Here is a 144,179-nt window from a genome sequence, read left to right as displayed (position 1 = left end):
CAAATCAGTGAACTCCAAGAGCTGCTGCCCTAAGCTGGCATCCAGGGAGCTATGGACAAGCTGTCTGATACCTGAATTTTAGTGAAGGAAAGTTAAAGCTTTTTCTTAAAGCAGGGGAAAAAAATTCTACTATGCAATGAGAGAAGAGAGTTGAAGTTTTGTGAAAGAGAGTCAGTTGTTTTAAACCATCTTAACTAAAATATATTGGAAAACTATTGGTAATTAGTGTTTTGTTGTTTATTTATACTAACAAATTAAGGCTTTTATATTTTATTTCAGTTAACTGGTGCTTATCTTTATTTTTTATTATGGAAATAAGGCATTGTTCTAGGGCATGCCAAACTTAGGCAGTCTCTTCTCTGGGCAAAATCAGACTTTGGTATATTTTCAACACAATAAGATGGAAACTTTAGGACAGCAAGAGACAGATACTTGCCTGAGGAGTTTTACTTGCTCTTTGATCCTTATCAAATATCCAGATATTACCTTTACTGCCTTGACATGCTGCCTGAAGGTAGGATTCTTTGATTGTATAAAAGAGTTCTAGGCCCAAGAGGTAGTCTAACTTTGTACTGGGGGCAAGTAACAGGGTGTTTCCTGTGACATAGTCAAGCCTCTTTTTCACTTAACAACCTACTTTGGACATCTTTTGGTAGAGATCTGCCTCATGCCTTTTAATAGCTGTGTAGAATCTTGGACATTTGGAAATCTCCAAATATTGGTTGTCATTTGTGATGTATTCTGTTTTTGTTATTATGATAGTATTGCAATAAGTATCCTAGCAACCCATTTTTGCTTTCATGTAATACAGCATTTTTTTTTTTTTTTTTTTTTTTTTTTATTATTATTATTTATTTATTTATTTATTTTTGGTTGTGCTGGGTCTTCGGTTCGTGCGAGGGCTTTCTCTAGTTGCGGCAAGTGGGGGCCACTCTTCATCGCGGTGCGGGGACCGCTCTTCATCGCGGTGCGCGGGCCTTTCACTATCGCGGCCCCTCCCGTTGCGGGGCACAGGCTCCAGACGCGCAGGCTCAGCAGCTGTGGCTCACGGGCCCAGCCGCTCCGTGGCATGTGGGATCTTCCCAGACCAGGGCTCGAACCCGTGTCTCCTGCATTAGCAGGCAGATTCTCAACCACTGCGCCACCAGGGAAGCCCCAATACAGCATTTTTAAAGGATAAATTCTTAAATGTGAAAATAAAGGGTCAAAGTATATATGGATTTGAAATTTCAATAGTTATTACCTAATTGCCCTACAATGGGATTATAACAATTATATTTCCATCAATAGTTCACGAACTGCTTGTTTCCCCTCTGCCTTACTATATATTATAAAATTTCTGATATTGTCCTATCTGGTATGGAAAAAAAGTGTTTCATTGTTCTAACTTATTTTTCCTTCATTATGAGAGAGTTCGAACACCCTTTCATGTTCTAAAGATACTTGCATTTCTTTTTCAGTTGAATACCTCTTCATATGTTTGCTTTTCCAAAAATTGTTGGGATTTTTTTATGAACTATAAAAACTCTTTATATGTTAAGCAATTTAGCCTTTTAGGTAGGTTAAAAAAAAAAAGTTCTAAGTATTTATATTCTCAGCCTAAGACACCTGGGGAAAGTCTAGACAATGGCTACACCTAGCTAATTGCCCAGCGAAAATTGCATGAATCTCAGAGCGGATAACCTAGAAAGAGTTAACCTGCACGTGCAAATCTATAAAGGAAGACAAAGTCTTAAGACCATCTGGAGACAGTTTACTGAGTACTTAGTTCAATGTCGTGGGCACAAGGGATGGTTGGAGGTGCCAGGATGAATGAGTGGTGGGAGGGGAAGTCAGGGCTAGGTCTGAGGTGGGATTAATAAGAATGATGTGTATGTGAGCATCTCAGAGCTAGGCGTCTCATGGCAGAGGTGCTTTTCATTCGTATTCAAGGAGAGCCATTTTGCCTCACTGTTTCTTACTTGTGCATGGAGGACATTTAGTTTCCTGTGGATCCTTTTTTGCTGCCAATGCCTTTCCAGGCTAGGACTTTGCTCGCACTCAGCAGGATGCTTGTTTAGGCCAGCACCAGCCTCTCTTGGGGATAATAGACATATTTTCTTTTGGGTAGCTTGTGTGGTTCCCACATGACACTTTCCCTCATTTTGGGTCCCAGGCTGGCCTAAAGCTCTCCATTAAAGCTAATGGAAAAACCACAATTAGAGTTAACCCAATTTTCCTTCTTTGGTATTTATAAAAAGCAACACTTAAAAACCTTGAAATTTACTTAACTAACAAAAAAACCCATTGCTCTATTAATTCCTTCCTTAATTCCTTAATTAATTCTATTAATGTGGGAGATGGTTCCTTCTTCTCAAATAGGCCACTTTTCAGACTAGAAATCACCCCAAATCTTCAAATAGCTCAATGTTTTTCAAGCGTGATTCCAGCAAATTGCTGTTTGCATGATGCCTTAGTGGGGACTCACTTAAGAGCTAGATTTGTTACTGTATTTACTGACATTTTAACATGACATTTTTAGCTGCCTAAATAATTGTAATATTTACCAGAAAAAAAGAAATCAAAGTAATGAAATATACTAAAATTATTCATATCTCAACATTACAAGCCTTAATTTCCTGCCTGAAGCATGGTGAATGACTCATTTTTAAAGTCATCTCTAGCTACTGGGAGTCTATGGTGATGTATATAGATGGTTTATAGATTGGGAAAATCATTGAATATCACAGATTGTCAAGATAGGCAGTGTAATTATAGAATAATGAGATCAGCTAAAAACATTGGATCTCAGACATCCAAATTGTAAGGAGAAAATGAGGACTAGGGAAGTAACTTGCTCAAAGTTTTGTGGGTACCAGACAATACAGCAGCACCTCCCCCCACCCCCCACTCCATGTCTAAGATCTTCTAACCTTACCCCCTGGAGCTCTTTTGCCCTTACTATAGGCTTAGGTGGGCTGGGAGATGACTTTGCAGGAGCAAACTGAAACTGTGAACTAGGCTTTGGGGGATAGGCTCTCTGGTTTTACCATGACTATGCCCATTCTGGGACAGACTTGTGACAGCATCTAGGTTAGCCAACCTGTGGACAGCATGGGAAGCCCTCATAATTTGTATAAACAAAAATATGCTTGATCAAAAAATACTTTTTTTTCTCCTGATAGAAACTACTATCAGTAGAGTCATTCCTTAAGGGCTCATGAGTTTAAAGGTGCATTTTAATAGGCTAAGTGCTCTTCTAACTGGGAGGGATAATGCATTCCTAGGAAAATAAACATGTAAGTGTTATATCCTCCCTTCCCCTATATCTGGTCTTATAAACCTATGTGCATCTTTATGCCTGTAAGTCTTTTCTCTTGGCCTGGAAAGATCTTCTCAGACTGGATAACTGTCATAATTTTCCAAGGCTCAGATCAAGTATCACTTCTTTCTATGGTTTTCTTGATCCTTCTTCCTAAGTAAAAATAGCACCATACATAAACTTGTACAATTCATTTGTAATTAACATACACCTCCTCGGTCTGCGGATAATTTGAGATAGCTTACCAACATACCTACAAAAGGATAAAGGAGAATTTGGGGTCAAGGGTAAGCAAGAGCAGCAAAATAAATACCTGCCACCCACTCTGGTACAGTTGCTCAAGAGGACCACAGATTTGGACCTAAGCTTCTGGCAGCTAAAACAAAAATGGAAACACAATGAATTATAAGATTTTGCTGCATCTGTAAGACAAAAACAGATGAGATGTTCTGAAAAAAACTCTTCCTGAATCTGAGATCTGAGAAGAACTCCTCCATGGGGTCCTTAGAAAATGAGCACAGTGTGATGTAGGGGAGGACAATCTCAACATTCCTACATTGGGTGCATATTTTATTCCATTCAGCAGTTTAAAAATGTTGTTCATTCTAGGCAGATGATGAGACATCAAAGTACAGCCAAGCAAAAGCAGTTCTATTGAGGTGTGAAAACAAGGCTGTGGCTCATGTTGTTTTAGTTCTTCATAGATTTTTTTTTCAAATTGAATTATGCTTCTATGTACATAAATAGTAAATTTTAGGATATCTGAAGTAATAGATGGGCTGTTTGTCTTTTAGGTAAACCTCCATAAATTTATTGTAAATATATTTGATAAGGATTTTATGACTGAGAGTTCAAGGTTGCATTTTTTTTCCCCAGCAAGAACCAAGAGTGCAGATAACCTGCAGCCAATCCAGGACAGATCTGTATGGTCTGTCAATCAATCTGTCAGAATGTACCTGTAGTGTAGCACTTATCACTTTGTTTTATAGACATCTGTGTCCCTGGCATAACTGCATACTCTTCAAGGGCAGGAACTATTTCTTTTTTGTCTTTGCATCTCTAGCCCCTAGCATGCTTGAAACATAGCATCTCTATAATAGACTTTGTTGAATTGAATCACCTTAAAAACTTCCCACTATCATCCAGTGGTACTTGGCAAAAATGAGAGTTCTGAGGAGACAAGGACAGGGAACAGGATAGCTAAGCTTTGAAGACAGGGAAAAGGCAAAGAGGCAAGACATGACTGGAACCAACCTTCTCCTATTGTGCCAGCTATTGTCTGTTGTTAGTCCTATTCCCATCCTTATTTCCTCTCCTCTGAATTGCAAGCTGCTGGAAACTTTTCTAGACTCCCTTGGTAGCTGGACTCTAGGTAGGGTTTGTCAATGGAAGCACTTGTGGGAGATTGGAAAGTGGTAGGAATGGAAGACCATTCAGTTGGCTGTGAAGGTGGTAGCAGAGGATGGTGGCATGGGTGACTGGAGGTCCAATAGCATTGGGGGTGGTTCCAGCATCATCAGTAGGAGCTTCGGCTCCTGGGTTCCTCCTAAGCAGCCGGGAACAATAGCCCCCAAAATGGCCTTCGATGATCCTTGCTTCTTGATATTCATGGCCTTGTATAATCTTCTCCCCTAAAGTAACTTGCTACTGACAAATAAAATATTGCAGTGTTGAGGGATACCACTTCTGTGATTTGTTACAAAAGATTTTGACTACTGTCTTGCTAGAAGACTCTCTCTGTTGCCTTCTCAGCTTGCATGCTTTTTTTTTTTTTTTTTTGCCACACCACACGGCATGAGGAATTTTAGTTCCCCGATGACCAGGCATTGAACCTGTGCCCCCTTCAGTGGAAGCATGGATTCTTAACCACTGGACCACCAGGGAAGTCCCTCAGCTTGCATGCTTTGATGAAGCAAGGCACCCTCTTCATGAGACGCTCATGGCAAGGAACTGAGGGTGAACTCTGGCCAACAGCCAGCAAGGAACTGAGGTCCACCAGCCTACAAGGAACTGAATCCTGCCAACATCCACATGAGCCTGAATGTGTATCCTTCCCCATTTGAGCCTTCAGATGAGTATAGCCTAACTGACACCTTGACAACTTCCTGAAGAGACCCTGGAGCAGAGAAAGGATTCAGTTAAGCCATGCCAGATTCCTGACCCACAGAAACTGTGAGGTAGTAAATGTGTGTTGTTTCAGGCCATTACATTTTGAGGTAACTTGTTACACAAGAGCAATAGAGAACTAATATAATGGCAGAGCCATCAGTTGCAACCTCAGCAGGGAGTATGTGCCGGTGGACTCTGGGTAACATCGCATTCTCCCCTTCACTCCTCCAGCTATGGGAGGATTGGCGACTTTCTGCAGTTGCCAGGCTCTAGGTAATGCCACCTTCCCCTTAGCCAGCATTTCTATTACTGTTGTCTCTTTTTTTTTTTTTTTTGTACTAAATTCCCCCTGTCTGAACTATCTAAGTGGTGACTGATAAATCTACATAACTGCTTTTCCTGGGAAGGAGATGAAGGGGAGCATAAATGCAGTCATGTCTCTTTAGACACGTTAAAAAATGTGATGCAACTTTTCGTTTGTTTTTTAAAAAGCAAATAGAGGTTTGCTTTTCTGCAGGTCTTGGTTTCTGGGGAAGGTCAACTTCAAAAGGTGGAGTCATCTGTACCTTCTTTCCTGAGTATAGTAGGTATATATCTCTGCCCACCTGCTGGCAGCAAAGGCAATGCATAAGGGATTCTGAAGGCCACACAGTGGCTTCTTTTCCATTTTCATGTGGGAGTACATGGAAATACAATCACTGCATGCTCCCTGTAACTAGAATTAAATAATATGGCATGTGTTGAGGGCAAACTCTTAACTCAGTAGATGAACAACCATATCGACTCCATTTCCCCTGGAGACTGTGAAACAAGAAAGAAATCTATGTATCAGGCCAGAGCAGCCCTTGATGAGGCTCAAAAGAGAGGTGGCAAACTCACAACTACACAGCAAAAAACCATGTCAGAGGTAGCAAAAGAACAAAGGGAGAGAAAATGACTAGTCAAAGAGGCTGTATCCATCCAGCCATAGAACACCCAGTGAAGAAATTGAGCTACACTTCTCCCACTAGAAGGCTTGGGGGGAGGGAGCTATTAAGAAAACCCACAGGGGTAGAAAATTAGATAGTTTATCTGAAAGAGAAGAAATGAACTTGTGTGCTTTTGATATATGGCTGAAAGTGAGGACAAAGGCAAAGCACCAACATATACTTGGCATCAGAAGAATGCCTTTTATCCAAAGATCTCAAAGCAGTTTGAGTCTATTAATTGACTTGTGAGGCATTTAAATTATTATTCGTTCATTTTATGCAGCATTTTATTCTAAAATTTGCTAAACATTTTACAACCCAAGTACATTTGTTATTCCCCAAATAACATGATAACATACAGTGTGACCATTCCTGTTTGGCATATGTAGAAACCAACCCTCAGAGAAGTTGGGTAACATATTGAGGATCAGGGCATGATAGAGGATCAGAAATGAATGTATAAACTTTGAGTAAGGAGTGGGGAACTCTGCGGAGACAACTCAGTGTTTTCTATGGTTAGTCCTTCATGGCATCTGTGGTAAGTAGAATAATGGTCCTTCACAGGTGTCCAAATCCTAATCCCTGGAACCTGTGAATATGTTAACTTATATGGCAAAGGGGGCTTTGTGATTAAGTTAAGGATCTTGAGTTGGGGAGATTATCCTGAATTATCTGGGTGGGCCCAATGTAATCTCAAAGGTCTTTGTAAGGGAAAGAGGAAGGTAGGAGAGCCAAGAAGGAGATGGAAGCAGAGACTGGAGTGATGTGAGGCCATGAGTCAAGGGATGTGGGCAGACTCTAGAAGCTGGAAAGGGCAAGAAACACATTTACCTCTAGAGCCTCCTGACAACCCACTTTAGTCTTCTGACTTCCAGAACTGAAAGATAATAACATTGTGTTTTTCTAAGCCATTACGTTTGTGGTCATTTGTTATAGCAATAGGAGACCAATACAGCATCTTTGAGCAGTGGAGATCTGGATGATTCTCTGACACTACAAACCTAAAATTGTATTTCTGTGTTATTTGGGTAGCACAATTAAATAAGATTTTGGGAGGGGGCGAGGATTACTTGGGTATTTATTCATAACAATAATGAATTTAATGGTTTGAAGGAAAAGAATAATGGCAGTAACCACAGTAATAGTAATGAGTAATAGTTATTGAGGCTTAATATGTGCCGAGTGCTGGGTCAGCCTCTTGATGTGCCTGCCTTCTGTCTCATATCTTACAACAGCTCTATGTGGTAATAATGATCCTCATTTTACAGAGGAGGAAACTGAGTCTGAGAGAGACATTCAGGTGGTGAGGGAGTTGGCATTTGCACACCAGTATATCTGACTCTTAACCACTACTTGAAATAGCTTTTCTAGAGACTCCTTAACTCATTGAAGGGAAAGAACGAGTCCTGTGTGAAGGCAGGCTGTGACAGATATTCGAGGACAGGGCTCTCTCTGACTCTGAGGATGTATGATGACTCTGCTTCCCCAAGAGGAGGTGAGGGACAACTTCTCCTTTCCTTCTTGTCCTTCTGGCAGTCTAGCCAACCACTTTATAGAGTACCCACCATCAGAGGGCAACACCTTTCCCCCACTCATTTTTGCCAAGAGACACCTCTATTGAAAGCAAGCAAGCAATTTCGCATTGCATAGTGAATGTCTTTCCTACTAGAAGACACTACAAGGGTGCAGAGGTCCTGGGACTTCAGCTTATGTAAGTGGCGAGGGGGTTTCAGTGCGTGGGATCAGGAGGAGTTGAGTTAAAAGGACCACAGTCTTACTGAGATCCTGTTGGAACTAGCATAATCAAGTTTGGTATCAGTTAGAACTGAATAATTCAAAACGTTATAGGTGCTATTGTAAAATGGACACTTATAATAATCCCTACTTCATAGGGTAGTTGTGTGAATTGAATTAATAAATGTAAAGTGCTTTGAATAGTCCTGTAAAAATGTAGCTGTTACTCTATGGCACTCACTCCTGCTGCTACCAATACTGCCATGGTTATCACCACTGCTACAATGACTACTACCCCATTGCTACTACCGCCACTATGATTACTACACCATTGCTACTATTACTACCACTATCACAGTTACTTTTATTTCTATTACCACTGAATACCCCTGCTACCATCACTATTATTTCAAATACTACTATTACTACAATAATTATTACTATCACTATCATTACCACTATTGTCAACAACCAGGCATGGCAAATGCTTCCATCATGATAAATATGCAACACAGACTTCTGTACCTTCAAAAAGGGGTGGCTAGAGCAAATCCTCAGGTCATCCTGGCTTTGCCTGCCAATACTTCCTTGTCTGGTTCATTTTTGGGGGCTGTTGCCATCCTTTTGCTACTGCTCAGGCTTGGACAAAGTGGCTGTCATTGCCCTGTGCTCTCTGAGGTAGCAACTCTGCTTGCTTCACTAATCCTTGTCAGTGACAAATGCTCCTCAAATCCATTCCCAATGGCCCTTTGAAGTGGACAAACAACTCCACAGCCATGAAATATCATGTTTTAAATAGAAGGCACTGTGTCAAATGTCATCAGCAGCTCAGCCAGAGGGCTGCTGATCTCAGACTGATTCAGATAGTTTGCAGATAATGATAAGAACTAAACTATATTGAGTGCTTATCAGATTTTATCAAGTGCTTTTTGAGGCGCTAAACACAGACTGACTTATTTAGCCCTCCATAAAACTTTATGAGGTAGTTCCTGCTATTAATCACAAATAAGAACAAATGAGAGCACTGAGACACAGGGAAGTTGAAGCACTTGTCCAAGATAACACAGAAAGTGGGAGAGCTGGGATTTGAACTCAGGCAGTTTAACTCCAGAGAAGAGAGCTGCTGGCCCCAGCAAACCAACACACTGGCTCTACATACACAGCGTTCTAGTCAAAGGCAATCAAGACCTGGTAAAGACAGCTGCCCATAGTAGGTACTCAATAAGTGCTAGACCAGTGAATGAATGAATAAACAATGAGAGGAAGAATGAAAGTAACCTAACATGTCATTTGTGTGAGTGAAGAACGGAGGAGGCATTATGAGTGTTCTAAACCAAAGGGGCAACTCAGTTATCTGCAGGAACAAATTGGAAAGGGAGTCACAGAGGTCAAGAAGAAATTGATGAGGAGGTACTAGACCTTGAGATCTACCTTGCCAGAGATCTAGGGAATTTGTCACTAGGTTTTCAGCCCCTAAGGATTTTCCTGGGCTTCCTGGGTCTGCTGGTGGCTGCAAGTGGAAGGCAGTTCAGTGGTGGGAGGACTTCTGGTCAGTCGACCTTGGCTTGGACTTGCAAAGTATGGTACACGATATGATTCCATCCTCTACAAGTCGGCACCTTTCTCTCATGTGGAGAGTGATTTGTTTGCTTCTCTTAGGTATTAAAATTGTGTGCCATAGAATTTTAGTGTTGAAAAACTCCTTGAAGGTCAACCGCTCTCATTTTCCTCATTAGGCACCTGAGTCCCAAAGGCATCAAGTGACTAGATGAAGCCACAACACTAGCAAGGAGCAAGTTCCCCTGATTCTCCAGGCACTAAACCACACCTTTAATTATGGTTTATTCGTTTGTCTGCTCTGATCTGGTGACAGTCCCTTGTGCTGACTTGAACGCCTTGGTGTTTCAGATAAAATGGTTGGCTTGAGCCAGGGCCTCAGGTACTCTTTGCCTTCCGTGGCACTGGATACAACAAAGACCTAATTAGCTAATTAATCTATATTGCATTCCCTTGACACAAGGTCATTCAACTTTCATCTTAAAGATGGACAAACTAAGGTAGTTTGCATTTGCTTTCATTTAATATTTAAAACCTCTTTGTAAGAGGAAGCGGACCCAAAGAATTCTATTTGCACTTACATTAATATCACTTAATTAAGAACATTTTTCAGCATTATAACAAATAGAGCAACTACCTTTGCTATACGTTCTTCCAGCAGCAAAATTTTGTCTCTTTACCTAGTTAACAAATATGAGTATCATAAGACTGTAATAAATTATTTAGAGGGTATTTACTTTTAATTATTATTTCCTCAATAAATTCCAAAATTCAATTCCAAAGAAACTAAGATGACTTAGTTACATACAACTGTTTCACACAGGACTCATTTTGGCTTTCTGGAAGTGACTACATTATTTTATTATAAGTTTCTTTTGTCTTTAATAAGGGAGAGATCACTGTGTCATTTAATTGCTCACTCTGTCCTGCTTAGCATGTTAACTTCTCTGTAATTGTGCTTTTCCATAGTTCTTCCTCCTGAATAGAAAATATTAAATCTCCTAATTATATCTCCTACATGACATAAAAGGGTGATTAAAGTAACTCATGTCTAGAACCAATTTGATATATGATAATAAAAGTTTCTTGTCAAATTCCAATGTGATCTGGGTGATTTAGGTGTATACACATAGCCTGTTATTGATTTTCCCTGCTTTGATAATTCAGCATTACTTGTCTTTGGATTTTCTCTAGCTCAAAAGGAAAAAAAAGTCCATTTTTATCCTTACTCTCACCAAACATTTTTATTTATAAGCGACCATCTGGTAGTAGTCACATATATTCTGCAGTATTATAATCCAGGTGAGTAATCTAGCCCTAATACCTTTCAGCTGTGGATGGGCACACTTTTTTTTTTTTTTTTTGTTGGTTCAATGATGTACACTTCAACCTGAACCCAAGATATTCCCTAGTTCCCTTCCCTCTTCTATTTCTCTCTTCCATTATTCCATTATTTGAGTCTTGTGGGATTAATATGAATTAGCACAGAAAATGGAACTCAAGTGTCTGGTTTGAAGCCCCTTTCTTCCTTTGTAGAGCTCACAGCAGAGAAAATGTAGCTCCAGGAATCTCTTTGTTTTATTTGTGACCTCGCCAAGGAGCCACTATTATTTTTCCATTTTATAGATGGAGATATTAAGACAGAATCAGCTTGGGGACTTGCTTCAGGTTATATAGTGAATCAAGGTTGCAATCAACAGGAACAAAACATAGGAATAAAAGTCAGTTAAAGAAAGTCATTGATACAGACGGCCACGAAGCACATGAAAAGATGCTCAACATCACTAATTATTAGAGAAATGCAAATCAAAACTACAATGAGGTATCACCTCACTCCTGTTAGAATGGGCATCATCAGAAAATCTACAAACAACAAATGCTGGAGAGGGTGTGGAGAAAAGGGAACCCTCTTGCACTGTTGGTGGGAATGTAAATTGATACAGCCACTATGGAGAACAATATGGAGGTTCCTTAAAAAACTAAAAATAGAATTACCATATGACCCAGCAATCCCACTACTGGGCATATACCCAGAGAAAACCGTAATTCAAAAAGACACGTGCACCCGAATGTTCATTGCAGCACTATTTACAATAGCCAGGTCATGGAAGCAACCTAAATGCCCATCAACAGACGAATGGATAAAGAAGTTGTGGTACATATATACGATGGAATATTATTCAGCCATAAAAAGGAACGAAATTGAGTCATTTGTTGAGACGTGGATGGATCTAGAGACTGTCATACAGAGTGAAGTAAGTCAGAAAGAGAAAAACAAATATCGTATGTTAATGCATGTATGTGGAACGTAGAAAAATGGTACAGATGAGCCAGTTTGCAGGGCAGAAGTTGAGACACAGATGTAGAGAATGGACATATGGACACCAAGGGGGGAAAACTGCGATGAGGTGGGGATGGTGATGTGCTGAATTGGGCGATTGGGATTGACATGTATACACTGATGTGTATAAAACTGATGCCTAATAAGAACCTGCAGTATAAAAAAACAAACAAAACAACTAATACTAAACTTTCATTGGGTTATTTGTATGGAAATATGTTAATATAAATGTTTCAGACATTACATGAAATTTCTAAAAATCTTATATTTGTATTTGTATGGAAATATGTATGGAAATATGTTAATATAAATGTTTCAGACATTACATGAAATTTCTAAAAATCTTGTATTTGTATGGAAATATGTATGGAAATATGTTAATATAAATGTTTCAGACATCACATGAAATTTCTAAAAATCTTATATTTGTATTTGTATGGAAATATGTATGGAAATATGTTAATATAAATGTTTCAGACATTACATGAAATTTCTAAAAATCTTATATTTGTATTTGTATGGAAATATGTATGGAAATATGTTAATATAAATGTTTCAGACATTACATGAAATTTCTAAAAATCTTATATTTGTATTTGTATGGAAATATGTATGGAAATATGTTAATATAAATGTTTCAGACATTACAGGAAACGTCTAAAAATCTTATATGTTCTGGTATAATGTTATAAGTAATAATCCTAGTTATTACTTTAAAATGTATATCTCAGAAATAACTAATTTTCTTGTCAACTGCATTATTATGAACTTTCATCAAATCTTTAACCATGGTCATTTTTAAGTCTTTTGTCATTTACAGACAGTTCTGGGTGTACTCTGATGATTTTGCAAATATGTTCCTATAAAAGAGTTTCATCTTCAAGAAATTCATGGAAAAGACTCTGACAAGTACAGGTTTCTGGTAACTGACTGTACTGCTGAACTGAATGAATAAGCATTTTCAGAACTCTAATGAAAAACTGATGAACTCATAAAACTGCTAACAAAAGATCAAGATGAAAAAAAAGAAATTAATTACATGGGACTGAGTGAACTGATGAGGATGAGTATAATTTTTGTGACTTTCTGTCTGAATTAAAAAAAAAAAAATCCCACAAGGACTCAGAGGAAAAGAATATACAAATCAATTTTCACTGCAAAGTAAAGGAGCTGTTACAGTGGAGGATTACTGGACTGAATGTCAATATTATGACATAGTATAAGTGTGTTTCATGTTTGGTAATTGCAATCATTGTTGCTTTTGTTGTGGTCATCCATGTACAATGCTTGGTGTCAGTCTATCTATCTCTTGTAAAAATAAAATACAGTGTGTGTGTGTGGAAAAAAAACAAAAACAAAAACAAAAACAAAAATATGATACCAGCCAAAAGATGTATAGACAGAATGTAAACATTAAAAGAAGCAAGAATAAACTTGTTTTTTAAAATAGAAAGAAAAAAAAAAAAAAAAAAAAAAGAAAGTCATTGCCCCATGCACAGTATTAGCTGAAAATGCTAGTATAAAACTCAAGTAAGGTTTAAGTAAAGTTGTGTATGATAGAGCCTTAATAGGGATTTAAGGACATTTAGGAGTTGCTGCTAAGCTTGTGAGGTCGTGATTATGGAGGAAATTACAACTCTTTCCTACAAAATATCTCTTGGTGCTATCGTCAGACAGTTGGTCTAAGCCAGTATAGCAATTTTTATTTTGTTATGTTTCCCATACCCCCTTTTGGTGTTTTATCTACTGGAGCGTTCATTTGAGACAAACAGCTTATGTACTCTTTCTAGCCAAGCAGAAATCACAATGAATGAGAAAATCACCTAAGAAAATCTGTCCTCCTGATTTCCCACATGAAGCTGGCTGGAGAGTCACTGTTCCCGTGACAGAGCCTCCACGGTATTTGTCAGCTCCCTGGCTTGTCGTGGGGATGGTGGCAGCTGCTGCTTCCGTTTCTTCCAAATAAAAACCGCAAATAAGTATATTCAAAAAGTGTGCCCATCCTAGTTCATCTTTCCAGCTGTTTTCCTGGAATTAGATTAGTGGTGTAAGTGAAACCTTTTCTGAACCTGATTGAAATCCAGACTTGCTTAGTTAGTGGCTTCATTTATTTATTTATTTAAAAAAAATTTCCATTTAAAAAATTTCCACATTTATTTTTATTTACCTATATTCTTATTTATATATTTTTCTTATTTTTATGAATATTTGCTATATACCAGGCACTGTGCAAAAAGCTTTATATACTTAGTTCAGGCTGCTATAATCAGATACCATAGATTGGGTGGCTTAAACAATGGAAATTTATTTTTCACAGTTCTGGAAGGTGGGAGGTCCAAGATCACGGTATCAGCAGATTCAGTGTCCGGTAAGGGCTCTCTTCCTGGTTTTCAAATAGCTATCTTCTCATTACATCCTCATGTGGTGGAGAGACTGAGCTCTAGTCTTTTATTTATTTATCTTTTTATTTTTGGCTGCTTTGGGTCTTCATTGCTGCGCACTGGCTTTCTCTAGTTGCGGTGAGCGGGGGCTGCTCTTTGTTGCGGTGACTTTTCTTGTTGCGGAGCACAGGCTCTAGGCACACGGGCTTCAGTAGTTGTGGCACACAGGCTCAGTAGTTGTGGCTCACAAGCTCAGTAGTTGTGGCTCACGGGCTTAGTTGCTCCACGGCACGTGGGATATTCCCGGACCAGGGATCGAACCCGTGTCCCCTGCATTGGCAGGCTGATTCTTAACCACTGCGCCACCAGGGAAGTCCCTCTTTCTTTTCTTATAAGAACACTAATCTCATCATTGGAGCTCTACTTTCATGACCTCATCTAAACCTAATTAACTCCCAAAGGCCCCACCTCCTAATACCATCACATTGAGGATTAGGGTTTTGACATGAATTTTTTTGAGACACAAATGTGCAGTCTTTAACACATATATCTCATTTAATCTCAAAATAATCCTACAAAGTAGATGTTATTATCCTTAGTTTACCATGTTTAAGTGACTTGCTGAGGTCACCCAGCTGGGTGGCATACTCAGGTCTGGCTGACTCCAGGGCCTAGGTTCTTAATTAGGGTACTCCTAATTAAGGAGTACCCCAGCTGGGGACTTTATAGTCTTGCAGAGTTGAACCCCTTCAGATGTCCTTGTAGATGCACACCATGAAGATGTGTTCTTAATGACCCATTGGCACTTCATTTTTGTATACTTCCTAGGGACTGGTGGTAATGACTCAAGCTTCCTGTGAGCTCAATTTTCATGTGCCAATTTGGCTTCAGTGAGTATTGATCTGGTCCCAGACCTTCTGGTTTGCATGTGTGCATATGTGTGTGTGTGTGTGTGTGTGTGTGTGTGTGTGTGTGTGTGTGTGTGTTTTCTCTGGCTTGGAGAGTCAGCAATTAGTGATGATCAGAGTTCTTAGTGTGCCTTTATTCCAAGGTCAAGTTGAGTATGGTAGTTCTCCCAGATCCTTTCCTCTTAACTCAGCAAAGACAAGTGGAATATTTTAGAAGGAAAAAAAGGGAAATACAATCAACACCAACACCCAAATAACTATATACATGCACCCAAAAATATATGCAACATAGATGGAGATGCATTTTCAGAGCACAGATTGTTATCTAAAGCAAGCTGGACTGATAGTTTCTTGTTGGCATTGCTGAGACTTACTTCTGAGCCTTTAATTCTGCGTATGAGCCCTATTGTCATCCCCTTTGGGGTTAGGCTCTCCTTCATCTGTATAGTCACTCAGGCAAGTCTTTCCTGAATGCAGAAGGCTATTCTCTCTGTGGTTACACAATCTCTTCCTGGAACATAGGCTATCTGGTGCTCTGATCTCACCTTCTCTCATCCATATACCCTCCATTTGCAGCTTTCAGCGACACTTAATCTTCTTTACTCTTTGGGGGTTAGGGCAAAGAGTGGCTGGGCTTGTTTTCTCTTAAGTTTCTGGATCTTTATGGTTGAAGGATCCTTCCTGAAAATGTCTTCACGCCAGTTCAGCTTCCTGTCAAGGTAAAAAACCTACTTTTCTTCCAGTTTCAGAACTTTGCATCCCTTGTTGGATTTCTTACTGTGTTTCTACTTCAGTCCTAAGGGATATCTCTTGAGCTCATTTGCAGGGATGGGATTATTGAAAGAACTGTACCATGTTATCAATCATTTCACTTCCCTAGTTACTCTTGGGAATTCACCTAACCAGAGAGATGGGTAACAGTACAAAAGTACCTCATACATAGCGTAGCAGTAATAAACATACGAGAAAGAGTATTCATTTTCTGTATATGTTTCTCATATTATTAAAAAACATAAAACAGGAACCTAGAATAAAAATGAGCTTTTTGGAAAGCATACTTTCTTCCCTTAGGCTGTCTCCCCATTCTGGCCTCACTCTCACATTCATGGAAATCCCATAATGATGGATATCGGTTATGATGTTTTGGGTTGCAATTAACAGAGATCAACTCTGACTCTAAAGCAAAGAAGGGACATATGGAAAGCATAGTGGAGGTTGGGAGATCATGTTTTGCAAATGAACATGAGCTAGAGAGTCGAGTCGCAAGGGAATCTGGCCACGTCATTGCTGTGGTCATGTTGCTGCCATGAGGACATTTAACCAACCCTTTATCTTTGCTTCACTTGCTCAGAATTCAGGTAGGTGAGAACATCTGACAGGCTGAGCCTTGATTGTGTGCTGGCATTGCCTACCAAGGGGTGGGAGCTTCTGGAACCCTCTAAGAGAATGCTCAAGGAGGTAGGAGGTAGGTACACCTCAAAACCAGGAAGGGGGCAGGTTGGATGCTATACTGCCATCAAAGAAAAAAAAAGACAAAGAAGACAAAGGACTATAATGGGAGAAAAAATGGGAGAAAAAAATCTGATGGTGAGACCAATATATTTTCAGCACTGTTTTTTAAAATCTCAGTTAGTATTCTTAACACTGTTCTCAATTTCTATAGCCCTCCCTTTTGTTCTCTTTCTTAAACACATACTTTTTAGGTTAGCAATTGCCTTAATACCGTCAACATTTTATACTGAGACCATACAGTAACTTGCTAAAGTGTGTAGTCAGAATTGGATTCAGAAGATTGATGTCCTCTTCAGGCTGCAGACCATCTGATTACTGGATCTCCTTTGGGCAATGAAGCTGCCTCCTTTTTCTCCTCTCTCGACCGTCAAGCTTGCACCACAGTAATAATATTTAATAAGAGCAGCAGTAAAACTATGTCATTGCTTCTCTGATGGTCAGAGTGGAATGCAGCTCCAAATAAAACAGGAGTGATCGTCATACAGATAATACAGTTGTTTTAGTTCTTTCACCTTGGGAAAGGATGAGGTAGCCTGAATGCTGATTGATGCTTGCCTCTCACAGCCTACTAGAATAATACATTAGGTGTTTGGGTGAAACTGTGAGGTGCACTTGATCATGTATTAAACATCTGTAAGCTATTTGCTGCTGTACATTCTGATTGGATCTTGAAAAACAGCTTTGCTAGTTCAGGATAAAGGAAATAAAGCCTTTGTGTTTTTGCCTGCTCTGCCTGAATCAGGTGGCTTTTTGTGAGGATATCCAAGCACTTTGCCTCATTCATCTGCCTTTTTCTCATGTCATCCCAGAATAAGTGAAGAATAATATTAAGATACAGGGGAACCTCATTAAAAAAACCTTCTACATACAGAAATCAGAATTTATAAAACAGAAAAATTGTGGGTAAGTTATTTACATTAGAGAAAATTTTCTTTTTGGTTTTATAAAAGAATTCACATTAGGATTTTTTTAAATTGCAAAGTCCCTTGCTGGATTAAGAATATGACTGAAACACTATCAGAGATACATCTACTATGAAAACAAGCCATGTTTTATGTCATCCAATTTTATAACTGAAAAACTGGGAACAATTCAGAAAAGAGGCATAGAAACTCTCTGTAGCTCTAGAAAGAGGATCTAAGATACCTGATTTTTCACTCCCTTACTCTCCTAGAAAGAGAATAGCTTCCATGGAAATAAAAACTGAGACCCTTCTTTCCAAAAACCTGGAAGATTCCCACATTAAGTCATGATATAATCATGAGATCATTCTACAATTACCAGTGACATTTTCAAACGATGTGAATAAGATATCACGTTGCTGGTTTGAATTTTCTGCCTTGGAAAAAGAATTTTAGCAAGTTTGACATCTAAAAATAAAATACACTCCAAGAAAATACTGTCTTCAGGTTCCTTACTTTGTAATTTAGGGGAAGACATTTCACTGTGACCTTTTTGGGACTTAGTTTCCTCACCTGCAAAATAAATTTTTTAAAAATTGAGATATAATTGACATATAATGTTATATTATATGAGCTTTAGGTGTACAACATAATGATTCAATATTTGTATATATTGCGAAATGATCACCACAGTGAGTCTAGCTAACATCCAAAATGAAGGTCTTGAACTAGATAATCTTTGAGGACTTTTATAGCTTCCAAATTTGCCACTTAGTTCTTTTTTTTTTTTCTACTTAGTTCTTTATGAGTGACATTAATCCTATAATTCTGAGATTCTATCCCCTTTCCTAAGCTTAATTCAAATCTTATCTTAAATCACTGATTGATCTATTCTATGCTTTTTCTCATCTAATAAATATACTTAGTGTTCTTAAAACCTGTGTCCAGACTTGTAGCCAGTTAGAGATCTGAAGAACAGTGCAAAAGATTCCCTTTTTATTTTAATGAGCAACAAAATCTTAGACTGTTTCACAGTGGAGGTGCAAAAAGAATAAAAGTGTAAGGGAGGAAAACTCATAGAGTCAATGAGCAGAGATTTCCCCTGTGGGGATCTTGAGGCAGCTGTGGTGGTTCCTCATTATCCTGAATGAGCCCTGGGTCTGGTGGGTTAAATTACGATCACCTGCTTAAGTGGGATAATGAAGCATGGACACAGAAGCAACAGCCCTGAGAATACTGTTGCTCATGAAAGCCATGTGATGGTTGGTTCTGAATACTGAAAATATTTTTTAGCCAAGTTGAGATGAATATAGGAGTTTCCACATAGCTTTGAGCAATGACTTCTGACACTAACTACCCAGACTTAGGCCAAACTTTACAGGTTAAGGGCACAGTCCTCCACAAGACTTCCCTACTTCAGACACCAGCCACAGACTCGGGGGTTCCCAAGCCATGCTCATTTATGACCAATCAGTACAAATTTGGGGGTGCCCACCACTTTGGAATAATTTGCTAGAATGACTCACAGAACTCAGGAAAGTGCTATACTTATGACTACCATTTTATTACAGCAAGGAGGATAAAAATCAGAACCAGCCAGAAGAGATGCACAGCATGAGGGTTCCTCCTACCCTGGAGTCAGGATGCATCACTTTCCCAGACTCATCAGTGTGTAACAATACACACACAGTACTGCAAACCAGGAAAGCTCATTAGACCTTCTGTGTCTGGAGTTTTTATTGGGGCTTCATTATGCAGGCACGATTCACTGAATTACTGGCCAAAAGGTTGAATTCAATCTCTAGTCTTCCCCAGAGATCGGGCTGATATCACTACGGTTCAAAGCCTCAATCGCCTGGTCAAATGGTGGTGTTTCAGGTGTGGCTGGCCCCCATCCTGAGTCCTGTCATTAGCTTAAACTACATAGGGTTCACCTTGAATGATCTTGTTAGCATAAACTATCAGGGTCCACTAAGAATAACAAAGACAGTCCTATTACTCTGGAAATTCCAAGGATTTAGAGGCTTCCTTCCAGGAACTCAGGACAAAAACTACCCAAATTCTTTATAACACCTTGCCTTTGCTTTTGTCTGTTCTGTAGTCTTTGTAAGGAGTACACATTCTAGTTCTATCTTTAACAGGGACTTCATTAGGTTAGAGACCGAGTAGCAGCATGGTTAACAGCAAGGACTGTGTTGGGCTGCTCCTGATTTGGACCTTGGCATGCGTTAGATTGGCCCCCTCGGAGCCCCAACCCAGAGCCCCTGCCCTGGGCCTCCTGCAGGCCTAGAAACTTGCGGTAGGGTGGTGCATGCGCAGCTCACTGCCCCAACCAGGCCTCAGGCGGTCCTGCCCCTGCACCTCCATAGGGCAAGAGGTTGGTGGGTCTCCCACACCCAAATTAGCCCTTGGGGAGAGCCGCAGCGCTGTGACTGACTAGGGAGCACGCAGGGGGAGGGGGAGTGAGCAGAATGGGGAAGTGTCCATGAGGATCGGGGTTTGCTTGAAAGGTAGCACGAGCCAGAATCCTTACCGGGTGTTTCTCATTCCAGGGCTCTCCAGCCCACCTCTGCAGAACTCCCGCGAGATCCCGCGAGATAGGGCTTCCTCGGGGAAGCGTAGGCAGCAGCGACTTGGGTCGCATTGCGGTGCTTTTACCGCGTACGCTGCCGTCCTCTCCCTGCCCCAGTATCTGGACTGAGCCTTACTTTCCCTGTCCTCTCCCGTTCATCGCCACAAAGTGCACCCTGAAGGCTCCAGCGTGCCTTGTTTCCCTTCGTGGGAAGCCCCATATTTCACCTACTCAGACCAGGCCCCCGGAGCGTCTCCCGTGGTGTTCACAAGAAGAAAGCGTTTCCTGACTGAGGGACATGGTGAAGAAGCCAGCTACCCCATCACAGCGTGCTGGCACTTGGGCTGGGTCAGAAAGAGAGAGCAATGCTCTGAGGCTGTTCTTCAGTGGAGAGGCGCCGGTACTGGTAGTGACGGTCTCCTGGGAAGACTTCTGGGCCCTGGCTGCTGCCGGGAGGGACAGCTGACTCCTGCGACAAAGAAACTGTGTGTTTTGCGTTGCTGCGGCCTTGTACCTTGGCAGACGTGGGATTGACACCCCAGGAGCCTGCGCATAGCCTCTAAGAAAAAAAGGGACAGGTAGGCTGCTTGGTTTTATCTTGGTTCCACCACTCATCAGCTTGATGATCTTGGGCACGTTGCTTAACTCTTCTAAGCTTCAATTTCCTCATTAGTAAAATGGTAGCTTACCATGATGCAATAAGTTAATGCTTGTAATGTGCTTAGCATAGCACTGGGCACATAGGAGAAGCTCAGGGTTCGCCATTAATGATTCCTTTTGGGCTTTTGAACAGCCATTGAATGTTACCAAATGTTTATTTTTTTAAGGTGACACAACCAAAATATTGCCAGGTCAGTGGTTTTTATCACATTTTTAGAAGTCGATCCCTTAAGGAGATCCTTCACAAAATCCTAATCTATAAAGCAGATAAAAATCTATGCAGGGACTTCCCTGGTGTTGCAGTGGTTAAGAATCCGCCTGCCAGTGCAGGGGACACGGAGCAAGTAAGCCTGAGCGCCACAACTAGTGAGCGCCACGACTCCTGAAGCCCGTGTGCCTAGAGCCTGTGCTCCGCCACAAGAGAAGACACCACAGTGAGTAGCCCCCCGCTCGCCGCAACTAGAGAAAGCCCGGGCACAGCAATGAGGACCCAGTGCAGCCAAAGATAGATGGATAGATAAAAAATATGCAAAGCTGAGCTCCTCTAGTTGAAGAGGGTCTGGCTCATCTAGCCACTTTTTTTTTTTTTTAATAAGTTTCTTGGTGGCTTTAGAGGAAACATCTGAATTATTGCATTGATGAAACATTTTACTTTTTTTTTAAAATTAACTAATTAATTAATTAATTTTTGGCTGTGTTGGGTTTTTGTTTCTGTGTGAGGGCTTCCTCTAGTTGCGGCGAGTGGGGGCCACTCTTCACCTAGGTGCGCGGGCCTCTCACTATCGCGGCCTCTCTTGTTGCGGAGCACAGGCTCCAGACGCGCAGGCTCAGTAATTGTGGCTCACGGGCCCAGTTGCTCTGCGGCATGTGGGATCCTCCCAGACCAGGGCTCGAACCCGTGTCCCCTGCACTGGCAGGCAGATTCTCAACCGCTGCGCTACCAGGGAAGCCCATCTAGCCACTCTTTTATCTCCAGGGTATTGAGGCATGTTTGATGAAGTCGGTATGAAAACTGGTCTACAACACTGCCAGTCTGGCTCTTTTCCAACCTTCCCTCGACTAGCTTCTGTGATAGGGTTAACAGAAGCACCTCTTACAATGTCGAAGTCAGGCTATAATTTTCTTATTTCAGTTTCTCCATGAGCAAAATGGAGAAGGTAATGCCAGCTTTGTTGTGACGGTGAATTAGATAATGTCTGCAAACTATTTTGAGCTTTTGGGGATCAGCTTTAGGGACAAAGACCCTTGCTATCTCTAATTTCTAGCTTGTTTTGTAAATATGGTATTCTAAACACACTACTTAAACATGGGTCAAACCCTTATTTCTGTGTAATTTTAGGGTAGAATGGAAGCAGTGACTCAACTCTCCAGGAAAAAATGTGCTCTGGTTCATTGAGAAGAGAGACTTTTGAATTAGAGTTATTCAGAAAATCTGTTGGGAGACCAGAGAAAGATATGTGGCAGCATATACAGAAAGCTGTCTATGAAGCTGGGTTATAATCTGGTCTTTCTTGTAATGTAATGTTCTTTGCTGAGGCCTGAGACAGACCCTTACTATGGACTCCCTCTTCCAGTATGAGTAGTTTCACAGCCAGGCCTGATGTAATCATTCTGTGCTGCAGTAATGGGAAGTGAGAAGGCATGGCGGGTTATGCACTCTGCTGTTAGTCTTGAGTTTGGTCCTGTTTCCATCACATTATCAGAGGAAAGTTTGTAGTTTATTTGAGCATTGGAAGAATAGAAATAATAACACCTATATCAAAGGTTTGCTATAAAGGTTATATGAGGTAATACATGGAAAGCATAATGCGTGATAGCATAGTAAATAATAGATAGTTATGTTAAACATCAGTATTATTATTGTTATTAAAATTTCTAAAAATCAAGTTATAATTGACATATTAGTTTCATGTGTACAGTTTAATGAGTCGATATTTCTATATATTGCAAAATGATCACCACAATAAGTACAGTTAACATCCATTGCCATACATAGTTACAGTTGTTTTTCTTGTGTTGAGAACTTTCAAGATCCTCTAGCTAGCTACTTTCGAATATGAAATATAGTATAGTCACTGTAGTCATTGTGCTGTATAGTACGTTCCCATGACTTACACATTTTATAACTGGAAATTTGTACTTTTTGAGCCCTTTCACCCATTTCACCCACAACCCCGCCTCCCACCCCCACCCCCAGGCAACCAACAATCTGTTCTCTGTATCAATGAGCTTTTTTTTTTTTGATTCCACATACAAGTGAGATTATATGGTATTTATCTTTTTCTGTGTGACTTATTTCACTTAGCCCTCCAAGTCCATCCATGTTGTCAGAAATGGCCCGATTTCATTATTTTTTATGGATAATATTCCATAATATATATACACACACAGACACACAAATACACACACACACACACATGTTTATACATATATGCTAATATACCACATTTTCCTTATCCATTCATCCATCAATGGACATTTAGGTTTTTCATGTCTTGGCATTGTAAATAATGCTACAGTGAGCATGGAGGTGCATATATCTTTTCAAATTAGTGTTTTCATTTTCTTTGGATAAATACCCAGAAGTGGAGTTTCTGGTCATAGGATAGTTCTATTCTAAATTTTTTGAGGAATCTCCATACTGTTTTCCATATTAGTTGCATCAATTTACGTTCTCACCAACGGTGCACAAGGGTTCTCTTTTCACCACATCCTCATCAGTGTTTGTTATTGCTTGCCTTTTTGGTAATAGCCATTCTAACAGGCATGAGGTGATATCGCATTGTGGGTTTTGTTTTTGTGTGTGATTAATATACTGACTTTATTTTTTTAATTTTTATTTTATATTGGCATGTAGTTGATTTACAATGTTGTGTTAGTTTCAGGAAAGTAATTTAGTTATACATATACATATATCTATTCTTTTTCAGATTTTTTGCCCATATAGGTTATCATAGCGTATTGAGTAGAGTTCCCTGTGCTATACAGTAGGTCCTTGTTGATTATCTGTTTTATACATAGTACTGTGTATATGTTAATCCCAGAGGGATTGCCCAGCAGTGGGATTGCTGGATCATATGGTAGCTCTATTTTTACTTTTTTAAGGAACCTCCATACTGTTCTCCATAGTGGCTGTACCAACTTACATTCCCACCAACAGTGTAGTAGGATTCCTTTTTCTCCACACCCTCTCCAGCACTTATTGTTTGTAGACTTTTTTAAAAAAATTTTTATTTATTTATTTATTTATGGCTGTGTTGGGTCTTCGTTTCTGTGTGAGGGCTTTCTCTAGTTGCGGCAAGCGGGGGGCCACTCTTCATCGCAGTGCACAGGCCTCTCACTATCACGGCCTCTCTTGTTGTGGAGCACAGGCTCCAAACGTGCAAGCTCAGTAATTGTGGCTCATGGGCCCAGCTGCTCCGCGGCTTGTGGGATCTTCCCAGACCAGGGCTCGAACCCGTGTCCCCTGCATTGGCAGGCAGATTCTCAACCACTGCACCACCAGGGAAGCCCCATGTTTGTAGACTTTTTGATGATGGCCATTCTGACCAGTGTGAGGCGATACGTCATTGTAGTTTTGCTCATTGTGGTTTTTATTTGCATTTTCCCGATGATTAGTGATGTTGGGCATCTTGCCATGTACCTGTTGGCCATCTGAATCTCTGCCCATTTTTAGGTTGGATTTGTTTGGTTTTTTGCTGTTGAGTTGTATGAGTTCTTTATATATTTTGGATACTAATCCCTTATATGATTTGCATATATTTTCTCCCATTCAGTAAACTGCCTTTTCATTTGTTGACAGTTTCCTTTGCTGTGCAGAAACTTTTAATTTTATATAGTCCCACTTGTTTATTTTTGCTTTTGGTGTCTTTGCTTTTGGTGTCAGATCCAAAAAGTCATTGCTAAGACTGATGTCAAGGAGCTTATTGCCTCTGTTTTCTTCTAAGAGTTTAATGGTTTCAGATCTTACATTCAAATGTTTAAAACTTTTTTTTTTTCCTGAATGCAAGCTCAGGCTGTTTTTATTTTTTTGTTGTTTTTTTGAATTTTTCAATTTTATTTTATTTATTTATTTTATACAGCAGGTTCTTATTAGTTATCCATTTTATACATATTAGTATATATATGTCAATCCCATTTTGAGTTAATTTTTGTGTGTGGTGTATGATAGTGATCTAGTTTCATTCTTTTGCATGTGGCTGTCCAGTTTTCCCAACACCATTTATTGAAGAGATGTTCTTCTCCCATTGTATGTTCTTGGCCCCTTTGTCATAAATTACTTGACCATGTATATGCATGGGTTTATTTCTGGGCTCTCTATTTGGTTTCACTGATCTGTGTCTGCCAGTACCATATTGTTTTGATTATTATAGCTTTGTTCTATAGCTTGAAATCAGAGAATGTGCTGTCTAGTGTTATTAATTATAAGTTTGTCATCATGGATGCTAAATGTCTATATCTATGACCCTGATCTAAAATTCCAAGTTCTGAAAGCATCAAGATGTTAGAACTTGAGGGATAATGCCCTTTTATGACCAAAAAACCTGAAGCTAGGAGAGATTTTGATTTGCTCAAAGGTAATCTGTGAGTCCTTGTTATTTAAGTCTTCATTATCTGGGCCCTGCAGTTATGAGCTTTCATGCAGGAAATAGAGCTCCTTATGTGCCCCCCCCCCACCCAGCAAAATGAAGTTACCACTTATAATATTAATCCCATTTCAATGTCCTTGGGTAATATTAGCTTCTATCTCTGCTCATCTTATTAACATCATTTTAAACTAGTCTCTTGTTGATTGCATTAAGTTGTTAACTTCAGACAGTACATAAAAAGAAAAGGAAAACTGGTTGCAGAGTAAAATTGCAAATCTTATAAAGGATGCAGGATTTCATGAAGGTAACGAAAGTGATATTGGAGAACTGTCGAATCAGCAAATATTTATTGGGTACCTTCCATGTAGCAGGTACTAGGTATTGGAGACTATCCCTGAATAAGTCAGATAAAAATCCCAGCTGACATGGATCTGACATGACAGATTTACACAGAACCAATGACAAATGGATCTGGCAGAGTTGAACCAGTCAACAATCAGAATAGGAAATCAACGAAGAAGACATGATAGATGGTTTTGGTAATTTAAAAACATGTTCACAAATTCTTTGACACTCCTCTTAAAGAAGGTAGAGCCTAATTCTCCCCTTGAAAATGGGCTGGCTTTAGAGATTTGCTTCTAACGAATAGAATGTGGCAGAAATGATGCTGTGTGACTTCCCAGGCTAGGTCATGAAAAGTGATATGGCTTCTGCCTTCTCTCTTAGGGGCCTTGAGGTGCCATGTATAAAATCCAGCCATCTGAGGCCACTATGCTAGAAAGACCACGTGGTTTGATCAGGGAGAGAGAGAAAAAAGCCCAAGGAACCCTTGCTGTTTTGGCCTCCAGCTGAGTCTTTCCAGCCCAGGTGCCAGACATGAGAAAGAGCAGGCTGGCAGATGATCCCAGCCCCCAGACTGCTCCAGCCGATGACAGGTGGAGAGTGACAAGCTGTCCCCACTGTACCTTGCACATATTGCCCATTTGTGAGCAAGCTAGGTATTGTTATTTCAAGGCACTAAGTTTTGGGGGTAATTTGTTAATGTAGCCATAATCACTAGAACAATGCCTCAAAAGAGAATGATATGAAGATCAAAAGAAAATAGAGACCTATGAAAAAACTGAAGAAACCTTTAATGTTTTTGCAAAAATAGCCCTTTTTATGATCATTCTTTAAAACTCAAATGGGAAGTGATGGATCTGAAATTGAATAATCATTCAATTATTTTTGGGGAAAAAACCGGACCGCCCCCCCCCACATTAGGACAATGTTTAAAGATGTTTAGAGTCTACATTCTGTTAAATATAAGATATAATACACATATTCTCTTAATACATACTTTTATTTTTCTAAACAAAGTTCTAATCAAACCCTCACTGCCCACCATGACTTTACTCTTCAGATTTGTCCTCCCTGTTAAGTGAAGTCACATTAATTGGCTTTTTCTCATTTCCCTGTTTTCTCAGGACGTCCTGTAGCAGTGACAGGAAGGGAAGTGGGACTGATGAGGAATTTGATTTATTATGATTGTTACACAGTGGCTTTCCTCTGGTGAGCTCTGGAGAAAGTATGGAGCACTTTCTTAACATCAACCTGAAGCATAAATAATGAATCACTTAAGAGGCGGAAGTGTACATGTAGGGTCGTCATTGTATTTTAGGTGTTGTAAGGAGGTGATGGTCTTATCAGAGGGTGCTATAAACCTAACCAGTCCTTCCTAAAGGTTCCTGTAGCAAAGGCTCCCCATTTGGTTACAAAGACCTTGCCTTACATCAGACTATAACAACACAATTCATGGTTCATTAGAACAAGCTTTCACTTTGAAAACCAAGATGTATGAGTATCTCGAAGAGGTTGCCACACAGAATAAGGGGTCAACCATTTAAGTTTTGGTACTGAGCTGCTTAGAGTTTTTGTTTTGCAATTGGGATCCCTTAGGATGAACCTGGCATTTTTGTATTGATTGCCTTCTGCACTAATGTGGTTAGAAGAGAGAATTTTTGCAGAATGTGGAATTTAGCAGAGGGAGAATGTATTAGACTGGTTGCGTTTCCTTGCCTCTGGGCATGGTTTGCTCCTTGAAGGTTAGAGCTGAGGGAATTCTTTATCTTCCAACATTTTCATTTAGGGCCATCAAACACCACAATGTGCAGTATTCAGCTTTAGGGAATCTCAGATTTCAATAAAGAGGATGGTATTTTATTATCTCCTCAGGTTGTTTTCCGAACTTTGAAAAAAAATCACACATATACTTCTACTGACTGGATGACTTATAATGGGGCAGAACAAACCACTCGAGCCTAGTTTCACTTAGGAAAGCAGTTTTCATTGTTCAAGACACTTGTAGTAAGGATACTACTACAAGTAAGGTTTTGGATTTCTTAGAAGCCTCTTCTGTAAGTAGCCAGCACTTCCATTTTCCCCTCCCCACAAATTTATTTATTTATTTTAAATTTTAAAAAATTAATTAATTAATTATTTAAAACATCTTTATTGGAGTATAATTGCTTTACAATGGTGTGTTAGCTTCTGCTTTATAACAAAGTGAATCAGTTATACATATACATATATCCCCATATCTCTTCCCTCTTGCGTCTCCCTCCCTCCCACCCTCCCTATCCCACCCCTCTAGGTGGTCACAAAGCACCGAGCTGATCTCCTTGTGCTATGCGGCTGCTTCCCACTAGTTATCTATTGTATATTTGGTAGTGTATATATGTCCATGCCACTCTCTCACTTCGTCCCAGCTTACCCTTCCCCCTCCCCGTGTCCTCAAGTCCATTCTCTCGTAGGTCTGCATCTTTCTTCCTGTCTTGCCCCTTGGTTCTTCATGACCATTTTTTTTTTTTTTAGATTCCATACATATGTGTTAGCATACGGTATTTGTTTTTCTCTTTCTGACTTACTTCACTCTGTATGACAGACTCTAGGTCGATCTACCTCACTACAAATAACTCAATTTCGTTTCTTTTTATGGCTGAGTAATATTCCATTGTATATATGAGCACTTCCATTTTATCGAGTGCACAGAGATGGGAAGTGGCAAGTCAAAGGGATTGTTCATGGTGGACAAATGGAGGGCTCCAGAACTTTGTTTTCCAAGCTCTAATTGGCCAGCACAAACCTGATCTACCCTCTATGAGATTTTTTTCCCTTCAAAAGTAAATCTGCTTCTGAAGTCCTGTCAGGGAGAATGTAGGGAGATCTGTTGATGTGCCTGAATGTGGGGTCTAAGGTTTCCATCCCAGCCATGACTCTCTGACTGCTACATGACTGTACTCGAGCTGCTGAAAGACTTGTTGAGTCTCAGTTTCCATGTCTCTCAGCTGGGGGAAAGTAATTTCCTTGCAGCTAGGCTCAGAGGCTTACATGAGGTGGCTTGTGTAGCGGCCTCAGACAGTACCTGGCATGTAGTAGGTGCTCCATGAGTATTAAGTAGCAGTCTACATGCTCCCCTGAGCCTTACCTTTCCTGTCTTTGTCATCACATCAGGAGGCTGTGAGGATCAGATGTCTATGACAAGGAAACTGCCATGCAAGGGACAAGTATAAGGCAGGTGGCTGTTCACTTCCATCTAGGAAGTAAGAAGGGTGTCAGTAATGGATGTGAAGAGGGTGCCTGAATGAGCAGTCTTTGAGGTGATCAACAACAGCCAGGAGCTAGGTCGCTGGAAGAGTCAGTCATCGGGCTGTCAGGACTTGGGCTGAAGGACTAAATGTTTCCACCCCAAGTGTGGGCTCTATCCTTTATCCTTCAGGCAGAAGAAAACATCACTGTTATTCCTCAGAAGTGGGCTTGTCATTCTTGGGCCTGTGGCAGGTTGGTGGTCCTCACCTCACCTGAACACTGGCCAGAGTGTTTGGGTGCTCGTCCCTGATTTACCTGGAGCAGTCTAACCTCAAGCCCATCAGTGAACTCCAAGATGGCCAACACATCTTCTTTGCTCAGGGGCTGGTAACAGCAGTGAGGGTAAGATGCTGAGCAGTGAACACTGCAGGAGACCCAGATGGGAAAATGCCAAGTCACAAACCAGGTGCAAGGGCAGGTGTTGGTGTGCAACCAAAATGGCTTCTTCACTTGGCAGCATGGTTCTTTTAAACAGGACCCCCTCCCACCCCGTATGCTTCTGAGTGATTGCGTAGTTGATGTGGGTGTGCTGTGATGCAGTAGAGGGACAGCTAAGAAGGAGGGAGTTAAAGGTCAACTAGTTGGGGGAAGAGAGATTTAAGTTATTACAATTAGGTTTATTCCCAATCTTGGAGGCAGTTTACTTGTGGCATCTAATGGAATAGATGTAAACCATTTTCCCTCTGGCTCCTCTCTTTGACTTTGTCTCTCTCTTTAGCCCTCTGTCTCTTTGTCTCTGATTCTCTCTGTGTTTCCCCCTCCCTGTCTTACTGCCTGTGTCCCATCTCTCTGCTGCCTTTCTCTTTTTCTGTCCCTCAGTCTCTCTTTGTGTCTCTGTTGGAGAGAAAGGAGGTTTTCTTTTTCACTCTTTGTTATTAGATGCAAAAAAATAAGTAAATAAAAGCAATTTATCTCCATTGTCTAAATAAGAGTTGTTGGATCTTGACGCCACCTTCTTCTTATTGGCGGAGAAAGTAACCAATCCTTTCAAGTCCAACCCCAACCAGTAGAACAAGACTGAGCTTGGTTCAGAAGAGAAGGAAAATTTTATTCTTTGGCTAAAGAGTGGAGAGATGTGAGCACGCTTTCCCTGAAAGGCGGTTGGTGGGGCTGTTTTATAGGTATCTCTTCAGCGGGCTGTGGGAGGGGCTGGAGCTCTCAAGGGGCAGGTGCAGCTGTGCGGCTTACGTGGCTCCAGATCGCAGTGCCAGGTGCAGTGGTTCTGCACACAGCCCGCTGCTGCCATCTTGAAGGGACGTGCGCTGCACACAGCCCGCCGCACTGAGGTGTCTTGTGCAGAATCTGACACGTTAAGGGCGAGGCCTCTGCACACAGCCCCCTATAGGCTAGTGAAACTAGACTTAGCACAAAAGAAGAGGTTAGACCTTATCACCTAGATTCCCTCTTATTTTATCCTGGGGACCCCAGCGGGCGTTGCTGGTGACAAGACTACTCCATAACGTTCAGAGCACTCTTGTCTGCCCTGGCCTTAGGTAGTTTTCACAGAAACGAATCCAGGAAAAATGTAGGGCAAGAATTATTATCCTCATGCCTTAAATAGGTAGATCTCAGAGGGGTTGGAAACTTGCCTGAGGTCATCCAGGCAGTGCGCTGGTGGCCGGCGCATATACTTCTACCAGAGGGGCCTTTCCCTCCGCCACACAGACGGATTCTCAGGACGGAGGTGTTCTAACCTAGGCCTGTCTGGTCTGATCTGGGATATAAGATCTGGGTCCAGGTTTAGGGTCAGTAATAAGGGTGCTGTGTACTCTACCTTCCAGCCTTTTTACCTGGTAAAGTTAACGATAAAGAACGCGGGTGGATGGGCTGAGGTGGGGTGAGGGTGGGGGAGGGCAGTTGTTGGGGTGTGTGTGAAGAAAAGTGAAAAATGGAAAAATGGAACTTGTATCCTAAGGGGATGTATGGAAGGGTGTGGTTAATTTCATGCAAGCTGGAATCAAATTTCCTGGTTTCAAATCCTAGCTCATACCACTAACTGACTGTGTGATCTCAGGCAAGTTACTTAACCCTTCTGAGCCTCCATTTCCTCATCAGTAAAATAAGGATAATTATGTTACTTACATAATAAGGTTGCTTGTGAGTATAAAATGAGACAGTCCACCCCCAAAATGTCTAGCACAGTGAAGCAATCACTCAGTGAAGGATGATGAAAACAAGCCCCATTTGTTTTTTTGTTTTTTTTTTTTAACACTAGCTGGGACTGGTACTAACCCTAAAGCTGCCTCCTGAGTCATCGTTGAGTGCTTATATCAGCTAGATACGGTGCCAAGTTCTATAGAAACAAAAGTGAACCTGTTTTCTGATCACAGAGCTATTATTGCCTATTGAGTGAGACATGCCATCGTGTTCCTGGGCAATGTCAGTACAGTGTGATTGATGTGTATTGAGATGGGGTAAACACAGGGTGGTATGGGAATCCAGAGTGAGGCATCTAAAGGCTCCCCAGATCCGGACCCTGGTGCTACTCCTTTGATTTGTAGACCCCAGGCACACTCTGTACAAGACCTCCTTCCTAGCAGGTTTAGCAGATAGGAATCACTGATGAGAATTGGAAGTATGGGTCACCCCGTGGGTCAGAGCCTTGCGTTGTGGGACAGACACCACTGCTGGGGCACATTGGCCTTCCTGGAGTTTAGAACATTAATAAAAATGGAGACTAACCCTTTCCAGCCATTTTGTTTGATCTTTTGTGACTGCCTCTCTATAACATGCACTGCAGATGGAGATGTTTTAGCGGTAGGGAGAGCAAGCAGTGCTTACAGCTCAGAAGGGCCTCCTATCAGTACAGTTAACAATGGCAAACATGTTCACATTTTGTGGGTACAAAAGGTATTTTTAACAGGCCTGCGTCTCCCAGCTTATCTCCGTATGGGTCTCTTCTCACAATAGTGTTTACAGAAAAGAAGCGGCAGGGTATATAAAAAATGAAAGTTAGGGCTTGTTCTCCAAAGGCAGGGAGGACACAGTAGAACTGCAGTTCCGGTTCCTCATGGGCAGCGTCAACAGCCGTGAGCGCTGCTACCACCTGGTAGACAGCAGAGGGCTTTGCTGTTTAGGACAGAAATGACAGGTGTTCGGGATGCAGCGTGTTCTCTGCGTCTCATCATGGTCTGCAGTACAACACCATGCTTCTATTTGTATGTTTTCTCTTTTTTGAGAGCAAGAAAATTTTTTCCCAGATTAGCCCAACAGTTTTAAAAGGAGTTATTGGCATTGAAACATAATGATGATGTGAATACCCCTCTGTGATAAGATGAGGCTTTGGAAGGAAGTTTCCTGCTGTTGCTGATTTCTTTTTTACCGTTATTCATCACCACACTGTTCAACATGGCCTCAGAACATCATTCTTAGGCAGGAGAGCAGAGTGGTTACAAACACACACTCTAGACACTCTGGCTCCACTACTTACTGTGTGACTCTGTGCCCTTTTCCGCTCTGCTTCACTTTTCTTACCTGTAAAATGGGTATAATGTACTCTCTGCCCCAGAGGGCTGTTGTAAGGATAATTATTGAAAGCGGTTCCTGGCTCACACAGTGGGTTCTATATAAGGGTTTGCTGTTATTATTGCTATAAATATGCAACCAAACTTTTCATGATATTCCTTGTGGTGAATTTAAATATATTTCATGTAGCAACCAGCATGTTAGTACTGGCTCTGGGGTCAGTTGGATGGCTCTGAACCCTGGTTTAGTACTTACTAGATGTGTGATCTTGGCCAAATTATTAACCTTTTTGTGCTTCAGTTTTCTTATCTATAAAATGGGGACAAATAATGGTGATCCCCTCAAAGCATTGTGGTGAGGATTAAAGGAGATAATACATGAAAAATAAGTCACATAACCTCTCTGGGCCTCAGTTCCCTTAAATGCAAAGTGAGGATTTTCATGGAATTTAGCTTGTGGGGGTGTTTTGAAGATTAAATGAGGATTAGATATGGATAAGGTGCTTAGGACAATGCTTTGGATGTAGTAAGAACACAATACTCTTTAGCCATTGTTTTGTTGCATGGTTACTACCCCCATTGCGTCATTATACTGTCACTACTACCAGTTTTTTCAATGTGCATTGTACTTGAGATACAATGATATAGTGACCCACATATTCCAACTTGTCTCACTCTGTATTTCCTCATGAACTGGCAGTTTTCACCCCTCTCCCATTTTGGCCTGTTTATCCAGTCTGATTTTTTATTGACTCAATTATTTCTTCCCTGAGTACTATCCACACACGCCAAGTTAATGGCATGTTATTTGCTGAGTGAGGCTTTTTCCCCCATCTTGCCTCAGTCTGTGAATGGTCTCTTGAGTTTCCTCCTGACATAAAGAGTTCAGGTGTAATTTTACTAGAGCTCCCAGTGGACTCCTGGTGTACCCTGGTTTTGTGACTATGACTGCTTTGCAACAGTTTCAGAACGTTATTAGCTTGAGGCCTTTGCTCAGGTAGGAAGAGTTAGCATTAATTAATTAACGCTTCCAATCTTAACCTATTTGGAAGCTTTGTATGTTTTACATTCCGTGGTGGCTGTCGGCACCTATAAACTCTAACTCATATAATTAATTTCTCAACTTCCTCAAGTCCCTTCTGGAAGCGGCAGAATGTAAAAAATGAATAATAGCTTAAATCTTCCTTGCATCGTTCATTTATTCATTCACAATTTGAAGCGTTTGTTGAGTGCCTACTATTTGCCAGGCATGTGGGAGGGAAATAGAGGTGAAAATGAGAAGGCCTAGGGGAAGAGCAAGATGTCATAGGAATGCCCAGACCCATACCTACAGTATAAGAAAGAATGAAAAGTGAATAATAATTAACCTTTATTGAGCTCTTAATATTGCCTGTGCATGCTTTACCTTATTTAGTCCTTGAGAACAGCTATCATTATGCCCACTTTCTAGAAGTGGAAGCTGAGGCTTGAGAGATCAAGCAACTTACTCAAGATCATGCTGCTAGAAAGCGGCAGAACCACCATGGAAATCCTGGCCTGTTTAGATCAGAGCGAGTGATCTTAAACACTACACCTTGCTGCCTCTCCAGTGGAGCCGAGGCCTCAGAATCAATGATCTCTGTTCTGATCCCTAAGGGAAAATGAGCTGCTGAGAGGTCTTGCTGGTTCCTATGTCTCCCTAGTGAGAGGACAGCCACATCAGATGCAGAAGAACAAGCTCCTGCTGCCTCTTCATTTACGTACTTGCCAAGGGAGGCTTGTGAGTAAAACAGGCCCATCCGATGACTTTGCTGCTTGGGACTGGTGCTTCATGGCCCAACTGTGCTATGTAAAACATAACGTTGATGGTAAGGATAATAACAGCCAGTAATTATTTGGCACTAACTAGGCTCTATTCTAAATATTAATTTATTTAATCATCACAGTAACAAATGCTAGTCTTAGTTGGCTTTTCTCAGAAGTCTACACTGAGACTAGTATTTTAGTATCAGTCGTTTATTTGGGAGGTGAAGAAACCCCAGTAGGGAAATGGGAAGTGAGATGGGAAAGGGCAGGCAGACAATAAACGGTGGACAAGTGGAGCTTCATGCCCCTGGGGGCTCTGTGAACTGGCAGAAATGTGTGCCTAGGAGTTACCTCACCAGAGGGAAAAGGGTCTGGGGTACTCACACACCAACTCGTGTGTGTCTTGGACTGGTTAGGGACCTCTCCCGGAGAATATTAATTCTCTGGAACTTCTGCCTTCGTGTGGCAGAGACAGAATGACTTTGGCTGCCAGGGAAAGCCCTCAGGCGGTTGAAGTTCTGGCTGCCTGCCCCACACTGGCACACTGGCAAGGCCCAAGAGCATGTGGGGAGTGCACTGATAGCTCTGCTACAGTCCTTGCACCAACCCTGAGGAATCAGAGGTACAGAGGATGAGTGACTTGCCCAGGGTCTCATGGCTTAGTTGTGTTATGGGTTGAATTGTGTCCCCACCTCTGCCACTCCAATTCATATGATGAAGAACTAACCCCCAGTACTGCAGAATGTGACCTTATTTGAAAATAGAGTCATTGCACATGTAATCAGTTAAGATGAGGTCATTAGAGTGGGACTTAATCCAATATGACTGTTGCCCTTTTGAGAAGGGGAAATTTGGACGCAGAAGTATACATACAGGGAGAGTGCCAAGTGAAGAAGAAGGCAGAGATCAGGGCAGTGCTTCTACAAGCCAAGGAATGCCAAAGATTGCCAGCAGAACACCAGAACCTGGGTGAGAAGCATGGAACAGATTCTCACAGCCCTCAGAAGGATCTAATCTTGCCCACATCTTGCTCAGACCTGCAGCTTCCAGAACTATGAGACAATAAATTTCTGTTGTTTAAGGCACCCGGTTTGTGGTACTTTGATAGGGCGGCCCTTGCAAAATAATATGTGTCAATTGTTACTTGTTGGCTGTGATTTCCAGCCCCACTCTGTGGGTGCAATGAACATGGATGGTGTAGGGAGAGGGAGGAGGAGGATGGGAGCTAGCAGGCACTGTCAGAATGTTATAGTCCTTGCTTGTCTCTTCCCACTTCTCCTCCTTCTCACCCCCATTTATTAAGTGTGCTGAGCTCTTTACATGCATCGCTCCATTTAATCTCCACACAGCCTGAACTAGAAGGTAATATTGGTATCTCTGTTTTACAGACAAGGTGGCTGTAGATTCAGAGAGGTTAAGTAACTTGCCTAAGGCCACAAAGTAGGTCGTTGTTGAGCCAGGATGCAAACTCAGGTTGTCTGACTCCTGCCATGCCACCCTCTACTATTGCAGCAGCCAGACTGACTCACGTCCAAAGAACAGACATCTGTTTTAGAGCCATCTTAGGGACCAAAGTTGTTGCAGGGGAGACCTGACGTACACGGATGGAAAGAGTCTCTCAAAGAGAAACACTGAGCGACAGAGTATTAATCGGCACCAGAGCACAAAGTCCTGTATGGATTATTTGAATATTATCTTTTATTTTGGGTACTTAAAGGTGTTCTCCTTTTTAATGTTTGTAAGGATGCATGGAGAGGAGACATTTTGCTCCTATCCCAAAGGTGTCCCATGAACACTTTCAGTATGGAGTTAGAGTAACTGAGGACGTGATTCTGCAGAACTGCACTTCTTCCCTGCCATTGCCTGGGCCCTCTCCCTGCTTCACTGTTAATACTGCAAGGAATTTGGTTCTTCTGCTTTGTCAGTTTTTTCAGCCAGAAAAATGTTCTGCCATGTGTCTTTTGTACTTTTTCTGAAGCGGCTGCGAAGTTATAATTTACTGGCATGTAGAGAAAAGTGGATTTTTTGGTTGCAATTCCATTTCCCCCCTCCTTTGGGATTCTTGGGAAAACCTGATTAAAATGTCAGCCAGAAGAATGGCTGGTGATTCTTTAAAAGGACTGATTAAACCAGGATGACCCACAGCACTAACAGGAGAAGAAAACCCTGTGGGGACCTGAGCATATAACTTTTTAGTTTTTCGAGTATAGCAAAAAAAGTCAGAAAGAAAAAAATAAGAAGCTTTGATGGAGAGAAGGGGTGATAATAAAATTGTTATTAACAATGGTAATAATAAATGTCAGTTGAGTAATTTCTGTCCTTGGCCCTGTACTATGCCCTTGTCTGTATTGTCTCTAACATCCAAGTTCTTGGAGGTCGGTGGGATTGCCTCTGTTCCCTATAGAGTGTAAAGTCATGTGCCTGTGGTCAAACAGCCAGGGCCTGTGTCCAGGGGCCTGACAGTCATATACTGAGGGAGGGTCTAAAGACCTTTAAATAGGAGATTGTCACTCCCAGGATGGGGCTGCACCGTGCTTGCAGAATTGATTCCTTCTGCCTGGGATTTAAACACTAACTCCTTCCCTGCTTTTCTGGGACCCAGACTTTTTGCCCTGATCATGTGTACCTGCTTTCAGAATTTCTTGCTAATTGTTTCCTGTTTAAAATTCTTCCTTTGGAGAAAAGCTAATCACAAATACATGCATAGAATCATCTGGTTCTGTAAAAAAGGAAGAATTTGTTGACTTAACTGCAGTATTTTAATTTTGTGTTTTCTGAGAATTGGATTCTACGTGCTAAACAATCCAAAGAGGGAACATTAAAGTGGGACTGAAACCTGTGGCCTGGTTCCCTCTGAGGTTATTTGTGGCCCCCACCATACCCTGTGGCTGCATTGTGGACGGGATGCCGACAGAGGGACAGAAATGTTGTCCAATTGATTTTGGCCAGGCTTATCTAGAGCCTGACCCCACTAGCTTCTCCATTTCTTTCTCCTATTATTCAGGGCCCAGTCTAGTTAAGGCACACAGAATATCGTCTCCTCCAGTGCTAAAGCTGCTCGTTGTTTTTATGGTACGAAAAACCATATTACATTACTCTTTAATTATTTTATTTTATAGTAATAGTCTTGTCTGCCCAGTAGATTGTGAGCATGTGGGTATGAAGAGATCTCTCTTTTTGTGTGTGTGTGTGTGTGTGTGTGTGTGTGTGTGTGTGTGTGTGTGTATGCCTTTATTTATTGGAAAAAAAAACCTACAAACAACCAAAATACTCCAAAATAGAGAACATGTTATATAAACTATTGTGTGTTGGTATACTACTCCATTATGTATTTTATGGCCTAGTGACTAAGTGAGCAGGCTAGAAGCAGACTCTCTGGATTTGAATCTCAGCTCTGCCACTTACAAGTCATATGAATTTAGATAAGTGACTTAACCTCTCAGCACCTCAGTTTCTTCATCTTTAAAATGAAGTTAATAATATCATCTGCCCTATAGAATTGTAACAGGGTTTAAATAAACGACAGTGGTGAATGTCACACAGTAAATATTTAATAAGTATTAGCCATTATTATGAAATACTGTACAACCATTAAAAATAAAAATATTATAGACTAAAGGAATATCTTAGGACATGGTATATTTTTTGAAATATATCGTTAACTTAAGAAAACAGAAGACAAAGTATCATACAGAATGAAAAATTCCTAAATTAAAAGTATGTATATATGAATATATACAAAAACACTGGAGTGCTGGAAGGATGTGTATGAAATATCAGTAGTTATCTCTGTACAATGAGATTGTGGGTGTTTTTTCCTTATTTGTTCACCTCTGTATTTTCAAAGTTTCCTCTAATTAACATATTTATAATAAGAAAACAAGAATGAATTATTCAAAAAACTATCTCTGTCCCAGTATAAGACATTTTTGATAACACCGAAAGATTCGGGGCTGGAAAACTCCTGAGACATGTAACTGAACAATTTTCATAAACCAGATACTTTATTGCTGGAGAATTCTGTATCTTTGAGTTATAAGCAGCTTTTGAACATGTGAGCATAGGGCAGTACTTTGGCACACCTGACATTATAGTTAGAAACAAGAAGTCTGTAGATCGGTTTATATAATCTCCTAAATCACTGAATTTAAAGCAAAATAAACTCAAACGTACCACAGAAAAGTTAAATGTAAGTAGACTGGATGTGCAATGGACTTAAATAATGAATCCTAGCCATCATCAAAGCACAATTTATCACGGGGAATTTTCTTTGTGTGAATGGTTTGGATTTTTTTTACTAAATAGGATCAAAGAACAAGCAGTCTTTTCTAGAGTCTAGTAATAAAATTTCTTTTATATGGGTTGCCCTAATTAGCCAGAAGGGTTCAGGATTTTCTTTCTCTGCGAATCTTTTTTTTTTTTTTTTTAAACATCTTTATTGAAGTATAATTGCTTTACAATGGTGTGTTAGTTTCTGCTTTATAACAAAGTGAATCAGTTATACATATACATATGTTCCCATATCTCTTCCCTCTTGCATCTCCCTCCCTCCCACCCTCCCTATCCAACCCCTCTAGGTGGTCACAAAGCACAGAGCTGATCTCCCTGTGCTATGTGGCTGCTTCCCACTAGCTATCTATTTTACATTTGGTAGTGTATATATGTCCATGCCACTCTCTCACCCTGTCACATCTCACCCCTCCCCCCCCCCATATCCTCAAGTCCATTCGAAGAGATCTCTCTTCACTGTCCTGCCTTCCCTCATTCCCCTGGCCCCCAATCTTCACCTCTGCACTGATCATAATGCTAGGCATGTAGAGAGCACTCAGAATCTACTATTGAATGACTACTAAACAATTTTTCTTTTAGAGTTTCAGTTTCTGTAATAAAGCATATGTTCTGTAGAATGAAGAACCACTCCATTATCAGGATGTGAATTGGTATGGGCAGCATGAAAGGTAAAATGTCAGGAAAAGAAACAGTGACGCTCTAGACCACTATTCCGCTCAGTGTTGGGGAATTCCCTTAAAAAAATCCCTTGAGATATCCCTGCCCTGGCAGGGAGTGCGGAACAGTGGTAATTACTGACACCTGTTCTTAGTTGTGGTCCATCTGGGAGCTCCTTTCCAAAATAGACTACATATGGGCAACAGGGAGGAGAATGTGTATTACTGAAAAATCACAAACTCAAAACTTCTTTGTTTATAAAGGAGGTATTTCTATAAAAGGAGTGGGATCGATCTGCCCCTCTGTCTTGGATGAAATAAAATGTTGTAATTGGATATTCCCATGGGTCCCCAATCTCTGTGCTGAGGAAAGTGTAAGCAAGGATGAAACACCTCCTCTGCTCTGAAGAGTTTCCAGGTCAGCTTCAGAATTTTCTCTTCATGGAGCAGAGGACCACGCTTGTTGCCATCACCCAGTTACCTGTAGGACCCCTGGACTATTCACACAACTGAAGAATCACATCTTCTAGCAGAGGACAGAGGTAGTGCAGGAAATATCTGGATCTTACTTTAGCCCACATTTAAAAGAGTCTAAAGCATGGGTCTCTATCTCTTGGATCCTGCAATTTTCTCATCTCTGTAAAAAATATAATCAAAGTATTTTCTTCCCTGGAGAGAAGACATCACTAAATTGTATGGACCCTAGAACAGGCATTCTCTCTTTTTTTGGTCTTCCCACACATGATTTCAACCTTATCATACAGAAATCAAGAGACTATAGAAAAAAATCTCAACTATCAGTAGACTATTTACTTCCTCTTTTTAATCCTCCCATGTTTTTGTTTAAAAATCTACCCCAGGGGCTTCCCTGGTGGCGCAGTGGTTAAGAATCTGCCTGCCAATGCAGGGGACACGGGTGTGAGCCCTGGTCTGGGAAGATCCCACGTGCTGCAGAGCAACTAAGCCCGTGCGCCACAACTACTGAGCCTGCGCTCTAGAGCCCTGAGCCACAACTATTGAAGCGCACCCTAGAGCCCATGCTCCACAGCAAGAGAAGCCACTGCAATGAGAAGCCCACACACCACAACGAAGAGTAGCCCCTGCTCTCTACAACTAGAGAAAGCCTGCGCACAGCAGCAAAGACCCAATGCAGCCAAAAAAAAAAAAAAAAAAAAAAAATACCCCAAAGGGAAGAATTGAACTGATTTTAAGCAGATTTTTTTAATACAAAAATATACATAAAGGAGCAAAGGGCAAGAATTTAAATTACGTGAAATGATTAAATTTTTTTCAGATAATATAGTTATTTGATAACAGGAGCTTGTCCTCATATTTCTCATTTGCAATTAGATGTATGCTGCTTTTTTTTGTATTCAGGAGAAAATGTTACCAAACAGACTCATGGGGTTTAAAAGATTTACATTAAAAATGAAACAAAACGAAAGAAAACAAAAAAACCCAAACTACTGGTGTTTAATTCACTAGGTATAGGGGACTGGAAATATGACCCTGGTTTCTTAAGCATCTTTGTGGGGATTCACAGCTCATTACCCCCGGAGGTATATCACTTCATCTACGAACAGATCTGTGGGAAGTTTTTCTTTTTTTCTTTCTTTTTTTTTTTGGTTGAGCCATGCAGCTTGTGGGTCTTAGTTCCCCGACCAGGGATTGAACCCGGGCCATCGGCAGTGAAAGCGCGGAGTCCTAACTACTGGACCGCCAAATAATTCCCATGTAGGAAGTTGTTTGTGTTGAACAAAAATCAATTCAGGACTTCCCTGGTGGCGCAGTGGTTAAGAATCTGCCTGCCAGTGCAGGGGACATGGGTTTGAGCCCTGGTCCAGGAAGATCCCACATGAGGCGGAGCAACCAACCCCGTGCGCCACAACTACTGAGCCCGCGTGCCACAACTCCTGAAGCTTGTGCGACTAGGGCCTGTGCTCTGCAACAAGAGAAGCCACCGCAATGGGAAGCCTGTGAACTGCAACGAAGAGCAACTCCCGCTTGCCGCAACTAGAGAAAGTCTGTGCACAGCAACGAAGACCCAACGCAGCCAAAAAATCAATTCAAATATATTTATTGAGTGCATACCATGTTCCAGATACTAGATATTGTTTATGTTCTGTGGATACAGCAGTGAACAAAATAGACAAATGCCTGTGCTCTTGAAGCTTGCTTTCTACGGGAGGGTGAGAGCAAATAAAAGCATGTAGAATGAAGAGTATGACAGGAGATAAGTAAGAAAGGAAGATAGACAGTGCAACGGTGGGCACTTGCAATTTTTTTTTTTTTTTTTGGCTGCCTTGGGTTTCATTGCTGTGCATGGGCTTTTTCTAGTTGCGGCGAGCGGGGGCTACTCTTCGTTGTGGTGCGTGGGCTTCTCATTGCGGTGGCTTCTTTTGCTGCGGAGCATGGCTTCAGTAGTTGTTGCATGTGGGCTCAGTATTTGTGGCTCACAGGCTCTAGAGCGCAGGCTCAGTAGTTGCGGCACACTGGCTTAGTTGCTCCGCGGCATATGGGATCTTCCCGGATGAGGGCTCAAACCCGTGTCCCCTGGATTGGCAGACAGATTCTTAACCACTGTGCCACCAGGGAAGTCCCTGGGCACTTGCAGTTTTAACTAGGGTGGTCAGGAAGGATCTCGCTGACAAGTGACTTTCAGTTGAAGTTGTGAGTGAGCCATGTGAGTATCTGGGGGAAGAATATTTCAGACAATAGAAACATAAGTGCAAAGGCCCTGAGGTAGAGGTGTGCTTGGTGTGTTCATGGAGCAGTAAGGAGACCAGTGTGGTTGGAATGGGGAATACAAAGGGGAGAGTGGTGGAATATGAGATTAGAAAGAGAATGAGAGCCAGGTCATGTGGGGCCTTGTGGGCCATTGTAAGGACACTGGAATTTACTCTAAATAAGATGGGGAGTCATTGGAGAGGGTTGAGCTAGGGACTAATATGATCTGACTTATGTTTTAAAAGATTTGCTCTGCAAATAGACTATACAGGGAAAAGGGTGGACTCAGGGAGAGCAGTTAGGAGGCTGTTGCCATAGTTCAGACCAGAGATGATGGTGTTTTGGGTGAAGGGAGGTGTAAAAGTGCTTGGGTTCTGGATATATTTTGAATAGTGCTCTTCAAGTCTCACCTGCTGATCCTAGCATTATCCCCTGGAGCTTATTTAATACATGTCATCCTCCTTCATATATTCTGACTAAAATAAAATAGGACAAATCTTTCCTTTGACACTCCGCTTTGCTCCCCATAGGCAAGCATTCTAATACGTGTCATGCATATCCTTCTGCTTGTATGAGTTCTTACAAACCAGGCATTGTTCTTTCGTTATAGAGTTTTAATTTAAATAGATGGCATTGTGGTACAGATTACATTTTGTTTCTTCCTATATTTTAAAGATATATCTGTGTTGCTGAATGTACCAAGAGTTTGCTGCTTCTGGCTGAAGTGACTTCTTCAAATGAGACCACTGAACTGTGAGAAGACTATGTTTAATTAATAGCACGGTTCCCTGAGTTTTTTCCACTCCATTCCAAAGCTGCCCACTTCTTCCAACTGTCCCCAGATAACATGGCTTTGAGCCTTCTCATGGCTTGGCCGCTCTTCTCTGAGCCTCCCATGATTTATCTGTGCTCACAGACCTGGGCTTCTGAGAGCAGCATCTATGCCTGGAAACTCCATGCTGTTTGTCAGATGTGGAAACAAGGTTTTGTAGCTGAGAAATGGGTGTAAGGACTTTGGGGCTAAGGAAGTAGAAGCCACAGGACAAAGTGAGCCCCCAGATTCCACATGCGCCCAGGGCAGACCCTTGCCTCAGTTTTCATGGGCACAGTAGGGTAGCGGTTAAGAACTTAGGCTCTTGGATCACGTACATGTAGGTTTGCCTTTAGTTCTTCCTCCTACTGGTTGTGTGACGTTGGACTGATTGCTTAGCCATTCTGAGCTGCACTTTCCCCCATCTATAAAATGGTGATAATCATAACACTAATTTCAAAAAGATGTTATTAGTATTAGATATAGTACTGTATATACCTTTTGGTATAAAGCCTGATACAGAGTGGGTCCTTGGTAAATATTGGCTATAATTTTTTTTTTTTTTTTTTATAATTTTTTTTTTTTTTTTTTTTTAATTTTTTTAATGCTATTCTTGTCTGCTTACATTCTTTTTATTTATGTATGTATGTATGTATGTATGGCTTTGGTTTCTGTGCGAGGGCTTTCTTTAGTTGTGGCAAGCGGGGGCCACTCTTCATCGCGGTGCGCGGGCCTCTCACTATCGCGGCCTCTCTTGTTGCGGAGCACAGGCTCCAGACGCGCAGGCTCAGTAATTGTGGCTCACGGGCCGAGTTGCTCCGCGGCATGTGGGATCTTCCCAGACCAGGGCTCGAACCCGCGTGCCCTGCATTGGCAGGCAGATTCTCAACCACTGCGCCACCAGGGAAGCCCCTGGCTATAATTTTAAGCATAAATTCATACAAACCCAGATTATCACAGAAAATGAAATATGGGTGTTCGTTTACATTGCAAAAGATAATAAAATAATTCTCTTTAATAGCAATTTCTATAGCGCACTTGCGATGTGCTTTAAATGACCAAAATTGGGTTTACATATTGCTTTACAGCAGTATAGACTGTATAAAGGTTGGTTTAGCTGTATAATGATAGTGAGGGAGATGCACTACATGACAGTAAGAGCCGAGTCGAACGTTTCCCGGCAAGTGCAGACATGATGATGTTATTGTGGGTTCTCTCTTTCTCTGTCTGCCTGCCTATCTGTCTCTCAGACCCTGTACAGTTGTAGTCCCAGCAGTGGGATATACTTTTTAAAAAATCTTGAGGATAACACTATACTTTCAGAAGTGATGTACCCTATTTTTTCCCAGTGAAAACCTATAATAATGAAAATACAGAAGAAGAGAATTTGAAGACACAAAGGGTTTAGTATCACTGGAATCACAAGATGAGAAGGCAGTCCAGAGGTCATCAAATATTCCCTTCTCTTCCCACAGGTGACACTGAGGATTATAGAGGTGGGGTGACTTGCTCAAGCTCACCCAGCTTATAAATGGCACAGCCGTTTTCCTGTCCAGTGTTCTTTCTTCTACTCGTGGTTCCTAGTAAGGGTTGGATTTAAATCACTTGTTTTGAGGGTTATTTTGTCTTGAAAACTCAGGGAATGGAATTTGTGCCTTCCCGTGGTAATCTATCCCAGTAAGAAAGTTTTTCCTTAAACACAGTCCAACTGCCTCTTGGAGCAATTTAAATATCCAAACTCAGGCCTGCTATAGAACTATCATGATACCATTACATTTGGATATGGTCAAGAGAAAAAACACATTGTAGGCAGTACACATTTTAGTATGCTTTTTCCTCCTTTTGCCCCCAGCTCGGGCTTCTCAAAGGCCCTTCCTTACTTTCTTCCCTCCTGTATTTAATGTCTCTCCCACTGGAACGTGAGCATTATGAGGAACAGGGTCTTTATCTGTTTCCTTCCCTGTTGTATGAATAGTGCCTGGCACAAAATAAGTAACCAAGTGGATGTTTGCTGAGGGACCAGTGAATTTATTGAGTACCTACTATGTGCCAGGCACTCTTCTTGGCACACTGGATGTATAGCCTCCCTTGGTACCAAGAGTAGGGAAGAGGAGAGAGAAAACTATCTTGTCTCTGATAGAGAAGCAAGGTTTAAATTCATCCTGCATGTCCTTGGCAAACTCAGAGGAAATCTTTTGATTAAAGAGCAAGCAGCTTCTTTCTGACCCTCACATCATGACAACGTGTCACTCCATGCCTTACCACACTACCACAGGTCACACACGTGTCCTCATGCACACACACTTGTGGGTCAGTTTGATGTGATTTAAGTAGCACCTAAATTATCATGTATCTCCCTAATGTATGTGTCTCACACCCTTGCATGGTACCTAAAATCCCCACGCTTGAATGATTCTCTTGGTTAAGGAACATCTATAATAGACCCATTTTAAATGATAAAAATTTTATCAAGAGACACCAAACATTAACCATTAGCAATACCAATACCTTTACGTGAATTACTCTCTTAGGTTAGTTATTGAGAAGAGCAGAACCAATGGGAAATGAGCATAAATAGTTACGTTCTATTGAGGAAAGAGAAGAGGGGGCTGGGTATATTCTAGAACACTGCTACTCAAAGTGTAGTCTGGGGACTGCTCCTGGTCTACCACCATGAGATTAGTAGCTTGCAGGATCACTAAGCACTCTTTTTTAGTTAAGCTGATTTTTTTCATCTTCCTTTTTTTTTGGTATCAAGACTTTTCTAATTGAAGGAAGCAAGAAATTAATTCACATTCAAGTGCAAACCTCTTATTTTGTCACTGTCTGCTAACAAGCTGATGGACCAGCTATACTGAGTAGCACTGATCTAGATGATGGGCTACTATCTGGGTAGGTAGCCCTAGTGAAGCACTGTGAGAAAATCCCAGGGCTTACAGGGGCAACATGAAGATTCTGCTCTCTGGAGTTGGACAGCAAGGATAGAGGAGATCAGTTTTGCTTATTACTTCACAGCTTTGCCTAAGCATCAGGTTTGACTTAAGTTTTGTTTTTGTTTTTCTTTTTTTTCAGCATCTTGGCAAATACATGCTAGGGGGGCACAACACATTTTGTTTGTTGAGCATCAGTGTGGTGCAATGGAAAGAACAAAGAGTCAAAATAGAAAAAAGTTCAAGTCTATGGTTCTCCACTTATATCAGCTTGGTGACTGTGGGCAAAATTCTTAAATTTCCTGTTTCGTCTTCTATAAGAATTCGAATGACAGGAGCTACCATGTAAGTTTTATTATTATAAGCATTAAGTGTGGTAACACCCCTAAAAGCAGAGTTTTAGGCATACGAATACTTTTTTGAATAAATGAACTGAGTGATATTTCCCATGCTCTGTCTCATTTACTCCCCTCAACAACTCTATAATGTAGGAGCTATTATAAGCCCATTTTGTAGATGAGGAAACAGAGGCTTAAAAACACAAAGCCTAAGAAAAGTTAAACAATTTACCTAAAGTTGAGACTGGAGCCAGGATGACTCACAGATCAAAAGAATGGCTCTAAAGCAGCACCCACAATTTTCTTGAAAGCATCTTTGTTATATCTGATACTAATCACTTGGCTGTGTGGGCATTGACTTGATAAAGGAACATGAACTGAGTCATTAAGCCTCCAAGTTACTGTCTCGACTTTACAGACTATGAAAATGATTTGGGTGAGGAAATTCTACCAAACACTTTAATATGGAAAAAAAAGAAAAATATAAACGGTGAGAACAGCATGGGGGAAACTTCACAGACTACTCATGTAATAGAAATGTAATGTATTTGCCCTTTTTCTCTTCCTTTGCAGCGAAATGTGTGATTACTTGAAGCAAGTTGGTAGAATAAATGGTTACACCCAGAAACTGTGCTCTGGAAATGGGTTGATTATCTGTAAATGTTATTTTATATTCTCAGATTCATCAAAAATCATCAACTCAAGGTACCTTGAAAAGAATGAGTAGGTAATGGGCAGCTAAAATTGATGGATTGGAAGCCTGGAGAAAATGTGCGCTCTTGGGGACATTTGCAATTACCTCCTAAGTTCTGTATAATTTAAACAAACTATCTCTAACTCACTTTATAGGTCAAACCTCATTTTTAACCTCCTGTGAAATGAAAATTAACCTTGAGGTAAATTCATAGAATTTCCTAAGTAGAAATGAGAGTCCTAGCAGACATTAATAAGTGTTCTCAGGAAAAAAGGTTATGTAGTTAGAAAGTTTTGAAGCCACTGGGTTCAGCAGATGTTCATAGATTTCTTTAGTGCAGGACTTAGAGCCTCTAAGTGCTAATGTGGACTATTAAGCCTCTCAGGGCTGCAAATAGCATAAAATTATTTGACCATGCAAACTGCACCCCCCTATGTATTTTTTTCCCCTGAACATCTTGTGGGGTTAGTGTCCCCACGAACATACTTTGAGAAATATTGATCTTCTCTAGCCCTCCTCATTTCATAGTTTAAGAAACTGCATTTCACAGTTACATACCTTATATTTAATGTTTTAGTTTTGTGTCTGCTTATGAGGTGTGACTATAAAGTAATGCGATTATAATTTTGTGATCATAGAAATATTGCTTGGAGATGAGTGTTATCTTCCAAATAGAACCCTTGAGTGTGTTTACCCTTGAGTGTCTTGATGATGGTGGCTTCATTCAAAACAGTTTCAGAGCTTCTCTTTTGGATATTGCTGCACTCATGTTACCAGACCTGCTCACAAGGTGATCAGCCTCAGGGCTGCAGAGCAACAACTGACTGGTATTCTTGTGGTGGAAAGAGCACTGGATTAAGTCATCAACGAAATTTTGGTTCCTTTAGTCTCCACTTGACCATTAACACGTTGAATAACGTTATCTCTTAAACTCTCAGAGCCCGGTTTCTTCATCTGTAAATCTGGTCACTAGAATAGCTACCTCATGGGGACCTTGTCTGGATTAAATGAGATAATGCTTGCTGAGATTCTTTATAGGGTAGATATTAATTGTGTAGGCTCTGGAAGTTGACTGCTTGAGTTAGATTTTCAGCTCTACTGTTTACTAGCTTTTTGGCCTTGGGAAAATTATTTTAATTATTTAAGAATTTCTACCTTATAGGGTTGTGTGGACTAATAAAGTAATATATGTATAGTGCTTAGTCCAGTGCCTGACACATAATAAATGTCCTGTAAATGCTAGATGCTATTAATCTAAACTGTAAAGAATTAGGTAGATTTGAAAGTGCTTCCTTTTCAGGGGAACTCTTGATTTTGTTAGGAGTGAATTGGTGGGAAAGCAAGGTAAGGAAAAGATAATTAGAGGATAAGATTTGAGAATGATAGCTTGGGTAAGAAAAAAATTACGTATTATATTGACTAGTCCTGGCTCAGAATGACCACAGTTTGTGTATTAGTTATCTCCTGTTGTGTAATAATATTGTCACAAGCTTAACAGCTTAAAACAACCCACACTTATTATCTTAAAATTTCTGTGTGTCAGGAGTATGGGCATGGCTTAGTTGGCTCCTCTGTAAGGTTGCAAACTGTTAGCCAGCATTGGGATCTCATCTGAATGCTTGGCTGGGAAGGGTTTGCTTCCAAGCTCACATGGTGGTTGGCAGCATTCAGTTCCTTCCAGGATGTTGGCTCAGGGCTTCAATTTCTGGCTGTCTGTCGGTTTTAGGCCACTCTCAGCTCCTTGCTATATGGACTTTCTCAACGTGGTGACTTGCTTCCTCAAAGCCAGCAAGGGAGAGCGTGTGTCCTCGCAAATGGGTTACAATCTTAGGTAATATTATCATGGACATGTAGTTAGGTATATCCTGCTTCCTTTGCCATATTCTCTTGCTAGGGACGAGTCACAGACCCTGCCCACATTGAGAGGACGGGATCACACTAGGGCGTGAACACCAGGAGGCAGAGGTCATGGGGGCACCCTAGAATCTGCCTGTTGCAGATTGTTTCCAAAAATCAGGCCCAACTTAAAAGGATGAAGATCTTGAGAAAGTGCCCCTGAAACCAATGTTAAAAGATGACATTTTGGGAACAAAAGCAGTATGGTTGGAATATGTATAGTCTCTCAAGATGATCATTTTGAAAGGACAATACCTATTTCAACCAGAATTTACATCTGGTTATGCTGTTAGAAGCCGGTCATATTATTTCATGTTCAAACTTCATCAGTTCCAAAACCAAAAGGATTTTCCTTATAACCTGCATTTTTTCATATACTTTATATAACCCTTTGGTGTTCTACTTTGCATGGACTTTCCCCTAAAGACCTGTCCAGATTGAAAGATAGGTTGACTGAAGGTACTTTTATTATGCAGCAAATCTTAGATATGACCTCTTATTACCTACAGAGATCTAAAAATATAAATCTGCCTTTATCAAAATTTTCTTGATTTTGTGTGTTCAAGACTTTGAATTTACCACATAACAGCACAAGTTGTTGCTTCTGTTTGGCTGTATAGGCCTGTGGGAGTTTGTGTTCAGTAGCTCCAATGGTCTTTATTATAATTAGATACTATCATCAGGATTTTATTATTGAACCTCACGACATGGGAGAAGCATTGTGTAGAACTATGTCATACTCATCTATGTGATAATCACCTTAAGGGAGAATCACACACACAAGCATCATAAAGAAACTGAGACTTAGTGAATACCTTTCTGAAAACACTGTTGGGGCAAAAGGTCATCTTAACTTTCGGATATAAGGAAGCTATAAAATCAACAAATCGTAGGGTATAAAAATCTCTTAATTTAGTGTGATGAAGACAGATTTTAGGTTGTGCTCGAACAAAGGAATATGAGTTTACAGCCAACCACATGAAAAATGGAAGTGAGCAGGAAGGGCCTTGGTTAGTTTCTGCTCCACAGAAATCACAGCAAGCCAATAGTAAATGCATTTGGATGCTGCGATTGCTCCCTGGAAGAAAATCTTCTGTGAAGATTTTTCAAAACTCTGATCCATTTCCCGGAATTTTCCAGTCACGTTATTGATTCATTATTTTCACTTCATTTGAAACATTATTCCTCAATGACTTTGGTTTCTGGTTGACGTCTACTGAGAATAAAATCAGCAAAATGTTTCTACTTGAAGTTCATTTTTCTTTGGATGTTTTTGATAGTACCAGTAGAACCTGGAGTGGTTTTGTCACAGGCAAGTGTATGTTTGTACGTATTAAAATCTGATATACTCATCATTGAAACTTTGGGTCAAGGTGGAGCATGCTGGCTGTATAAGTAAATTCAAGGTTTCTTATAAATATTATTGTTTTGGCAAATTAATAATCTTAGGCTCATACTTAAAAATCACATTCCTGGAATGAATCAGCTCAAGATCCCAAAAAAGAAAAACTAACCATATCTATGACAACAGTACTGAACAACAAAAGATCTCATCCTCACATTAGATTTTAGTCTAAGGTCTGCCGTATCTGTGACATTGGGCAGTTTACTTAACCCAAGACTTGGATATTATATAAAGGGCTTTTGAGATCTAGAATCCCACAACTCCTAGAGAGACAGAGTGGCAGCAGCCCTTTACAAAGAGTGTTAAACTTCTAACCTCTGATCGTCCAGTATTTTCAAGGCATAGCAGAGGTCACTTTGTGCTGACTCCTATGAGCAGGGGTGAGAGGGGAAGTAGAGAGGTGATAAAAGGATGAAAAGCGAGTCCCAAACTGTCAAAGGGAAAGTGTTATTGATCAGTTCGGCCACATGTATTGAGCATTTTCAAGTACATAGCACAGTACCAGATATTGCAGAGAGTACATAGAAGATTACGTCATAGTTACTGCCTTAAAATGCTTACAAGACAGAGGAAAACTAAATGCTGATAAGTAAATAAAATAAGTGAAGGCAAGGCAAGGTATAAAGTAATGTCACAAGAAATAGTCAGACCAGGTGTCATGTCTAGTTTGGACGGGGTGGGCCCATAAAAGCTTTCATTGAGGGGCTTCCCTGGTGGCGCAGTGGTTGAGAATCTGCCTGCCAGTGCAGGGGACACGGGTTCGAGCCCTGGTCTGGGAGGATCCCACATGCCGCAGAGCAACTGGGCCCGTGAGCCACAATTACTGAGCCTGCGCGTCTGGAGCCTGTGCTCCGCAACAAGAGGCCACGACAGTGAGAGGCCCGCGCACCACGATGAAGAGTGGCCCCGGCTTGCCACAACTAGAGAAAGCCCTCGCACAGAAACGAAGACCCAACACAGCCATAAATAAATAAATAAATTAAAAAAAAAAAAAAAGCTTTCATTGAAAGATGACATTTGAAATGGACCTTAAAGGGTGGAGAGGAGTTTGCCTGATAAAAATGGAGGGAAGGAAGCTCTGGGTAGAGGGAGATGCATAAACTACAGTTTGGAGAAGGGAAGATGTGGGCTTTGGGGATAAAATTGAATAGTCCATTTTGTTGGCCAGTGGGCAATTGTGTTGAAAGAGTAGGCAGTGGGCTCATGACTTTATCAACAACAAAATTATGAAAGCCTAGATGGGTTACATGATTGGGCATTCTGGCTTATGCAACATGCTGGCCTTCTGAGACAGACTCATTTTTATCTTTATGCCAGTAGAATGCATTTTAAGGATACGACTGTCATTCTAGCAATATCCTGTCTTTTGCACTGACCTAGTGTAGTTACACAACATTTATCTGTGTAATGCAATGCTTTCTAACATCATTAGAGAAATAGCTAACATCTTCATTATTCAACAACCTCAAGCACCATCCAACATTCATTTTGTCAGGAGCATGAAAAAATCTTTAAGGCTTCTATGTGGAGAAAACCACTCTCTATTTAGTGTATCCTCTTGAACATGAAAATGGTCTGGTTCTTGAAGGGACCATTTCCAAACCTGGCTAAAAAATGTTGTACTTCTTTTATTTTTATCACCTGGTGGCACTCACGTTCACATTGCTTTTGGATATAACTATTCTTTAAATATTTGTCTTGCCTTCTTTGGAGCACTTAAATTTTTTAAATTTTATTTATTTATTTATTTTTAGCATTACTGAATTCTGTGCTAGCTGCTTGTGTTATCAAAGACCATGTAAAGGCATGTAAGGAATAAGCTGCTCTTGTGCAATTTGCCTTGTCTTTGTCAATTGCAGGCACAGCTCTCATGAATTATTTAAACTTCTGTCCTGGAATGAGCCCAATAGTGCTTCAGGTATTCATAAAGAAGTCTCTCAAAACTTCCTTGAAGGAATCACACTCTCAGTGGTAGTGAGTCAAGTGAAGTGGCAGCAGCAGTTGTAGGACTAAAGTAAAAATTGGGCCAAGGTCCTGAACTGAGATTTGGGCATTTCTGTAATCTGTGTCCATTGGTATCTAACATCAAAGCACTTTTACAAACGAAAGAGACTGGTTAATGAGGGAGTAAAGCCAAAGTAACAACGACAGCAACTTTAGCAGCAAAAACATTTTCCAGGCACATGCACATACACAATCAAAATATAAGTTTCAGAAACTAATCTGTGCTTTTACTATGTACAATGCACTGTGATTTCTTTACTGCTCACTTCATTCCATTCCATTCTCTTTCCAAGAAGAGACCAATCTAAATGTCTCTGGAGGCTCATTTTCTTTCTTTTTGGCTTAGTAGAGAGCTGGCTCAGTAGCTCTGAGTCACTCATAGGAAGGACAGGGCAGTGCTCTGGAGTCTCCCTATCACTTCTGGAAGCAGGAAGTCCCTGCAGTTACCAGTTGCCTCAGTATAAGTATGTGGGTCCCTCTCGACTGATTCGCTTGTGTACGCATCCAGTCTCGTCAACTCACTAGGATTATGAGAGCTTGGTGATCTTATCCACACTGCTTTTTTTTTTTTTTAATAAATTTATTTATTTAATTTATTTATTTTTGGCTGTGTTGGGTCTTCGTTGCTGCGCATGGGCTTTCTCTAGTTGCAGTGAGCGGGGGCTACTCTTTGTTGCAGTGTGTGGGCTTCTCATTGCAGTGGCTTCTCTTGTTGCAGAGCACGAGCTCTAGGCGCGTGGGCTTCAGTAGTTGCGGCACGCGGGCTCAGTAGTTGTGACTCATGGGCTCTAGAGCACAGGCTCAGTAGTTGTGGTGCACGGGCTTAGTTGTTCCGCGGCCTGTGGGATCTTCCCGGACCAGGGCTCAAACCCGTGTCCCCTGCATTGGCAGGCGGATTCTCAACCACTACACCACCAGGGAAGCCCTCCACACTGCTTTTTCTCTAGTTATCAGTCTTCTTCCTACAAATCCTATTTTGCATTTACTTTGCATGGTGCTAGGGATGTGTGTTGATGACTGCATATCCCTAACTCCCAGAAAACTGAGAGACACATCAGAACTGGTGGGAGGGGGTGTTCTGAAAAAGCTTAATGGGTATCTCTGGCTTGTGCCCCACTCCTAGTGATGAGAGAAGCCTTGTTGTAAGCAATAGAACACTATTTGAAGTAGGAAGGAGACTTCTTCCACTTTGTAACCAGGTTGTTCTGGCCAGGGAATGTACATATGGTGTGGAATGGTAAAAGCTATGGGGGCCAGATGTAGGGGGGTGGTCAAAGTTCATAAGCAAAACTGGGGTTTTGGAAAAATTTCCCCATTTTCTCCCTCCAATTTAAGTGCTTCGGGAAGGTACCTTGAAAATATGTATGTTCACCCTGTACTACTGACATTGTGGGCTAGATAATGCTTTTTGTTGGGGGGAGAGCCTGTCCTGTGGATTGTAGGATGTTTAATATCATCCTTGGCTTCTATCTACCAGATACCAGTTGCTCATACCCCTGCCTCCAAGTTGTGACAATCAAAACTGTCTCCAGACATTGCCAAATGTTCCCTGGGGGAGGCCAAAATCATCCTTAGTTGAGAATCACTGCTTTAGATGAACCCTAAACATCATTAATGCTTTCCTGTATCCATATCATGTTAATTTTTTTTGTGAAAGGGTGAAAACGCTTCTACCCTGAACACAATAACATTTAATAGTATTCCTACTTATTTTTGATATATGTGGATATTACATTTTCATATATAGATGTTCAACATATTTTTATAGTGGCCATTAAAAATGCTTTAGACTACTACTCAGTATAGTAGTAAACATAACTATTCCCCCCTCCCTTTCTTTGATCTGTAGGGTCACCAGGGAGACTACGATTAGAAAAACTTACTAGGTAATGAAAAATGGAGGTTCTACTAGATATTGATTAAAGAGCAATGTGTCAACAGTAAGTCCCGTGGTTAACTCTACAACTTAATAATAAATAAGCGTCAATAAAATGTATTAAGAAGTCTTAGGAGTTTCCAACGTTTATAGTAGAGTTCACAGTGAGCCCTTTTCAGAAATGAATTACAGAAGAGTTCACGTGGCATCATTCAGGCCACACTGTCAATTTAGTGTTAGCTTGCCCCACTGCTTGTCCTGTTCTTGGCTAGCTCTCTCTTTCTTCCTCTCAAACTGTGTGTACTAGGAAATGAAAGATACTTGAACCTAAACAAAACATAAGGAAGGAAAGGGAAGCAACTGGGAAAATAATAATAATCACACAACAGATTCCCAGCCTTTTGGATTCTCTGGTCTTTTGAATAATCCCTCCTATGGTGCTTCTCCTGTAGCAGAGTGATTGTGGGCTGACTGGGAGAGGGTGTTTGCCCGCCTTAGGAGAAGCCCAGAATCACTCAGAGAGAATGGAATGTCTTTTGTATCCAAGAAACAAACAGTAGTTAGCCTTGCAGCATTTAATATCCACAGCGAGGTGAAGGTTACCAGAGAAAGCTGAGAAAATACTGTAGGAATTGCCTGTGGAACCTCAATTATCAAGGCTGTTTGGTTTACAGAAAAAGGAGCTAATTGTTTTTTGAGCAGAGCTATTTTTCCTTCTTTAATTTTTCATTCTTCATTGTCTTTTATTTGCACTCAGTTTTTGTTGCCCCTTTGCTCTATGGAACATGTACATGCCTGTGTGTCCACATACACATAGGCATACACACACAGACATAGGCACACACAATGACATTTCTTCAGGACCTGTGTTTCCTTTCCTGAAAGCTATGGAAATGGAAGGGGGACTGAGCTTTGTACAAGTTCTCTCAGCTTGGGATGAACGCTAACTTATCAAATATCTCTTTGCCTACATTTTGCTTACTTTTGATATCTCTGTTACAAAAGAGAGCAGGAATTTGAAAATATATTTCAAAAAATTTTTTTAAAAAGAAGGCTTTCTATAGGAATCACTTTCTTCCATTATGGGAATGTTATGTACTTATCCTAGGAAAATTTGAAGTTAAACAAAAGAAAGTGGAAAGGAGAAAGGGGAAAATGGAAAAGGGAAGAGAGAGAGAAGACAGACAGACAGAGGCAGAGAGAAAGATAGAAAGAGACAGAAATACCTGTGTATATTCCTACCACTCAAAGGTGGCCATCAATAGGCTTCTGATCAACATTATATAAAACCCAGTACAGTGTTTTGCAGTTGCTAGCTTTTAAGATCCATGAATAAGGAAGAAGGCCAGCCTGCATTTATCTCTGTTCTCTTTTTATTCCTGGCAGAGCCTAGCACAAAGTAGGACCTCTGTAAATATTTGTTGAATGTTAATGATTTTAACTTTATTCTTACGTTACTCAAAATATGTTGGTGAATGAAGATAACTGGCTAGCAGGAAGTGAAAACATGTGGGATCATAGAATGCTGCAAGCAATCGTTTTGGGTAAACTTCTCATTTTACACATGAGGGACATCAAGCTCAGAACACTTTAGGAACTTGCCCAAGGTCTGTCAGTGGCAGAACTAGAAGACAACCTAGTCCTGTACTTTCATAATTGATCTTTTATAATCTAAAATCCTTTGAGGTTGCTCAGAGAAGTCCAGCAATATTTGTTTATTTAAAAATCAATCTTTTTACCATAAACAAAATGAAAAGACAACCCACGGAATGGGAGATAATATTTGTGAATGATGCGACCAACAAGGGATTAATTTCCAAAACATACAGACAGCTCATACAGCTCAATATCAAAAAAACAAACTACCCAATCAGAAAATGGACAGAAGACCTAAATAGACATTTCTCCAAAGAAGACATACAGTTGGCCAACAGACACATGAAAAGACACCCTACATCGCTAATTATTAGAGAAATGAAAATGAAAACCACAATGAGGTTTTCTCACACCTGTCAGAATGGCCATCATCAAAAAGTCTACAAATAATATATGCTGGGGAGAGGGTGGAGAAAAGGGAACCCTCCTACACTGTTGGTGGGAATGTAAATTGGTGCAGCCACTGTGGAGAACAGTATGGAGGTTCCTTAAAAAACTAAAAACAGAGTTACCATGTGATCCAGCAGTCCTACTCCTGGGCATATATCCAGAGAAAACTCTAATTCGAAAAGACACATGCACCCCAGTGTTCACTGCAGCACTATTTACAATAGCCAGGACATGGAAGCAACCTAAATGTCCATCAACAGATGAATGGATAAGGATGATATATATATATCATATATATATATACATGTGTATATATACACATATACATATATATCAATATATACATACATACAATGAAATATTACTCAGCCATAAAAAAGAATGAAATAATGTCATTGGCAGCAACATATATGTATCTGGAGATTATCATACTAAGTGAAGTAAATAAGAGAAAGACAAATATCATATGATAGCTCTTATATGTGGGATCTAAAAAAAAATGATACAAATGAACTTATTTACAAAACAGAAACAGACTCACTCACAGACTTAAGAGAATGAATTTATGGTGACCAGGGGGGAAGGGTATAGGGGGAGGGATAGATTGGGAGTTTGGGATTGACATGTACACACTGCTATATTTAAAATGGATAACCAACAAGGACCTACTGTATAGCACAGGGAACTCTGCTCAATATTCTGTAATAACCTAAATGGGAAAAGAAAAAGAATAGATACATGTATACGTATAACTGAATCACTTTGCTGTACACCCGAAACTAACACAACATTGTTAATCAACTATACTCCAATATGAAATAAAAATTAAAAAAAAACTAAAATCACATCTGATTAAATTTAAAAAAGAAAAAGAAAAGGTACATTCACCCCAACGTTCATTGCAGCACTATTTACAATAGCCAAGACATGGAAGCAACCTAAGTGTCCATCGATAGATGAATGGATAAAGAAGATACAATGAAATATTACACAGCCATTAAAAAGAATGAAATAATGCCATTTGCAGCAGCATGGATTGAACTGGAGATTATCATACTAAGTGAAGTAAGAAAGAGAAAGACACCCTGTGATATCACTTATATGTGGAATCTAAAAAAATGATACAAATGAACTTATTTATGAGACAGAAATAGACTCACAGACATAGAAAACAAACTTACGGTTACCAAAGGGGAAAGGGGGGGATAAATTTAGAATTTGGGATTAACAGATACACACAATAATATATAAAATAGATAAACAACAGGGACCTACTGTATAGCATGGGGAAGTACATTCAATATCTTGTAATAACCTATAATGGAAAAGAATCTGAAAAAAAAAATATAACTGAATCATTTTGCTGTATACCTGAAACATTGTAAGTCAACTATGCTTCAATAAAAAAACTAAAATAAAAACAATCAATCTTTTCAGTTTAATCTTTTAGATGATTTTGAACATTTAACTTTGAATTTCTCTTTATCATTGGTTTTAGCCCTGACAGTGCATACTATTCACTCCTGTGGACTTAAAAAATTTAGATGCCCAGGCCCCTATCCAGATTCAAAATGTCTAGGACTTGGGCATTGATATTTAAAAATAATTTGCACAGATGATCCTGACATTCAGTGACATCAATCACAGGTGATTTTGTGACATTCAGTGATGTTGGGAACAACTGCTCTGGATAGTATACTTTTCTTCCTTGATAGTATTTCTAGAGTCCATTTCTCAACAGAGCTGAATTTGAGGCTCTTATTCTTTATGAAGTGTCATTATTCTTTATGAAGTGTCATATCATTATAAACATTCCTATGATTTTCTCCCAGACTGGTAAATTATTAGTATCAAAAGTTTGAATTTATAAATGGGAACTTATATTGGCTTTTTTTTTGGAAGTTAGTGTGCTGACTTCCAGTATCTATTTCATTTTCCTCCTCTTTTTCATCATAATAGAAATTTCTGCCGCTTCACACAGCTGCTCGGCAAAAGATCACAATTTCCAGCCTTTTTTGTAGCTAGGTTTGGCCATGTGAATTGGTCTGGCCAATGGGATGTGAGAGGAAGTAATTGTATAAATTAGGATCATGCCTTTAGAAGGAAAGAAGTTTGTCCTACCCTTTCTTTTTTCCCTTCCTGCTGGAGAGCAACCATACCAACTCTGATACAGGCTATTATGTGACAGAGAAATAAAGCTCTATCTTGTTTAAGCCCCTGTATTTTTGTTCTTTGTTACAGCAACTCAGCTAGTGCAACAAGGCTGTTAAAAATCTAAATTATAGGTGATAAAAATATAAGTTATAATACTAGCTTCCCTGGATCTCATTTCCTTTGTTTATTATCCATGGCACAGCGCAGTGTTTCCACAATGAGGTCCTTTTGAACTGGGATCAAGTCTTATGCATTCTTTCTAATTCTGGAAGTCTGGTAATGCTGACTACACCTATTTACTCCATAGCTATATGTTGATGAATGCCAGTCTTTCCACACTCTAAAATAGAAAAAAGGGGAAAGAGAGTTTCATTCTGAGACAACTGCATTAGCAAAGTGATGGACTCACAGAGGAACATAGTGACGGAGGATGACACTTGTTCATGAAAATCCATATTCTCTTCTTCTGAGCACACAGTTGGCTTACATCTCTTAGCTTACCCAGGAGTTAGGCGTGGTCACATGACTGAATTCTTTATTATTCTGTTAGCTCATTCTGTCTTTGAATCTCCTTATATGCCTTCACATTGTTTGCCACTCTAACTTCTATTCCTGTTTTCTGTTTCCCTACTCATCTAACTTCCCTTGGAATCTAATAAAATCTTTGTTCTCAAAATCTACGTCATGCTTCCTCTGAATTGAGAAACACTTTTTTCCCTTGCTTCTTCTTACCCTGTCACAATTTCCGACCATGTCCAACATTTATCTTTTAGGTTGCATATAGAGAGAAACTGTTGATTCAGAAAAGTAAGGTCGCACTAAGTGCTTGCTTTCTGCTTCAAATTAATTTCTTTATTGTTCCTTCCTGCAATATTGCTTTTATATAGTTCTTATTTCCAGACTTTTGTGGGCTGTGTGCCACGTTTCTGGCCTGGGGAAAAGTATGCCTGAAAGAGCATAGAAATACCTTTTATAACACTTCGTTTTCTCTGAGAGCATAATGTCAGCTGCAGTCTTTGTTTTTCTGTTTGTTCTTCAGTTTTCCTTAGAGTAGGAACATTTCTGTATTTCTAACTTGGGTGTCCTCTTCCATTGTCTGAGGCTAATTATAGCATTTGTCAGTGGAACTGAAACTAAAACACATTAACAAATCAGTGAGTGCTCATTAATGGAATGGCAAGTGCAAAACTTGAAGCATGGAGATCATTTCAAGAGGCTTACTTCTTTGCAAAATAAAAGAGTGATGGTGTAAGAAGATACTCACGTTAACGCTCAGAGTTCAGTTTTGAATGTCAAATGCTCATATAGGTAGTCTTCAAAATATATTTTACCTGCATACAGTTTAGCTTTGTCAGAGTGTGGATTTACTTTGACTTGTGGCTAACAGAAGAAACCTCAGCTCTTTAATGTGACCTACCTCAATCTAGCCACCATTTAGGTTTCCAGTTAACTCCCAGACTGAATGCTTCTCTATTTATCTTTGCTACCTATATTCAGGTAATGCAAACTCCTGTAACAAGCAGACCCAAAATGCATAATGAGTTCAAACACAGTAGAAGTTTGTATGTTTCTCATTCACTGAACTGTCCAAGATGGGTGCTCCTGGTGGGCAGGAGGGCTCTCCTCCATGAGGCCATTCATAGTTTTGAACTGTATAATAAGAGGTATCCATCATTTTAACATCATACAGAATAATTTTTACTGCACTAAAAATTCTTTTTGGTCCACCTATTCAGCCCTCCCCCACCTTCCCACCCCAAGGAATGATTAATCTTTTATTGTCACCATGGTGTTGCCTTTTCCAGAATGTCATATAGTTGGAATCATGCAGTGTGTAGCCTTTTCAGATCGGCTTCTTTCACTTAGTAATATGCATTTGAGTTTCCTCTGTGTCTTTTCATGGCTTGATAACTCATTTATTTTTAGTGCAGAATAATATTCTATTGTCTGGATATACCACAGCTTATTTATCCATTCACCTACTGAAGGCCATCTTGGTTGCTTCCAAGTTTGGGCAATTATGAATAAAGCTGCTATAAATGTCTGTGTACAGGTTTTTATGTGGACATAAGTTTTCAACTCCTTTGGGTAAATACCAAGAAGCACAACTGCTGGAACATAGGGTAAGAGAATATTTATATTTAAATTTTTTTATTTCAACAAACTTTTAATTTTAGAATAGTTTTAGATTTATAGAAAGTTGCAAAGATACGCAGAGTGTTCTGGCATATTCTATACCCAGTTTCCGCTATGGCATTTTTTTTTTTTTTTTTTTTTTGGTAACGGTGTGTTTAATTTTGTAAGAAACTGCCAAACTGTCTTCCAAAGTGGCTGTACCATTTTGCATTCCCACTAGCAGTGAATGAGAGCCCCTGTTGCTCCATATCCTCACCAGCATTTGGTATTGTCAGTGTTCTGGGTTTTGGCCATTCTAATAGGTGTGTAATGGTATCTCACTGTTGTTTCAATTTGCATTTCCCCATGAGAAATGATGTGGAGCATCTTTTCATATGCTTATTTACCATCTGTATATCTTCTTTGGTGAGGTGTCCGTTAAGGTCTTTCTCCCATTTTTAAAATCAGGATGTTTATTTTCTTACTATTGAGTTTTAAGAGTTCTTTGTATATTTTGGTTAACAGCCCTTTATTAGATGTGTCTTTTGTAAATATTTTTTCTCACTCTGTGACTTGTCTTCTCATTTCTCTCTCTCTCTCTTTTGATCATTCATGTTTATTACCTATGATGGATATAAAAATGGACAAACTTAGGTGGAAAAATATATATAAATCCTATGCTAAACATGACACAGAAGTTCTTCCTTTATATAATATACCTGGATACTGCTGTGCTCTGTAAGACCTTACCTGAATTGATCATGATGATTTCTCTGACTCATATGCATTGTTCTCCCTCTCTCTCACTGTACTCCAGCTACTGGTCTTCTGGTTGTCCTTTAGGCACACAGGGCTCATTCATTTCTAGGGCTTCTACACTTACACTTCCCCCAGGACCCTTCTTGGTCTCATTCTCGATACTGTCTTTCACAGAGTAGAAGTTTTAATTTTAATGAAGCCCAGCTTATCAATTATTTCCTTCATGGATTGGGCCTTTGTTGCTGTATCTAAAAGGCCTCTTCCATACCCAAGGTCCTCTAGGTTTTTTCCTATGTGAGATCTTAATTATGTCACTTTCCTCTCTTCTCCTCATTTCCTCACCTTAAAAACAGTGGTAATACTGCATAATGTTATAATGTTAACTGAGATAACATATTTGAAATTTCCTGTCAGGACCTTGTATATAATAGATGCTCAATAAATGTTAATGCTGCTGCCTTTTGTCTCTTCCACAGTGATATTCCCTTAGTCAATTAAAAAAAATGTTGCTGAATTGAACTGTAAGTCTTCACAGCATTACAGTAATAGATGTTCAAGTTAATAGTGTGAACTCCTGGTATACATATCATGGGTTACAGAGACCAGGACCAAAGGAAACCACTTGGAATAGTGTCAATATGTTGGCTGTGCGGGCAGTCCCTAAGCTCTAGAGGACTCATTTCCTGCTTAACGAATTTTGTTAACTCTAGCCAAGCTTGCAGCTGCCTCAGATGACCTCTGAGAATTGTGTCACAACAAGCAAAGGCTGCTTCATCACAGATAAGGCCAGAGGCAGCAGGCAGGGCTCAGGCCAGGGCTGTGTCCCTACCTGACCCACTTAAGCCTCCCCCAAGGACTGCTGGGGCACTGGAGTGAGAAGAGAGGGGCTAAAGGGAAATCAGATATCAAGAGAATGGCCTAAAATATGTTATATATGATTCCACCAGTATAGATTTATTCTGATACCCACAGCTTTTCAGGTACTTGGGAAGTAAAATTTTTAGCCTTGGCCATTTACCTGTGTGAAATGGAGGAAAGGAAACCAAGGAATGTAGACTTTCCACTTGATTATTGTCCTTACATATTCAGTTCTCCCCCAGTGTAATATTATCACTGTCATACTAGAGTGGGGAACCAGCCTGGCCTGAGGGGCTGTGTGGCATAGTGGTTAAGAACAAGGCCTTGGACCAGTCCCCTGCCCTCCAAAGCCTCCCCCCACACTGGCCGCATTGGTCCTGGGGGTATAGGAGGGACACCTGGGAGGTCAGGAGAGGCAGGAGGGAGCGGCCCTCAGGGAGGAGCAGGAGAGGAGAGGAGGGCAATTGCCCTGCCCACTTGAGCCCAGGGAGCCTGCTGGCTCCCAGGTGAGATCCCCTGCCCTCTGAGACCAGGGGTGGGGGGCACGCCTGGGCCCCTTCTGTTCCTTGAGCCTAAGCCCCACCCCCCACAGCCCCCAGGGCCTTTTCCAGCCCTGTGGGTTCTGAGCATCAGCCCCGCCCACCTCCCAAACCTCGCCCTGGCTTAGGCCCCACTCTCCACAGCCAAGGCCTTTCCCTGCCCCGCCCTCCTGCCCCCTACCCTTATATTTTTTTTTCTTTTCCCTCCTCCTCTTTTTTACTATTGTGGTACTGATGTACCTTCCATATTTTTACATTCTTTCTAACATATCTGTTAGTTTCCTAGTCTAATTTTATTTTTTACTTTGTTATTGTTCTGGTTTTTTTTTCTTTTGCTGCCCCACGTGGCTTGTGAGTTCTTGGTTCGCAAGCCCAGGGTCAGGCGGAAGCTCCTGCGGTGGGAGCTCCGAGTAGGAAGGACTGGACTAACAGAGAACCTCAGACCCCAGCAAATATTCATCCGAGTGAGGTCTCACAGAGGTCCTCATCTCAGCACCAAGACCCAGCTCTACCCAATAGCCTACAAACTCCAGTGTTGGAAGCCTCAGGCCAAACAACCAGTAAAACAGGAACACAATCCCACTCATAAAAAAAAAATGAGATGGCAAAAAAATATGTCACAGATGAAGGAGCAAGGTAAAAACCTACAACACCAAATAAATGAAGAGGAAATAGGCAATCTACCTGAAAAAGAATTCAGAATAATAGTAAGGATGATCCAGAATGGATCAGAATGGAAGCATGGATTGAGAAAATACAAGAAATGTTTAACAAGGACCTAGAAGAACTAAAGAGTAAACAAACAGAGATGAACAACACAATAACTGAAATGAAAAATACACTAGAGGCAATCAATAAAAGAATAATAGAGGCAGAAGAACAAAAGTGAGCTGGAAGACAAAATGGTGGAAATAATTGCTGAGGAGCAGAATAAAGAAAAAAGAATGAAAAGAATTGAAGACGATCTCAGAGACCTCTGGGACAACACTAAACGCACCAACATTCGAATTATAGGGGTCCCAGAAGAAGAGAAAAAGAAAGGGTCTGAGAAAATATTTGAAGAGATTATAGTGGAAAACTTCCCTAACATGGGAAAGGAAATAGTCACCCAAGTCCAGGAAGCACAGAGAGTCCCATACAGGATAAACCCTAGGAAAAACACACAAAGACACATATTAATCAAACTAACAAAAATTAAATTCAAAGAAAAAAAAATAAAAGCAGCAAGGGAAAAACAACAAATAACATACAAGGGAATCCCCATAAGGTTATCAGCTGCTTTTTCAGTGGAAGCTCTGCAGGCCAGAAGGGAGTGGCAGGATATACTTAAAGTGATGAAAGAGAAAAACCTACAACCAAGATTACTCTACCCAGCAAGGATCTCATTCAGATTCGATGGAGAAGTCAAAAGCTTTTCAGACAAGCAAAAGCTAAGAGAATTCAGCACCACCAAACCAGCTTTACAACAAATGCCAAAGAAACTTCTGTAAATGGGAAACAAAAGAGAAGAAAAAGACCCACAAAAACAAACCCAAAACAATTAAGAAAATGGTAATAGGGACATACATATTGATAATAACCTTGAATGTAAATGGATTAAATGCCCCAACCAAAAGACGGAGACTGGCTGAATGGATACAAAAACAAGACCCATATATATGCTGTCTATAAGAGACCCACTTCAGACCTAGGAACACATACAGACTGAAAGTGAAGGGATGGAAAAAGATATTCCATGCAAATGGAAATCAAAAGAAAGCTGGAGTAGCAATTCTCATATCAGACAAAATAGACTTTAAAATAAAGACTATTACAAGAGACAAAGAAGGACACTACATAATGATCAAGGGATCAATCCAAGAAGAAGACATAACAATTTTAAATGTTTATGCACCTAACATAGGAGCACCTCAATATATAAGGCAAATGCTAGCAACCATGAAAGGAGAAAGCAACAGTACCACAATAATAGTAGGGGACTTTAACACCCCACTTTCACCGATGGACAGATCGTCCAAACAGAAAATAAATAAGGAAACACAAGCTTTAAATGACACAATAGACCAGATAGATCTAATTGATATTTATAGAACATTCCACCCAAAAGTGGCAGAATACACTTTCTTCTCAAGTGTACGTGGAACATTGTCCAAGATAGACCACATCTTGGGTCACAAATCAAGCCTCGGAAAATTTAAGATAATTGAAATCGTATCAAGGATCTTTTCTGACCACAACGCTATGAGATTGGAAATCAATTACAGGAAAAAAAAACTGTAAGAAACACAAATACATGAAGGCTAAACAGTGCGCTACTAAATAACCAGAGATCACTGAAGAAATCAAAGAAGAAATAAAAAAATACATAGAAGAAATTGACAATGAAAACACAACCCAAAACCTATGGGATGCAGCAAAAGCAATTCTAAGAGGGAAGTTTATAGCAATTCAATCTCACCTCAAGAAACAAGAAAAATCTCAAAAAAACAATCTAACCCTACACTTAAAACAACTAGAGAAAGAAGAACAAAGAAAACCCAAAGTCAGTAGAAGGAAAGAAATCATAAAGATCAGAGCAGAAATAAATGAAATAGAAACGAAGAAAACAGTAGCGGAGATCAATAAAACTAAAAGCTGGTTCTTTGAGAAGATAAACAAAACTGATAAACTCTTAGCCATACTCATCAAGAAAAAAAGAGGATGCAAATCAATAAAATTAGAAATGGAAAAGGAGAAATCACAACTGACACTGCAGAAATACAAAGGATTATAAGAGACTACTACAAACAACTATATGCCAATAAAATGGACAACCATGAAGAAATGGACAAATTCTTGGGAAGGTACAATTTTCCAAGACTGAACCAGGAAGAATTAGAAAATATAAACAGACCTATCATAAGTAATGAAATTGAAACCGTAATTAAAAATCTTCCAACAAACAAAAAAGTCCAGGACTAGATGGCTTCACAGGCGAATTCTATCAAACATTTAGAGAAGAGCTAACACTGATCCTTCTCAAGCTCTTCCAAAAAATTGCAGAGGGAGAAACACTCCCAAATTAATTCTACGAAGCCACCATCACCCTGATATCAAAACCAGAAAAAGATATCACAAAAAAAGAAAATTATAGACCAATGTCACTGATGAACATAGATGCAAAAATTCTGAACAAAATACTAGCAGACAGGGCTTCCCTGGTGGCGCAGTGGTTGAGAATCTGCCTGGCAATGCCGGCGACACGGGTTCGAGCCCTGGTCTGGGAAGATCCCACATGCCACGGAGCAACTAGGCCCGTGAGCCACAACTACTGAGCCTGCGTGTCTGGAGCTTGTGCTCTGCAACAAGAGAGGCCGCGACAGTGAGAGGCCCACGCACCGCGATGAAGAGTGGCCCCCGCTTGCCACAACTAGAGAAAGCCCTCGCATAGAAACGAAGATCCAACACAGCCAAAAATAAAAAATAAATAAATAAAATACTAGCAGACAGAATCCAACAGCACGTTAAAAGGATCATACACCATGATCAAGTGGGATTTATCCCAGGGATGCAAGGATTCTTCAATATATGCAAATCCATCAATGTGATACACCACATTAACAAATTAAGGAATAAAAACCATATGATCATATGAATAGATGCAGAAAAAGCTTTTGACAAAATTCAACACCCATTTATGATAAAAACTCTCCAGAAAATGGGCATAGAGGGAACCTACCTCAACATAATAAAGGCACATAGATTAAAGACTTAAATGTAAGACCAGACACTATAAAACTTTTAGAGGAAAACAGGAAAAACACTCCTTGACATAAACCACAGCAAGATCTTTTTTGTTCCACCTCCTAGAGTAACAGAAATAAAAACAAAAATAAACAAATGGGACTTAATGAAGCTTAAAAGCTTTTGTACAGTAAAGGAGACCATAAACAAGACAAAAAGATGACCCTCAGAATGGGAGAAAATATTTGCAAATGAAACAACAGACAAAGGATTAATCTCCAAAATATACAAACAGCTCATGAAGCTCAATATCAAAAAACCAAACAATCCAGTTAAAAAGTAGTCAGAAGATCTAAATAGACATTTCACCAAGGAAGACATACACATGGCCAAGAGGCACATGAAAAGATGCTCAACATCACTAATTATTAGAGAAATGCGAATCAAAACTACAATGAGGCATCACCTCATGCCGGTCAGAATGACCATTATCAAAAAAACTAGAAACAGTAAATGCTGGGAACCCTCCTACACTGTTGGTGGGAATGTAAATTGATACAGCCACTATGGAAAACAGTATGGAGGTTCCTTAAAAAATGCAAAATAGAACTACCATATGACCCAGCAATCCCACTACTGGGCATACACCCTGAGAAAACCTTAATTCAAAAAGAGACAAGCACGACAATGTTCATTGCAGCACTATTTACGATAGCCAGGACATGGGACCAACCTAAATGTCCATCGACAGATGAATGGATAAAGAAGATGTGGCACATATATACAATGGAATATTACTCAGCCATAAAAAGAAACGAAATTGAGTTATTTTTAGTGAGGTGGATGGACTTATAGTCTGTCATACAGAGTGAAGTAAGTCAGAAAGAGAAAAACAAACACTGTATGCTAACACATATATATGGAATCTAAAAAAAAAAATGGTACTGATGAACCTAGTTGCAGTGCAGGAATAAAGAGGTAGACGTAGAGAATGGACTTGATGACATGGGGCTGGAGGGCGAAGCTCGGGCAGCGTGAGAGTTGCATCGACGTATATACACTACTGAATATAAAATTGTTGGCTGGTGAGAAGCAGCAGCATAGCACAGGGAGATTGGCTCCGTGCTTTGCCATGACCTAGAGGGGTGGCGTAGGGAGGATGGGAGGGAGCCTCAAGAGGGAGGGGATTTGTGGACATGTGTGTGCATATGGCTGATTTGCTTTGTTGTGCAACAGAAACTAACACGCTGTTGTGAAGCAATTATACTCCAATAAAGATGTATTAAAAGAAACCCAAAAAAACAAAAAACAAGGCCTTGGAGCCAGAGCATCCTCAGAACTTACTTGCTGTGTAACCTCAAGTCACCAAATCTCTACGTGTGTCAGTTTTCTCATGCGTAAGGTGGACCTAATTATCTCATAGAGCTCTTTTAGGATTGCATGAGTTAATATACATAAAAGCCTTAGAACAGTGCCAATGGTAATTTCCAGGTAAGTGTTAAATGAATATTCATATATGTATAGAGCTTGAAAACTTTCCTCCATTCCTCACCAGGCTCCACAGCAGTATTTATTATACTTACTGTAGGTGAGGAGGCTCCAAACCCTTCATCATTTACCAGAGTTTGGTTCAGACCCATTTGGTACGTTAAATGTACTTACGTGTGTATAAACTGAAGCCACATCTCAAGAAGGGTATTGTGGGAATGGGGTAGAAAGTTGAGAGAGAATTTACCATAAAGAAAAAGTCTGGCTTGTCTAGGAAGACAGATTTCTGAGGTTTAGAGAGGAGTAGATTCCAGGTACTGGATGGTGGCTGGCAACCAAACATATCCTGCCTGACTACTGTGGCAGTGTCTTCTTGCCTTTGGGAGAAACAGACTACATCTGAAACCTGAGAGTCACATCACCCCTTAATGGAGCATAATGCAGAGGAAGAGAGGTCCTTTCTTTATCACGGGGGACTGTGGAGCACTCACAGGGCATTGAGGACTGAGGGAGTGATTTCTGGGTTGACCACAAGAGATGTGGATCTCAGCAGGGGTAGAGGAAGAAAATCATGCTAAGCAGTTCAGACCCTCTGGGCCAAGTCAGGTGCTGTAGGCAGCCAGGATGACTTCATGTCACAGGTTGGGTTCTCTGGAAGCAGATGCTGAGGTGGAGTTTGGTATGCAGGATATTTCTTAGGAACCAGCACCTGTGGAGGGAAGGGACAGGAAGCATGATTGGGCAGATAGAGAAGTTAAATTGATGCAGGCCAAACAAAGCCTTGGTCAGCCCCATTGGGAGCTCTGGGTTGCACGTGGCCTATCAGAGTTGTCCTGAGTGGGCTGACATGGTTGAGCCTTTACCATCCCTCCTCCATCTGCCACTGGGTGTGGGCTGCCCTGGGAAGGGTGTGCCCTTGGGTGATATGGCTCTTTGCAGCTGAGGCCAAAGGAGATGTTTGCTGGGACAGACCCTCCCCTGAAGGGGAATCTGGATGGTGCATCTCTATGTCCACCAGAGTTCATACAGCCAGAGAAGGGGATTCTCAGAGATCCTGTAGGAGGAGGGGTGGGAGCTCTGCCAGGGACTGGTGTTCCTATATTAGCAAGTAGGGCTTTGAAGCTGATGAAATATGTGCAATTCATATTAATGTGACCTCGTGCATACCTATGACCTGGTGAGACCTGGGACATTCAAGTTACGTATGTTCATTGAACACTTTTATAATAAAAATATTCGAAATAATGAAAAAAATGACCTAAAACTTCACCATTCCCTCTAGTCACTTGCTCCCTTCTGGTCTTTCTCATATATCTGTAAATTTTATAGAGTCCAGTTTTATCTTGTTTTTATGCTAATTTGAGGACTTAGATCTAAAAGTCTAAACACTGTGTGGGAAAAGTGGTCTAGGTGGTAATGAAAGAGGTGTAACCTGGACAGCATGAGTGAGGAGATGTGGCATACATCACTGCTCAGCCCAGGCATCAGGTAAAGGATCGGCCTGAGGAAGTAAATACTCTTAGAGCTCTGACTACGAACTCCACCCCGCCCCCCTTTTAGAAAAATTAATCTTTATGATTAAGTGGTGGTGTTGATATCAAGAGCAATGTTCTTAATATTTATACCAGCCTGTTTCTTCTGAGTCATCGGTACAATTTCCCTGAGCTTGTTAGTTTTTGCGTGTTGGCCTCATAACAGGCTGCTGCATTTTGGGTTGATTATTTGCATTTTAAAAAATAGGCTGCTCACACTGCATTAAATTTTTATAACTACTGTGTTCATTGATCAGATCACTCTGTTAGCAGTTACTACTCCAGCTGTATTAATTACGCTTGAACAATCAGCCTTTCTTAGTCCTTGAGTAATTTGCTGAGTTTAATTTGTCCTTTAGTCTAATTCCAACTTAAATTATTTCATTAGTGTTGGCAGTCCCATATTACACATCCTTCCTGGTCTTTTTAAGTCAATTTCTTGGGGTTTTAATTATGTAGAACAGTCAATAAAAGTTGATGCCAACCAAAGAACTATCAAGGCAAATGATCACGAAGAATATATGTGCACAAGATGTATTTCATTAATGAACATCCGTAGCATTTATGCCAAAACATTAACTAATGAATTTATACCATATCCCATAAGAATGGTCAGCAATTTTATTTTTCTTTTAGTTGATGACAATCTGTGTCACAGAGAAACTATACAAACTATTGAAAGCTGCACAGCAAGCTAGAGAAAAATGATTAGGTATTTCTGGATCATGGAAGCATTAAAATAAATGATTTATTTGAAGATAGTAATAATATATGAGACGCTGATCAAAACACTGACTTTTGATAACTATTTTATTTTCATACCTAAGAGATTATATAAGGAAGGGACCTAAGCTTGCAGTTCAGAGGTTTTAAATTGCCTGACTATGGGCTATATTTGACCCACAGACCTGTCTTCTGGAGTCTACACAATTTTATTTTTTTAAATTTGGATTTGAATGCCTTTAAAAGGGACATGAACTCTCCAGCTCCCCACCTCTGCCTTGTAACCTTGTATTTGGTCTGCTTTATACATATTTAAGTAACCGTCCTGATCCTGTGAGGTGCTTGAGCTTGCTACTCCTGATTCTAGTTCAGTGCCCTCTCTTTCAACTAGAAAGCTAAGACCCAGAGGGCTGAAGTTTGAAAGCACCAAAAAAATTACTAGTAGATCTCAGCCTAGAACCCTTATTTCATGGATCCACTCCAGTATTTTTTCCATTACACTGAGCAGCCTCTATAAATTTCCTTCAGAGAATTAAAGCAAGACAGGTATTTCATTACATCTTTTTGGATTATGGAAATAAGGCCTTAAAGCTATAATCTAGAGGTAGTTATTAGTAAATATGCACATTAACGCTTAAAAGATCTCTAGAAGAAACTAAATGGATAATTCGGAGGTCTTGAGCCTCTCTGGTGCCTTTGAGGAGGGTGTTGCCAAGCCAGTGACTGTCGTGTCAGCTAGACCATGAGCTCCTTGAGGACAAGGGCTCTCTTTCATTCACTAGTTTGCCCAGTCATTCATTCCACGAATATGTATTGAGTGTCTCTTATGTACAGGAAGATTCTAGGATACAGTAGTGAATCAAAGAGATATAGTCCCTGTGCCAGGAAGCCTGCCATTTCAACTGGAGCATGATTAGTGACTGGGATACACTATGTGTGAAAGCTCTCTACTCCACCAATGACCAATTCTCAGCCCTAACAACCTTACTTTGGAAATGAAACTCCTTCTCTGATGATACCATCCTCAGGTCTCTCTGAGACTTTCTCCATGTGTCCCAGCACATTGCTCTAGGAGCTCCAGTATTCCTGAGGTGGTCTGCATTTATGCCATCTATCTGTCACCCAGCCTTCACCTTGAGCTCAGTTTCAGCCACCATTTAACATCTCTTAAACCACCATCATGTGGGAACTTCCCTGTGCCAATGGCCAGATTCACCTTCAGAACAACTGGGCTCATGCTTGGTCCTGGGAGTGGGGGCAGGAAAAGAAACTCTAGTCTACTCTTTTCTCTTTTCCTGGCTGGGCAGGAAAAGCAGTAGTGCCAGTCGTGTTAGGAAACACTGCCTTATAGCTCAGTCTCGTGGAGAGTTTTCTCTTCTGACAGAGGCTATTCAATCCTTTCTCTAAAGTCTCAGCGAATACGTGGTTGAAAACTTATCTTTTTGGAGTTGGTATTAAGGAAAATCTGATATGAGTATGGATAGGGAATAATATGGCTGAAGGGCAGCCTGGGCCTGAACACAAAGTCATGAAACATGTCCCATTTCAGGAACACAGTGTTCAAAGTCGTCAGCCGCCACCTGCATCCTCCACAATTGATTGTTCAATCAAATCTAAGCTCTTTAGCATGACATCCCAGCTCTCCATGGTTTGCTCATAGGCTACCTTTCTACCTTCATCTCCTATGAGTTGCTCTATAGTCTTTGCTTTAGTTAAACAGAACCTCTCAGTATTTGCTTCATCATCCCTATATTTTCTTCCTCCTATTCTTTGCTTAGGCTTTTCTCTGTTTGGAATCCCTTCCCTCTACCTAGAAGACCCTTCCTTCCTTCCTATCTCTGCATGCCCAAAGCCTAACTATCATTTGAGGCCCATCTACGATGCTACCTCCACCATGAAGCATTCTGTAATTCATGATGGTTCTCCTTTTCCCACGACTTCTTCCCCAGCTGGAAGTCCTCTCTCCCTGTTTTGAGCTTCTACAGAGCCTTCTCTTTCCGTGAATATCTGCTTTTAAATAGAATATAATTATCATAGTCATTCAGTGGTAATTATACCAGGTTAAGCTCCTTGGAAACAGGGCCCTTGTCTGATATCTTTGAATTTTCTACAGGCCAGTTTGAGTGTTTTGCACTCACCAAATACAAAATACATTGAATACATTACTCTCAGAAAATGCCAAACACATATAAATATCTAAACATAACTGTGTAAGATGAAGTCGCTATATAGACCAGTCTCAATACAGTCTTTAAAAAAAAAGAAAGACACCTGTCTGAAATTCCAAAAATACTTGAAAAAGCAATTTTAATCTTTAAACAAGCAATCTTGCAAAAATACAACAAAAAGTAACGAAGAGCAAACACAAAACTAAACAAAAAGGATTTACCTTTACAGAGTATAGCATAACTTCTTAAAATCATCTTTTCCCATCTTCTTCTTTAACAATGTCTTGAAGGCTTTCACCCCCACCCCCAGCAGCACCCTCACTCTCCCACCCTCAGCTTTAGCAAGCCCTCCAGGCTCCCTAGTCTTTCTATGCTCTTGCCAATATAAATCCAACTAGTCTCCCCGAGTTTGCCAGTTCTCCCCTCTCCTTGACCCTAGCAGGCTCACAAGGGTTGATGGGGCTGAGCAAGCCATGATACTTGTGGGTGGATGTGAGTTGGGAAGTTTATCGGTACCCCCTCCCTCCCTTACAGAACATTTACATGTTCTATAACATTTACACCCACCCAATGGGTGTTTTGCTACGGATTTCTGAGACAGGGAATTGCCATCACTTCCTAACTGAAAAAGAACACATGAGAATGTACTTTGGGATTAGTGCCTGAGAGCCTCTTTCTGAACTGGGCCTTTGGACCTCAAATAAAGGTAGTGCAACCGCGGACAGTTAGGTGAAAGTGAGTGTTGCTGCTGGTTGGCAGCCATCAGCTGCCAAGCTACAAGCAAAAAAGTGAAGAGCCAGAGCCTTCTGAGCCATTTGTTACCTGTGATGGCAGGCCTCCCCCTCCCCTTATGTGAGGTGACAGTAAGCATTTTTCAGCTTGTGCTTTCAGAATGTAACTAGTGTAGTATTTTTTATTCCGGTGCTGCTTGGCTTGCTTCATTTGCTTTTATGACAGTGCTTGGGTACGATTAAATGACAATTTAATGTGTATAATAACTCATTTAAAGTTTTAGCGAGGGCTTGAATGAAGGTGATGGGGTTTGAGCACATATTCAAGCAAACTGTACAGTTTAAACCTAAGCTAGGGGCACCTTAGAACGATTTCTTATCTTGGCAGAAAAACAGCTCCATTTTCTACATCTTTCCCTTCTCAGTGCACTCTCTCTCTCTCTCTCTCTCTCTCTCGTTTCTTACATGTAGTTTCTACTTTTTGATTTTATAGGGGACAGTGCTGGGGAATCTGGGCTTAATCCCCATCCTGTGTACTTTAATTTCTTCCTGGGATTCATAAGCTATTTGAAAAATACCTTGAGTCACGGAAACTCCTCTTAGCCCAAGGTTTTGTGAACCATGTCGGGTCGGGGGTTCAGAACGTTTGGGACTTAGGCAAAGGCTCCAGACTCTTTTTCTCTTCCTGTCAGAACATGAGAAGAATGTAACTTGTCATCTGTTTGCCTCATATGTGTCTTCTGAGGATGGTCAGATGTTGTTTGATGACTTATTTTGTCACCATTCAATTCAACGTACAGTAGGTGGAAGAGAGAGGGGGAATAGGAGTTGAGTTCACCATCCTCTCCAGGAGATCCTGGCTGAACCCAAGGGCTTGGCTGTGGGGAACAGACACCAGTACCATAGATCAGATGGCATATGCCTTCTTCAGCTGACCACTCTGGTCATGGCCCAGGAGGAGTGGAGGGCAAGGGGAATCCTGACCCAACACATTTTTCCAGCTTTAAATGCTCCCTGCAAATGGAAGTACCAAAAAAGTCCCTCCTGAATGGATTGGAGGGTAGCTTTTTTCTAGGGCTCGAGCTTCTGGGTCTTAAGCTCTTAACAGTCTGCTGGTGACCTGGTGTCTGCACTAAGTTCAGCAAGAATACAGCGACCTCCGAGGGGCCAGGGACCACCAAGTTGCCTAAGGAGGGATGTACTGGCCCAGGTCAGAAATGGAGCAGGTCAAAACTCCCATGCTGATCAGGTATTGGTTTGAGAATAAAAGGTTCCTTTTTGTTCATTTGTTTTACTTTTTCAAGCTTTGAAATGGCAAATCACAGAGTACACTAGATTTATAATAGTTGATACATAACTACTAGCAGGTCTCCTTAGGTCCAGAGCTCAGTTCACTAGGAATCTGCCACTTCAAGGGGGAGAACTGCTGGATGTTAGCACAGGTTGAAGCAAAACTGCAGAGATTTCAGAGCCATTGCTTTTCAATCTAGATGTTTTTTAAGCCTGATTCCAGGAACTCTGAGTTGTCTGCTCCTAGGAGACATTTTTGAATTTCTTATCTTCTCTCGGCTGCTTTGTAACAGAGAGGGTCTAAAGTGTGCCAGGCTGGTATGGAGAGAAATGACCCAGTTTCTAGAAATGTGGCCCATCATGGCAGGTTTTTATTTCCTTTTAAATTACTAGGTTTTTTTGTGTTTTTTTTTTGTGATAAGAACACAGCATGAGATCTACCTTCTTAACAAATTTTTAACTGTATAGTATGGTCTTGTTAATTCTAGGCACTATATTGTAGACAGATCTCTATAAAGTATTCATCTTGCATTCATCTTACTCACTATAAATTGAAACTTTATACGTGTTGAATAGCAACTCCCCATTTCCCTCTACTCCCAGTGCTTGGAGTAGAAAGTAGCATCATGCTACTTCCTGTTTCCATGAGTGTGACTATTATAGGTACCTCATATAAGTGGAATCATGCAGTATTTGTAACTGGCTTATTTCACTTATCATAATGTCCTCCAGGTTTATCCATGTTGTTGCATATTATAGGATTTCCTTCTTTTGAAAGGATGAATAATATTCCATTATATGTATATACCACATTCTCTCTCTTTCTTCCTTCCTTTCTCCCTCCCTCCCTTCCTTCCTTCTTTCTTTTCCTTCTTTTTCTTTCTTTCTCTCTCTCCCCCCCGCCGCCCCCCCCCCCCCCCCCGCTTCTTTCTTTCTGTGCGTTGGGTCTTCATTGTTGTGTGCAGGCTTTCTCTAGTTGTGGCGAGCGGGGACTACTCTTCATTGTGGTGCACAGGCTTCTCATTGTGGTGGCTTCTCTTGTTGTGGAGCACAGGCTCTAGGCACGTGGGCTTCAGTAGTTGTAGCACGTGGGCTCAATAGTTGTGGCATGTGGGCCCTAGAGCACACGGGCTTCAGTAATTGCGGTGTGTGGGCTCAGTAGTTGCGGTGCGTGGGCTTAGTTACTCCGTGGCATGTGGAATCTTCCTGGACCAGGGATCGAACCTGTGTCACCTGCATTGGTGTATTCTTAACCACTGTGCCACCAGGGAAGTCCCTACATTTTCTTTATCCATTCATCTGTTGATGGACATTTGGTTTATTTCCATATCTTGGCTATTGTGAATAATGTTGCAGTGAACATGGGGGTACAAATATGTCTTCAGCATGGCGTTTTTGATTCTTTCTGATATATTCCCATAGGTGTAAATGCTGGATCATATGGTATTTCTTTTAAAAGTTTTTGAGAAACCTTTGTACTGTTTTCCATAATGGCTGTAACAATTTGCATTTGCATCAACAGTGCACAAGGAATTCCTTTTCTCTATAGCCTCACCAGCACTCACTATCTCTAGTTGTTTTGATAAAAGTCATTCTAACTGGTAAGAGGTGGTATCTCATTCTGGTTTTGATTTGCATTTCCATGGTGATTAGTGATGTTGAGTTCCTTTTCATGTAACTGTTGGCAATTTGGATGTCTTTGGGAAAATGTCTATTCAGGTCCTTTGCCCATTTTAAAATTACATTATTTGTGGGGTTTTTGCTATTGAATTTTGTAAGTTCATGTATATTTTGGATATTAATCCCTTATCAGCTGTATGGATTGTATATATTTTCTCCCATTCCTTAGGTTGCCTTTAGATTTTGTTGATTTTTTTCCTTTGCTGTGCGGAAGCTTTTTAGTTTGACATTAATGACTACATATTAAAGTTGTGTTTTAATTCTTAAGTTAGTCCTGGGAAAAATAGCTTTTTATTTTTTTCCTTTCATAACTGTCTCTTGGCTCTAGACCAATTAATAACTCCAATTTAATGATTTTAGCTGTATTAACAGTCTGTGCTTTACTGCCAATCAGAAGATTCTTGCAAAAGGTAGAGGAAATCGGGTTTCAGTGGCTCATTTCCTTCCTCTTTAGGAGGTGTCTGAATACCAGTGCCAGTGCTTTGGCACAGCTGATCTTGAAGGGTGCTGTTGAGAGAGCTCATGAGGGGAGCCAAGATAACGAGGGAGGCTGAGAGTCTCCTTTTTGTGGAAGCCTTTTAGATCCAACTGGAAATTGGTGTCTTAATTACATATGCTTTTTTCTGTTTTGTTTGTCTTGTTTTTTTTTTCCTACACGAGGAGGCAATTAATTTCCACAAAGCACAACAACCATATTTTGGAGTGTCAAGTTTTAAAGTCATTTTGTTTGCATCTCAATGGCCATATTCAAAATAGGGGCGAGGAGGGTGGTTTGAACATTCCAAAAATAACAGGGTATCCAGAACATCAGTGGGGATGCCACCTTATAGGGCAATCAGAAGGAGAAGCTGAAATCACAACCTCTCATTTATCCACTAGTAATAATGCCGAGTGCATTACAGGGTGTTTTTCTGGCAGGAGCATTTGTTTCTATAGAACAGGACTAGATTTGAAAATGCATTTTGGTTTAGGAACCGCATTTCCCCCTGACTGAGGGATAAGGGACTTGAATACCACTTTTGTGCTCAGTGGTTAATTGTGTGTGTGTGTGTGTGTGTGTGTGTGTGTGTGCGCGCGCGCACTCACATGTGCTGTGAGAGCAAGGAGGGATGGGAGAGGGCTATGCAGGAGGACTGTGAGAAGTAGGTAGGAGCATACATGGACCCTCAGTCACTTGGCTTTTGTTCCTATGTCTTTTCCTTGGTGCCAAATCTGAGCAGTAGGTGTTAGGAAAGAGAAATGGGCACATGGTGGGAGAATGATGACAAAGATGGGGGATGACAAGGGGACCATCTGCTTTCTGTCTTTATCAGTGGGGCCTAATACTTGACTCTGAATGCTAAATTTCAATTCTTAAAAAAAAAATTCAACTTAATTTTAATTTGTCTCTTGCAGGACTTAGCTGAATGCTGAACATTTAATCTAATCAAGATTATACTCAGCACTGCTTTCAGTCTTTGCTGAGAGTTCTGTTGAGTCATTTATTAACTCAATGGTTTAAGCAGCATTAACAGGACAGCCACAAATCTAAGAGAGAGAGGCTAGGCCCAGGCAGGCAAGGGGAAGAGAGTTGGCCTGTTTTGTCTTGGGGCTAGAAAGCCCTGGCCAATGTTACAGTGACCTCTAGACTGAAGGATGTTTTCTATGAGAAGGATGGAGACTACTGTTTGCCATCAGCATAGCATGGACAATAGTTCATGAGCTCTAGCAACAGTGTAAAAGCTATTCCTGGTTAGTGAGGACTTGGCACTTGGGGGGGATGTGTCCCTTTGGAACAGTGGAGGCCTCTGAATAGAGAGTGTTCCCTTCACTACTTGCCCCCATGGCAAAACATCACCTGCTTACTGATGGCTGCCTCAAATGCCCAATCTAGCCTTTCCTGAGATGTGTGTCCCAGGAAGCCTGGTCCAGGTAGCCTCAGACATGAAAGTGATATGAGGAGGTCCAGCTCTTGGCATGTGAAGAGAAGATCTCTGATTCATATCAGGATAGTACTTAAGGTGATTTCTACAGGTCTTATTTTCCTGATAATTCTTTTCTGAGCCTGTTACTTCTAACTAGAGGTTTTCATTTCTGATATCTTCCTTTAGTTTTAATGCTGTCTACTGTGGTGAAGAAACAAATAGCAAATGCTCCCTTCTCTGTAATAGTCTATGGCTCTATCATTACCAATATCTCTGTGAAGGTGTAGCCATAGTGGCTTGTCTGGGGTGAGATGTGATAAACTGGATATGATAGCTTCTGAATCCCCCAATCAAATACTCTTGCCCATATAGGTATTTAATTATGGCAGTTAAAATCTCAGCATATCCTTGTGTCCTGTGCCCCCAGAAATAGGAACTGAGGCACTAGATGTTTATACATTAGTTTGTGACACCAAACATGTTCCAGAGTGGAGGGATGCCCGGGCTTATATCATACCGGGTCTATTATGCTTTAGTCTGAGCTAATCAACCCCTCTTCCAGCAAAGTAGGCTGGGTAGTTATTTTCATTTTCAGAATGAAATGAGGGATTTACAAACCAGTCCCTAAGCTTGACAGCTGCTCCCTCAATCCCCTCGGCAAAGCTCTTGACCAGGTGTAGGTGAGAAGACACTGGATGAAGGATGGCAGAGGGTTGTTATCTTCTGTGCTTGAGGACAGAGCCATAGGGAAGAGTGCGGACTGAAATCCAGCCTGTGCTTCAGGACACTGTCAGTCTTGAGGAAGGGGTGCTTTTAAAAAAAATATGTAAGAAGACACTGCTTGCCAAACTCTTCACCATCAGAGGAGTGACTTTCTTTTCTGCACAAAGATCCTGTATATACTGTGACCCTTATGCATCCAGATGCCACGAGTCTCATTGCACATTGCACAGCCAACATAGGGGCTGAAGGAGAATCTAATGGCAATCCATTTGGTCAAGTTATTCCCTTAGCATTAAAGTCTGACACTCCCAGATTATGAAGGATTGTAATCGTGTTATGGGAAGCTTACTGGAAGCAGGACAAGTAGAGGTAGGATGGGGGACTCTTTACTTTCCCCTTTTCTTTTGTATGCTGCTCTCATGGTTGTCTAGTAGAGGCAGGGAAGCTGAGTTACAAAGAAAGGCAGAGTAAATTTCAGGGAATTGATATACTCTCACAAAAAGAAATGCTATAAAAAATGTCCCCCAGATGTAAATGCAAAGCGTGGAGTTTGTCTTTGGGCTGTCTTCAAGAAACGGACTTAAATCCAATTGCTCGGGCTACATGAGACTCATCTGATCAGCAGGCATTCCGTTCCACAGGGGCTAAAACTGTTTTGTTTTCAAAGGGGAAGACACATCTGTGTTTGCCCTCCTTTGCTTTGTAAAATTGAACTGCAGCGAACTCATGAATAATAGAAAGAACACTAAGGACTGTGAAATTAACACTGGCATGAAACAAAATTTCTAAAAGGGGAAACTCTACTGGAAGAAGACTCACTTCAACCTCCCCCAGACAGGGGTTTGGAAACTGGGACATCTTAGCATTGGAGGGTGAAATAAGTCCAATTTGGTTGCTGCTTTCAGGAAGGTGACAATTTTCAAATCCTTTGGGTCAGATATTTCTTATTTTATGAAGATCTTTAAGGGTGGGAACTATGGTGGATTATGGCTCCAATGAGGAGCATATGTCCAATTGTGACATTTGTCCGTGGGAACTACCATCTTACTCTTTAATAATGAAGATAGCTAACTTTTATCGAGCACTTACTATGTGCCAGACACTGTGCTTTACACATAGTTTCTCACATAATTTCATAACTAGTAAGGTAGGTACAATTATTTCCATTTTACAGATGCAGAAACTGAGGTGCAGAAGGGTGAAGTCACACAGCTATTAGGAAATGAGGCTGGCTCTCAACCCAAGCCTGAATGACTTTGGAGCCTCTCCTTTAACCACCACAGCACCCCTTTATCTTCATGTGTCCTCTTAGCCCTTTGCAAAGCTCTCGTACAACTTACTGTGATGGCCTAGTGGCCCCTCTTCCTTCGCCTTTCTGCTCTGCACAAGTCAACACCCTGCCTTGTGTACTCCTCATGTTCCAGATTTTCTCCAGGTTGTCTTGGGGTCATATAGAACAAGCTGGGGGAAGAGGAAGTATCCTACAAGAAGTGCTTTTTTGAGAGTAGTACTCTGTGCTGCTTCTACCCCAGAGTCACCACAGCATACTTAAAAGTACTTAAAAACCATAAAGCACTGAATAAATAAAGAGTCTGAGTTTTGTTTGTTTGTTTGTTTATTTATTTATTTATTTATTTATGGCTGTGTTGGGTCTTCGCTTCTGTGCGAGGGCCTTCTCCAGCCGCGGCAAGTGGGGGCCACTCTTCATCGCGGTGCACGGGCCTCTATCTAGGGCCTGTATCTATCGCGGCCTCTCTTGTTGCGGAGCACAGACTCCAGACGCACAGGCTCAGTAATTGTGGCTCACCGGCCCAGCCGCTCCGTGGCATGTGGGATTCTCCCAGACCAGGGCTCGAACCCGTGTCCCCTGCATTGGCAGGCAGACTCTCAACCACTGCGCCACCAGGGAAGCCCAAGTCTGAGTTTTGGAGTCAGAGAGATCTGGGTTTTGTTCATTCATTCATTTGTGGCTTTTTTACTGAACCCCTACTATGTGCTAAGCACTGTGTTAAATGCTAGATTTGAATTCCAGATTCACTACTTAGAGCTGTGGACCTTGGGAAATTTATTCAACCTCTTTAATGAGAATAATAATAGTTATCTCTGAGCTGTTCTAAGATTAGAAGCTAGCACATAGTAAGAGTTCAATAAATAGTATTAATAAAAGGAAAAAAAGTGCTGTTTTTGGGCCAATGCCCGCTTATATTACTCTCTCTTAAGGCTTTGCTTGCCAAGGTTTCAGCTAGCTAGAGTGCATCACCAAGGCCTGGGAAGTTAATGTGCTAAACTAAGCTATTATCCTTTGCAAAGGCCTTTTAGCAAGATAATGACTTAGCCCAAAGGAATACCTAATTCTGGGCACAATGGCAGACTCAAATGGAGGTCATTTCAGCAAGGGACTTGCACATCAAACCATCAAATATCTGCCTGCCTCTTTACTTTAGTAACTGCCTTCTGACAGATAAGAAGTTTTCCTCCTGTATGATCAAATGAATAGGTAGATGCTTAGAAGTATGGATAAATTTATTTTAAATAATGAGAGAATTTCCATTTATCCTTCTAGGTATTAATATCTCACCTCTATTTAATGCATAGTCCACTGACGTAGGCATTTGAGGTTTTTCAGATGCCCTCAGTAACACTACTTGGCTAATCTAATGTGATTCAGCTAATAGGTTTTCTATCAGCGTTTATGGACCATCTCATCCATCTACCCTTCTGCCTAATAGAAGTGTTTGTATCCAGTAGGTCTGAGCTCTCGTCTTTCCCAAAGCAGTTAATTCTGTTTGAAAATCAATACGTAGAATTTGTGCTTCCCTGGTATATTCTCTGAGACAGAATGGAAGCTAATTTCTCTCTTTCCAATGAGTTCATAAAAGAGTAAAGAATGAGTCTTGAAACAATCCTGTTTTTAGAATAAGGCTTTTTAAAATTATTTTTTTAAAAATCTACAAAGCCTAAGGGTTAGGAATAGTAACTACTTGAAGATGATTTAAGTTATTAGCAGGAAATAAAGAGTGTTCCCTCTCTCTCTGGATCAATAGCCTACAGTGGCTTCCATCTCACTCCGAGTTTCATCCAGACAGAGCCAGACTGTGGTTTGCAAAGCCCAGTCCTATCTGGCCTCTTCTTCTCTCTTACTTCATTTCCTACCAGGCTCTCCTCACCCACTTGGGTCCAGTCACATTAGCTTTTCCACTGTTGCTAGGCTCAGTCATGTTGAGGATGCTTCCAGCATAGGGTCACCTCCTTCAGGTCTCTGCTTGCAGGTAAGTTTATCAGTGATGCTGTCTCTACTCTCTTACTCTTTCTGCCCTTTACTGGCATTCATTAACTCCTTTCCTGACTTTATTTTAATTCTTAGCCCTTGTGCTCATCTCACATACTACTTACTTTTTTGTTTAATCGTTTATTATATCTCTCTCCAGCACAGTGTAAGCTCCTTGAGCAAGAATTCTTCTCTGTCTTGTTCACTGCTGAATCCCCAGAGCCTGGAAAGCTGCCTGGCAGGTAGTAAGCACTTAGTATGTACATGTTGAATTCAAGTATGATTGTGGATGAATTATTTAGTTTGTTAAATTTCACTCTTGGTGTTTAGATACAACAACAACAGTATGTTACTGTTGTATAGAAACTTAGAGGTTCTCAGACACTTTTCAATCTAGGCTGTTGAAAAGCCCGTATTCAAAATGTCCAGAGAGCAGCAAAAGTCTATCTGGAATTCCAAATAACTCAAAATACGGGGGGTTGTGGTAAAACCAACTGAAAGTATTAGAAATCTACATGCTAAAAGAAATCTACATACAAATGAAAAACGCATTAAAGACCCAAATCACAGGACTAAAGGAGGCCCAGGAAGAGAAAGCAACTGGTTTGCAATCTTAGTTTCCATCCTAAGTCACTTTCTGACCTACAGCAATTTTTCTAACTTCTGGGACTTAAAATTTTTTTTTCCTAGTGGGAGATGACTTTTCCGCCTTTCTTTACTTTATTATCTTGTATTGTTTCAGTCATTTACTTTGAGATCTTTAAGCTGTGGCATGTTATTTGTAACGAGGTAAGGAAGGCACATTGGCTCCTTTGAAACTTTCATTATTATTAAAACTAATGCAGTGAAGTTGAGTCCTCTTCTGAGGCTTTCCTACAGCCATTGCTTGCTACTGGTAAATATTCATAAATGTGCTATCATGGAAATGAGACAGAATGCCTCAAAATTACTTTGGGGCCGTAAGGAAGGCCCTGAAGAGTGAACTGGGAGGATGCATTTCATTTTCAGATTTGTAATGAAGAAAGTATTCTTTCTGTCAGTGGATGATGTGCTTTGCCCTGGAGAAGGATTCCAAGGACCTGAGCAGATAGTGTTCAAGGCAACAGTCACACAGTGATGGCAGCAGGTTCTATCCATACCTGAGTGGGGTACCTCTGAGGGGGCTGGTAGCAATTTCTTAGGAGTTTCCATCAGTAAAAAGGGACTCTTGGCACTGACTGTGTTTTGCAATACACCTTAAAACTCCTTGATGCCTTCTCATGCTCATTAGAGGATTTTCTAATGAGCTTCAGATGGCGGTCATACTGTTAGGGCATCTTTAACTGTAAGTGTTGAATCCTCCACTCCTCTCCCCCTTTCATTATCTACCTGTGGGCAAATCTAGGCTCCAGGGTTAAGGGCAGAATGATTCAAAGATTTTGGTGAGTTGATGAAAGTGGTATATTTAATCAGAGGCTGTTTCCAGAGAGAGACGTCTGTTCTTTGGAATCACTTAAAGGAGAACTATAATCTAGAAAATTAAAGCCATCAGCAATATTTGCAGTTGTGGAACGTCAAGGTCAGGAGAAAAAAATAAAAGCCCAAGAGGGCACTCTTGTCACTGATTTCAAAGGAGCTAATTCTTAGGGTTATTAGCTGCCTCAATTTACAACGCTACATACCCTTGAACACCAAATGCTCATTATCAAAAATTAAAGAAGCGTGGAGCTGAGATTTGAATTATATTTCAGATAATAGATTTTGGAACATGCTTCATATTGTTAAGATTGACCTGACCTTACAACTAATAAAGGTTTCCAGTAGGCACAGAATCTCAGTTATAATACCTTGTTTCCACAAGTATGAGAAAAGCAAGGAAAAACTCCTTTGTTTTTACTTCCATCATGGTGCCCCGAAGTAGGCAAAATTGTTAGGTGGGTAAAGCCTGGCTTTGGAATCTACAGCCTCGACTCTCCTTGGGCTCTCCGTGTCTGAAAGATCTTAACCACCTACTCTATCTCTCTTTTTTTTTTTTTAACGTCTTTATTGGAGCATAATTGCTTTACATTGTTGTGTTAGTTTCTGCTGTATCACAAAGTGAATCAGCTATACGTATACTTATATCCGCATATCCCCTCCCTCTTGCGTCTCCCTCCCACCCTCCCTATCCGACACCTCTAGGTGGTCACAGAGCACCCAGCTGATCTCCCTGTGCTATGTGGCTGCTTCCCACTAGCTATCTATTTTACGTTTGGTCGTGAATATATGTCATTGCCACTGAGGATGCTTCTGGTTCCTTCCTAAGCAATGATTAAGATAGAGTAGGTGCAAAGAAGAGAAAGCACTTACTCTATCTTAGTCATTTTTTAGGAAGGAAACAGAAGCATCCTCAGTGTTAAAACATGGGCAGTAGCTTAGTGGGTTTACACGAAGCCAGAGAAAAATGTTCTAAATGGTGGATTTTCAGGCTTCTGCTATCTATGTGGGGGGGGTCTGAGAGGTAGATGGTTATATACTGAGTTCATGGTAAGGCTGGCTCATTGCAATGACTCTAGCTGGTCTCCCTAACCTTGCTCTTTACTTATTCCAAGCCAACCTGCACATAAGTGCTAGGAAAAAAAAAGTTTCATTAAATGTGGTTTTTGTCACAAGTGACTGCCTATTATATACTGTCACCATCAGAGACACATCTCTCTGGCTTCCATAATCTTTTACTGACTGTTGAATTCTCCTTCCCTCTGTTAACAAAATTCTGGTTCTTCCATTTTCAACCCTAACAAACTCATTTCTCATGATCTTCTGGACTTTATTCTTCAGCTGAACAAATTATTATCATGTCTCAGACTTGCTAAAAAATGACTTCTGTGCCTCAGCCCTTGGCATTTCACCTTCAAAGTGTTTTTTTGTCCCCCATTCCACCACATATCTTTGTCTAAAAGCCTGCTTCCCAGCCTAGCATATTCTGATCACATCTCTGGAGAAGGAGACTGACCAACCATTCATAATAATTATCTTTGGGTAGAAAAAATTCCTTTGATTTGTCTTAATCAAAGCCCTTACTTTATGGTTTAAGTCCCTGTGCTTTCTTTTTTTACATTAATCCTAAAGAGGTAAGGACATTATTTATTGATACAATATATTTTCCCCCCTTAAAAATGTGTGGCTACTTTATAAATTCAATGTGTTTGTATTTCTTTGTTAACTTTTTAAATTAAAATATTACACACATATAGAAAGTTTATAAAACATAAATTTATAACAACTGAATCATCACAAGCAAACCGCTGTGTAACATTCACCCAGATCAACGTTTTCATACTTCAAACCACTGCCTTTGGGTGCCCTGCAAATCACTGCCCACTCTCTTCTTCCAAAAGGTAAACACTATTTTGAATCCTACCACTATACTTTAGTGCCTCAGCCCTTGACATTTCACCTTCAAAGTGTTCTTTTGTCCCCCATTCCACCACTTATCTTTGTCTAAAAGCCCGCTTCCCAGCCTAGCATATTCTGATCACATCTCTGGAGAAGGAGACTGACCAACCATTCATAATAATTATCTCTGGGTAGGAAAAATTCCTTTGATTTGTCTGAATCAAAGCCCTTACTTTATGGTTTAAGTCCATGTGCTTTCATTTTTTTTCTTTTGTATTCTTAGAATATGATAAAAAAGCTAGTTACCCTCTTTCATTTAAGCTTGTTATTTCATTTAAGCTTCATAAATTTAAGCTTGTTAAATTGCCTTTTATCCTATTCTTCCAGCTAAGTACTTCCAGTTTTCTTCATCCCTTTCTTACTGGGCATGTTTTCCAAACTTCTGATTATTATCTGCAACTTTCTCTTTATATCAAATCCAGACAGAAATGTCATATTTCATCAATTCTAAGAGGCACTTTTTTTCTCACATTTTAAACAAATCAAATTTCAACATTTAGCAAGACTCATAATTCATGACATTTTGCAATTACAAATGGCAGTACTTTTTTTTTTTTAGTGATTTTAAAAATGAAGGTGTTATATGTACATTGAATGATTTAAAAAGGCAGGGGGAACTAGTTTGTATTAAAGGAGAATGAAGAGACATGACAACCAAATGCAATGTATAATTTCTTGATGAGATCTTAGATTGAAAACAAAATTAAAGAGCAATAGAAGTTTTACTATTTTTAAAATTACTTTTTCAACTTTATTGAGGTATAATTAACAAATAAAATTATAATATATTTAAAGTGTACAACATGATGTTATAATATACATATACATTATGAAAGGATTCCCACTGTTGAGTTAGGTATGTATCCATCCCCCACATATTAACTTTTTTTTTTTTTTCTGGGGAGAACCCTTAAGTTCTACTTTCTTAGCAGATTTTAATTGTATACTTACAGTATTATCAGTCATAGTTACCATGATATGTATTAGATCCTCCCAACCTTATTCATCTTATAACTGAAAGTTTGTACCCTTTTACCAGCCTTCCCCCCACCCCACAGGTCCCTGGTAACCACCATTCTACTCTCTCTATGTGTTTAATTTTTTTTTTAATTCCACATATAAGGATACCATGCAGTATTTGACTTTGACTTATTTCATTCACTTTAACATAATACCCTCTAGTTTCATCTATTGTCACAAATGGTAGAATTTCCATCTAAGTCTGGATAATATTCCATTTTATATATATGCCACATTTTCTTTATCCATTCTTCCATTGACGGACACTTAGGTTGTTTCCATATGTTGGCTATTGTGAAAAATGCTGCTGTGAACATAGGTACAGATATCTCTTTGAGATAGTGATTTATTTTCCTTTGGGTATATACTCAGAAGTGGGATTGCTGGATCATACGGTAGTTCTATTTTTAATCTCGTGAGGAGACTCCATACTGTTTTCTCTGGTGGCTGTATTAGTTTACATTTCCACCAATAGTGTACAAGGGTTCCCCCATCTCCACATCCTTGCCAGCATTTGTTATCTCTTGTCTTTTTGGTAATAGACATCCTATCAGGTGTGAGATGATACCTCATTGTGGTTTTGATTTGCATTTCCCCGATGATTAGCGATGCTGAACACCTTTTCATGTACTTGTTGGTCATCTGTATATCTCCTTTGGAAAACTGTCTAGCCGGGTCCTTTGTTCATTTTTTAATTGGGATATTTGCTTTTTGCTATTGAGTGGTGTACGTTCCTTATGTATTTTGGTTATTAATCTCTGATCAGACATGTGGTTTGCACATATTTTCTCCCATTCAGTAGGTTGTGTTTTCATTTCGTTGATGGTTTCCTTTGCTGTTCATAAGCTTTTTAGTATGATGTAGTCCTATGTGTTTATTTTTGCTTTTGTTGCTTTTACTTTGGTGTCACCATGAAAAATCATCACCAAGACAATTGTCAAGGAGCTTACCCCTATGTTTTCTTCTAGGAGTTTTATAATTTCAGATCTTACATTTAAGTCTTTAATTTATTTTGAGTTGATTTTCATGTATGATGTAAGACAGTGGTCCAGTTTCATTCTTTTGCATGTGGCTGTTCAGTTTTCCCAACACAATTGTTGAAGAGACTGTCTTTTCCCCATTGTATATTCCTGGCTCCTGTGTTGAAACCTAATTGACAGTATATGCATGGGTTAATCCTGGGCTCTCTATTCCGTTGATCTATTCTGTTCTATAGTTATCTGTTTTTATGCCTACACCATAATGTTTTGATTACTGTATCTTTGTATTACAGTTTGAGATCAGGAAATGCAATGCCTCCAGCTTTGTTCTTCTTTCTCAAGATTGCTTTGGTGATTCAGGGTCTTTTGTGTTCCATACAAATTTTAGGATTGCTTTTTCTATTTCTATGAATGCCATTGGAATTTTGATAGGAATTGCATTGATTTGGAGATTTTTGGGGGTAGTATGTACATTTAAACAATACTAATTCTAATGCATGAGCACAAAATATCTTTTCATTTATTTGTGTCTTCGATTTTTTCATCTATGTTTTATAGCTTTTAGTGACAGATCTTTCTCCTCTTTGGTTAAATTTATTCCTAAGAATTTTATTCTTTTTGATACTGTTGTAGATTGGATTATTTTCCTAATTTCTCTTTCTGATAGCTCACTGTTAGTGTATAGAGATGCAACTGATTTTTGTATATTGATTTTGTATCCTGAAACTTTACTGAATTCGTTTATTACTTCTAACAGTTTTTTGGTGGAATCTTTTGGGTTTTCTATATATAATGTCATGTCATCTGCAAATAGTGACAGTTTTATTTCTTCCTTTCCAATTTGTATGTCTTTTGTTTCTTTTTCTTGGTAATTGCTAATGGCTAGGACTTCCAGTACTATGTCAAATAGCAGTGGCAAGAGTGGGCATCCGTGTTCCTATCTTAGAGGAAAAGCTTTCAGCTTTCACCATTGAGTATGAAGTTAACTGTGGGCTTTGCCTACATGGCTTTTATTATGTTTAGGTGTGTTCCTTGTATACCTGATTTGTTGAGAGTTTTTATTATGAAAGGATGTCGAATTTTTTCAAATGCTTTTTCTGCATCAGTTGAGATGATCATGATTTTTATCCTTCAGTTTGTTAATGGGGTGTATCACATTTCTTGATTTGTGTATATTGAACCATTTTTGCATCCCAGGAATAAACCCCACTTGATCACAGTGTATAATCTTTTTAACCTACTGTTGAATTCAATTTGCTAATATTTTGCTGAGGATTTTGGCATCAACAAAAGTGTTCATCAGAGATATTGGTCTGTAATTTTATTTTCTTGTAGTGTCTTTGTTTGGCTTTGATATCAGGATAATACTCATCTCATAAAAATGTGTTTGGAAGTATTCCCTTCTCTTCAGTTTTTGGGAAAAATTTGAGAAGGATTGGTATTAATTCTTTAAATGTTTAATGAAATTCATCAGTGAAGCCATCTGGCCTGGACTTTTCTTTGTTGGGGAGTTTTTGATTTCTGGTTCAATCTCCTTACCTAGTAATAGATCTGTTCAGATTTTCTGTTTCTTTATTATTCAGTCTTGGTAGCTTGTATATTTCTAGGAATTTATCCATTTCTTCTACATTAATTTGTTGGCATATAAATGTTCACAGTGGTCTCTTATGACCCGTCGTATTTCTGAATTAGAAGTTGTAATGTTTCCTCTTTCATTTCTAATTATATTTGTTCAAGTCTTCTCTATCTTTTTTTTGTAGTCTAGCTAAAAGTTTGCCAATTTTGCTTGTGTTTTCAAAAAAGCAACTCTTATTTTCATTGATTTTTTTTCTGTTGTCTTTATAGTATCTATTTATTTTCACTCTGATCTTTGTTTTTTTCTTCCTTCTGCTACTTTTGAGCTTGGTTTGTTCTTTTTCTAGTTTCTTGAGATATAAAGTTAGGTTGTTTATTTGAAATCTTTCTTTTTTCTTTTTTCTTTTTTTTCTTTTTTTTATAAATGTGACCACTTTATTTATTTTTTTTTAATTAATTAATTTGTTTTTGGCTGTGTTGGGTCTTCGTTTCTGTGCGAGGGCTTTCTCTAGTCGAGGAGAGTGGGGGCCACTCTTCATCACGGTGTGCGGGCCTTTCACTATCGCGGCCTCTCCTGTTGCGGAGCACAGGCTCCAGACGCGCAGCCTCAGCAGTTGCGGCTCATGGGCCTAGTTGCTCCGCGGCATGTGGGATCTTCCCAGACCAGGGCTCGAACCCGTGTCCCTTGCATTGGCAGGTGGATTCTCAACCACTGCGCCACCAGGGAAGCCCACTTTCTTTTTTCTTGATGTAGGCATTTATTACAAACTTCACTCTTGGGACTGCTTTTCCTGCATCCCATAAATTTTGGTATGTTGTTGTATTTCCATCTTTGCTTGTCTCAAGGTATAAATAACCAATGAAATTTAATAAAGTGTACAGTATCGTGATTTGATATATGTATGCATTGTGAGAAGATTCCTCCCATCTATCCATCCATCACCTCATATTTATCTTTCTTTTTTGTGAGAACATTTAAGTCTTACTGTCTTAGCAAATTTTTTTTTTTTCAAACATCTTTATTGAAGTATAATTGCCTTACAATAGTGTGTTAGCATCTGCTTTATAACAAAGTGAATCAGTTATACATATACAATATGTTCCCATTTCTCTTCCCTCTTGCATCTCCCTCCCTCCCACCCTCCCCATCCCACCCCTCTAGGTGGTCACAAAGCACCGGGCTGATCTCCCTGTGCTATGCGGCTGCTTCCCACTAGCTATCTATTTTACATTTGGTAGTGTATATATGTCCATGACACTCTCTTACCCTGTCACATCTCACCCCACCCCCTCCCCATATCCTCAAGTCCATTCTCTAGTAGGTCTGTGTCTTTATTCCCGTCTTGCCACTAGGTTCTTCATGGCCTTTTTTTTTTTTTTTTTTCCCTTAGATTCCATATATATGTGTTAGCATACTGTATTTGTTTTTCTCTTTCTGACTTACTTCACTCTGTATGACAGACTCTAACTCCATCCACCTCATTACAAATACCTCCATTTCATTTCTTTTGATGGCTGAGTAATATTCCATTGTATATATGTGCCACATCTTCTTTATCCATTCATCTGTCGATGGACATTTAGGTTGCTTCCATGTCCTGGCTATTGTAAATAGAGCTGCAATGAACATTTTGGTACATGACTCTTTTTGACCTATGGTTTTCTCAGGGTATATGCCCAGTAGTGGGATTGCTGGGTCGTATGGTAGTTCTATTTGTAGTTTTTTAAGGAACCTCCATACTGTTCTCCATAGTGGCTGTATCAATTTACATTCCCACCAACAGTGCAAGAGTGTTCCCTTTCCTCCACACCCTCTCCAGCATTTATTGTTTCTAGATTTTTTGATGATGGCCATTCTGACCGGTGTGAGATGATATCTCATTGTAGTTTTGATTTGCATTTCTCTAATGATTAATGATGTTGAGCATTCTTTCATGTGTCTGTAGGCCATCTGTATATCTTCTTTGGAGAAATGTCTATTTAGATCTTCTGCCCATTTTTGGATTGGGTTGTTCGTTTTTTTGTTATTGAGCTGCGTGAGCTGCTTGTAAATCTTGGAGATTAATCCTTTGTCAGTTGCTTCATTTGCAAATATTTTCTCCCATTCTGAGGGTTGTCTTTTGGTCTTGTTTATGGTTTCCTTTGCTGTGCAAAAGCTTTTCAGTTTCATTAGGTCCCATTTGTTTATTTGTGTTCTTATTTCCATTTCTCTGGGAGCTGGGTCAAAAAGAATCTTGCTGTGATGTATGTCATAGAGTGTTCTGCCTATGTTTTCCTCTAAGAGTTTGATAGTGTCTGCCCTTACACTTAGGTCTTTAATCCATTTTGAGTTTATTTTTGTGCATGGTGTCAGGGAGTGTTCTAATTTCATACTTTTACATGTTCCTGTCCAATTTTCCCAGCACCACTTATTGAAGAGGCTGTCTTTTCTCCAGTGTATATGCTTGCCTCCTTTATCAAAGATAAGTTGACCATATGTGTGTGGGTTTATCTCTGGGCTTTCTATCCTGTTCCATTGATCTATATTTCTGTTTTTGTGCCAATACCAAACTGTCTTGATTACTGAAGCTTTGTAATATAGTCTGAAGTCAGGGAGCCTGATTCCCCCAGCTCCATTTTTCGTTCTCAAGATTGCTTTGGCTATTCGGGGTCTTTTGTGTTTCCATACAAATTGTGAAATTTTTTGTTCTAGTTCTGTGAAAAATGCCAGTGGTAGTTTGATAGGGATTGCATTGAATCTGTAGATTGCTTTGGGTAGTATACTCATTTTCACAATGTTGATTCTTCCAATCCAAGAACATGGTATATCTCTCCATCTGTTGGTATCATCTTTAATTTCTTTCATCAGTGTCTTATAATTTTCTGCATATAGGTCTTTTGTCTCCTTAGGTAGGTTTATTCCTAGGTATTTTATTCTTTTTGTTGCAGTGGTAAATGAGAGTGTTTTCTTAATTTCACTTTTAGATTTTTCATCATTAGTGTATAGGAATGCAAGAGATTTCTGTACATTAATTTTGTATCCTGCTACTTTGCCAAATTCATTGATTAGCTCTAGGAGTTTTCTGGTAGCATCTTTAGGATTCTCTATGTATAGTATCATGTCATCTGCAGACAGTGACAACTTTACTTCTTCTTTTCCAATTTGGATTCCTTTTATTTCTTTTCTTCTCTGATTGCTGTGGCTAAAACTTCCAAAACTATGTTGAATAACTGTGGTGAGAATGGGCAACCTTGTCTTGTTCCTGATCTTAGTGGAAATGGTTTCAGTTTTTCACCGTTGAGGACGATGGTGACTGTGGGTTTGTCATATATGGCCTTTATTATTTTTAGGTAAGTTCCCTCTATGCCTACTTTCTGGAGGGTTTTTATCATAAATGGGTGTTGAATTTTGTCAAAAGCTTTCTCTGCTTCTATTGTGATGATCATATGGTTTTTATTCTTCAGTTTGTTAATATGGTGTATCACATTGATTGATTTGCATATACTGAAGAATCCTTGCATTCCTGGGATAAACCCCACTTGATCATGGTGTATGATCCTTTTAATGTGCTGTTGGATTCTGTTTGCTAGTATTTTGTTGAGGATTTTTGCATCTATGTTCATCAGTGATATTGGCCTGTAGTTTTCTTTCTTTGTGACATGTTTGTCTGGTTTTGGTATCAGGGTGATGGTGGCCTCATAGAATGAGTTTGGGAGTGTTCCTCCCTCTTCTCTATTCTGGAAGAGTTTGAGAAGGAAAGGTGTTAGCTCTTCTCTAAATGTTTGATAGAATTCGCCTGTGATGCCATCTGGTCCTGGGCTTTTGTTTGTTGGAAGATTATTAATCACAGTCTCAACTTCAGTGCTTGTGATTGGTCTGTTTATATTTTCTGTTTCTTCCTGGTTCAGTCTCGGAAGGTTGTGCTTTTCTAGGATTGTGTCCATTTCTTTCAGGTTGTCCATTTTATTGGCGTAGAGTTGCTTGTAGTGATCTCGCATGATCCTTTTTATTTCTGCAATGTCAGTTGTTACTTCTCATTTTTCATTTCTAATTCTATTGATTTGAGTCTTCTCTCTTTTTCTCTTGATGAGTCTGGCTAATGGTTTATGAATATTGTTTATCTTCTCAAAGAACCAGTTTTTAGTTTTATTGATCTTTGCTATTTTTCCCTTCATTTCTTTTTCATTTATTTCTGATCTGATCTTTATGATTTCTTTCCTTCTGCTAATTTTGGGGTTTTTTTTGTTCTTCTTTCCCTGATTGCTTTAGGTGTCAGGTTAGGTTGTTTATTTGAGATTGTTCTTGTTTCTTGAGGTAGGATTGCATTGCTATCAACTTCCCTCTTAGAACTTCTTTTGCTGCATCCCTTAGGTTTTGGGTTGTCATGTTTTCATTGTCATTTGTTTCTAGGTATTTTTTGACTTCCTCTTTGATTTCTTCAGTGATCTCTTGGTTATTTAGTAGCACACTGTTTAGCCTTCATGTATTTGTGTTTTACAGCTTTTTTTCCTGTAATTGATTTCCAATCTCATAGTGTTGTGGTCAGAAAAGATGCTTGATACGATTTCAATTTTCTTAAATTTACCAAGGCTTGATTTGTGACCCAAGATATGACCTATCCTGGAGAACGTTCTATGAGCACTTGAGAAAAAAGTGTATTCTGTTGTTTTTGGATGGAATGTCCTATAAATTTCAATTAAGTCCATATTGTTTAATGTATCATTTAAAGCTTGTGTTTCCTTATTTATTTTCATTTTGGATGGTCTGTCCATTGGTGAAAGTGGGGTGTTGAAGTCCCCTACTGTGATTGTGTTACTGTCGATTCCCCCTTTTATGGATGTTAGCATTTGCCTTATGTATTGAGGTGCTCCTTTATTGGGTGCATAAATATTTACAATTGTTATATCTTCTGCCTGGATTGATCCCTTGATCTTTATGTAGTGTCCTTCTTTGTCTCTTGTAACAGTCTTTATTTTAAAGTCCGTTTTGTCTGATGTGAAAATTGCTACTCCAGCTTTCTTTTGATTTCCATTTGCATTGAATATCTTTTTCCATCCCCTCACTTTCAGTCTGTCTGTGTCCCTAGGTCTGAAGTGGGTCTCTTGTAGACAGCATATATACAGGTCTTGTTTTTGTATCCATTCAGCCAGTCTGTGTCTTTTGGTTGGAGCATTTAATCCCTTTACATTTAAGGTAGTTATTGATATGTATGTTCCTATTACCATTTTCTTAATTGTTTTGGGTTTGTTATTGTAGGTCTTTTCTTTCTCTTGTGTTTTCCTGCCTAGAGTAGTTCCTTTAGCATTTGTTGTAAAGCTGGTTTGGTGGTGCTGAATTCTCTTAGCTTTTGCTTGTCTGTAAAGTTTTTAATTTCTCAGCCAAATCTGAATGAGATCCTTGCTGGGTAGAGTAATCTTGGTTGTAGTTTTTTCCCTTTCATCACTTTAAATATGTCCTGCCTCTCTCTTCTGGCTTGCTGAGGTTCTGCTGAAAGATCAGCTGTTAACCTTATGGGGATTCCCTTGTATGTTATCTTTTGTTTTTCCCTAGCTGCTTTTAATATTTTTTCCTTGTAGTTGATTTTTGATAGGATTAATATGTGTCTTGGTGTATTTCTCCTTGGATTTATCCTGTATGGGACTCTCTGCGCTTCCTGCACTTGATTGACTATGTCCTTTGCCATATTAGGGAAGTTTTCAACTATAATCTCTTCAAATATTTTCTCAGTCCCTTTCTTTTTCTCTTCTCCTTCTGGGACCCCTGTAATTCAAATGTTAGTGCATTTAATGTTGTCCCAGCAGTCTCTGAGACTGTCCTCAATTCTTTTCATTGTTTTTTCTTTTTTCTGCTCTGTGGTAGTTATTTCCACTATTTTATCTTCCAGGTCACTTATCCGTTCTTCTGCCTCAGTTATTCTGCTATTGATTCCTTCTAGAGAATTTTAAATTTCATTTATCGTGTTGTTCATCATTGTTTGTTTGCTTTTTAGTTCTTCTAGGTCTGTGTTAAATGTTTCTTATATTTTCTCCTTTCTATTTCCATGATACTGGATCATCTTTACTATCATTACTCTGAAGTATTTTTCAGGTAGACTGCCTATTTTCTCTTCATTTGTTTGGTCTGGTGGGTTTTTACCTTGCTCCTTCATCTGCTCTGTGTGTCTTTGTCTTCTCATTTTGCTTAACTTACTGTGTTTGGGGTCTCCTTTTCGCAGGCTGCAGGTTCGTAGTTCCCATTGTTTTTGGTGTCTGCCCCCAGTAGGTTAGTCTGGTTCAGTGGGTTATGCAGGCTTCCTCATTGGGGGGACTGGTGCCTGTGTTGTGGTGGATGAGGCTGGCTCTTGTATTTCTGGTGGGCAGGACTGCGTCTGGTTGTATGTTTTGGGGTGTCTGTGACCTTATTATGATTTTAGGCAGCCTCTCTTCTAATGGGTGGGGTTGTGTTCCTGTCTTGCTAGTTGTTTGGCATAGGGTGTCCAGCATTGTAGCTTGCTGATCATTGAGTGGAGCTGTGTCTTAGCGTTGAGATGGAGCTCTGTGGGAGAGCTTTCACTGTTTGATATTACGTGGAGCTGGGAGGTCTCTGGTGGACCAATGTCCTGAACTTGGCTCTCCCACCTCGGAGGCACAGGCCTGAAATCCGGCTGGAGCACCAAGACGCTTTGGCCAGTTATGGTAGCTGTTTTAATTCATTGTGATTCTTTGCAAGCACCAAGCTGCATTTGTCAGCCCTCCTCTTAGCTGATGGGGACCCCATGATGGAGTTATCACCAAGTCAGATGAGCAGAAGTGATATAACTTCCTTGGAGGCTTGTCTTGAGCAGCCACGAGACATGTAATTCTCTGAACATGCCAGCCCTGATCTCCAAAGTTTATAGAGAGGCCTTAACGGGGTTCAGTCACATGTAACCATCCAGATGGTCCCAACTACTCAGCAGTGCCAAATCTAATGTGGTTAGGAGTACTCTGCTTGCAGGAGCTAGTGGAGAGATTTTATATAGAGAAGATGCTGCAGCGATGCAAATAAATTATTTAATTGGTTATATTTTAAGTGGTTGCCTTATTTGGGAAAGTCTAGTTGGCTGTTTGTGATTGGTTGTTCTTAAGTTTCAGTTTCTTGGTTTAAGTGCATTGATCAATGAACTTAGATTTTGGCTTGCTTAGGTTTTGGTTTGCTTACATAGTCTCCTAAGACATTAGAGCCACCTCAATCTAATAGTCTCCTTGTTTAAATACTTTAACAGGTATAAGCTAATAATGCCTCACCTTAAATGAAGCAGATGGCTTCTGGTGAGACCTCAACAGGCATGACCAAGAGCCGTTAGTACTAGTATCTCTGCCATCGTCCTAACTGCATCCCTCAGCCAAGCACTTGGCTGCTTACTGTCTGAAATCTTAGAAACATCTAGCAAGCAAGAGCAATACAGATTGCCCCACTCCTTGGGAAGATGAATGAAATGAGATTGATAAAGGGATCCTTTTCCTTGGACACAAGTGCTGTAAGACTAAGGTTCGAATTGTTATGGCAACCTATGACTTGGCATTTCTTAATCATCCCACACCACACTGTTTCTCTAGATTCTAGAGGAGTTTAGTGAAATAGTCAAAAGCTAAAGAATTTGAACTTTTTTTTTAGCTTCAGAAAGAATTTGTATAAATTTCACAGCTGAGTTCTCTTAAAGTAAAGGCTGTTTTAGAAGATTGAATGAGGTACCTCACACTGATCTCAACTCTCAAAATAGAACTGTGAGATTCAGATGCAAAAAGGGGCCATAATTTCTTCTCTCACAGGTGCAGTAGAAATCAAATGGTTTTCGTTTGTTTTTCTTGTCATTTTAGCCACCACTATAGCTTTATTATATCTTTGTGTTTCTCTCCTGTTTGCCCTACCAATTCCTCCTAAGATTTTCCACAGTTCTTGGCTGAGAAGTAAACTTATAAATTACCTGACAGTAAAGTCAGAGGATAAGTAAATCACCATCCAGTCTGATCACAAAATCAAAACATTTGTGATATCTCAAACCTTTAACAAGACAATTGCTTCTTTTGAAAAATGTGTCTGTTCTCCTTCATGCTGAGAACAACCGAGTCATTCCATGAATTTTGCTCTAAGACCAAAGGTGCAGTATCTTCAGACTACATATTATGCCAAACATCTAACAAGATGGCTAGACAGCTTTAATGTCTTTTTATTTTTAAGAATCTTATTTTTTAGTTCCTAATAAAACAGAGTTGAACTCTGGGTCTTTGGTAACTCAAAATTTGTCCTGAAGTTTAGAGAGTAAAAGTTTAGTCTACATGCTCTGATCCATTTATGCTTTCCTGTTAATGTCACCAGATATCTTCCTTCTAAGTTATTTTCAAAATTACACTATATGTGTGTGTATATACATTTATATGTATATATAAAACTCTCTCCTCTCTAAGAGTTGTTCCTCAGGTCCCAGTTTGTTAATGACTGTTGTTCCTGCTTCACTTCAAATAATCTTGCCCAGATGACAAATTGGGGAACTTTGGAGCACATTTGTTAAATCCAAGTTCTTTTATGAAGCCAAACGTGTAGATCTTAAAAAAAGATTTTGTAGAAATTTGTGGACATTAGAGTTGTGCAAGCATTTCCAACTCTGCTGAGAGTGATAATCATTGCAAACAATGGGCTCATTGAGCCTTGAGGGATTCAAGCAGGGCTACCAATTTCCAGGTGAAACATTTAATACTAGAGGAATGTGTTGGCTTATTAAATATAGAAACCCATTTCTGAGAATTAGAGTTTCAGAACAAAACTATTTTATCTGGCCATTGAAAGAACTCTAAGATCTTTCATTCTCAAACATGTCATCTTCTCTCATCTTGCTTCCTATCTCAAACAACTTTTGCCCAGTTTACAAATAAGTCTCAAATAGAACATCAATATTTTTGGGTTGTCCAACTAACTAATAATCGTATATTTTTCTTGCCGTCAAGTATTGTTAGACAAGGTTGGCTAATTCTCTTAAAGATTAGGGCCCATCTTGACATTTTAATTTCAGCTCTAAACACAAGATGAGGGGCCAATAAGACTTTGGTGGGTGTAGTTGGGAGATAAGCAGTCTTTCAATGCCCTCCATTTATAGCCTCCATTAACATTTTTCTCGTACATGAATCAGATCATCCTCTTTCTCGTACATGAATCAGGTCATCCTCTTTCTCGTACATGAATCAGATCATCCTCTTTCTCATTTGCCAGCCCTCCTAGTGGTCTGCTTCAAATGGATTGCTAGCTGCACATCATGCATGTTCAAATATCTTCATCAATTCCACAAAATTCCCCTAATTAAGTAACTTGTACTTTCATTGCATTTTCAGAAAGCAGTTTCCTAATGACTTATTAAAATAATGCCACTTTGCAGCCTTTAGAAAAGTCTCTCTTTTGCATGGTGTCATGCTATAATTAGTAATACAGCATTGGTGATTAAGCTGAATACCAAGTTGAGGCATTTACACAGCCTTGACAGAGTTCAGTCACTAATGGGGTATGACACTTTGATTGTTCCTTGAAACCTGAACACTGTGGCAATATCTAGATCTTTGGATTACCTTGAAATGTTGATTTCGGACTCTTGAAACCATGGCAACAGTTGATTCGAATGAATCCCAGAGCTTTCAAAACCAAAATTTTGTTGTTGAGTTTCTTTGCTTTTTTTTTTAACCCCTTGGTTCACAAAATTCATGAGAAAATAGTTACAGCCAGACTTTGTATAAATGCAGTATCCATTCACCTTTCTTATAGAAAAGAACACAGATGTGATTATCTTTCCATCAGGGAGAGAACGGAAAACCAATGTATGGGTCCCACAACTGGTGTCCAAATGTTGCATGATAATATGGTAGGAAAATAGTAAAGAAAACTGTACTATTTTAAAACCCACCCAGTTGTCCAAGCTTAGGAATCACCCCTCCCATATGATACCAAAAACATAAAATTCTATTGAAAAAATATTTTTTGTATTTCTTTCCTCCTCCTCATTTTCATTACCACCTCCCTAATTTAGGCAGTAGTCCATTAACTCAGCTCCCTGCCTCTCATCTGGCACCTTTCCAATCCATCCTCATGTCTAGTTGATGCTTGAGTGATCTTGCTACCTGAAAACCTGTTCTGGATCTCCATCACCTTCAGAATAAAATATAAAATTTTGACACAAATTCAAGGCTCTCTACAAACGGACTCAGCTTAACTTTCTAATCTTTTCTATATTCACTTCTCCTAATGCACCCCAAATTCTAGACATGCCAGATTATTGATATTCCCTGAACTGAGCCTGTAATTTCTTTTCTTTCCAACTTTGTTTTTACTGTCCTCTCTGTCTAGACTCTCTCTCTGTTCTCTCTGATGCCTCATGGCAAATACGTAAGTTAATATGATCTCTTGAGAACAGTAGGTAGTCATGGTCTATTACCAGTTATCTGATCTTCAGTAGCATCTGAAAATAGAAGAAATTAAATTGTAGGGCCACATTTTCTTACCTCTTGAGAAGCTGCCTCTATATTCTTATTAGAGAACCTCAGTCATTTCACTTTGAAATCCCCAGTGCTATATTGTCTCATCCCAGGGGTCAGAAAGTTGTCCAGCAGAAGCAAAAACTTCTTCTCAGACTCTTCTCTGTTTACTATTTTTGTTTTACAGCTGTTTGACAAAAGGAGGCTAGAGAACAACAGGCAAAGTGAATTCTGTTTCTGACTTGGGCAGGGGCAGAAGTAGTAGGGGTGCTTCACACAATTTGTGTTTTTCTATCCTCTGTCTTGTCTCTAGGCTTCTTTAACTCTCAAAGCCATGTATTCTTAGTTTAGCCTTTCCTGCTCTTGGATTCTATCATTTATTTAAATATTTCTCAGTTAATTTTTGAGTCATTCATTCATTCAGTCATTTATTTCAACAAAATTTTATTGAACACAAGCTATATTAGTCAGGGTAAGTAATGCTAACTATTGTAACAAAAATCTCCATAGCTTAGCACAGTGCTTTATTTCTTGCTCACCTAAGGTCCAGTGTGAATGTTCCTGCTGAGACAGCTCACCTTGTAACGGTAATCCAGAGATTTGATCTCTTTTATCTTGCAGCACTGCCACATGAAGGGATATAAGAGTTCTTTGCCTTCAGCCTCATGAATAGAGAAAGAACCTTTGCAGAATTGCTTGGGATGTATTATGGCTAGGTTTGGTAGTGCTGTATATTACATGCACTCATGTTCCATTGGATAGGACTCAGTCACATGTTTACATGTTCCAGGCTGGCAGTGGGTAGATGCAAGATGGGTGTGGGTAGATGCAAGATGGTATAGGGAATGTATTTTAATTGCGTATGCAGGAAGGAGAAGATAATTGATGAACACAGTGCCAGAGATTTTGCTTAGTATTGGGAACTTTAAAAAATGAATAAGGAACAATGCATAGTATTAGGAGCTCACAGTCCAGGGGGCCAGACACACATAAATAGAAAATTAATGTAATATGTTATTAACAGTTATTGAGTGTATACCTTCCTCCATGCACTACATTAAGCCCTTAATATAGTGGCTTTTAATTAATGTATTCCTTACAACAGTCCCATAAGGTAGGTACTTTTGTTATCCTCATTTCATAGATAAGGAAACTGAAGCACAATAGTTTAAGAAATTTGCCCAGGGTCACACTACAAATAAGTGGCTGAGTCAGGATTCAAACCTAGGTAGTCTATTTCCAAAGGTTGAACACTGAATCATTACATTATACTACAATGATGAAGAGATGCACAGGATGTTAGTGGACTACAAGGGAGACCCAGCTGGTTGTGGGATTCTGCAGCAGGCGATCCCTACATTTAGGTATAATGGCCGAGTTGGAATTTGTCCAGTTTTGGGGCAGGAAGAATTCCAGCAGAGGAAATAGGGTGGATAAGGGTAGAACAGTGACAGATATCTTGGCGTATTCCAGGATCTGTAAGTAGTTTGATGCCATGGGTCAAGTTCCAGGCTTGGAGTCAGGAGAGACTAGCTGTAGAGGTAGATGCGGCCAGGTCATGGAAGGCATTTTATGCAGTGCTAAGGAGCTCAGAACTTATTCTAAGTGATGGAAGCCTTTGAAAAGTTTCAGTTAGGGGATTTAAATAATCAAATTTACACTTTAACTACATTCTGCTGGTAGCTGCATGAAGGATGGATTAGAGTGGACCAAGAGCACTGGCTGAAAGATCAGTTAAGAGGCTTTTAAGATAGTCCAGGATGGCCAAATTTTAAAATATCTTGTTTTATTTCTTATTACACAGGGAATATAAAATGATAGCAAATGACTTGAGTATCACTTATCATAGCACTCATTTGTCTTCACAGCCATGTGAAAGAGGTACTGTTATTATTCCCATTTTACAGATGAGAAACCGAGGCACTGATTATGTATATTAAAGGCTAGTATTCAATGGCACCAAGACTCAGCCTCTGCAGTCTGGCTCCAGAGAGTGTAAATTAGCCCCTAGTGTATGTATACATAAGAGGTACTGTTACACTTTATCAAAGATAAAAAAAGCTGGATGGGTTATGTGGGTGAAGGGGAGGAGGAGGGATTGGGCGCAGGATCAGTAAGAGGTGAGCCAATCAGGGGGTACAGGAACCTCCTCCTGAGGGGCCAGAAAGTGGGGAGTCTTGGAGGCAAGGTCAGATGGTCAGGTGTGCCTCATTTTACAGAAGAAAAAACTGAGGCACAGAAAAATTAAGTGACTCACCCAAGATCCTATAACTAGTAAGACAGAGAGAGGGATATGAATCCAGGTAATTATTTCTGGAGTCTATATCATCATGCATCGTTACCTCTATTTGTGCCACATCCAATCAGTTATTTAGAGTGAAAAGCATTTTCCTGGAGTATGAGAAAGTCTTGGATCAATGTAAAATTTAACATCTCTCAAATCTATTTTTACAGCTATTAGTAAATACTTTCTATCAATAATAAAACGAGAGTAGCTGTAGAATATACTTATTCTTGGTAAGAATGGGAGCCATTTTTTGCTGGTTTGCTAATGAATTACTCCCTGCAGATATCATAAGGTGTTTAAAAATATACATTTATGTCAAATCTGGTGGTGTAAAAGTATCCTAACTCTCTCAGACCTCTCTTGGGGTTTCCCTGCTTTCATTTTCTATTATCCTGGGGTTTGCAGCCCCCAATCCAGGGCTACCATAAACAGTGCTGAATACATAATCTGTGGGGCCCAGGGCAATATGAAAATGGGAGCCCCCTGTTCAAAAATCAGGAAGGATTTCAAGACGGTGACAACAGAGAATTAAACCAAGCTTAGGGCTCTTCTGAGTGTGGGGCCCTGTGACTGCCTAGATCATACAGCTGTGAAGGGCCTGGTGGTGGCCCAGTGCAACACTTAGCTCAGTAGTTTCAGCAGGCATTGTCTGGTGTGTGTACCTCTGTTGATCCCTCAATATATGGTATTTGTGTCTCCATAATGCTTAATTTGCTCACTAGGGGGTTCATCTTTAGGGCTTTCTCAGTTTCCCTCATTGTCCAGGGATATAGTGGTGAATGACCCTGAGACGACCCTGTTCCTTCTCCCGGAAGGCAGGCTGCCCATTTCAGTCAGATCCTGTCTCTCTGCCTCATGGCATCTTGGTGAACAGGTAAGACTATGGACAAAAGGAAAGAATTGGAATTCAATGGCCTTTTTGGTTTTAAGAATATGACAAAGAGTGAGAAAAAAATATTTTTAATACACATAACTGTCACAGGGTAATTGTCCAGAATATATACAGAACTCCCATAAATCAATAAGAAAAAGACAACCCAATAGAAAATAGGTAAAGACCTGATTAAGCATTTCACTCAAGAGAAATTGCGAATAGCCAATAATCTTATGAAAATATGCTCTATCCCATCAGTAATTAGGAAAATGCAAATTAGGACTACAAAGAGATACCCTTTTGTATTTGTCAGATTGACAAGTTTAAGTTTATTAATACCAATTTTTGGTGAAAATATGGATCAGTGGGAACTTGAAAATTGTTCCAGAAACTTTGGGAAACAACTTGGCTTTATCTCATAAAGATATGTACGTCCTACAAACAAGCATACATCTCTTAGCCTCATGCCTTACGGCTCAAAGGGTGGTTCCTCAACCAGCAGCATCTGGAGTTGGATACCTGGATGTTTGTTAAAAATGCAGTATTTCAGGCCCCATCCCAGACCATGGAATCAGAATTCACAGGTGATTGGTGTTCACATTACAGGTTGAGAAGCTTTGCTCTAGGGCACTGTTTCTTAGACATTTTTGACATAGACTTCTGCTGAGAAAGTCTTAAGAGTAAGAAATACATTTTAAAGGGTACCACAGTGTACACACACACACACACACACACACACACACACACACACACATAGTGAAACAAAATTTCCTAAAGCAGTTCTTACCAGATCACTTGCATTGCACTCTGATATTTTTTACTTCTGTTCCCTTGGGAGACTGACCTAAGGAAACATTGATACTGTAACCACAAGTAAGGTCTGGCTGCTTGCTGCTGAAAAGCCAATAAAGAGGCAAGGTTGGTGGAAAGGAAAGTTTGCTTTATTTTGGATGCCGGCGACTGGGAGAGGGGAGAGGGGGGAGAGGGGGCGAGGGTGGACTCCTGTCCAAAGAATCAGTGGGCTAGAGCTTTTACAGATGGAGGGAGGGGTCTACATGCAGAAACAGCACAGTCAGCTCTGACAGTCATCTTGAAATTGGTCATGTGGTGGTCTGACCAGCGTCATCTTGATTGTTTTAAGTACAGTTAATCTTCAGTTCCAGGGTTGTTTTTTTCCCATTTCCTTGAGGCCAGTTCTCAGAATTGTGGCAGCTTATGTCATGGCTACAGGCTGGTCATCATGTAGTTAACTTCTTCCACCTGGTGGGGGTTTCAGTATCTATAAGACAACTCACAGGATATGGCTCAGAATATTATCTATAGCCCTTGAGGAGGAACTGATACCGAGCAGGGCCCTTTGGGGCTCCTGGGCACAAAGACTTTCTGTGTCCCTCATTTCTTTGATTAGAGGAAAACGCCTTCATTCAGCCTCCGTGACCTTCCCTGAGTTCCAACAGGCAGATTCAAGCAGTTGTTAATTAGGGAAGGGAGGGGATGCCAGAACAGGGAGAAACAAACAGCCAAGAGAAACAACAGTGCAGGCTTGGGGCAAGGTCCTGGTTCCCCATCAACAGATACAGACAACAATATCTTTGAGCTGTTTTGCAGACACTGAAACCCCCTCCAGGTGGGAGAAGTTAATGATTAACGATGGTATGCTGCCCACAAGCATGTAGACCCCAGACCAGTTAGAACCTGAAGGTTGATGATGCTGACTTCTGCTTACCTCACCACCAACCCATCAGCAGAATGTCCGCGAGCTGATCATGCCCGCTTTGACCAGTACATAAAACTTCTCACTATCCTCTCCAAGGGGGACATAGTTTTTCGAGGCAGGAGCCCGCTGTGTCTCCCTTTGCCTGGCAAAGTAATAAAGCTATCCTTTTCTGCTTCATCCAAAGTGCTGTCTCCGAGATTTGATTCGGCACTGATGTACAGAGAAGCTGAGCGTTCGGCATCAGAACTAAAGGTCCTTGACTTTGCTTAATGACTAAACCAGTGTTATTTAGTCTTGTTGGACTGCTTTTCTTTGCTTCTGCAGTTTTCTCACTTCTCTGATTAAACTTTTTATTCTTTGGCTAAAGTTTTTCCACAGACAAAAGGCAGGCGAAGGACATGGTGGGGAAAGGACGATAGGGTCCTGCTCTGTCTGTTTCAGTATAATTTACGTCAGAGAACGTTTTGCGTATGTTCTCTTCTAGGAGTTTTATAGTGTCTTGTCTTATATTTAAGTCTTTAAGCCATTTTGAGTTTATGATATTTTTTATTCTAATCTAAACTGCTAGTTGAGACTCACTAAACTTACCCATTGATGGGTGGAGTCTTGTCTAGAAAGCTCTTTTCTGGAGAGACTCTCATACATGTTCTCTGGGAGACACAGAGAAGAATGTTCATACCAGCAAAGTCCATAATACCAAATACTCACACTTCGATACAGCAGTACTATATAGCAGTGAAAATGAATGAACCACTGCTATTTGTGTCAACGGGCATGCATCTTATGGACTTAATGTCAAATGGAAAAAAAACGTGAACAACCAACAGATTGCAGAGGAATACATGCTTTGTATTCCTTTTGTATAAGGTCCCAAAACATGGAAAATTATATGACATTTCTTAGGGATACACACATATTTATGAAGCTATAATGACAAGAGATTGATTAATACATAATGTAGAATAGTGGTTCGGGGGTTGAGTTTAAGGAGGCGTACACAGGAAGCATGAAGCTGATGCTGTATTTCTTTAAGCTGGGTGGTGGTTACATGGTTGGTCATTTCCTTGTTATCCTTTATTCCTTGAACATTATAAATATTCATTTGTATATATTTAGTATTAACAACAATGACAACAGCAGCGAAGATAAAGGAAAGACAACTTCAAAGCTATTATGAACATGGCTTCCAAAAAACACTTTTTTTTAATAAAGTTTTTCTAAAAAAGTAAGTTTGTATATAAAAAAACCTACACTTCCCCCATATGACTTGCATAATAAGATGAAAGCACACAAAATTGATTTAGAAACCACCCCTGCAGCATAAATATCCCTTTAATCACTGTGTTGGTAAAAATATTTAATTGTGGTACTTCATTCTTCCATTTCATCGTAAGAAAAACATGGTTTTGCTGATGACAGTTATGCTCTCATATTACAGTGGGGGCAGATGTCTGCACTTAATCCGAGAAATTATCTGCATTTCAACGTTGCAAATATCCTTCACAGTAATTAATAGCAGACTGTGTAAGCAGACCCTTTCACCTCTCTGACAAACGCAACCAAATTGGTGATACATAACCGTCTACAAACCGAGATACCATATGCTCCATGTAGTGTACCATTTGGGGCTGGACACTAACTAATCAGGATTCATTAGGCCCTCATTTCTTACTGAGTTTACCATTTCTTTATTATTCATTCTTTACCAGCCCTGAAGAATAGGGTTGGATTGCTACTCCCATTTTGCAGGGAAGGCAGTGAGATGTGAGGTAATTCTCCAAAGGTGGAAGAGGGAGATGGTGACAGGCCTGAGATTAAAGCCCACAGTCCCAGGGGGGTAATTTGGATTCTGCTGCCTCTGTGAGTGGATGCTGGCTATGTGTTCATCACATGTTTTTATCCGAGGTTGCTGAAGCATTTCATGAGCAGAAATCTTTTTCTCTCTGGTCTCTCTGGCCCTTACAGGATGTATTACACCACTTAGCACATATATTGCTCTTATATATTTCTATTTTCTCCTTTAAATGCCCATTTGTGTAAAGGACTTGAGTCCCTAATAAAGTTGTGAGCTCTTTAACAGCAGGAAACATGTTTTTCTATTTCTTTTGGTATCCTCTCTCTTTATCAGCACAATGCTAGGCAAGTAGGCCAACCCTCAATAAATGGTTATTGCTCTCTAATCCCTTATGATGATCCTTTGTAAATTAGGTGACCAAAACACAGGATTCCAATTTGCTTTATAAAATTACATATTGCTTTTTACCAAGAAGGATTTGTGTTTGGACTGCTTTTGAAACATGGCTAGATTTAACAAAATTCAATTTTGACGTAATTTCATGTGTACACATTCAGCAGGGGTGGTATCTGGAGTAATCACCTTAGGGAATCATTTGCTCATGTAAAAAATTATAGAAAACGTGCTCTGTGCTCCCTGTGAATATTTGCTTGGGAAACTGGAACTGTATAAGGCACCATCATCCCTTGTCAACTCTAATGTTAAATTTCTTATTTAATTAGATGCGTCTGGCCTTTATGATTTCCAGGTTTGAAAGGAAAATGAAGGAAAGGATAAGAGAATTGAATTGCTTACCAGTGGATGGTAGGAATAAATGTGAAAAATACTAATCTTGAATTTGAATTATTTTAAGTATTTTAGAAAGAATTAGTTGTATAAGATTATGTGTCCTTTCCCCCTTTGCTTTCTCCTTTCCTTCTTTAGGCTTTTAGAATATTCCTTTTTGTTTGGTTTGGAGACTCCTAAGTATCAAATCCCTCAACCCCAGCCTGACAAATTGCACAGTGTCAGTTAGGCAGGACTGATATGTGCCAGTTCCCAGTGATAGACATAACAGCTGGCATTCATTCTGAGTTGTCAGTCCCTGTACCATACTGGTTGTTAAAGATTTGACTATCACCCATCTCTTGCCATGCGTGTTATGGGCTGGCTGCATATTTGGGTTCTCTTCTATCACAGTGTTCTTGCTGAACCTTTCTCTTCAGTTCCACTTTGGGTTTCCAAAGTTGAAGATGAACAAGGTGTAGTGGGTTTTTATTATTATTACCTGTCCAGCATGCATTGGCCCTGTTTTGGTAACAGCCCCCAGATTTTGTTTGGGCTCATCCCTTCCCATCTCAGTCCACAAGTTTCCAGTAGAACTGCCTCCATTCCCAATACATGTTCCAGACCTGGCCACATTGATTTAGGATGGGTGATGTCATCTCATCATGCTTTTTATACTGGCCAGAAGCAGATCTTCATTTCCACTGGTAGGGATGGAGAGTCTGAGGCAGTCATCATCGTAACAAGTGGGGTCTGAGAATGGAGTCAGCACAGAGGCAGTAGAACAAGGAGTTGGAGAGTGAGAGAAACCCGGTGGTAGGACATCGGTTGAAACTTTGTAATTAGCTATTCCTAAAGCCAGTTATACTCCTGGAGGTTTAAAACATAAAAAAATCAGAGAAAGACAGATATCATATGATATCTCTTATGGGTGGAATCTAAAAAAAATGATACAAATGAACTTATTTACAAAACAGAAACAGACTCACAGACTTAGAGAACAAACTTATGGTAACCGGGGGGAAGGATGGGGGGAAGGGATAGTCAGGGAGTTTGGGATCGACATGTACATACTGCTATGTTTAAAATGGATAACCACCAAGGACCTACTGTATAGCACAGGGAACTCTGCTCAATGTTATGTGGCAGCCTGGATGGGAGGGGAGTTTGGGGGAGAATGGATACATGTATATGTATGGCTGAGTCCCTTTGCTGTGCACCTGAAGCTATCACAACATTGTTAATTGGCTATGCTCCAATATAAAATAAAAAGTTTAAAAAAAATTTAAAAATTATCAAAAAAACAAATAACCCAATCAAAAAATGGGGGGAAGATGTAGATAGACATTTCTCCAAAGAAGACATACAGATGGTCAACAAACACATGAAAAGATGTTCAACATCACTGATTATTAGAGAAATGCAAATCAAAACTACAATGAGGTATCACCTCACACTGGTCAGAATGGCCATCGTCAAAAAATCTACAAACAGTAGATGCTGGAGAGGGTGTAGAGAAAAGGGAACCCTCCTACACTGTTGGTGGGAATGTAAATTGTTACAGCCACTATAGAGAACAGTATGGATGTTCCTTAAAAAACTAAAAATAGAGCTACCATATGAGCCAACAATTCTACTCCTAGGCATATATCTGGAGAAAACCATAATTTGAAAGTTTGCGTGCACCCTGATGTTCATTGCAGCACTATTTACAATAGCCAGGATATGGAAGCAACCTAAATGTCCATCAACAGAGGAATGGATAAAGAAGATGTGGTACATATATACAGTGCAATATTACTCACCCATAAAAAGGAACAAAATAGTGCCATTTGTAGAGATGTGGATGGACCTAGAGATTGTCATTCAGAGTGAAGTAAATCAGAAGGAGAAAAACAAATACCGTATACTATCACTTATATGTGGAATCTAGAAAAATGGTACAGATGAACTTATTGGCAAAGCAGAAATATAGTCACAGATGTAGAGAACAAATTTATGGTTACCAAGGGGGGAAGGGTAGGGTGGGATGAATTGGGAGATTGGGATTGACATATATACACTGCTATGTATAAAGTAGATAACTAATGAGAACCTACTGTATAGCCCAGGAAACACTACTCCGTGATCTGTGGTGACCGAAATGGAAAGGAAATCTAAAAAAGAGTGGACATATGTATACCTGATTCACTTTGCTGTACAGCAGAAACTAACACAACATTGTAAAGCCACTATACTCCAAAATTAATAAAAAAATTAATACACAGTTTTTTAGAGCAGTGTTCGGTTCACAGCAAAATCGAGCAGAAAGTATAGAGAGTTCTATATATCTCCTTTCCCTACACATGCACAACCTCTCCCATCATCATGTACCTAGAGTGGTACATTTGTTATAATGGATCAGCCTACGCTGACACATCATTATCACCCCAAATCCATAGTTTACACTAGGGTTCATTCTTTGTGTTGTACATTCTATAGGTTTTGACAAATATATAACGACATGTATCTACCATTATAGTATTATACAGAATAGTTTTACTGCCTCCCAAATCCCCTGTGCTCCGCTTATTTATCCTTCCCTCTCCCCTAACTCCTGGAAATGACTGATTTTTTTTTTTTTTCACTGTCTCCAAAGTTTTGCCTTTTCCAGGATATCATATAGTGAAACCATAGAGACTGTAAACTTTTCAGGTTCAGGTTGGCTTCTTTTATTTAGTAATGTGCATTTAAGATTCCTCCATGTCTTTTTGTGGCTTAACAATTAATTTCTTTTTAGCTTTGAATGATATTCCATTGTCCGGATGTATCACAGTTTATCCATTCACCTACTGAAGGACATCTTGGTTGCTTCCAAGTTTTGGAAATTATGAGTAAAGTTACTATAAAAATTCATGTGCAATTGAACAGGAATCACTCATGATTAAATATACTGCTTTCTGCATTTCAAAGATTTTATTTTACATCACTCCAATGCTTTCTGAATTATTGCTTTGTTCTATAATGGTAGCAGTGTCTGGCCTATTTTAGGATTGTTGGCAGTTGTCAGCTGCTCTCCAGAGCTGGCTGGACAGTTTGTTGTGTCTGTACTGTATCAGAGAAATGGCATGTTGAGATGACCAGTTTCTTCTATTGTTGCAATTGTTATTTTGTATTTGTACAATCAGAGGTATTTCATATAAAAACAAATTACCAAGAAGAAAGAGGAAATCAGAAACGCTTTATGTTCAGGATTTTGTTTACACATTTGAGGCACATTCTTAGATAAAATGGAAATGTACTCAACTGAGCTGGTTACATTAGGGAGGATATTTCTGTGTTCAACAATTTTTATGGTGAGTAAAGGCTTTCCTATTTTTAAGATTTTTGCTGCTACTCTCTCCAAAATTTTTTTCCAACACTTTGCTTAATGAGAGATGGTTAGCAGTTACTTACAAACCTTCAATCAGCAGCCCTTAAAAATCTTTTCTTAGTTTTAAATAATATTCTTTTCACCTTTTCTAAAGTCTTAGTTTCCTTGATAAAAATTATTTTAATTATTATGGGAAAATGAGAATGCTCTCAAGCCTGGGTAAGTTAATTCTGCTTACAACAGGAATCAGCTGAAAATGCTGTTGGTCCAAGGATAAATCAATTGTGGAAAAATCAGGAAGGTTGAATTACCAAGCAACGTGTAGCTTTCTCCATATTCTCCCAGGGACCACTCCCTAATTTCTCCAAGAGAGGTTCAAGTAGAGATTAGGACATGGCAGTAAAGTAATAAATTCATAAAAAACCAAATATACAAAATAATGAAAAAATAGTTCCTCTAAATTTAAAACATCCATGCTTATGGCACACAAACACAAATGTATGTGAGAAACCGAGAAACCAGCAGTGGTTGGATCTTGTAAGAGGGACACCCTGTTTTTTGAGAGAACCTTGCCATCAACATCAGTTTGCTCCCTCCAGTTAGTACTTAACTCTGTAATGTTTTTAGCTTTATCCCTTCACAAAAGTTTATTGATTTTTGGGCAAACATTCCAGTATTTCAGAAAAAAAGAATATCAGATATTGAACTGGCATGAACATTCATACAACTAGATGCTTGGCTATTCTAGTCCTCATTCTCTGGCTATTGGGCTGTGACTGCAATTGTTAGAAACTGAATATAAAGGAAGAGGAGGCGTCATTACCTATTGCAGGAGCAGTTTCTTCCAATCTCATCATTACCAAATTGAGGGGAAAAATCAAAATGAAAGACCATTCCTACTTTCTCTAATAAGGATGTGGATGTTGAACTTAAATTCATCCTTTGGAGGAGGGATAGTTGGCTTGAGAGGGTATGGGGAGTGAGTTGGAAAGACATCCTTCAGTTCAGTGAGAGGGAAAAATAAAGACTGAGGAGCAAATAAGAGGTAGTGTGTTCCTGAACAGACAGGAGGCAGGTCAGCCATTTATGCACATATTCATAATTATTTCTTTGCTCTTTGACTTTGGGATATAATTCCAGTTCACATCTTAGCTCTAGATGTCCCTACTTTGGGATTAGGCAAGCCTTTTATGATGAACTATTTTATGAGACTTCAGAACTGCCCAGTTGTACAGGGATCACTTACACTAAATCTGGTCAAAATCTGTCTTTCTCCCTCTGATCACCTCTGTATTTTAGACACACTGTTCTGCCTGAGAGTCTATAAACATGTCATATTGTTTCATCCTTTTATGCTTTGCACATATGATTTGTTGTCTTTACTTGCCCATCTCCAAGTTATGCTTGAAGGTTTGGTTGAGATGTCACTCCTCTATAAAGTCTTTTCGGATGCTTTCAGGCAGAAATAACTATCTAATCTGTGATTCCACTGCAATTTAAAAATTCTTTTTCAATTTATAAATTCTTTTTATATTATAGCTAGATATTTGTGTCTATCTTTTCTACTAGATGATGAGCTCCTTGAGAACATGCTAATGTGTTAATCAACTGTTTAATAAAGCACTGGGTAAAAAGTAGGCAGCTAACTTCCTTATCTTCCATTTCTTTTCTGTCTGTTTGAGGCAGGATGGAATTTTTCTTCCCCTTCTTCTTGGTGGAAAGAAGGTCTTCGTTAATCACAGTAAAGAAAGAGTGACTGCATAACGTGCATCCCAGTCGAGCCAGGACAAGAGGCAGTCAAAACTAGCATGATAAATATTTGTCTTGTTCAACTCTAAAAAAATGTAAAAAATCTAAGGTTTTTCCTTTGGTGAACTGTCGAGTTCTTCCTCTACTCAACAAGGACAGAACCTTGATTGATATTCATGATTTCAAGGACATTGCAAAATATATCCAAATGAACGTGAGATGAAAGTGGACCTTAGGGAGTTGAGGGAAACGGAAGGAATCCAGGGAAAGCATGATTTTCTGGAATTCCTTCTGATGAGATCCCCACATGGAGGGAAGGATCACTGAGAGGAAAGATCAAATAGTAGATGGTAAAAAGGATGGTACAGATCCTTTGTACCATCTTCAGGATTTTGTGTGTTCATGGTCATCTAAAGATGAGATTGTTTTTGTGGACTATGCTTTAGATGGGAGCCTGGGAGTCTCTCTGGTGTCCTTTCCTCTTCTTTCCCCTCCCTCCACCATACCCATGTCCCTGCCTTGTTTTTTTCTTTCCCCTCCCCATCCCTAGAATCTCAACCGCATCTTCAAGGCTCAACCCTGACTTGTTGGAGGGAGATCACTACTGTGCTGTAAGAAATAAACATAGGTCCAGCTGGTGTGGACTGGTGTCCCCTCACTTCCTTCATTTCCCTGGCACCAGGGGGAGGGTTGAGGTTAAAATTTCTACCTGTCCAGTGAAAAGGGACCGTAGAGTCAGAATGTAAGTTGAGTTATAGAAAATAAATATTAAATAAATATTTCTTGTATATTTATGTTTGTATACTATGATTCATACTTGCCAGCTTTGTAAACATTTATTTCTTTTTCGCATTATGAAGCTAACAGATGTCCGTTATATACATGTTAAGAATGTAGAAAAACATAGAAAACCCCATCAATAATTCTACCATTATTTTATCCAATTTTTGAAGTGTAAAAGGTAAGTGGCAGTTTCCCTCCTCCATCATGCCCTCAGTCCATAACACCTATTTATTGCTATCCAACCTATATTTCTTTTAATATAGTTAAATATATAAATTATTTAATATATTTATTTCTATAATCGAATAATTGGAAAATATTAATCGAGTACCCTGAGGGTGGAACACTGTAGTGGGTTCTATGAAGCTGTGTGTGTGTGTGTGTATGTTAGTGTGTGTGTGCATGCATGTGTATAAAAGTAAGCTTGATTTTTACCCTTGAGGAGTCAATTAACTGCATGTCAGAAAGATAGATGTGAAAAAGATGAAAATATTTTAAATAGAAATATGTAACTAAACACAGTTTCAGCCTAAACAGATTGAATTATTTCTTAGGAATAGGATAAGATTTGGGGGAAAAGAAATTATCTTTTTTTTCGGGCCCTCCAGTGACATTTAAGTACTTTACCTGTTCTATCTTTGAAGTTACTGCATTGAGCCATGCACTCAGAAATATAATCAACTCAAATACTATATGGCTTTATAAAGAAAACAAAAAAACCCTCTTTTTTCTAGGCCAGCTATAGGAAAAACCACTATCTTTTTGCCCCATTCTGCCTTCGAAGCAGCACTGTGTGAGACCAGGCATGAAGAATGATTGGGAAAAGAAGCCCCTCTGTGGTACTGACAGGAAGGGAGTAAATACCGCAGTTTTTCATCTTATAAAAATAAATAACATTTCCTCATTCCCTCACCTTGGTTTAGGCTTGATTGAGCGTGAAAGGGGAATTTTCTTCCTCCTTTCAGAGTGGCATTTATGAACCTCTAAATGGAAGTCTCTCTATCTGCTCCTTTGCTCAGACGAGGGGCCTTGCTTCCATATCCTCAGGGTGTAATACATGGACTACAGACTGCCAAGCAGGAGATGCAGATCCTATTTCTGGCACTGCCCCCTGGCTTGCTGTGTGACCTGGTATAAATCACTTAACACCTCTCCGTTTCCCTGAAGGCAAGACAGCTGCTGAAACATTCACCACTGTCTCCAGTGTCACAGCCAGTCTCTTGCTACAGGCTTGAGAACAGGACAGAGTTGTGTCACTTGTCAGAAGAATCAGGCAGTCAGTTACTCATTTTTTCTAATATGATTGCATTGCCTTGGATGAATTCACCAGAGAGCCAGAAGCAGATGGTGTGATTTTTCACTTTACCCAATGCAAAAAAAAAAAAAGGAAGAAAAAACCCACCTCAAAACCTACAAAACATCCTCAAAATGCTCAGGTAAAGTTCTGTTTCAGTTTTGGGAAGCTTTAAGACTTAATCTGTTTGGTCCTCCTGGGAATATATACATACATACATACATATATATATATATTTATATATATATAAATGTAAATATATATATATATTTGGCTTTGAAACAAGAGAATTTGGGAAATTCTTGGAATCATAAAACTTGAGGATTAGAGAAAATTTTGGAAGTAGTCAAGATCTGACTACTGATTGGAATCAACCAAGGAACTTTAACAAGAATATAGATCCCCATATCCCAAATGAAATATATTAATTCAAGGGACTCAAGCATCTGTATTCTAAGGAAACTCCACGGAGAAGTCTGATGCTCAGTTAGGTTTGGGAACCATGGAACAAGTCCACTAAATTGGACACATATCCTTTCTCAATGTGTTTGAATACTTCTAGATTTGGGTAAATCACCACTTATAGAAAAAGTAAATTATATTTTGGAGTTGTTTGAGAAATTAGCTATTATTATCTCCTTTGATTAGGAACTAAAACACTACTTCTACCTCAATTACTGCTACCACTGGTTAGTGTTAATATTTATTGAGCACTTTCTTTGTACCAGGTACTCTTTTATAGGGTAACCAACCATCCCAGTTTGCCCAGTACTGTCCCAGTTTTAGCATTATCCCTTTTAATTCTCAAAATTGGGCTATGAGATAGATCCTGTTATTGACCTCACTTAACATTTGAGGAAATCAAGGTACAAATATAATAATAAGCAGTTTGCTTAAGGTTACTCAGAATGTAAGCTGAGAGCTGGGATTAGAACCCAGATGGTCCAACTCAAGAGCCCTTTTTCTTCATCATTACTCATTCACCAAGAGTCATTCTTTCATCTTCATTGCTTCTCAGGTTCATCATGGTTTATGCAACTGGGCCCTTTCAAGCAGTCCAATTTAGTGCTCTGTGATTGGACCTGTTTAACACCAGTCTTTCTGGATGACAAAATCTAAGCCTTGCTATAGTTCTGCGGGAATTAATATGGGGTCTTCCCCTCAGTTTTTTCTACAGGTCAGATTGCTTGTAAAATAAGTATCATATGCAATGTCCTCACAGGAGAAGATAAGCCATGGCAGGATAAACTTCAGTTGAGGGGTTGAGGGCATGTGCAGAAGGAAGCAAGAGGTGGTGTTGCCGGGCTGCTGACTGTAGGCTGTTTGTTGGCTTAGGGAGTGTTTATGATGCGATTGTCTCCAAGTCTCAAGGTTGGTTGTTTTATTTTACTATTACTATTATTATTCTTTAGCATTAATTGGTCGTGCTCTCAGCTTGTCCTCTGTCTATTGCCTGACCTTATTTTTCTAAAACATTCTCCAAAGAAGTTTGAACACTGACTGAATTGTATGATTAAGGTGTTAAATGTTATGTTTTGAGGTATGATAGTGATATTGCAGTTATATTAAGAAATATAGAAGTCTTTTAGAGATACATGCCAAAATACCCTGGGTTGAAACAATTTGCTGTGTGGATTTGATTTAAAATAATCTAGTAGAGGAAAGGGGGATAAGGGGAGGTATGCAGATAAAACAAGATTGGATATATACTGATAATTATGGAAGTAGGATGATCGTTACATGAGGGCTCATTTTCCTAGTCTTTGTACCTTTGGCTTGCTTAAAATTTTCCATAATAAAAAGTAAAAGACAAATCCCCAAAGTAGGATCAGGGGGGTATCGCACTGTATTTCTGGGTGATCAAATTGCATAATACCAGTCAAAGTTTCTTTTGGTTTGATGTTCCACTTGAGATGCCTTCTTTACTTAATTTGACCTGACTCATGCTGAAGAGACTTTAGAAGGCACTACATTATATATGACTTTATTTTTAAATGTCTTTATCACATGGGCATTTCCTCTGTGTGCAGACAGGGCAAAGCCCTAGGGAGGGGGCCAGGGGTAGTAGACTCACAGCTAGGTCACTGGCTTCTGGGGTAGGACAGAGTTCAGCCAGGAATGAGCCAGGGGAGGGATGTAGTAAGGTCCAAAACAAGTGGGGGGATCTTGCTTACAGCATGATTTGATTAGGCTTTCTGTCAGTCTCAGGACTCCCTTATCAGGTTTCCCATCCCTACCTCCAGCTCATCTCATTTTACTTAGTAATTTCCCCTTTCTCCCCATTCCTTAAAGAATTCCTTTGCTTCCAGACACCTTATTAAATCTATTCTCTTCTGGCTGTTAGAGTTAAGAATCTGTCAGCATCTTCCATTATACACCTCTCTCAGCTGACACTCTATTCTTTTTTTTTTTAATTTTTAAATTTATTTTTATTTATTTATTTTTTTAACATCTTTATTGGAGTATAATTGCTTTACAACGGTGTGTTAGTTTCTGCTTTATAACAAAGTGAATCAGCTATACATATCTGTCATACAGAGTGAAGTAAGTCAGAAAGAGAAAAACAAATACCGTATGCTAACACATATATATGGAATCTGACACACTATTCTTAATTGGCACTGTTGTAGTGGGGAAAAAAAGACAAAAAGCTTTACTTAATGCTGGGTACCAGGACAGCTTTTCAGTCTTAACTCTGCATTTCCTGGGTCAGTGTGTTTAAGTTAGTCCTTTCATTTACTTGAATATGTTTTATTTTCAGGTGACCTCTCTGTTATTTGCCGGGTTGTACTGACAGCCAAAGGGAAGTTCCTTTGCCAGGAAGATCAGGTTCTTTACTTAAATTTAACCCCAATCTCAGTTGTTTCCCAAATAGGCTGGCTCACAAAGGGGAATAATAACACCATAGAATATACCAGTTGGAGGCATCCTTAGAAATGATCTTTTCTACTCCCCTCACTTTGTGGATTTTAAAAATTGCCCAAAATATTTGAATGACTTTTCCTAGTCAGAAATCAGTTTAGTACAATATAGTTTTATGACTTCCATTTAAAAATAGATTCAGCCATGGGTATTTTAATTTTATTTTATTAAAATATTTTTTCTTCTGGTTTTATTGAGATGTAATTGACATACAGCACTGTATAAGTCTAAGGTGCGCAGCATAAAGATTTGACTTACACACATCATGAAATGATCACCACAGTAAATGTAGTGAACATCTGTCATCTCACATAGATACAACATGAAAGAAATAGGAAAAAATTTTTGTGATGCGAACTCTTAGGATTTACTCTTAACAACCAACTTTCATGTATAATGCACAGCAGTGTTGATTACATTTATCACGTTGTGTATCCCTATTACTTATTTATGTTATAACTGGAAGTTTGTAGTACATTTTGGCTGCCTTCATCCAATTCCCCCTCTCCCTACTCCCCGCCTCTGGTAACCACAAGTCTGATCTCTTTCTATGAGTTTGTTTGTATGTTTGTTTATTTGTTTTGAAGTATAATTGACCTGCAATTCTATGTTAGTTCCTGTTCAAAACATAGTGTTTTTTTTTTCTATGTATTTCAAAATGATTACCAATGTCTGCTTACAATATGTCTCCACAAAGATACTACTTAGTTATGACTATATTCCCCATACTGTATATTTCATATACGTGACTCATTTGTTTTGCAACTGGAAATTTGTGCCTCTTAATCTCCCTTGCCTATTTCTTTCCTCCCCCCATGTCCCTCTCTTCTGGTAACCACCTGTTTCTGTTCTCTGTATCTCTAACTCTGTTTCTGTTTTGTTATGTTTGTTCATTTGTTTTTTAGATTCCACTGTAAGTAAAATCATACACTGTTTGTCTTTCTCTGACTTATTTCACTTAGCCTAATATCCTTGAGGTCCATCTGTGTTGTTACAAATGGCAAGAGTTCATTTTTTTTATGGCTGGGGTATATTCCGTTGTATACATATAAATATATATATACTACATCTTCTTTATCCATTCATCTATTGATGGGCACTTGGGTTGCTTCCATATCTTGGCTATTGTAAATAATGCAATGGTGAACATAAGGGTGCATATATCTTTTTGAATTAGCGTTTTTGTCTTCTTTGGATAAATACCCAGGAGTGGAATTGCTGGATCATATAGCAGTTCTATTTTTAATTTTTTGAGGAATCTCCATACTGTTTTCCATAGTGGCTGCATCAAATTACAATCCCACAAACAGTGCATGAGGGCTACCTTTTCTCCACATCCTACCAACACTTGTTCTTTGTTGTCTTCTTGATAGTAGCCATTCTGACAGATGTGAAGTATATCTCATTGTTTTGATTTGCATTTCCCTGATGATTAGTGATGTTGAGCATCTTTTCATGTGCCTGTTGGCCATCTGTATGCCTTCTTTGGAAAAATGTCTATTTAGATCCTCTGGCTATGAGTACTTAAAAAAAAATCACTTTTAAAATAAGGATTTCCATCATGTGTTAAAGTAGAGAATTAAAAAAAAATAAACATTTAAATATTTATTTTACCTTAAAACATGGCAAATATACTTTAATTTGCCAGGTATTGATTTCTCTGACATCCATAATGTATCATCTTTGATTCTACTTTCTTTAAAGGACTTGTAGTAGAGTGAAGCTTAAAAATAGTGGTTTAGCAATCTGATAGCAGAATTCTTCTAAATTTTTAAGACTCCCCAATGGTCTTACAGTTTTGTAATTATAGCTAATTTGATAGCAATATTTTTAGCAACTCACCTTTGTTGAAATTTCCAAAGAATTCAAGCTGTTTCTATAGAAACAATAAGTCCCTCTCTTACATACTCACATTACATCAGTCACCTTAATATTTAATTAAATTATGGAGTTAAAGTTACAAGTACTCGGGCAGTGACAGGTTTAGGAACCAGTGCTATTTACCCTTTGTAGGCATAGCAACCAATGAAAGCAGAAGCATATGGGTGTAGCAGGGAATTACTTACTAGCCAAGACAGGGGCATTAGTCAGTAGGTTTGCAAAGGTAATGAAGAACTTTGGTTTATCTGGCCAGATGGTTAAGTGGTGGCCATTTAAGAGTTAATTTTTAATATATATATTTTTCCTATCGATGTGCTTTGGGGCTTGTGGACTAATGCAGGGGCCCAGTTCCAGCTTCTCTGCCTTTTGGGACCCTTGCCACATCCTACCCCTGGACCTGAGACCCACAACCAGGAGCACAGCTCTGCTGGAAGGTTCTGAGATTAGCTCACACTTCGTGCTCTGTGAAATCTCCTTTTGTTTTTGATCACCTGGATATTTTTATTTCTATATTTCAAACTCAGTTATGTATCATTTTTTGGGTCATATTTTATCCAGAATTTCTACCTTCTTTTAGAGGAGGGGACCCATCCACATCAGCTTAGTTCATTTGTCAGAAGTGAAGTAAGTCAGAAAGAGAAAAACAAATATTGTATATAAACACATGTATGTGGAACCTAGAAAAATGGTACAGATGAACTGGTTTGCAGGGCAGAAGTTGAGACACAGATGTAGAGAACAAACGTATGGACACCAATGGGGGAAAGCCGTGGGGGTGTGGGGATGGTGGTGTGATGAATTGGGAGATTGGGATTGACATGTATACACTGATGTGTATAAAATTGATGACTAATAAGAACCTGCTGTATAAAAAAATAAAATAAAATTCAAAAATTCAAAAAAAGAAAAAGTCCTCTAGAAGACCTTTCTATTCTGAGTAATTTGTTCAAGAAAGAAGAGCTGGGATTCTTCCAGTGAAATGTTGCAGATCTTTGTTTTCAAGAAGGCAGACACAGGTCTTCTACTGGGGGAATCTCTGTTGCTTATATCCACCCAATATGGGAGCTGCCTTTGCTCTAGCTTGCTCCTCACCCCACGCATTACTCCCAAGTTACTTTGGAAGTGCTCCAAGTTATCATTGCTTTTTATCTTCCTGGAAGCCAAGTTTTAATTCCACTTCCTATTATCCCATCACTCTGTCTCTTGGACCTTCTTCTTTTGATATAGATCTGTCAGACCCCTTTGTCAAAATGTAAACGTATTGCATTCCCTTTATTCACCCTGGCACTAATGTCCTGACTTCAAATAAATGTCCTGAAGCTCTGTTGGCTGGCCTTTACAGAGCAGCACATTTTAAAGTTACCTTCCATCTATTGTCCTTTTTAACTTTGTTTAAGATGTAAAATGAGGGCAAAGAATCACTGGCCTTAACTAATGGTCTGCAATTTCCTGCTGTCTCTATACCTTTTTTATGACATTAATTCATTGCCACTTCTCTGACCTGTGGAATCTCTTCTGGATAGAAATGACTAGGAGTTAAAGTTAAAAAAAAATGCCAGTTTGATTCAGTAGTCCTGTTAGAGTTCTTGTCATTGCCTCTTTGGGACAGCATGCACTATTTTAATCATTTAAACAACTGCTCCTGTGTTAAAACACCCATCTTAATTACTTATCTCTTTTACCTGAAGGTTAGGGTTTTGATTTAGTTTCCTTTGATTAGAAAAGAAGTGTTATCCACTTAAAGTGCTTCAAGTCATCTAAATATCCCTCCTCTACTTTCTCTATTTTGTCAATTTTCTCCAAATAGATCATTATGGTATAAGTGCTAAGAAAAACATCCAGTTTAAGTTTTCTGTTCTCAGTATTATCATTTGGTATTCTACTCTGAGTTTCTCTAAGTTGTATGGTTAGTAAATATCAGATAGGTTGTTTGGATTGCAGTTAATAGAAACTGATTCTAATTCATTTAAGCACAATAGGAATTTATTGGAGATGCCTAGTGGCTCAGAAAATCAAGCGGAAGGCTTCAGAAAATGAGCCATGAGTTAATCAGCTATTTCCACAATAATGTTACATAATAAACCACCCCAAAGCTCAGGTGCTTAAAACAATGAGCATTTATTCCCACTCTCATGGGTCTACAGATTGACTGTGGTTTGGTGGGTCCTTGATGGACTAGCTGGTGTGGCAGGCTGAGTCATGGCCCTCTCAAGATATCCAGGTCCTAATCCTTGTAGCCTGTGAATGTTAACCTTATGTGGAAAAAGATATTTTGCAAATGTGATTAAGTTAAGACTCTTGACATGGGAGATTATTCTGAATTATCCTAGTGGGCCCTAAATGCAATCATAAATGTCCTTATAAGAGGGAGGCAGAGGGGGCTTTGACACAGAAGGCAGAAGGTGGTGTGTGGTGGCAACAGAGAAGATTTGAAGGTGCTGTGCAACTGGCTTTGAGGATGAGAGAAGGGGCTGGGAGCCAAGGAATGCAGCTCTAGAAGCTGGAAATGGTGGGAACATATTCTCCCCTAAGGCTTCAAAATGGAGCACGGCCCTGCTGATACCTTGATTTTGGCCCAGTGAAGCTGACTAGGGCCTCCAGAACAGTAAGAGAATAAATTTTTGTTGTTTTAAGATACCAACTTTGTGCTAGAGCAGCCACAGGAAACTAGTACAACTGGGTAGTTCCTCTTTGAAGTGCAGGTTGGCTGGGCTCCTCAGCTCCAGGCTCTGAGTTGGATACTGTATACTGCATGTTGTGTCTTTCCCCAGGCTCAGGGAAAGGGAAGAGGCTTCCTGGGGCATAATCTTTTTGTGAAGCTTATGCCCTGGAGCGTAAGCCTCAAGCCAGACTATACAAGCACATGTATGTCTTTGTGCATCACATTGGCTAATGTTCCTTTGTAACCAAAGCAAGTCACATGGCCAAGCAAAACAACAGTGAGGTGGGGACGTAGGTATTCTTGACCTACAGTGGGAAGACAGGAGGTGGATGGAGTAAATGTTTGCTGAACTATAATCCAGACCATCACAGGCAGGGATCAAGTGAATCTGTGGGCCTGAACCACAGATGATCCACACACAACAGGAACAGCTGGTAGTAGTTACTAGAAATCAAGTGTTTCTTCTGGCCACTAGGCACAGGATGCTGCCATTACCACTTAATGAACTCTAAACTGCCTCCTGATTCTTTTTTTAATCATTTGATCTAGAGTCAGTGTCCCAGGTACAAACATTTGATTGGCCAAGTCTAGGTTATGCGTTCAGGGAGAGCAGTTGTCTGGCCCTTTCAATTTTCATACTGGGAGTGGGGGGCCCCTGCCTACAGCCAAATCTCACACAATGGCAGGACTCCCTCAATTCAAAGGGATTTTAATGCTGGGCAGCAAAAAACAATAATAAAAATCTTCCAAGGGGCATTGTGATACAGTGGTAAGAGTAAGGATTTGTTAAATGTTCTGAAACTTAGTTTCCTCATCTCTAACAGAGGGATAAAAATAACATAAACCTTTTCATGAATAATAGAATTCAAGTACTTGACGCCTTTGATGCTTAATAAATGGCAGCCCTTTTCTTTCTTTTTTTTTTTTTAGGAGACAACCCATTTTTTTCTGACTTTATTTTTCATGAGGCAATTTCCATTTCATTGCCCAAGAAAGACCTACGTTATGACTCCGTGTGTGTTTGTCAGCCATCTAAAGCCAGATCCCCTTTTCAGTCTTCATTCTCCATCTCTTACTTAGTTTTCCAGAACTGGTTTACCTTTTCACTGAGGTGGCAAGAATTGGACACCCACAGTTTGCATTCTTCTGGATGAGGTCCTGGTGATGAGTGTTGCCTTTCTTCATTCTCTTGGCCTGTGCTTCATACATTTGTGTTTTCCTTCTTTACCTGTATGTGTTAAGTTTGTTCCTAGTGAAACTCAGTGTTATAAAGGATAGATGGGTTTGTTCTGTAAGGAAAGTGTTAGGTAAACCATACAGGGTCAGGTCCAGGTGTAGTTTCAAATCTGGCATTACCAGCAATTAAGTGGTACTTTGATATCCAGTCACCCACTCTGTTTCTCAACTGATTCCAAATCCACAGTATGAAGGTATGTAATTGGCAACCTCAAACTTTCCAACATTTTTATTTTTATTTATTTTTCCTAGTTGAAGATTTTTTTTGTTTTTAATTTTTTTTATACAGCAGGTTCTTATTAGTTATCTATTTTATACATATTAGTGTATACATGTCAATCCCACATGGGATTGACAGGGTATCAAGGGTAGCTCTCCCAATTCATCCCACCACCACCACCCACCCCCAACATTATTTTTAAATGAGACAAAGAGTAAAGCTTAGAGTGGAGAATTGTTATCTGGAACTCTTAGCTCTAGTCTCATCTTACTGGGCTGGTTTCATGTCCTAGAAAATGATTTATTTTTGTGTACATAAATGGCTGAACTCCAAATGTCAAAAATAAACTTGAGAAGGCAAATGACAAAAAGTTGAGCAGTAACCACAGTGAAGAGCAACCTACAGTGTTCGCAGTCATCTGAGTTGGCTCAGATAAAGCAGACCATGGAAGTAGCATATGACTCGGAGCCAGAACAGACTTATTGCTGACTCTGCCACCAGCTTGTTTCAGTTTCTTTATTTTTGGACCACATGGGCTGCATGTTCTCTGGTAAGTGCACAGGATGCTAGGTGGACCTCATCACAGCTCTTGCCACCTGGGTGTAAGTGTGCTCACAGAAAGTAGTCCTGGGTGGGTAGTCATCATGGTCCTTTTAAAGTGTTAATAGTTATTTCTTTCCAGAGGAGTAGACATGTGGATAGAAGAATCATCAATGCAGAGTCATCCTTTTCTTCACTTTGCCAGTCCTCAACCGGCTCACATCACTTTTCAGGTCTGACTAGCCTAGCTAAGTGTAAGATGAAGCTCCACTTTCCTATCTGGAGAGCATGAAAGATGTGAAAGCTTATGTTAAGTATACTTCCTCTGTAATTCAGAGAAATTATACTTGAAAATAGTTGCTCAGCTGTATATATGTCGTGCAGACTTGTCTTTACTGGAACTTTTCCAGAGTGAATCCTTATAAATCAAAGCAAAGATTAGACCCAAGAATAAAGGTATCTAATGAAAGTTAATGAAACCTTGACACAAATGGCAGACATATGTAGTTAGTGCTGTTTAAGAGTGGCATGGACGTTGATTTTTTTTGCCTGCACCGCATCCACTTTCCAGTCTTCTGATATCAGCATCCTGAACTTCCTTGGGTAGAACCATTCCTCCTCCACCTTCATCCTATGTGGTTTGGGTTGGGATGGCTCTACTTTCTAGATATTGAGAATTGCCACATGACCCATATTGATCCAGTAAGATAAAATCCCAGGAATTTTGATGGAACAGCTGGAGTCTGATGTGTGACTGTGAGGGGGTTACCATCCTGAGGATGGGGCCACAGAGATAAGCAAAGTCAAGAGATGAGGAGTAATAACCAAGTAAACAGTGTAAACCAAGTCCCTGGATTTAGCCATGCCTGAATCCCTGTTGCCCCTGGACTTTTTACTTTACTTCAGACAATAAATCTCTTTTTACTGAAGCTTGGGTTGGATTTTTGTTACGGTTGAAAAAGTTTTACTCAAAAAAATTGCTGACAGCAGATAAGAAAAATAGAGGCAGCATGAAGTTGCAAGTAGAAAATACGCAGGCCCAGGTTATTAATCTCAGTTCAATCACTGAACATTTCTGGGCCTTCTTCTTCACCTGTAAAGTGAAACTGAAGTTTTATAAATGTTATTTATTTTATTGATGATCTACAGATTGCATGCCATGCAGCTAGTTACTAGCATAGTCCTGCAGTGGGCAGCTGACCACTGTTTTCATTTTAGGGCTCTGTTCACCAGATATTTTTCTCTGAGACTAGTAGCCTTTTATCTTATTGGATTGACATTCTCCACCATCTTTGGAAATTCACATGTATAAAATGGTATTGATTATAGACCATGAATGAATGTTTCTCCTATGGCAGAAAAATATTTAGTATTAGATGTGAGGAGGCATTAGAAAACTGACCCACATATTTTATACATTAAACCAAAGATTGGTGCATTCGAGATTTTTCTGTCCTATTATATTCTTTGAGAAATGTTTGAGAAGGATTTAAGTCAGTTATGTATTAGATCCCCAGTGCCTTAGTAGTGTATCTGGTACATAATGAATACTTAATAAATATTTAGTAAATTGTTGATTATTTAGTGTTATTTCTGCTTGTATTACAAAGTATTTCATTTTTTTTTTTTTTTAATTTTATAGCTACTTTATTTATTTATTTATTTATTTTTGGGCTGTGTTGGGTCTTCGGTTCGTGCGAGGGCTTTCTCTGGTTACGGCAAGTGGGGGCCACTCTTCATCGCGGTGCGGGGACCGCTCTTCATCGCGGTGCGTGGGCCTTTCACTATCGCGGCCCCTCCCGTTGCAGGGCACAGGCTCCAGACGCGCAGGCTCAGTAGTTGTGGCTCACGGGCCCAGCTGCTCCGTGGCATGTGGGATCTTCCCAGACCAGGGCTCGAACCCGTGTCCCCTGCATTAGCAGGCAGATTCTCAACCACTGCGCCACCAGGGAAGCCCAAGTATTTCATTTTAATTCAGTAATACTTCCAAAAGAAGATTTCCAGAAGTCTATTCCTTTTGTTATTTCTAAAGAATATTTATTTATTAATTTATTTTCAATAATTTTTTTTTAACATCTTTATTGGAGTATAATTGCTTTACAATGGTGTGTTAGTTTCTGCTTTATAACAAAGTGAATCAGCTATACATATACATATATCCCCACATCTCCTCCCTCTTGTGTCTCCCTCCCACCCTCCCTATCCCACCCCTTTAGGTGGTCACAAAGCACCGAGCTGATCTCCCTGTGCTATGCGGCTGCTTCCCACTAGCTATCTATTTTACATTTGGTAGTATATATAAGTCCATGCCACTCTCTCACTTCGTCCCAGCTTACCCTTCCCCCTCCCTGTGTCCTCAAGTCTGTTCTCTACGTCCGCGTCTTTATTCCTGTCCTGCCCCTAGGTTCATCAGAACCATTTTTTTTTTTTTGGATTCCATATATATATGTGTTAGCATATGGTATTTCTTTTTCTCTTTCTGAGTTACTCCACTCTGTATGACAGACTCTAGGTCCATCCACCTCATTACAAATAACTCAATTTTGCTTCTTTTTATGGCTGAGTAATATTCCATTATAGATATGTGCCACATCTTTATCAATTCATCTGTCAGTGGACACTTAGGTTGCTTCCATGTCCTGGTTGTTGTAAATAGTGCTGCATTGAACATTGTGGTACATGACTCTTTTTGAATTATGGTTTTCTCAGGGTATATGCCCAGTAGTGGGATTGCTGGGTCGTATGGTAGTTCTATTTTTTTTTTTTTTTTTAATGAGGATCTTGAATCAGATGCGTATGTTTTGATTGATTGATTGATTGATTGATTTTTTTTTTTTGGCTGTGTTGGGTCTTCGTTTCTGTGCGAGGGCTCTCCCCAGTTGCGGCAAGCGGGGGCCACTCTTCATCGCGATGCGCGGGCCTCTCACCGCCGCGGCCTCCCTCGCCGCGGAGCACAGGCTCCAGACGCGCAGGCTCAGCAGCTGTGGCTCACGGGCCCAGCCGCTCCGCGGCATGTGGGATCTTCCCAGGCCAGGGCTCGAACCCGTGTCCCCTGCATTAGCAGGCAGACTCTCAACCACTGCGCCACCAGGGAAGCCCCGGTAGTTCTATTTTTAGTTTTTTAAGGAACCTCCATACTGTTCTCCATAGTGGCTGTATCAAGTTACATTCCCACCAACAGTGCAAGAGGGTTCCCTTTTCTCCACACCCTCTCCAGCATTTATTGTTTGTGGATTTTTTGATGATGGCTATTCTGACTGGTGTGAGGTGATATCTCATTGTAGTTTTGATTTGCATTTCTCTAATGATTAGTGGTGTTGAGCATTCTTTCATGTGTTTGTTGGCAATCTGTATATCGTCTTTGGAGAAATGTCTGTTTAGGTCTTCTGCCCATTTTTGGATTGGGTTGTTTGTTTTTTTGATATTGAGCTGCATCAGCTGCTTGTAAATTTTGGAGATTAATCCTTTGTCACTTGCTTCACTTGCAAATATTTTCTCCCATTCTGAGGGTTGTCTTTTTGTCTTGTTTATGGTTTCCTTTGCTGTGCAAAAGCTTTTAAGTTTCATTAGGTCTCATTTGTTTATTTTTGTTTTTATTTCCATTTCTCTAGGAGGTGGGTCAAAAAGGATCTTGCTGTGATTTATGTCACAGAGTGTTCTGCCTATGTTTTCCTCTAAGAGTTTGATAGTGTCTGGCCTTACATTTAGGTCTTTAATCCATTTTGAGTTTATTTTTGTGTATGGTGTTAGGGAGTGTTCTAATTTCATTCTTTTACATGTAGCTGTCCAGTTTTCCCAGCACCACTTATTGAAGAGGCTGTCTTTTCTCCTTGTATATTCTTGCCTCCTCTATCAAAAATAAGGTGACCATATGTGTGTGGGTTTATCTCTGGGCTTTCTATCCTGTTCCATTGATCTATATTTCTGTTCTTGCGCCAGTACCATACAGTCTTGATTACTGTAGCTTTGTAGTATAGTCTGAAGTCTGGGAGCCTGATTCTTCCAGCTCCATTTTTCTTTCTCAAGATTGCTTTGGCTATTCGGGGTCCTAAAGAATATTTAAAAGTGGTATTTTCTTACACACAGGAACAGTTAAAAAAATGGACGTTTATGTATGTTGACTCTTGCATTATTTTTTTAAAATATAGCTTCCTTAAGGACTTAATACTTTGTTATGTAGAATTCTGCATTCTGCCTATTAGTTTTCTAAAATTTGTTTAACTTACTTTTCATGTTACTTTAAAAGATTAACTTCCTCCTTCCTAAATAAATCAATATTATACATGTTGAAATTATATTTTCTTAAATGTTAACACATTCTACTCCCTTCCATCTTATTTGCCTTGCTAGTGCATTTTCCTTCACTGCACAGAGAATCAGAAGTACATTTAGGTATAATTGGGTCACAGATTATTAAATAACCAGCTTTTCAACTTAGTCCTGTAAAATTTCCAGATGCACACACACATTTCCTTTTCTGGCCACCACTGCAGAGCATTTCTCCCCACTAAAACTAACTGAATGGAAATTTGTTCATGATCTGAATTTATATAATGGCAGCTATCTCTTATTTGTATCCCCTCTTTGAAGTCTTTTTTTAAGCCCCCAAACTGGATTTATAATTTATTCCCTATTTTCAACTATTTATTTTTTCATTTTTCCTTGGTCCTTCACACGCAGTGGCCTCAAATCTCTTCAACTATTCCGGTATTACTAAAGTCGTTGCCTTCCATGTTCCTTCCTTTTTCCCTCCTTACCCCCTTCTTCACTCTTTCTCTCCTTCTTTCCTTACTTCTTCTTGTTTTTTAAGTTTATTTAAATAAATATTTTGAAACTGACTTACCAATAGAATCCCTCATTCTGGAAATTCTTGGTCACTCATGTGGGTCCATGCACAAGGGCTCCATCTCCACCTTTTGATTCTATTAGTTTCTTTGTTCTTCTTTAATTTATATAGCTTTAGACCTCGGATTTAGACCCTGGAGTTTTTTGACTTTTTCACAAAAAATAGTAGTAAAATAGCAACATGATCTAGCCTTCATGAAGCAGAACTGTGAGGTATTGGCCTGTGTCCACAGCTAGCTCTGATATGTGTATTTCCTGGCAGGTTAGCCTTTCTGTATGTCAAGCAGAAAGAGAGGAAGAGAGGGAATTTAGTTCAGTGGCTTAAAGCAGAGGTTCTGGCTTCACACTGCCTGGGTTGAATCCTGGATTTGCCATTTACCAGTTAGGTAAATTACTTAATTTCTCTTGCTCAACTTAATTACTTTAAAATGAGAAGATACTAATGGTACCTAGTGAATCAAAATATTGGGAGGTTTAAACTCAATCAGAGATGAAAAACTCTTGAAAATATTCTATATGTGCTAGCTTTTATTATTAAGTGGGAATTATATTGAAATAGCTGGAAGAAGAAGATTAATATTTTTATGGATCATCAAAATGCCTAACTTAGAAACAAATGTTAAAATGATCCAATCATTCAATGACTCATTCAGACAGTGAATAAAGAACTATATAATTTCAAAGGTGCTAGAAGCAAGTGCAACACTCTTGAAAAATTTCTTTCTATATTAAGAAAAATTTTATTGACTGTTTTCTTTCTTCCAGTTTTATTGAAGTATGATTGACATATAGCACTGCTGTATGTCAAGGTGTACAGCTTAAATTTATATATATCATGAAATGATTAGTGAACATCCATCATCTCATATGGGTAAAACATTAAAGAAATAGAAAACATTTTTTTCCTGTGATGAGAACTCAGGATTTCCTCTCTTAACAACCAAATTTCATGTATAGCAAAGAGCAGTGTTAATTTTTGCTTTTATTTTCCTTGCCCGCGGAGACATCCAAAAAAAACATATTGCTAAGACTGATGTCAAAGAGCATACTGCCTATGTTTTCTTCTAGAAGTTTTATGGTTTCAGGTCTTACATTTAACTTTTTAATCCGTTTTGAGTTTATTTTGGTATATGGTTTGAGAAAGTAGTCCAGTTTGATTCTTTTGTATGTAGCTGTCCAGTTTTCCCAGTATCATTTATTGAAGAGGATGTCTTTTCCCCACTGTATATTTTTGCCTCCTTTGTTGTAGAGTAATTGCTCATATAAATGTGGGTTCATTTGGGCTCTCTATTCTGTTCCATTGATCTATATGTTTTTGTGCCAGTACCATACTGTTTTGATTACTGTTGCTTTGTAGTATAGTTTGAAATCAGGGCGCATGATAACTCCAGTTTTGTTCTTTAATCTTAAGATTGTTTTGGCTATTTGGGTTCTTTTGTGTTCCATACAAATTTTAGAATTATTTGTTCTAGTTCTGTGAAAAATGCCACTAGTTTTTGATAGGGATTGATTACATTGAATCTGTAGATTGACTATTAAAAGATCATATGGTGTATATGTCTGTACACTAGGAGAAGGTATGTTTCACTGATCTATTGCTGCATAAAAATCACTCCAAAATATATAGGAATAAAACAATACTATTTTACCTCTACACGGTTTCTGTGGGTCAGGAATTTGGACAGAGCACAGATTGTCTTGTCTTGGCTCCACAATGTCTGGGGTCTCACTTGGGAAGACTCAACTGTCTGGGGATTTGAATCATGTGGAGGCTTCCTCACTTACATGTCTGGCACTGGATAAATGGATTGGGCTGGGATAAATGGAAGGCTTGGCTCACCTGGGATGGTTGACTGGTCTGTGTTCCTGTCAACCACGTGGTTTGGACCTCTTCACAGCATGGTAGCCTCAGAGTAGTCAGACTTCATACTTGGCAACTCAAGGCTCCAAGAGTAAGTGTTCCAGAGAAGAAAGAAAGACCTGCATGACCTTTTATGAAATGTAGTATCAGTTTACACACCTGGTATCTGCAAAACTTTGGACTTGAGATCAGGCTAAAATGTTGCTATAAAATGTTATGTTTGGTTCAAAATAATTTCCTATAGTTAAGGTTAATAATACCTTGTAAAAAAGGGCCAGAATTTGGCCAGAAAATGATCAACACTTTTCCAGTGATTCATAGAGTACTCAAAATTCCATGGAATTTCTATGAAGAATGTCCTCTGTTGTCCCTTGGCAGTCACCTTCCTATTGCTACAACAATAAGGAAATCTGGATATCTTAGTGGGGTCAGGTCACTTGCCTTGGTATGGGTCTATTGTAAATGAATATGAAATAGAAAACTCTCAGTTCTGGAAATATGCTGTTTCTCTTGAGAAAAACAACGTTAGAAATGATTCCCAAACAAAACTCTCCATGTTTGCAACTGGACTGCAAATCTTTTCAAGCTATATTTTATTGCTTCATAATTTTTCTTGTTCTTTAGATTAAAATAATATCCTGAGGCAAATGGCTTTTGGGTCTTTTGAGAGAAATCTTTTCAGTTCAGGTTATAAATAAATATAGGACTGGATTTCTAGACCACCTTAAATCTTGACTTCTCTTTCCTTTTATGTTGAAGATCACTCCTTGTTATTTAGTCCCCATTGCTATGGATGGCTAATTTTATTTGGTTAAGGTGTGTATTTGTGTTTAATTTCACAATTAGGTTCTCAGCTCCGTGAACACAAGAAGTATTCCTTGCATATCTTTGTATCCCCAGATGGTGCTAAAAAAGTACCTTGACCAGTGGGTTCTTCATTTGTTTATTTGTCCAATGTGCGTTCTTCATTGGGTTCTTCATTTGTTTATTTGTCCAGTGTATAAAGAGGCACACATTCTGTACCATACACTGTGCTAGTTCTGAAGGTTCATTGAATATTCATAATTCCCTATATTTTCCAGCTTCACTTGCATTTGGGTTGGGGCCATATGACTAGTTCTGACCAACAGACTGTGAACATTTAACTGGGCTGAGACACTTAGAGTTGATGTGCCATCACCATCTCTCTCTTACCCTGTTACGGCAAACCTGGACGTCAAATACTTAATCCCTCAGTCAGTGGAAGTGAGATGGAAGTCCCCACCGTGTACACTAGACACTGTGAGTGAAAAATAAACTTTTGTTGCCTTAAACTGTTATGATTTTCAGGTTTACATGTTTCTACAGCAAAACTTATTCTATCTTGAGACACTAAACTTAAGCATCTCATAGTCTAGGCGAAGTAAGGACAGGTATGATTCACTTTTGAGTATGTGGCTGTTAAATAGAGTGACCTGTGGACTTTGAGGTTCTCAGTAGAATAAGAGTTCAATATGATTGGTTTCTCTGCGTTTTGGACTTGAACAGTCTGCAAGTTTGAGGGAAAACACAACTTCCTAGGGATGTAATTTCCTCATTTGTAAAATGAGAGGGCTGGCTGTTTTTCCTGCTTTAATTCCATCTTTGTTTTGTAAACAGCTGTGAGAGGAGAAGAAACAGAGACTATAAAGACATTCTATCTTTATAAAAATAGGTACTTTTCTGTGATTTACTGGTTAGGCCCTCACAAGACTACACTGAAGTAGCAGATGGAGGCAGGAAGGTCCATTATCTTCTAACTCACACATAGATCTTTCAGTCTGTCTTCAGGGAAGCACAAAAATTTGTTGCAATACATTCACTACTATCAAAAGGATACCTTTTTCTTTAGAAAGAGAACTCCTACTCAAACTTCCATTTTGGATATTGCATCTTAGGGCAATCTTTTCTGGAATATCTTTCCATTCCCTAACACAAAGAAAGTTATCCACAATTGCCTACATGCTATCTCTACATTCCAGACACACTTCCATTATTTTACTTAATACATGGTCTTTTATTATTGTTTTTTAAACAGCTATTTCTGCTCTACTTATTGCATGCTTTACAAGGAAAGGGATTTTCTTCATTATATCCCCAGGGTCTAATCCAATGCCCAGCACACTATAGCCACTTAATAAATAGTTCTTAAATAACTGAATGACAAGCAAGTGAATCCTTCACTGTTACCCAACATTTCCTGGTAAACTGGACGTGGAAATGGATGAGACAGGGCTAGTACTCTAATCATTTTGCTGTTACCATAATCCCCTCCCCACTACCTTTTAAAAAAAAATAATTAATTAATTAATTTATATTTTATTTTTGGCTGTGTTGGGTCTTCGTTGCTGCACTCCAGCTTTCTCTAGTTGCGGCGAGCGGAGTCTACTACTGTTCATTGCGGTGTGCGGGCTTATTGCAGTGGCTTCTCTTGTTGCGGATCACGGGCTCTAGGCACACCGGCTTCAGTAGTTGTGGCTCGTGGGCTCTAGAGCGCAGGCTCAGTAGTTGTGGCGCATGGGCTTAGTTGCTCCGCAGCATGTGGGATCTTCCCGGACCAGGGCTCGAACCTGTGTCCCCTGCATTGGCAGGCGGATTCTTAACCTCTGCGCCACCAGGGAAGACCCTACCTTTTTTCTTTTAAGAGAGGGGCCATTTCTGGGTAACCTGCCATGAAGTTGCATTATAAAATCATGTTTTAGCTCTGGCTTCTTGGCTTGTTTTTCAAGGGAATTAGGAGGTTTAATGCATTTGTGTTGCTAAAGAGCTTGAGATCTGCTCAGGAAAGTCACTTTAGAATGCCTAAGTGCTAGTATCATAATATTTATTGGAAACTGATGAATAGAGTTCTTAAAATAGTCTTGCCCATTGTGGTATCATTGAAAGCATGCTGTATTAATCCCTTTTGTCTTAGGTATATGACTTCTGGAAGATGAATGGAAAGAGGAAATTAGTGGATTTTGGAGTGGATTGTATAAGAATGAACAATTTTTATAAGGTCCTTTTTCTTAAAGTGACAAATGCTAGAAAAATACCTTTAGCTGCACCAAGATGGGCCTGGTAATTACAAGTCTAATAAATGGGCAAATCCCATATGCTGCTAGATGGAGAGTATGAGACGCATCTCTGCATTGAAGTCTGTTCTGAGATGGGGCAGAGTAACTGCTGAGGGTCACTCTTATCTAGAGTCCCTAAAGTTGGGTATGTCATTTATTGTCACATCCATTCTTTGGGAGAAGGGAGGGCTTCATTCTTGCGTTTTGTGGGTTTGATAGCCTTTGGTATTTATATCAGGAATGGATTTAACAAATGAACATGTCTTCAATTCTGAGGAAGGATTTGGTGGTCAGAGCAATTGCTTCCTGAGGTGGGACAGTCACCTTCATTTGGGAGAGTCTGGGGAGAGGCTCAGGGAGACAGCTGGAGGGGAAGCAAATTACTCCACCGGGTGGTGCTAACTATTCTCTGAAGTGTTTCAAACATCTAGTCTAAAACATGCCCTTCTCGTCTCTCTATAGCTAATGAAAAGGCCAAGGCTGAATTTCTCTTCTCATACCCATTTTTTGCTTCTGGTTACTCAGTTTTCTCTACAAAGGTTCTCTTGCTATTCAGTCAAATCTCATTTTACTTCTATAAAAGTATATAGTTTCTTGCCCAGTGCTCCCCAAAGACCTACCCTCTCCTAATTTTCAGGAATGAATACTCCAGAACAGAGAAGCTAGCCCAGTTTTTGCTCTGGGAGAGTACTTGCCATCGTCATCATCCACAAACTTCTCTAGGTTACCCATTCTGCATAATAATAATAGTTACAATAATAGAGGTTCTGACACAGGGGGTATGCATGCGACTTTTGTAGTCACCATGTGGGAGAGGCAAGAACAGCATCTGTCGTACAAATTCAGTGTAGAACTATATCAAAATGATTGCTTGATAATCATCCATGTTTAGCACTTCTCTCAGAAAGACAGGTTTTGATGACCATCAGTTCCTCTCATCAGAGGAAGGGAAATTTTTCCACCAAAAGTGACAGTAGGAGGTATGGCTGGGTGTGGATACGGGTACATTTGTCATGGTTACATGTAAGGCCTGTGTGGGAGATGGCGAATAGAAAATAACTTTAGCTGAATGACATTGACATTATTATCTCTAAAATAGAAGTTGAAGTTTTCTACTGAGAGTGAGCGAAAGAGGAGGCTTAAAGAGTGTGGTTATTACTCAGACTAGTCTGTAGGTTATCAGATGTGTCTTCAAATTACAATTGTAAATTTCAGCAAATTACAAAACTTAAGTTTTTTCTCCATCATTATAAATCCTCTAGGTCTGTGATTTCATCAGACAGCGTATATGCTTATAGAATGTCGGAGAACTGGCTGAATTGAGATGTCATTTTGGAAGTAACCTTTAATGTAGCACTGGGATACATGGGCTCTAATATTACCTGCAGTTGGAAAGTTGTGGACAAAGACCTCCTGAGTTTTAGTAAATTCTCATTAACTCAGAAGTCAGATGGAAGACAGGAGAGGTTGACACCTCCTACTGCACCTCTGTGAGTGTCACACATCACTCTTCTTTGTCTAATTGCCGCGTAAGAATTGGACAGGCCACCTATTTCTACCCACTTCTTAGAACTTTGGGGGTGATTGCATCAGAATGAAACTTTTTTTTTAACTTTTTAATTTTGTTGCATTTTCTCTCTTGGAAAGATTTACATTGAAAGAACTCTCTGTACATAGCTTATCTGTTCACAATTTTAGCAATTTGTCTGCATTTCTATTCTGAATTCAACTATTACCCTTTTGAAGATTTTCATGTCATGTTCTGTAAAATCTTCTTTTTACAGCCATAAAAAGAGCAGAAGTAGATATTGCTATTCAGTAAGGAGTGGGAATCATTAGCTCAGTACATCAGAAATCCTCTGAATATAGAAGGATTTCTTCTAAAATGATACAAAAATTAGAGTATTTAGCAAAGAATACCATTGTCGTAAGCATTTCACTTCCTAAAAGAATTCTAACCTTTAATTTCTCACTTCTCTTTTCTGAAGTGCTAAGCAGGGGAAGTTTAGTGTCAATACTTATAAAAGCACATTTTCCTTACTAAAGCAGTAGCATGGTCTTCTGGGTAAGTGAGGCACATTAAAATTTAGGTGGACTGGGTTCTTTCAAACTCAGCTGCTACCTGACCTTGGTAATGCTGTTTATCCTCTCTGACCCTCAAGTTACCCATCTGTAACGTTGGACTCATAATGATCTTGCATTTACACACTCCTTTGAGGAATATAAAGGGAAGGTACTATATAAACCAGGAACTTTTTATTCTTTATAGTTTTCAACTGAGAGTATTACTTACCTAGGGTTCAGAACAGATCAATGAGGAGCTAGGAAGTAGGATTTTTAAAGAAAGGTTAAACTAAAAGTTGTGCAGAGAGCAAATATTTATATATTAACTTATGTAATCCTATTGGCTTCCAATATATGTTTGGAAATGTTTCTATAGGAAAAACCAAATAGCTCCAACTCAAGAAGAAATTTCACTTGAGAATCCTGATACTCAGCTTCAGGGAATGTTTAGCCTTCGTCAAAAATATAGTTTGATTATATTTAATTCTCCTACCCACTCTGGTAGGATGTTAGATGACCATTCTGTATGACCACGCATAAATTTTTAAAAATATGTTGGACACTAATTATTATCTCACTGCATGTCCTCACTGTCTCAACTGAAGTTGGACTGTCTGGGCTATGAGATAGCTGTAGTTGATTAGTAGATGTCTTTAGTAGCAGGAAGCTTAGGGAGGTGTATTTTCAGAACAGATGTTAATTGTCTTCAGTTAGCATAATAACAAACCTCTATGGATCTTGATTCCCAGAACTAGACCAAAAGAATATTCTACAGTGGCAGTGTTGATGAACCCCTCAGGAGTCCTGTTATCTTTGGAGGCAACTGTGACTTCATATCTAAAATAGATCATTGTTTACATTAGCAAAATTAACTTAAACCAAATGTGATCAAGTTGAGAAGGAATTGTTGTTTGGAGGAGAACAGATAAACCTAAGTAAAAAGAATTTAATAAGGCCTTCTGGCTTATGTATTGGTGAATTGCAAACAGATGGTCCAACTGTCTATCTACTTAGCATTTATGGGTAAGGAGCAGTGCTAGAAACTGGGAGACAGTAAGTAAAAAGCAAACCATTTCTATATACAAAGAAGTCCCTTAATCAAAGAAGAGGATAAATAAAAGAAGAACAACAATAGCATCATAATTCAGGAATTAAAGATCTTGATGGTAGTAGAACTAATCAGCCCTTTAAATGGGTAAAATATATTAAAAATACTAGCTTAGAAGGATAAAGAAAATTACGGAAAAGAGGAAGCGGAAGATAATGGAAAACATGTTGGAGTTTATCATTTATGAAATACTGAGAGCACCATATTGTGAGCTTCTGTAATATATTTGTGTTATTTGGTGATGGAAAAATGACTTTAAATATGTAGTTTATGCTGTCACATTTTTTTTTTTAATGTCTGAAACATTTATATTAACATATTTCCATACATATTTCCATACAAATACAAATATAAGATTTTTAGAAATTTCATGTAATGTCTGAAACATTTATATTAACATATTTCCATACAAATAACCCAATGATAGTTTAGTATTAGTTGTTTTGTTTGTTTTTTTATACTGCAGGTTCTTATTAGGCATCAGTTTTATACACATCAGTGTATACATGTCAATCCCAATCGCCCAATTCAGCACACCACCATCCCCACCTCATCGCAGTTTTCCCCCCTTGGTGTCCATATGTCCATTCTCTACATCTGTGTCTCAACTTCTGCCCTGCAATCTGGCTCATCTGTACCATTTTTCTAGGTTCCACATACATGCATTAATATACGATATTTGTTTTTCTCTTTCTGACTTACTTCACTCTGTATGACAGTCTCTAGATCCATCCACTTCTCAACAAATGGCTCAATTTCGTTCCTTTTTATGGCTGAGTAATATTCCATTGTATATATGTACCACAACTTCTTTATCCATTCGTCTGTTGATGGGCATTTAGGTTGCTTCCATGACCTGGCTATTGTAAATAGTGCTGCAATGAACATTCGGGTGCACGTGTCTTTTTGAATTACGGTTTTCTCTGGGTATATGCCCAGTAGTGGGATTGCTGGGTCATATGGTAATTCTATTTTTAGTTTTTTAAGGAACCTCCATATTGTTCTCCATAGTGGCTGTATCAATTTACATTCCCACCAACAGTGCAAGAGGGTTCCCTTTTCTCCACACCCTCTCCAGCATTTGTTGTTTGTAGATTTTCTGATGATGCCCATTCTAACAGGAGTGAGGTGATACCTCATTGTAGTTTTGATTTGCATTTCTCTAATAATTAGTGATGTTGAGCATCTTTTCATGTGCTTCGTGGCCGTCTGTATGTCTTCTTTGGAGAAATGTCTATTTAGGTCTTCTGCCCATTTTTGGATTGGGGTGTTTGTTTCTTTGATATTGAGCTGAATGAGCTGTTTATATATTTTGGAGATTAATCCTTTGTCCGTTGATTCATTTGCAAATATTTTCTCCCATTCTGAGGGTTGTCTTTTCGTCTTGTTTATGGTTTCCTTTGCTGTGCAAAAGCTTTGAAGTTTCATTAGGTCCCACTTGTTTATTTCTGTTTTTATTTCCATTACTCTAGGAGGTGGATCGAAAAAGATCTTGCTGTGATTTATGTCAAAGAGTGTTCTTCCTATGTTTTCCTCTAAGAGTTTTATAGTGTCCAGTCTTACATTTAGGTCTCTAATCCATTTTGAGTTTATTTTTGTGTATGGTGTTAGGGAGTATTCTAATTTCATTCTTTTACATGTGGCTGTCCAGTTTTCCCAGCACCACTTATTGAAGAGACTGTCTTTTCTCCATTGTATATCTTTGCCTCCTTTGTCATAGATTAGTTGACCATAGGTGCGTGGGTTAATCTCTGGGCTTTCTATCTTGTTCCATTGATCTATGTTTCTGTTTTTGTGCCAGTACCATATTGTCTTGATTACTGTAGCTTTGTAGTATAGTCTGAAGTCAGGGAGTCTGATTCCTCCAGCTCCATTTTTTTGCCTCAAGACTGCTTTGGCTATTCGGGGTCTTTTGTGTCTCCATACAAATTTTAAGATGATTTGTTCTAGCTCCGTAAAAAATGCCATTGGTAATTTGATAGGGATTGCATTGAATCTGTAGAGTGCTTTGGGTAGTATACTCATTTTCACAATGTTGATTCTTCCAATCCAAGAACATGGTATATCTCTCCATCTGTTGGTATCATCTTTAATTTCTTTCATCAGTGTCTTATAGTTTTCTGCATACAGGTCTTTTGTCTCCCTAGGTAGGTTTATTCCTAGATATTTTATTCTTTTTGTTGCAATGGTAAATGGGAGTGTTTCCATAATTTCTCTTTCAGATTTTTCATCATTAGTGTATAGGAATGCAAGAGATTTCTGTGCATTAATTTTGTAACCTGCAACTTTACCATATTCATTAATTAGCTCTAGCAGTTTTCTGGTGGCAGTTTTAGGATTCTCTATGTATAGTATCATGTCATCCGCAAACAGTGACAGTTTTACTTCTTCTTTTCCAATTTGTATTCCTTTTATTTCTTTTTCTTCTCTGATTGCCGTGGCTAGGACTTCCAGAACTATGTTGAATAATAGTGGTGAGAGTGGACATCCTTGTCTCGTTCCTGATCTTAGAGGAAATGCTTTCAGTTTTTCACCATTGAGAATGATGTTTGCTGTGGGTTTGTCATATATGGCCTTTATTATGTTGAGGTAGGTTCCCTCTATGCCCACTTTCTGGAGAGTTTTTATCATAAATGGGTGTTGAATTTTGTCAAAAGCTTTTTCTGCATCTATTGAGATGATCATATGGTTTTTCTTCTTCAATTTGTTAATATGGTGTATCACATTGATTGATTTGCGTATATTGAAGAATCCTTGCATCCCTGGGATAAATCCCACTTGATCGTGGTGTATGATCCTTTTAATGTGTTGTTGGATTCTGTTTGCTAGTATTTTGTTGAGGATTTTTGCATCTATATTCATCAGTGATATTGGTCTGTAATTTTCTTTTTTTGTAGTGTCTTTGTCTGGTTTTGGTATCAGGGTGATGGTGGCCTCATAGAATGAGTTTGGGAGAGTTCCTTCCTCTGCAATTTTTTGGAAGAGTTTGAGAAGGATGGGTGTTAGCTCTTCTCTAAATGTTTGATAGAATTCACCTGTGAAGCCATCTGGTCCTGGACTTTTGTTTGTTGGAAGATTTTTAATCACAGTTTCAATTTCATTACTTGTGATTGGTCTGTTGATATTTTCTGTTTCTTCCTGATTCAGTCTTGGAAGGTTATACCTTTCTAAGAATTTGTCCATTTCTTCCAGGTTGTCCATTTTATTGGCATAAAGTTGCTTGTAGTAGTCTCTTAGGATGTTTTGTATTTCTGCGGTGTCTGTTGTAACTTCTCCTTTTTCATTTCTGATTTTATTGATTTGAGTCCTCTCCCTCTTTTTCTTGATGAGTCTGGCTAATGGCTTATCAATTTTGTTTATCTTCTCAAAGAACCAACTTTTAGTTTTATTGATCTTTGCTATTGTTTTCTTTGTTTCTATTTCATTTATTTCTGCTCTGATCTTTATGATTTCTTTCCTTCTGCTAACTTTGGGTTTTGTTTGTTCTTCTTTCTCTAGTTTCTTTAGGTGTAAGGTTAGATTGTTTACTTGAGATTTTTCTTGTTTCTTTAGGTAGGCTTGTATAGCTATAAACTTCCCTCTTAGAACCGCTTTTGCTGCATCCCATAGGTTTTGGGTCGTCGTGTTTTCATTGTCATTTGTCTCTAGGTATTTTTTTATTTCCTGTTTGATTTCTTCAGTGATCTCTTGGTTATTTAGTAACGTATTGTTTAGCCTCCATGTGTTTGTCTTTTTTACGTTTTTTTCCCTGTAATTCATTTCTAATCTCATAGCGTTGTGGTCAGAAAAGATGCTTGATATGATTTCAATTTTCTTAAATTTACTGAGGCTTGATTTGTGACCCAAGATGTGATCTATCCTGGAGAATGTTCCGTGTGCACTTGAGAAGAACGTGTAATCTGCCGTTTTTGGATGGAATGTCCTATATATATCAATTAAATCTATCTGGTCTATTGTGTCATTTAAAGCTTCTGTTTCCTTATTTATTTTCATTTTGGATGATCTGTCCATTGGCGTAAGTGAGGTGTTAAAGTCCCCCACTATTATTGTGTTACTGTCGATTTCCTCTTTTATAGCTGTTAGCAGTTGCCTTATGTATTGAGGTGCTCCTATGTTGGGTGCATATATATTTATAATTGTTATATCTTCTTCTTGGATTGATCCCTGGATCATTACGTAGTGTCCTTCCTTGTCTCTTGTAACATTCTTTATTTTAAAGTCTATTTTATCTGATATGAGTATAGCTACTCCAGCTTTCTTTTGATTTCCATTTGCATGGAATATCTTTTTCCATCCCCTCACTTTCAGTCTGTATGTGTCCCTAGGTCTGAAGTGGGTCTCTTGTAGACAGCATATATATGGGTCTTGTTTTTGTATCCATTCAGCCAGTCTATGTCTTTTGGTTGGGGCATTTAATCCATTCACGTTTAAGGTAATTATCGATATGTATGTTCCTATGACCATTTTCTTAATTGTTTTGGGTTTGTTTTTGTAGGTCCTTTTCTTCTCTTGTGTTTCCCACTTAGAGAAGTTCCTTTAGCATTTGTTGTAGAGCTGGTTTGGTGGTGCTGAATTCTCTTAGCTTTTGCTTGTCTGTAAAGCTTTTGATTTCTCCATCAAATCTAAATGAGATCCTTGCTGGGTAGAGTAATCTTGGTTGTAGGTTCTTCCCTTTCATCACTTTAAGTATATCATGCCACTCCCTTCTGGCTTGCAGAGTTTCTGCTGAGAAATCAGCTGTTAACCTTATGGGGGTTCCCTTGTATGTTATTTGTCGTTTTTCCCTTGCTGCTTTCAGTAATTTTTCTTTGTCTTTAATTTTTGCCACTTTGATTACTATGTGTCTCGGCGTGTTTCTCCTTGGGTTTATTCTGTATGGGACTCTCTGCGCTTCCTGGACTTGGGTGGCTATTTCCTTTCCCATGTTAGGGAAGTTTTCGACTATAATCTCTTCAAATATTTTCTCTGGTCCTTTCTCTCTCTCTTCTCCTTCTGGGACCCCTATAATGCGAATGTTGTTGCGTTTAATGTTGTCCCAGAGGTCTCTTAGGCTGTCTTCATTTCTTTTCATTCTTTTTTCTTTAGTCTGTTCCGCAGCAGTGAATTCCACCATTCTGTCTTCCAGGTCACTTATCCGTTCTTCTGCCTCAGTTATTCTGCTATTGATTCCTTCTAGTGTAGTTTTCATTTCAGTTATTGTATTGGTCATCTCTGTTTGTTTGTTCTTTAATTCTTCTAGGTCTTTGTTAATCATTTCTTGCATCTTCTCAATCTTTGCCTCCATTCTTATTCCGAGGTCCTGGATCATCTTCACTATCATTATTCTGAATTCTTTTTCTGGAAGGTTGCCTATCTCCACTTCATTTAGTTGTTTTTCTGGGGTTTTATCTTGTTCCTTCATCTGGTACATAGCCCTCTGCCTTTTCATCTTCTCTGTCTTTCTGTAACTGTGGTTTTTGGTCCACAGGCTGCAGGATTGTAGTTTTTCTTACTTCTGTTGTCTGCCCTCTGGTGGTTGAGGCTAAGAGGGTTGATGGGAGGCTCTGGTGGTGGGTAGAGCTGACTGTTGCTGTGGCGGTCAGAGCTCAGTAAAACCTTAATCCACTTGACTGTTGATGGGTGGGGCTGGGTTCCCTCCCTGTTGGTTGTTTTGCCTGAGGCAACCCAACACTGGAGCCTACCCGTGCTCTTTGGTGGGATTAATGGCAGACTCTGGGAGGGCTCACGCCAAGGAGAACTTCCCAGGACCTCTGCTGCCAGTGTCCTTATCCCCACGGTGAAACAGAGCCACCACTTGTCTCTGCAGGAGACCCCCCAACACCAGCAGGTACGTCTGGTTCAGTCTCCCCCAGGGTCACTGCTCCTTCCCCTGGGTCCCGATGCACACATTACTTTGTGTGTGCCCTCCAAGAGTGGGGTCTCTGTTTCCCCCAGTCCTGTCACAGTCCTGCAATCAATTCCCACTAGACTTCAAAGTCTGATTCTCTAGGAATTCCTCCTCCCGTTGCCGGACCCCCAGGTTGGGAAGCCTGACATGGGGCTCAGAACCTTCACTCCAGTGGGTGGACTTCTGTGGTATAAGTGTTCGCCAGTCTGTGAGTCACCCACCCAGCAGTTATGGGATTTGATTTTACTCTGATTGCGCCCCTCCTACCGTCTCACTGTGGCTTCTCCTCTGTCCTTGGACGTGGGGTATCCTCCTTGGTGAAGTCCAGGGTCTTCCTGTCAATGATTGTCCAGCAGCCAGTTGTGATTCTGGTGCTCTCGCAAGAGGGAGTGAGAGCACGTCCTTCTACTCCGCCATCTTGGTTAATCTCTATGCTGTCACATTTTATAATAGAAAGTTGTGGAATCTCCTTTCTAATATTTTGAAGGAGAGAATGTAGAGTGGTTTTCTGTCATCAGTGGCTCCAAATATAAATGATGATTTGACTTGAGGCGTTAGGGAGTGGTGGAGACTATGGTGAAGTGTCAGCTGCCAGTTATGTTTAGAGGAAAGAGGATGAACTTTCTGACCCCTTCATTTCTAAGTTTTTGGCTATAAGTAAATTTCTTTACACTAATTTTAGGACAAAATTAAATGTGGCTTCCTTGACCAACAGATCACATAAGAGAAGCTGGTCTTATGTGAACAAAGTTATTTCAGAGCCTAAGGAAGTACAGCTCATTTCCACAACGGCACTTTCTCTATGAGTATTTGGTGTCCTATCGCTGATTCCAGGCAGCATAAACTTTGTGCAGCTGACATTTTCTGACTCAACTCCTGCTATAATTGAAATTACTTTATTAAACAAGCTTGAATCATTTCAATTACTTCGTGGGCTGGAGTGCTGGAGGCATACATGATGACTACATGCTGATTAAATTAGAGCTCGTACACCCCAGAAAGATGTGCATACCAGAAAAAGGCTTTCTCTTTTCAGTATAAAAAAGTCCTCTCTAATTCATATTCACTGTATAGATCCCTTTGGGTTGTATATTAATATTCATAAGATAAACCACATAGCTAAAGCAGAAGATTAAAATCAAGTCTCTTAATAAAGAAGCAAGAGTAATGACCACAGTAAAATCTCCAAAAATGCCATTATCCCCCTGAAGAGTGAACAGTACTACTGTACATGTGTTGAAGCTGAGCAAGAGAACAATAAAAAATGAATTACTGCAGTGATTTGGATTTTAAAATCCACTAGAGAGGAATGTGCAAACACAATCACTTAGGCCAATAGAAGAGAATATCAGGATCAGATGGTTGTACAAAGCAACATCTTAAGAGTAGAGTTGGACTTCCCTGGTGGCACAGTGGTTAAGAATCTGCCTGCGAATGCAGGGGCCACAGGTTCGAGCCCTAGTCCGGGAAGATCCCAAATGCTGCGGATCAACTAAGCCCGTGTGCCACAACTACTGAGCCCACATGCCACAACTACTGAAGCCCGCGCACCTAGAGCCCATGCTCCTCAACAAGAGAAGCCACCGCAATGAGAAACCCACGCACTGCAACAAAGAGTAGCCCCCGCTCGCCGCAACTAGGGAAAGCCTGTGCACAGCAACCAAGACCCAACACAGCCATAAATAAATAAATAAATAAATAAATAAATTTATAACAACAACAACAAAAAGAGTGGAGTTTACAGTTCACCTTATTTTGATATGAGAATAGATTTGTGCTATAGGAGATAGCACTAAAAATTATTTCTCTTAAATAGACTATATTCTCTTGGATTCAGTACTGAATTCTGAGGATTGGGGATAAATTAAGCACTGCCCAGTTAGTTGATTCTTGCTAGTTTACCTACTGTATTTCTGCTCTCCTTTGGCCATTTGTGTTGAACTCTTCTTGAAGAGACAAGGAAATTACATTTGCATATCCTTCCATAGATATTTACTGAGTGCCCATTTTGAGCTGGATACTTTCTTAGGAACTAGCAATCCCACAATTAACAGACAAAACTTCTGCTCTCATGAAGCTTA

This window comes from Balaenoptera acutorostrata, chromosome 5, assembly GCF_949987535.1.
Source record: "Balaenoptera acutorostrata chromosome 5, mBalAcu1.1, whole genome shotgun sequence".
Taxonomy (NCBI): Eukaryota; Metazoa; Chordata; class Mammalia; order Artiodactyla; family Balaenopteridae; genus Balaenoptera; species Balaenoptera acutorostrata.
Note: the sequence above shows the minus strand (reverse complement) of the source record.